General features: G+C 40.2%; 1 protein-coding gene across 4 annotated transcripts; it reads left to right on the top strand.

Moving 5' to 3' along the window:
* Window positions 1–44,125: 44,125 nt before the first annotated feature.
* Window positions 44,126–129,620, top strand: LOC107771936 (isoamylase 3, chloroplastic). 4 transcript variants are annotated; one of them, XR_012702070.1, is made up of 25 exons: window positions 44,126–44,757; window positions 44,848–44,905; window positions 45,033–45,104; window positions 46,489–46,646; window positions 66,021–66,093; window positions 73,538–73,774; window positions 74,054–74,158; window positions 74,806–74,910; window positions 75,713–75,847; window positions 75,972–76,058; window positions 84,873–84,930; window positions 86,630–86,693; window positions 87,694–87,793; window positions 89,146–89,246; window positions 90,500–90,551; window positions 99,774–99,836; window positions 101,704–101,793; window positions 103,285–103,357; window positions 113,516–113,595; window positions 114,233–114,337; window positions 114,441–114,539; window positions 114,656–114,741; window positions 126,196–126,257; window positions 126,672–126,780; window positions 128,943–129,620. XR_012702070.1 is itself a non-coding variant. In XM_016591399.2 (24 exons), the coding sequence occupies exons 1-24, from the start codon at window positions 44,654–44,656 to the stop codon at window positions 129,054–129,056; spliced, it is 2,304 nt and encodes a 767-aa protein (XP_016446885.2). In that variant the 5' UTR covers window positions 44,126–44,653; the 3' UTR covers window positions 129,057–129,620. The 4 variants fall into 4 exon arrangements, 3 of the variants coding, with proteins under 3 accessions (XP_016446885.2, XP_016446886.2, XP_075092995.1); XM_016591399.2 differs by lacking the exon at window positions 114,656–114,741; XM_016591400.2 differs by lacking the exon at window positions 114,656–114,741 and having other exon boundaries at window positions 128,938–129,620.
* The last annotated feature ends 14,559 nt before the right edge of the window (window positions 129,621–144,179 follow it).

The following is a 144,179-nucleotide window of genomic DNA, read 5'->3' as shown; positions in this document are numbered from 1 at the left end:
TCCTTTGAATGATTCTGTACGGTTTGACATACCTCTGACTCAATTTCCCTTTCTTCCAAACCACATTATACGCTTCATGAGGGAAACCTTCAAGAATACCCAATCATCCTCTTTGAACTCCAAATCCATATGATGCACATCTGAATATGACTTTTGGCGACTCTGAGCAGTCTTCAATCATTCCTTAATGATCTTCACCTTCTCCATAGCCTGATGCATGAGGTCTGGCCCTATCAACTCTTCTTTTCCAATTTCGAACCACCTAATATGAGATCTACATCGCCTACCATATAGAGTCTTGAACGATGCCATCTGAATGCGGGCATGGAAGGTATTGTTGTAAGAAATTCTATGAGTAGCAAATGATCATCCCAACTACCCTTGAAGTCAAGAACACAAGCGCACAGCATATTCTCGGGCATCTGAATAGTCCGCTCTACCTACCCGTCGGTCTATGGATGGAAGGATGTACTAAGATTCACCTGCGTACCCAAGTCTTGTTGAAATTTCCTCCAAAAATTAGTTGTGAATTGTGCCCCTCGATCTGAGATAATAGAAACCGGAGTTCCATGCAACCTGACTATTTCCTTGATATACAATATAGCATACTATTCTCCAGTGTCAGTAGCCTTAACGGGTAAGAAGTGTGTTGATTTTATGAGTTGATCCATAATTACCCAAATCGAGTCAAACTTATGAGGCGCGCGAGGCAGTCCCACCATAAAGTCCATATTGATCATCTCCCACTTCCACATTGGGATTTCTATGTTTTGTGCCAACCCACCGGGTCTTTGGTGTTCGTCCTTCACTTGTTGACAGTTTGGACATCTTGCCACAAAGTCCGCTACATTCTTCTTCATATTATTCCACCAATAGACTTACATAAGATCATGATACATCATTGTAAATACTGGGTGCACCGAATACCTGGAATTGTGAGCCTCGGTCATGATTCTTTCTTAGAGACCATCTACATTTGGAACGCATATTCTCCCTTAGTACCTTAGTGTACCATCATCCATGCCAAGAGAAAAAGATGTGCTCTTATGTTTATGGATCCCCTCCTTCAGTTGTGCCAACACCAGATCGTCGTACTGTTTCTCCTTGACTTCTACAACAAGTAATGATTTAGCCCTATTTTACACAACCACCCCTCCTTCATTAGAGTCCACAGATGAAAACATCAGCCTTCCCCGGATGATATAGGATATTAATATCGTAGTCTTTGAGTAATTCAAACCATATTTTTTGCCTCAGATTCAATTCCTTCTGCATCAAAATACACTGAAGACTCTTGTGGTTCGTGAATATATCCACATGGACCCCATACAAATAATGATACCAAATCTTCAGTGCAAAAACCACCGTCGCATGCTCTAAGTCATGTGTTGGAGTGTTCTTCTCATGATTCTTGAGTTGCCTTGAAGCATAAGCGATCACCTTGCTATGTTGTATCAATACATACCCAAGTTCGATACTTGAAGCATCACAATATACCACAAACCCCTCTGTACCTCCGGTAAGGTCAACATCGGAGCCGTAGTCAACCTTGTCTTTAACTCTTGGAATCACTATTCGCAAGCGTCTGAACACTGGAACTTAACCGCCTTCTGCGTCAATTTAGTCAATGGAGAGGCAAGAGTGGAGAACTCCTCTATGAACCTCCTGTAATACCCAGCTAAGCCTAAGAAACTGCGAATCTCAATTGGATTTGTAGGTCTAGACCAATTCTTCACAGCTACAATCTTCTAAGGATCAACCTTGATTCCTTCACTAGAGACGACATGACCCAAGAATGTGATAGATCCATGCCAAAATTCACACTTTGAAAACTTCGCATATAACTTGTGTTGATATAGGGTCTGCGGAACTGCCCTGAGATGGTCGTCATAGTCCTTTCGATTTCGTGAATATACAAGAATGTCATCAATTAACACTATCACAAAGGAATCAAGAAAAGGCTTGAAGACTCAATTCATAGGTCATGATTGTCGGGGCATTCGTCAGCCCAAAAGACATCACCAAAACTTCAAAGTGCCCATACCGGGTCCTGAAAGCTGTTTTGGGAATATTCTGCTCCCTGATGTTCAATTGGTGATACCTCGATCTTAGGCCAATCTTGGAGAAATACATAGCACCCTGAAATTGATCAAACAAGTCATCTATCATTGGCGGTGGGTACTTATTCTTGATCGTGACTTTGTTGAGCTGCTGATAATCAATACACATTCTTAGTGACCCATCCTTCTTCTTTACAAAGAGAATCGGTGCGCCCCAAGGCGACACACTCGGCTGGATGAAAACCTCTATAATAAATCCCTCAATTGCTCTTTTAGTTCCTTCAATTCTATCGGCATCATTTTGTAGGGTGGAATGGATATAGGATGGGTGTCTGGCATCATATCAATCCAAAAATCAATCTCCCTATCTGATGGGATCCTAGGGATCTCCTCAGGAAATACCTCTGGAAATTCATTCACAACTGGCACCAACCCAAGTGTAGGTGCCTCAGCATTGGTGTCCATAACTCAGACCAAATGGTAAATACATCACTTGTTGATCATCTTCGTGACCTTAAGATAAGAAATAAACCAACCCTTCGACACTCATCATCCCTCTTCCACTCAATAACTGGCTCATTTACAAATTCAAACCTAACGGTTCTGGTTCAGCAATCAAGCTTGGAAAAACATGAATAAAGCCAGTCCATCCCTACTATCACATCAAAATCAACCATCCCTAATTCAATAAGATCGGCCATGGTGTCTTGACCATGCACCATGACAACACAATCCCTATAAACCTGCACGTCCATAATAGACTCAACAACTGGAGTAGATATGAATAATGGGTCATGGAGTCGTTCCAATTCTATCTCGAATTCCATAGCAACATAGGGAGTGACACATGACAAAATGGAACCGGGATCAATAACAACATATACATCATGAGATTGGATAGTCAATATACCTATGACAACACTTAGAGAAGCCTCTGAACTCTAGAAACTCCTCATAGTATAGAACCGGTTGGGTCCTCTCGAACTTTGGGCACCACTTCTAGCTGTACCACGCTTTGCGAGTTTTGGAGTGCCTCGAGATGGAGGAAGTGTTGCAGATGTAGTAGCTACAGAACTAGCTGGTTATGCCGTACCCCTACCCATACTCTGACGGGATAAATGGCAATCCCTCTAAATGTGACCCCTGATACTGCACCTGTACCATATTGGTAGGTCCATGAAGCAAGCCCCTAAATACATCTTCCCACACCTAGGGCATGGAGGCCTCCATTGCTGCTAGAATCTCCCTCCAGGCCGACCCTGCTAGTAGGATCCCCTGTTGCCCTGACTAGGCCTAAAATGGCTCCACTGCTGCTGACCAGACCCTGATGGTGGTGCACTAACTGAAAACTGAGCAAACGACTGAGATGGCCCGAATAACCCTCCCCTAAATGTTGGACTTCCACCATTACCATCACTGGAATAACCACCAAAATTAGTCGCGGACCGGGGCTTATTGCTACCCTCTCGCTCTATTCTATTCTTCAATTTGAGGGCCTCTGTGGCTTGAGAAAATGCCACCATCTTCCCATAGTTCATATCAGAATTTAGGTCAACTGTAGCAGCCTCATTAATAACCAAGGGACCGATGCCCTGCACAAACCAGCGCACTCTCGCCTCCATATTGGGCAACATTTAAATGGAGTACTTGGACAGGCGCACAAACTTCATATGGTAATACCACACACTCATGCTACCTTGTTTCAGGCTCTCAGACTATCTCGACAAACAAGAAATGATCAATGAAGGCATTGGCAAACTCACTCCACTTTGCTGGAGGGCTCCCCACCTCATAGGACTCCTCCCACAGTTCAAACCAAGAATAAACCACCTTTTTCAGGTGATGGGAAGCCAACTCAACTTTTTCACTCTCTATGGCACGCATAACTCGAAGAGTCTTGTGCATCTAATCAATAAAGTCCTAGGGATCCTCCTCTGGATCAGTGCTTGTGAATACTAAAGTATCCAAATGTAGAAACATGTTCGCCCTGGAGATAGCAGAATCCCCTGGCTGGCTGGAAGAAGTATGTGCAACATTCGATCTCTTGGCCTGAGAAGCCACTATTTGAGCCAACATCTGTATGGCTCCCCTAAGTTCAATATCAGAAACACTGGACTAGAAGCTGAATTGGTGGTGGAACCAGAATATTTGTTGGAGGTGGAATCGCTGCACCCTCATTAAAAGTAGGGATCGGTGCAGCCTAAGCAGGAGTTCCCTTCAGGTGCTCACCCGCATCATTGGGTATAGGATCAACTATCACTCCTGGGGTGGCATTGGCTCTTTGTCCAGTTCTTACCTTCTTCTTAGGTGCCATATACTGAAAATTAAAACAACGCATGAGTTAAAGGAGGAACAGTCTTACAATTAGCTCTATTGCACAATCTAGAACATCTAAGAAAGGTGACATTCCTAAATGCCCAAGTAGCATCCTAATTATAAATGTGGTCGACAACACACCGATAAGAAGGACTCTACTAGACACGGTTCCGAGATATCCTAGGACACTTTAAAACCTTAGGCTCTAATACCAAGCTTGCCACGCCCCGACCTTGGGGAGCACGACCGGCACTCAACCGAGATATCCTAGTGAAGCAAGCCTACTTAATGCCTTATACCCGACCTTGCCCATGAATAAAGTAAAGATGTATACCATTAGTTAGACAATGAGAGGATTTCATGAATAACATCAATTTCATTATCCTTAGTCACTTCATTTACAATTCCCAAGAATATATTATACATTCATAATTTAGAAGTGGAAATATGTGATACATATACAACATTTCTAGTTTGACTTCCAAAAATCAAGATACAACCCAAACCATGTCTACGGAGCCTTTTATGGATACAAAATAATAATATGATGGTGCCAGCAACAAGGCTCCGGCTATACCTCAAAACACTATACATAAGGAACAAAAGATACAAGACCCCGATATGAAGTGGGGCTCACTAAGTCAACTTAGAAGAGGGTGTACCACTATCACTGATCAATGCCTCCTGCTATGGAACCACCTTCATCCATTAAAGATGTAGCCCTTGGTAAAAGGGACGCTAGTACATATGGAATAGTACTAGTATGTATGACTAAATACCCTCTCAATGAATCGAGTAACGGTACAAGGAGGAAGAAATATAGCATCAATGAGAGCCTCAAACAAAATTAAAGCATCAGTTTAAGAGAAAGATAATTTTTCAAGTGAATATCAACATATTTAAGTTGGGAGATCTTTAGCACCGATATACCATCGTGTTTTTTAGCACGGAGTCCGATCTCGGCCCAATCGGCTAAGGCGTCTCACCCAAAGACATCCAATCACAACACCACCATATGTGCAGCATGGCCTCTGATCTCAGCCCGATCGGCTAAGTTGTCTCACCACAATGTCGTATATGTCGACATCACATTCCGGTAGTAATCATCTCATCCTAATTAAGGAGAATAATCTCAACATATCAGTCTCATCCCAATTAAGGGGAATAGTCTCATCATATTAGTACGTGGATTTACCCATCAATCACTTCTACGCCGGCACGTGTAGTTTCGAGGTTAGGTTGTTTCAACATACCCTTCCTCGTTGAATAACGATACTCCTAAATCATTTATTATAGAAAGGAGTTAAAGCTCATTTTATAATATTTCACACATCCTTTCATTTCATTGGCACTAGCGGCCACAAGTGTAATTCCATTCTTGGCACGTCGACCCTATTTTATATTTCACACTTACTCTATTCACTTTCAAGCATCATCGTGGATTATCAACAACAAGAACATTTGTAATCAAGACTTTAAATATGTATATGAGCAATAGGAGTCTTAAGTATATTGACTTTTCCTTCCAAGAATAAGGCATAATAAATCTTGCATTTGAAACTTGAATTGAAGTCATAGCATTATGATATATAAACCATACCGGAATACATTCCCAAAGGAGAGCATAACATGATAGGAGCAATTAAAACACATTTTGAGCATATAATTTTTGACACAATACTTATTTGGAATAAATTAATATATTACAAATGACTCAAAACATGGGAATTAGGAACTTGGGCCAATCATATTTGAATCTTATGAGAACATCATGGAATTCGACTCTACAAGAGAAATTTAAACAACATACCTCGCTTGAGCTTTATTTAGGTTACTAGAACGTCCAATTACTCCTAGTAGGTTCAAGCTATAGAAATATGATAAGATTGAACCATAATTAGAGGGATTCTCATGATATAAGTCTCTTGAGAATTTCGTCAAACACCTATTATGCAAAATCTAATACAAGGCTCTATAATGGTAATCCCTTTCTATCTCAATAAATTTCAACAAGAATCTACCCGAAATAGTTCAACAACCCCACATATTATCTCCTATTGGCACATGCATGGCCTATCTCCAACTCTACAACTTACTTAACCCCTTAACAATTGCATGAAGATTTTAAAACAGGTCTTACCCGGATAGTTGATGGCCTAGTGAGTGATTCCCTTGAACCTTCAAGATTGGGGCAAGGATTGATGATCTAAGCACATGGGGATTCCCCCTCTATCTCTCTCTAAAGCACTCCTCTATCTCTAAAATAGTCGTTTAAACCAGCCAAAACAACTCCAAAGTCGTTTTATAGGAAATGGGGTCAGGTTATAAAATCACAAAATGGACCCTCCGAACTCAGTTATGCGGTCGTAAAGTGCACCGCAGATTAGGTTTGTGCCCCGCAAAATAGACTGCAAAAATGGTCCAAATACTAGGCTATTCTAGCTAGGTTTACGGTAGGTCTACGGTCCACAGACCAGTTATGTGGTCATATAATGCACCACATAATTCTCCCTTCAGAATTTTTCATGTTGAATTTGCGACGGATGTGCGGCCCGCAGAACGGTTATGTGGTCGCATAGTTGACCGCAAAACGACCTCCAAAATTAACTTTTCCTGTTGTACTCTGCGGCGAATTTGCTGTTCGCTATGTAGTTACGCGGCCGCATAATGGACCGTAAAAATGCCATGTTCTACAAAAATCATTCTTTCAACTCCCCAATGCATTGCATAACCTAAAAAGTTTGTATCACAATGAGCTTGCTCGTCGTGAAGATTATCTACAACCATTAAACACGTTGGCCTACCTCGGCACCATAAAACCCTGGGTTCTTGGTAAAATTTTATTGGGCCTTACATTTTGAACAACACTTGGCACGTTCGAGGACGAACGTATGTTTAAATGGGGGAGAATGTAACTACTCGATCGGTCGTTATGAGCTTTAACATTCTATTTGGTGGTTTGAGACTTTGAATTACTTCATATGATGTAGTATAACTTGCATGTATGGTCGATTTTGGTTTTCAAGTGGTTCGGGATTGATTTGGAAGAATGACTCTCGATTTGGAAACTTTAAGTTGGAAGAGTTGACCAAGGTATGACTTTTAGGTAAATAGACTCGGAATTTGGTAATGATGGTTTCGATTGGTTCGTGTGACTATATTGGACTTGTACGTATGTTCGGATTTGGTTTTGAAGGTTCCTGAAAGAATTCGATACTATTTGTTGAAAGTTAGCAATTTGAAGAACTTAAGAACTCATAAGTTTGACCAAGAGTTGAGTTTGATACTATTGGACTCCTATTAGTACTCCGAGACATTGGATAGGTCTATATAGTTGAGTTGAACTTGCGTGCAAAGTTTAGATGTAATCTGAAGTGTGTAAGTGTGATTCGGACACTCTTATGAAAGAATAAAGATTTAACAACTTAAGAGAAATTCTATCCAGTTTGAGCCTCAATTCTTTGTTGTGATATTCATGTGGGTATTTTGAGCTTTTGGATAAGTTAGGATAATGCATTTGTACTGGTTGGTATGATTGGTTGGGTCCCGAGGGGCTCAGGTATATTTTGGATCTTTGGTTGAGAGACTAGTTAAGTTTAGGATTTGGAATTTGACCGTGGTAAATATCGGGTCAAGCCAGTCTGTTTTGGGTGTTTTGAGTGCGCGATCAGGTTCGTATCATGTTATATGATTGAAATGCATATATGGTTTGTGTCCGGGAGATTCCAAATGAGTTTTGGGTGCTAAAATAAAGATTTTGTAATTGCTGATTTTCTGGTGCAATAATTACGAAAATATCAGTTATGTCTCTAAAAATTTTAGACTTCCTTTAAAAATTCAAACCATAATATCCCCCTCATTTTAAGGCCAAATTAGGTGATTCAAAAGGTTACTTGGGTATAATCTCGCAAGGATTATGTTGGGCCTAAAATGTGAGTTTTGGGATCATCTAGGATCTGATTCGAGCTAGGACAGTTGCTGCATTTTTTAGGCCAAATACATCGACAACCCCTTAAAGTTGTCTGCCCTTTTCACTTAGACACTTTATCTTAAGTCTGTTCACTTGAACACTCGAACAACAGCTTAAATGTGTCATTTGAACACAAAATTTAAAGGCAATCAAACACAATAGGTGCGTGAAATTCACATGCCATACTGACGAATAAGATGAGGACATATGGATTTAACATAAAGAAATTTTTTTTAAAATATGGAAAAAAAATTAAAAGTGAAAACGAGAACCCCGCTCCACCATCGTCATCTTCCCCAAATGACCCCTCCTTGTTGGAAAAATCAATTTCTGCATTTCTTTCCAACGATGTCTTCTTCTTTAATTTTTTCATGTTTTTCTCCTCTTTCTTCACGCAGTAGCTTTCACCTAAATTTGTTTGAAAGATCCCAATATGATTTCTTCTTCTTTAGATTCACGAAACTTCGCCGGAAAAAAAAATAAAGTTTCGCCGGAATGTTTTGAGATGTAAATCTGATTTTTCTTCAGATTTAAGTCACAAAGTTTAATTTTGTTGAAAAAATAAATTTTTGTCGGGAAAAATGAAGTTTCGCTGGAAAATGTTACTATTCAGATTATAGTAATTTTTCTATAAGCAGGCCCATAAAGTGGCTACGCCTCGTGAAATCTAGCATTAATGACTTCAAAATGGCATCGTTAGGTACCATGCTTAAAATCAGTTCTCATTCTTCCTCTTCAAATACCCTTTTGCAAAGAAGATTGAAATACGAAGAAGAAACTTCCATAAGAATTCAGAAATTAAAAGAAAATGGTGTTACTCAAACAAGTGTTCGAAGAAGCAAAATCAAACTCCAAACCTAAACAAACCTCTGAATCAACGACCACAAAGATTTTGCCGCCCGCCGAAAGTTCTTCGACGGCGACGGCAATGGAGAAAGCGTCGTCTGGTAACGCCTCCGTTGGATACGTGAGGAAGAAAAATGTTATTGCTAAATGTCTGGTGGAGCTCTTTGATTTTTGCCGGAATCCTATTGCTAAACGCGAGGAAGAAAAATGGAGAGTTGTAGGTGTTCTTCATATATGGAGAGGTAAGAGAAAAAAAGTTAGTACTTTATTTTTTCTATTTTTTCTATTAACACTTGTTCTTTGGGACCCATAACAATAGCATTATATGCATGTCACACTCTTTAAAGAGGTGGGCAGTACACACTATGCCACATCACCAAATTGTGTCTAACTGACACATTTAAGCTGTGGTTGGAATGTTCAAATGGAACGGACTTAAGATAAAGTGTCTAAGTGAAAAAGACGGACAACTTTAAGGAGATGTCGATGTATTTGGCCTTTTTTTCAATTATTCCAAAATTTGGTCACTTTTTCTCACAAGGTTTTGGAACTCAGGAAGAGGCAATTTTTGAGGGATTATTTTCTACTTTATTGTGGTAAGTAAGCCTAACTCGAATTTATAATTATAACATGAAATCTATCATTGACTTTGGCTCTAAATCAAGGAATTTTAAAGAAGAAAATAGGGTTTTAGCTTGGAAGATAAGAAAGTGCATATTGGTTGTTTTTGTAAAACTTTTCTAACGTGAATAATTGGGTTCTGAATATCAATTTGGAGTCAGATTTGGATGAAACTTGTATGATTAGACTCGTATTCGAATGGGTTATCGGAATTTGTGAGTTTTAATAGGTTTCGAGGTGTGGGTCCCGGTTGGCTTTTTCTTAACTTTGAGTATTTGATTAAAGATTCGACCTTAATCATTTGGGCTTGACTCCTATGAAATTATTTGATGTTATTGAGTTGTTTTTGGCTAGATTCGAGTCGTTTAGAGGTCGATTCGCATAGGAAGGTATTTTTAGAGTTTTGATTTAGCTTGTTTAAGGTAAGTATCTTACCTAAACATGTATTGAGGCACTAGTTTCCTGAGTTATTAGTGATATATACGTGCTATGAGTAGTGCACATGAGAGGGGTTGAGCCCATATGCATGAACGGGGATGCTATCCATGCTCGGGGAAGTGCTTAGGATACGATACACCTTGAAATGATTGCTTAGCCTCATGTTATTATGTTTCTTATGTTTGTACCCCTTTATGAGCTAATTGGATCATGGTAGAGGTTATATATAGGTTAATCCCTTGATTGAACATGATAACTGCTATTTCTTTGATAAAATTGCTTATTTTGAGATACGGTAGTACACTTCGCACAGGCATACACCTTAGCACATCATTTATATTAGTCTACGAGTATATAATTTGATGTTCGTTGTTCATGAACATGTATTCTTGTATATATGCTTTCTATGTGATATGGACTGGACTGGACTGGACTGATAGCGCATGAATAGTCCGTTTGGATCCGAGTTATGATAGCACGTGAGTTGTCCATGCGGTTGTTATTATTGGCACGTGAGTTGTCCATGTGGTTGTTCTTATTGGCATGTGAGTTGTCAATGTGATTGTAATTATTGACACGTGAGTTGTCTATGTAGCGTGTGGATAAGGATCCATCCCCCTAGGATCACCCTCTCATATTTCTCTCTTGATGATGTACATGCAGGTTATGAGAAACCGACGGGTTTCTAGTTGATATGGATTTTGGTAAAGTTGATCATTGGTTGGACTTTGCATCTCATTCTCTATTTGCAAACTCCTTGGATATATACATGATTTTTTGCATATCTTCTCTATATGCACTTGTTGAAGGATGAATGTCTAATTCATGAGTATCTTCTATATATGACACTATAGAAGGATTATTTGATACTTTACACATATCTTCTCTATATGCAAGGTTGATGATTTGATGATATTGGAAACATATCTTCTCAATATGCTGGATTGTTAACTGATTCAGGACTTAGCACAATATCTCTTTCTGCATCGATGTGGTTTTATCTGTGTTATATGATCAGATGGCACCACTATAGTGTACTTGTGAAATTTAGGAATTGAACAGGCTATTAGCGAGTATCATTAATATTCCTTGCTACTATTACCTCGCCAAGGTTAGTTATGATATTTGCTGAGTACATGGGGTCGGTTGTACAACCAAACTCGGATGGACCCGGGCGACCAGGAAAAAACATCCTTCATCACTAAGTATGGCACCTGCTGCTATAACATAATGCCATTCGAAATAAAAAAATACTGGTGCCACTTACCAACGCCTAGTAAATCGGATGTTCAAAGAGTAAATATGAACATCAATGGAGGTTTACATTGACGATATGTTAGTTAAGCCCATGCGAGTAGAGGACCATTTCAAATATTTGCAGAAAACCTTCAACATATTGAAGAAATACAATATGAAGCTAAACCCGGAGAAATGTGCATTCAAAGTCGGGTTTGGAAAATTTCTTGGATTCATGGTGTCTAACCGGGGAATCGAGATCAGTCCCGACAAAATCAAAGCTATAGAGGACATCACCGTGGTGGACAATGTCAAGGCCGTTCAAAGGTTAACCAGGTGCATAGACGCCTTGGGTCGATTAAGCTCGAGGTCCTCCAACAAGAGACATTGATTCTTCTCGCTATTGAAAAATAAGAATAACTTCTCATGGAACCCTGAGTGCCAACAAGCCTTGGAAGAACTCAAGTGGTACATCTCGATCCCACCTTTGCTCCATAATCCGAAGGTAGATGAACAGTTGTACCTATATATAGCGGTATCCGAGATAGCAGTAAGTGGGGTCCTGGTCTGGGAAGAGGAAGGTACACAATTTCCTAACTATTATGTTAGTAGAAGTCTTGGCAAAGTCGAAACTAGGTACCCTCACCTAGAAAAATTGGCACTCGCTTTGCTAAGCGCCTCTAGAAAGCTAAAACTGTATTTTCAATGCCATCCCATATGTGTCTTAACTACTTAAACATTGAGAAACATAATTCATAAACCCGAGCTCTCAGGACGGTTGGCCAAATGGGCCGTCGAAATCAGTTGGTACGACATCAAATATCGACCCTGAACCGCTATCAAATCAAAAAATTTGGTGGACTTCGTGGTCGACTTCACACTGGCCCTAATACCCAAGATCGAAAGGGAATTGTTGTTGAACTCAGGGACTTCTTTGGGGATTTGGACCCTCTTTACGGACGATGCCTCAAACACAAAGGGGTCCGAACTTTGCATCGTGCTGAAGCCACTGATGGGTAATGTGTCGCGCCCCCTTTTTCCTTCTTTGCATCGAAAAATCGGGTTTATGACATTTTTGGGTGTAGGACAACTCATTCCATTTGGGAACTGGGTTTTGCATTTGAAGATTCGCCACCTAATTAGTTAAGGTGCATTAGGACACCTATAAAGCTCATTTCTAAGTTTGTTTGATAACCAGAGATAGGGTAAGGGCTTGAAATTATCCTAAGGGGAAGGTGTTAGGCACCCCTTAGGATCCACTAATGTGGTTCCCGGCCAAACAGCTTTGTGAATTTATATAATTAGCAAATAGACAAGTATAGGCTCAAGTAGTAGGGTATTTGAGTTTATACACATAAGGGTTTAAAAGAACAATCATTAAAGGCGAATTTTGAAATGGAGTTACATTTTTTACAAATACTTGAAAATATAAAAGGAGAGAGGGGTCCTAGGTTTATTTATAATATGGATCACATCAATGCGATACCCGGTATGACACTCCTCAGAAGAGGGGATACACGTGGTATTAGCACACCCGTCATTATATCCATATCTACCCTTCCCACCCCGTTAAGGTATTAAAGCGCGGATTCGTCTCGACCTCTATTGCATGTTATTACCCGTCCCATTCCTATCAGTCCCGGAGGAATTGAGACTACTATTCCTATAAGAGGGAGGATTTTAGGCTAACTCTTAGGTTTTAAAGGTAAAAGACTAAGGCGACATTTAAAATACATAGGACTGCATATTAGGAGAAATTATGTAAGCAACCAAAAGGCTCATATACACCTCCTCAAGTAAAGCGCATAAGTAGCATGACTCAAATACATTTAGGGTCAGAATTTAAAATACTAAGACAGGAGAATTTTAGTTGTTGAAACAAACCAATTTATTACATAACTCAGATAAGAAGTCCGAATCAGGCATGCCTGCTGGTTGTAGCAGTTACTAATTGACAAAAACGGATTCAGTTTTGTTGTTATCACCTAAGGCTTGCCTAAATGTGTTGGTGATATCCTATAAGCATGAGATCTATTACTGATTCAGAATGTAGCAAAGTAGTAACAGTTTTAAATGAACGATTTAGGGATTCTATAGGCATGCATTCTAAACCGTATTAATAAAAGGAGTAGGTTGTCTAAAACTAATTCATAATAAACGGAGTAGGTTGTTTAAGACTAATTCAGAATAGTACGAGTCAAACTGATTTTAAACTAGACTGGTTTCAGATCCTATAGGCATGATCTCTATTATTGCTGATTTTTAATCCCTATAGACATGATATCTAGTTGAACGTTAAAAGAAGCAGGCAGTATTTACTTGAAATTCCTATAGGCATGATTTCTATGAGAAATACTGACTTTTAACCTTATGAACATGATATTTGATTATAGCCGTTTAGATCCTATAGGCATAGTGTCTAAGTGTGGTAATAAAACATGCAGAATTTAAATAGGTCATATAGGCATGTTATCTAGATGTAGAATTAAAACATGCAGAATTTAAAGAAACAGATCCTATAGACATGTTCTCTACCCTTCTAATAGCTAAACATGCATAATTACCCATCCCTTTTTCACAAAATAGCCCCCAATATTGTTACAAATTATTACAGACCAAATACTGAATTATATCAGAATAGTGTAAAACAAGAAGTTACAACCATAGGAAGCCTGATTCTTGATTTTCTCTCTAAGTTATGGAATAAACCACCTCAAGCACCACATGTTTCAAAGCTTTTCTCAGACCTGGGTGTGTCAAAGTTCCCTAAGGGTCTCAAATGACCACGGGCAGTACTTACACCCAGGTTTGCATAACAAAATAGAGATAAGTACAGTGTGGAAGGGCCAGCCCTTATGTGTCCAAGTTCAGAGGGATCTCATGGGTCCCAAGGCAAGGCTCACACAAGAGAGGCAGAACCTTAATTCTAAGAGTGTAGTGGAAGTGCAAAAACATAGATTTATTTTAAGATTGGATTGAGAGTAGTAAGGGATAAGGGTAATTTGTACAGTAGTAGTAAAACATAAATTACACATAACCAGTAATTACACAAAGGGTTCAGGGGTTTCAGGGATACATTGCATGAAGCATATGACCATAGGAAGGGTCAGGTATGGACATGCACAGTAATAGATGATGTTGCCATGCCCACAAACCAGCCAGAGAACACAAACACAAAGAGGGGATATGGCGTTTGAGATTCATACACATAGGGGAGCATTAATTAAAAGGAGAAGGGAAAATATTTCACATGCTAGTAATGTAACTTGATTGCAGAAACATAAGCAAAGTAGACAAGAATAAGAGAAGTTGGGACAATTAAAGAAACATGTTGTTATTGATGCTTGAAGATTCATTAGGACATACCAGTAAGGAGCAAAGTGCAGAAAGAAAAGGTGAGCAAATTTCCACAGCCTAGCCTTGGCTTTCAGCCTGCTAGGCAAAGCAGTAGCACAAGGAGTAATAGAGAAAAAAGAGAGAGTTTTGAGTGAAGTGTATGTTCTGAACTCAGATGGTTTATTCGTGCCTTTGAAAGAAAAGGAGGTGGGTATTTATAGTTTTGAAAATAGGTGAGGAATAAGGTAATAAGTAATGTTTTAACACAAAATATAGAAACAATCACCAGTTAGAATCAATTACACAAGTGACCCTTTAATTAAGGAATCATTGTTTAACGGGTAGTAACAGGTTAAAATAAGGAAAGAAATCAGTTTGATTATTGCCATATAAGGGATAGTAAAAGCATGCAGTGAGTAATCAAGTCTGAGTACAAAAATATGCTTATTTTGGAAAAGATTCAGCAAAGTAAAATATCACAGTAAGGGGAAAAGAATCGATTAATTTTAAACAGGAGAGTGAAATCAAGGCTCACATAAGAAAAGCTTTTGAAATCAGTCACAAAATCAAGGTCAATCAAGGAAGAAACATGCTTCTGTAGTTCAGTATATAAATAGAGTGAATAGAAACATCAGACGTGTGAGGCCAAGCACATTGGCAAAAGAAACAGCATACAATAGTAACAGAAATAAGCATAGGATTCAGTAGATAGTCAGGGCTCACACATATAGCGAAAGTGAAGAAGAGAGTCACAACAAGTAAAGGTCTCACAATAACAAGTGAGGAAACCTTTTGAGAAATCAGGTTTCAACAATGGTCGAGTTTAAAAGATAGTAAAACTCGGAATCAGATTAATCACATAAAGAAAAAGAGAGTCTGAAACAAGGAACCTTAAATCGAGTCAAGTATTCAAACAAACAATTTCAAACCCAAAGACCTAGGGTTTTCAACAATAATCGAGTTTAAAAGATGGTAAAACAATTAAGTCAAACAAGAACGAGGAACTTAATCGAACCAGTATACAAAACAAACAGTTTCAAAGCTCGAAGGAGACCAAAAAGAATTAGGGTTTTCAACATGCTCACTCAGATAGAAGAACAACATGAGCAAAACTTAGCAAAATCACAAACACGTTAAAAATCAAAGAAGAGATATTTTGAAAAGCTTAAAGGAAAACCTTAACGAAAAGTCATTTTGAAAGGAAAGTTAAAGAACTTTAGAGTAAAACACTTAAAACATTCATAGCAAGTACAGATCTAAATTAAATCTGAAATAAAAAATCAAAAGATTTTAAAGATTAGGGTTTCATAAAACCGAGAAAAGGTAAGAAAGACCTTGAAAGTTTTCGATCTAACCAGAAAAGTCAAGGATCTGCCTTGAAAGGCCATGAATGGCCGGAGAAAGGTCGTGGATGGCCGGAGAAAAACCATGAACAAAAGTCAAGCAAGGACTAGACCAGATTCCTTCGAGGACTGGCCATAAAACCACAGAGACCAATACCCAAGAGCCATGGGGGTTGATACATATCTCAAATGACCACGAGGGGCCATGGATTAGGAAGGTATTATGGTGGGGTGAGAGGGCGGTGGCTAGGGTTCATGAGAGTTTCAGAGAGAGTTGAGAGAGGGTGGGGATTCAAGGGTGGTGGTAGGTGAGAAATGCGATAGGATTAGGGGTCGTGTGGGGTTAAAAAAGGAAAGGAGAAATGGTGGCCGTTGATCTAAATGATCAACGACCAGGATTAAAGGGGTTAGGTGGGAGACCGGATTGGGTCGTGTAAATTGGGTTAGGTGGTCGGATTTGAGTGGGAATTGGGCCAGAAAAATTGGGTTCAAATTGCGGTCAAATTAGGCTAAAATTGAAATGAAATTGGGTTATCATTTAAGTAACCATTTTTCCCCTTTTAAAATTATAAAAATAGTAAAATTAATTTTTGGGAATAAATTGAAGGTACTAAAATGATTTATGACATATAATTATCAGTTTAAAAATACTGGACTTAATTTTGATGAATATAAACGCAATTAAATCCTAAAAGAGGCTAATATTGCAATTATGCGATTTAGCTTTAAAAAATACTAAATAAATTTATAAAAATATGCAAAAAAATTTAGCTATATCTTAGCATGAATATAAAAGTCCAATAAAGTAATTACCAAAATAATAATTTTGGAAACAATTATTGGTTTTTTAAGGATAAAAGAGGGAAATAAATTGATTTAAAAACATATATATATATATATATATATATATATATATATATATATATATATATATATATATATATATATATATATATATATATATATATATATATATATATATATATATATATATATATATATATATATATATATATATATATATATATATATATATATATATATATATATATTGCATATTGAAAATATATAGGGAAAAATTGGGTATCAACAGCTGCCCCTCTTGACCCGGGAAGGATGAAAGAGTTGTCAGGTAAAGATATGATGGCCAATTTTGACCGAACGAAACGGTTTGAAAAAAATAGGCCGCACCCTGGCTTTTGAGCTGCCTACATATCCCTGGTTTTACAGGAATTAGGCCATATGTAGTTCAGGATCCGTCGGCGGGGTATGCCGATGGAGACTTTCCAAGAATGGATGCAATATCCAGGATGGGGTGAGTGGGCGGCTTGTGAGAATGGTTAAGGTTTGATATGGCTGCGGGAACTGGAGCAGGATCGCTCTTTCCGGGATGGCCATTGCTTGCCGGTTTACCTGCACTTAGAAACAATACAAGCGTATATTGTGCATAAATTTAAACATGATGCAAATTCCCGTCGGACCATGAATGTTGTCTTTGGACGATTAGGATGACGTCCTTTAGACCATGACGTCCTGGGCCATGAAGCGTACAATAAAGGATTTGCATGCCATGAAATGATGCTCTCGGACTATGAGGATTATGCCTCTGAAACATGATGCCTTTGAATAATGATACGCAAAAGATTAAAAGGGGTCCTCAGGCCATGACATGGTGTTCTCAGGCTATGAAGATGGTGCCTCCGAACTATGACGCCTTTGGATAGTTTGGCGATCTTTCAGCCCATGAGATGTAGTATGTGGTGATCTTTCAGCCACACAGATGTAGTATAAGGCGATCTTTCAGCTGTGAGATGCAGTATGTAGCGATCCTTCAGCCATGCAGATATAGTATGAGGCGATCTTTTAGCCGTGAGATGCAGTATGAGGCGATCTTTCAGCCGTGAGATGCAGTATGAGGCGATCTTTCAGCCATGCAGATGCAGTATGAGCCGATCTATTAGCCTATGAGATGCAGTATGAGGCGATTTTTTAGCCTATGAGATGCAGTATTAGGAGATCTTTCAGCCATGCAAGTGCAGTATGAGGCAATCTTTCAGCCATGCAGATGCAGTATGAGGCAATCTTTCAGCCTATGAGATGTAGTATGAAGCGATCTTTCAGCCATGCAGATGCAGTATGAGGCGATCTTTCAACCTATGAGATATAGTATGAGGCAATCTGTCAGCCTATGAGATGTAGTATGAAGCTATCTTTCAGCCATGCAGATGCAGTATGAGGCAATCTTTCAGCCTATGAGATGTAGTATGAGGCGATCTTTTAGCCGTGAGATACAGTATGAGGCAATCTTTTAGCCGTGTAGATGCAGTATGAGGCGATCTTTCAGCCTATGAGATGCAATATGAGGCGATCTTTCAGCCTACGAGATGCAGTATGAGGCGATCTTTCAGCCATGCAGGTGCAGTATGAGGCGATCTTTCCGCCATGCAGGTGCAGTATGTGGGCAATCTTTCAGCCATGCAGATGCAGTATGAGGCGATCTTTCAACCTATGAGATGCAGTATGAGGCGATCTTTCAGCCATGCAGATGCAGTATGTGGCGATCTTTCAGCCTATGAGATGCAGTAGCAGACGATCTTTCAGCCTATGAGATGTAGTATGAGGCGATATTTCAGCCATACAGGTGCAGTATGGGGTGATCTTTCAGCCATGCAGATGCAGTATGAGGCGATCTTTCAGCTTATGAGATGCAGTATGAGGTGATCTTTTAGCCATGCAAATGTAGTATGAGGTGATCTTTCAGCCTATGAGATTCAATATGAGGTGATCTTTCAACCATACAGATGCAGTATGAGGTAGTGCTTAGCCATATGGAAGGATGAAGGCAAATGGAGGTAGAGCTTAACCTCTGAAGGTAGAATGGTAGCCTTATGCAATGCAAGAATGCAGATGGAGACAACGTTTAGTCTCGGAAGGCAGAATGGTAGTCTTATGCAAGAATGTAGATGGAGACAACGTTTAGTCTCGGAAGGCAGATTGGTAGCCTTATGCAATGCAAAATGCAGATGGAGGTAGAGCTTAACCTCGGAAGGCATAATAGTAGCCTTATGCAATGCAAAAAATGCAAATGGAGACAGTGTTTAGTCTCGGAAGGTAGAATGGTAGCCTTATGCCATGCAAAATGCAGATGGAGATAGCGTTTAGTCTCGTAAGGCAGAATAGAAGCCTTATGCAACAAAATAAAATGGCAAATGGTAGTAGAGATTTCTTAGCTGATAGCAGATCGCAACATTGTGATTGCTCGGGACATTGTGATATGCGGAATATCACTGGTGTGTGCGGATAGCAAATATTGGTAAGTGCAATGATTTTGAGAGTTGTATTCCTGAATAATGTTTGTTCCATGGGTGTATCGTATGTTTGATGATTTCGTAATCCAAGTGCCTGCATCCAAAGAAAAATCGTGAGTTTTGTAAAAGGGGGAGGTTAGTTCATATCCCAGCTGGCTTTGCTTGACCTGCTCGGCTTTGATCTGGTGATACTATATGTATCATTGGGGTAACGTTGCTAAACAAGACAGTTTCAATAATAAACATGCATGATTTTGTAAAAAATATGACATAAATGTATAATTAAAAAAAACTTTTAGATGAACCGACAACTGTGACGTGGTTCAAGACATTGCAACCTCTCTTGCCACGGAATTTTGAGGGTCCTCCTCAAAATTCTGCCCCAGTTTGATGGGTTGATGCTTCTGACTGTTGCTTGAGATGATCAACTGAAATTACTTCGAAAATTTGAGGGTTCCCCTCAAAATTCTGCCCCAGTTTCCAGTTGAGGGGAAATGAGAATTTTATTGAATTGTGACCAAACCCATAGGGCTGCCTACGTATCCCCTCTTAAACGGGAATCAGGTCAGGCGTAGTTTAATTTACATCATATAAAGGAAGAATAAAGATTACACATAGTAACGCTTAACTACATCTGAATTAATCGACTTTGGCCAAACTTCTCCGTCCATTTTTGCAAGTATGAGGGCTCCTTCTGTCAGAACCTGGTGAACCATGTATGGACCCTGCTAGTTGGGAGAGAAATTCCCTTTGGCTTCATCTTGATGTGGAAAAATTTTCTTTAACACCAGCTGCCTCGGTGTGAACTATCTCGGCTTGACTCTTTTGTTGAAGGCTCTGGACATTCTGTTCTGATAGAGTTGACCATGGCAGACTGCATTCATTCTCTTTCCGTCAATAAGGGCTAGTTGCTCACAACGGCTTTTCACCCATTCTGCGTCGTCGAGCTCAGCTTCTTGTATGACCCTTAGAGAAGGAATTTCTACCTCAACTGGAATAATAGCCTTTGTACCATAAACCAACATATAGAGGTTGCTCCGGTTGATGTGCGAACTGTGGTGCGATACCCCAATAGAGCAAATGATAACTTCTCGTGCCACTATTTATGCTTCTCTACCATTTTCCTCAATATCTTCTTGATATTCTTGTTGGTGGCCTCTATAGCTCCATTCATTTGCGGCCTATAGGCTGTGGAATTCTTGTGTTTGATATTGAAGGTTTCACACATAACTTTCATCAAGTCACTGTTGAGGTTGGAGCCATTATCAGTAATGATCGACTCTGGAACCCCGAATCGACAAACAATGCGGTCGCATACAAAGTATGCCACGACTTTATTAGTTACTACTCTATAAGATGCTGCTTCGACCCATTTGGTGAAATAATCGATTGCTACTAGGATAAACCTGTGCCCATTGGAAGGCTCGATTGGCTCAATAACATCCATTCCCCAGGCGGCGAACGGCCATGGTGAGCTTGTTGCATTAAGCTCATTCGGAGGCACCTTTATCATGTCTGCATGTATTTTACAGCGGTGACATTTCTGGACATACTGGATGCAGTCCGTTTCCATAGTCATCCAAAAGTAACCAGCTCAGAGTATCTTCTTTGCTAAGACAAAACCATTTATATGTAGACCGCAGGTCCCAATATGAATCTCCTCTAGTATCTTGGATGCTTCCTTTGCGTCAACACACCTTAGTAATCCCAAATAAGGAGTCCTCCTATACAGGATTCCTCTACTGTGAAAGAAGTTGTTGGACAATCTCCGGAGTGTGCGTTTCTGAGTAGGGTTTGCAAGCTTTGGGTACTCTCCTTTTGCCAAATATTCCTTGATATCAAGGCTTTCCATCTGCTTCTTCTTCGACATGGGCACAATATGCTGGCTGATCATGGATCTTTACTGGAATGCGATTAATGAAATTCTTGTCTGGATGCTGTATCATAGATGACAGGGTAGCCAATGCATCGGCGAACTCATTCTGGACTCTGGGAACATGTTGGAACTCCATCTTTGTGAACCTTTTCCTTAAGTCCTGTACATGATGCAAATACGGGAGTATCTTGGAGTTCTTGGTTGCCCATTCTTCTCGTACCTGATGTATAAGTAGGTCTGAATATCCAATTACTAGTAGCTCTTGAACATTCATGTCAATGGCCATTTTAAGCCCTAAGATGCAAGCTTCATACTCGGCCATGTTGTTGGTGCACGGGAACCTGAGTTTGGCGGACACCGGATAATGTTGACCGGTTTCTGATACTAGGACTGCTCCTATGCCAACTCCTTTGAAGTTTGCCACTCCATCGAAAAAAATTCTCCAACCATCATAGGATTCTGTAATGGCTTCTCCTATGAATGATACCTCTTCATCAGGAAAATACGTTTTTAGGGGTTCGTATTCTCCCTCTACGGGATTCTCAACAAGGTGGTCTGCCAACTCTTGTCCCTTGATCGCTTTTTGAGTTATATAGATAATGTTGAACTCATTCAACAGGATTTGCCACTTGGCTAGATTGCCATGGGCATGGACTTCTGAAAGATGTATTTCAAAGGATCCATCCTTGATATGAGATATGTAGTATAGGAATAGAAGAAGTGCCTCAGCTTCTGAGCTACCCAGGTCAAAGCATAATAGTTGCGCTCTAACAGAGGGTACCAGGCCTCGTACGGGGTGAACTTCTTACTGAGATAATAAATGGCCTACTCTTTCCCCGTTTCATCATGCTGACCCAGAACACAACTGAAAGCTCCATCCAATAATGCAAGGTAGAGTATTAAGGGTCTACCTGTCTCAGGCGGGACCAAGACTGGTGGTGTTGATAGGTACTCCTTGATTTTGTCGAAGGCCCTTTGGCGGTCATCAGTCCATTTGATAGCGGTGTCCTTCTTCAACATCTTAAAGATTGGCTCACAAATAACCGTAGACTATGCTATGAATCGGCTAATGTAATTGAGCCTTCCCAAGAAGCTCATCACATCTTTCTTGTTCTTTGGCAGTGGAAATTCTTGAATAGCTTTGACTTTTGATGCATCTAGTTCTATTCCTCGGTGACTCACAATAAACATAAGTAATTTCCCAGCAGGAACCCCAAATGCGCATTTTGTGGGGTTTAGTTTCAGGTTGTACCTCCGCAATCTATTGAAGAACTTCCTCAAATCTTCCATGTGATCGGTGGCCTTCTTGTACTTGATGATGACATCATCTACATATACCTCAATCTCCTTATGTATCATATCATGAAAAATGGTAGTCATGGCCCTCATGTAGGTGGCCCCTACATTCTTTAAGCCGAACGACATCATCTTGTAACAGTACATTCCTTACGGTGTAATGAAAGCGTTTTCTCAGCATCTTCTTCATCCATCCAGATCTGATGATAACCTGCAAAATAATCTACAAATGACTACAGCTAGTGCTTGGCGCAATTGTCAATCAGGATGTGTATGTTCGGTAAAGGGAAGTCGTCTTTTGGACTGGCCTGATTGAGATCCCAGTAGTTGACACAGACTCTGATCTTCCCATCCTTTTTTGGCATTGGCACGATGTTGGCTAGCCATGTCGGGTATTCTACTACCCTGAGAACCTTAGCTTTGATTTGCTTAGTGACTTCTTCCTTGATTTTCAAACTCAAATCAAGCTTGAACTTTCTGAACTTTTGCTTTATCGGAGGACATGTCGGATCGGTCGGCAGTTTGTGAGCCACAATAGACGTACTCGGACCAGTCTGTCATCATATGACCAGGCGAATATGTCTTCATATTCCTTTAGAAATTCTGCGTATTCCTTTTTTTCTGACGGCGATAGGTGGATGCTGATTCGTGTTTCTTTGATGTTTTCTACATCTCCCAAGTAAACAATTTCTGTCTCGTCCAGGTTGGACTTAGGTCTGTTCTCAAAGTTCTCAACCTCTTTGACAATCTCATCTAGTATGTCATCTTCCTCTGAATCAATATCCGTTTGTTGCATTGTCTCATTGCACGTCACAGTCATTGGCTCATCAAGATAAGTAATAATAATGTTGTATAAGTAAAGTAATGAGAGAAAATAACAATGAGTGTTGATTCATAAGAAAAGTCAAAATGCTTTGACAAATTGCATAACTGTTTTGAACATTGAAGATCTTATTGCGGGAATTAAAATACGAGAAGAAAATCATTTAGTAAATAAAAACAGTGCATGATGCTTGTTTTAGCCTTGCTACCCTGAGGCTCGTCGGGCTCTATTGTCTTGATAGTCTAGTTATTGAGGCGTGCCCCTCTGCTTATAGCCTGTATGGAAGGGCCTTCCTCCCCTTCTCCTCGAGAACAACACAACAGTCTATGTCATTGTCTTCCAGGAACAAGTTCTTCATCGCGGCCAGGGCTTCTTCTTCTGACCCATAAACAATGTCGGCTTACTAGAAAGTCTGCTCCAAACGCGGTATTGGCTGCTCCAATGGGTAGTAAGGACCGAGCCATAGTGTCGACCAATTTTTGAATTCTTCCCAGGTGTACTCATATCCCAGACCGAAAGTGGTGCCATGTTTCTTGAGCTTTATAGACTTAGCGATTCCTTAGATGTTCTTTCTGAGCCCCTTGCCAGGTTCATACCCACTCTAGTTCAGTATACTCTCGATTTTGTTATCCCACCATTTATCTTTGTTAAGAGCATTTACCCTTTCAATGTGGTGGTAAGTCTCTCCATCTAACTTCCTTCTTCCTTCGATTGTCGGAATAGTCTGGCGACTATATATAGGGTTGTTACCGTCGCCATGAATGATCACCTCTTGATTATTCCATTCGAATTTTACTACCTGATGCAGTGTTGATGCTACGACCCCAGCAGCATGAATCCACGGCCGTCCCAATAGCAGGTTGTAAGATGTCGGCACGTCTATCAACTAGAAGTCGACATCAAACCATGTTGGTCCCATTTGCAAGCATAGGACAATCTCACCAATGGTGGACCTCTAAGAACCATCGAAGGCTTTCACATTGATTGCTCCATCCTTTATCTCGTGCAGTCCTTTACCCAACTTCTTGAGTGTTACCAGTGGACAAATGTTGAGACTAGAACCTTCATCGATCAGGATTCTGGTGATAAAATAGTCCTCGCATTGCATAGTGATGTGCAGTGCCTTGTTGTGCCCCAAACCTTCAGGTGGTAGCTCGTCCTCATGAAAGGTAATCTTATGGCTCTCCAACACTTGTCCTACCATGTTGGCCATCTCCCCACCAGTGATGTTGCTTGGTACGTATGCTTCACTCAACACCTTTAGTAAAACATTCTTGTGTGCCTCAGAATTTTGTAGCAAAGCAAGAATGGAGATTTGCGCTGGTGTTTTGTTCAACTGGTCGATGACCGAGTATTCCTTGGCCGGTATCTTTCTCCAAAGATCATTTGGACCTGTCTCAATGATGGGTGGCTGGTTGGAGGCCTGCTTGCTTGACTTAGCTAGATGTTCAAGGGTATAGACTCTACCAGTTCTTGTCATACCTTGTGCTGCAACAGTCTCTTCGGACCTGACCTTGCCTTTCCTCCTTACCTCGGCTGTATAATCCCAGGGTACAACCTTTGTGTGGAATGGTGTCATGGTCGACATTGCCACTGGGATTGCCATAGCTACTTTTACTCCGAACGGAGCATGTGCCTTAGGTGGTAAAACTACAACTTCAAACGGTGTAGGTGCATTAGCCGGAAACACGAATTCGACCTCAATTGGTGCTGGTGTCTTTGCAGACGATGTCACTTCAAACTCGAGTGGTACAGACATATTTACTTCAGCGTCCCCAAATGGTTGAATATGGACTATGATTGGATTAAGAGTAATTATTGGCTTCTTTGGGTCATCACCTTCTGCGATCAACCTGATAGACCCCTCGGGATCCCAATCATCCTTTATTTAAATCATTTGGACACCTCCTCCTTTGTGGTCTGGCAGAGGGTTGTTGCGGACATTTTGAGCGGGTTCCTTTGCCACAATAATCTTGTTATCAATTAAAGGCTGGATCTTGTCTTTCAAGGAATGGTATTCGTCGATGGTGTGCCCTTTCATGCCGGAGTGGTATGCATAGGATTTGTTTGGGTTAACCTACTGAGAATGGTTCTCAGGAGTTGCAACAGGGATATGGGTGACATAACCAGCCGCTTTGAGTCTCTCGTACAACTGATCAATGGGTTCAGCAATGGCTGTATATTGTTTTAGAGGTCTGAGATCAAAATTAGGTCGGGGTCTAGGGAAGTTTTGGCGTGCAGGAGGTGATTGATAGTGGGATGGTTGAGCGTTATAGGTTTGGTAGACATGAGCAGGTTGGGAGTATCTGGGTGAAGTAGGTTGATATGTGGGAGGTAGAGGTGATTGATAAGTGGGTGGTGGAGTTTGGTATGAGGGTGAAGGTGTTTCGTAATTTAGGGTTGGCTGATATATGAGTGGAGGTGTTAGGTAAGTTTGGTATTTGAGGGGGGATTTAGTTCTCTATGCAACCATTATGGTCCCCTACGTCCCTTTTCTTGGACACATCACCAGACTGAAAGGCCTTATTTGTAGCTTGTAAGGCCTCGAAGTTTGTAACCATTCCGCCTTTGATACCCTCTTCAATCCTTTCACCTAGTTTGGTAATGTCGGAGAATTTGTGGCTCTCGATCATCATTAGTCGTTCATAATACTTTAGGTCCTGAGCCTGGACAAAGAATTTGTTCATCAGTTCTTCCTCTAGGGCAGGTCTGACCTTAGCAGCTTCGGACCTCCAGTGAGTAGCACACTCGCGAAATGTTTCGGTAGGCTTTTTCTTTAGATTCTGAATATAGAACACATCTAGAGCATTCTCTGTGTTAAACCTAAACCTGTCCATAAAGTTGGACGCCATGCTTACCCAGCTTGACCACTTCTTTGGATCTTGGCTGATGTACCAGGACAACACATCTCCTTTCAGACTCCTCATGAACAGCTTCATGCAAAATCTCCCGTCTTTCCCTACTCCAACTAGCTTGTTGTAGTACATCCTTAAATGGACCCTTGGATTACCTATACCGTCAAACATTTTGAACTTCGGAGGTTTATACACCTCGGGCAGTTCGACGTCGGGCTGTATGCAAGATCTTCATAGTTCAGCCCATCAATTCCCTTGCTTCCTTCAACGCCTTGAATCCGGCTAGTCAACTTCTTAAGTTCCTCAGCCAAGTTCCTAATGAGCAGGTCTTTTTCATCAGACCTGGGTGTGCTTGAGATAGGTTGGGTGGAGTGTGGCATGGTCTCCACGTAGATAGGGGTGTTATGGTGCGTGTGAAAATGGTCATTTGTGGAGTTTTAGAGTTCTGGGATGAGTAGTGGAGTGTTGTTTGGGGTACGGCAGGTGTTGCATTGGGTCTTTGGTGGAATAGTATGAAGAGAGGGATGATTCTGTTGCTTTGAGATGTTTTGAGGCGGTGTAGGGTTTTGAGTATTGGGAAAGGTGATATCTGGGGCGCTGAGGGAAAATGATAGGTTTCCAGATTCCGAACTTGATCGAGCTCTTCTTGGAATTTCAACAGCTTTTGTTCAAGTTGGGATACATTCTCCTTAGGAACCTGAGTACCGTGGATATTAGTGGCCTCTACCCGTTCAATCGGATTCTCCTTTCCGACGTTGTTCAAATCTTCCATTTTGCCTTTGTTCTTGTTTTTGACAGGACTAAGAGGAGGAGTGGGTGGAGGGCACCTGGATCTCATGGAATAGGATGATGTTACCAAAGTGCACGAACTATCCTTTGGGAGAAGGGAATAAAAAAACAAAACAAAGAATAAATAAATAGGTAACCAAGTTAGTGAGGATCATAAAAAGTATTGCAGTATTTAAACACATAATGTGGGAATTTAAATCGTGTCCTAATTTGGGGACCTCTTTGTGCCTGAGGTAGGCCTAGCGACATATTGTTTTAGAGAACTTAGAATGCTAAATGCCTCATTTTATTGATAGAAATAGACGAATCCCAAATCGACACTAAATAAACAAGAAGTAAAAGTCACTAATGGCCATGGCCTTATTACATTTATAAAGCGAAAAGATAAACTCCTATCTATTTGGTCCTATAAGGACCTTCCCCACATTCGGCATCCTTGGCTCCGTTGAATAGTTTTCCCAACTCGCGAAGTCCCAGCAACAGGTATGCTCTGGCTAGGTGTCCGCCTTATGTCCCTTCAGCATTTTGAAAATCTTCGACCCTTTTGAGAAACTTTCTCTCCGATTCCACTATGCCTCGCTCTAAGTATCTTGTCGCTTGTTGGCACTGACAGCTATGTCCTTCCATTCCTCAATTAGCTTCTGGTTGGACTCTTGTATTTCGCGGTGTTCACTTTCGCACTTACAGATCCTTTTGCGCATCTGGTTGTATTTGACTTGTGCCTCGGCCTTTTCGTCTATAATCATGTGGCCTCGAGCAAACCCTGGCTGGCCCAGACCATCATGATTGTCTTCCAGCCAACATGAGTAGAAATGAGCACAACCAGCATGATACCTATCTGGTTCGATGGTATCTCTTGCTATTATAATCTTGCAGTGCCACATATGTTGAGCTTGGCACTTGTAAGGGCTATTATCATTCTGGAAGTCAGCCCGGAAATGACTCATCTTGTCGACCCTAGGCATAACCTGCTTCCTACCAGCTTGCATCATAACTCGGAGAGGGACGTAAGGGTATGTTCCTTTCAGCCCGATTAGTATCAGGAAAGGTGCATCTCTGGATCGGGCGATGACCTCATCGGTCGGAAACCACTCGAACATCCATTGGACCCATTCCTCAGTCATATTATCAAACAGCTCAACCCATCCTTTGGCATCCTCAGGCTGAGCGAACATATTGGGGATGTAATTCATTCGCTTTGGATGATGGAAAGCGATGTGATCATCCCAGTCCCTTCGTTGAATCTCTTGTCGGTATTCGCCCCTTTGGAGGTGCTCCATGAGCCAGAGTTGAAGTAATAAATTGTAGCCTTTGAAGTATTTTGCTCCTCGTTGGCATTTATCCAAGGCTCGATATATGTCTGCAAGGATCATGGGCACGATGCTGAATGGCTTCCCACCAATCCCTTCCATTAGGGTCTTAGTTACCATAGCCAGCCTGGTGTCGATTCTTGCTTTCTTTATCAGAAACACGATCAGCCCCAGGAAACAAAATATGAAAATGAAGACCCTTCAATGGATGTGCCCCAAAGATGTGATGACAACTCGTCAGGGTAGGTACGGTAGGATTTGTTGTGACCATACCTTTCATACAAATAGTCAAAAGGAATGTAGGATTCCTTCAGACATGTCAATTCTGGATTCTTCTTTAAACCCATCATTTTGAGGAAACCCCTGCCTTTGCGGTTCTCAGGCATCAGCAGACCCAGATTTTCCCACACTAGACCGACCAATCCTCCTATCTCCTCTAGCAAGGGTGTCATTTCAATGTCCCCAAAGCGGAATACAGCCCTTTCACAATCCCAAAACAGTGTGGCAGCTTCTATGATCTTGTTATTAGGTTGGATCTCCAGAAGGGATGGTAGATTTCCCAGATATTTTCGGACGAGGGCTTGATCACTAAAGTGAAGATCTTTCCACCAACTTAGCAGTCTTGGGTGGAGGTTGGCGACCATGCCGAATCTAGGGACTTTGTGCCTCATATTTCTTCAAAACAAAAGGGTTAGGCCCTCACCCCCACCAGACTTGACTATTTAATATCAACAATTGGCATAAAGTATTTAGTTCTCCAAATAAATGCATAGAACGTAGTGGTGTCCGTTTGGGTTCAGGGAAACCCAGTGGACTTTGGACAAGGCTATCTTAAAGGATCATTATGTGGACAACATAACTGACCCGGCTAGGTTTGACCATGATTCATGCACAATTTGAACAGAATAAGGTTTCAATGGTGTTTTAGACTGGTACCCTTGAGCGGACAACTCAAGGGGGGAAGGCACGGAACCGTCGACTGCACCACTGATCGACTGGTTTTACCGCAAATATGCCTTTCCGAATTTAGGGGGTTAATAATATAGGAAGAGCGCAATCACTCATTATAAGCGTTGCTATGATATTTGTTTGGCACGAGTGGAGTATGATGTTAAGCATGATTTTGCAATAATTAAACACATGTTGGCACGTATTTGCACGTTAAGAAAGCGATAAATACAACAGTTTCATAATTTAAAGCGATAATAAAGGAAAGAAATAGTAAGACATGTCAGTTTTACAGTTGAAAAGGATATTAAATGCTTAAAGGAATTAAACAAGTAATTGCACATAAGGAGGTACAAATTCACAAGACAATCTAAAGTGGTAAAAGCCTAATATCCCCAGCAGAGTCGCCACGTTATCGCGCCCCCTTTTTCCCTCTTTGCATCAAAAATCGGGTTTATGACATTTTTGGGTGTAGGACAACTCATTCCATTTGGGGAACTAGGTTTTGCATTTGAAGATTCACCACCTAATGAGTTAAGGTGCATTAGGACACCTATAAAGTTCATTTCTAAGTTTGTTTGACGAGAGATAGGGTAAGGGCTTGAAATTATCCTAAGGGGAAGGTGTTAGGCACCCCTTAGGATCCACTAGTGTGGTTCCCGGCCAGACAGCTTTGTGAATTTGTACAATTAGCAAATAGACAAGTATAGGCTCAAGTAGTAGGGGATTTGAGTTTAAACACATAAAGGTTTGAAAGAACAACCATTAAAGGCGAATTTTGAAATGGAGTTACATTTTTTACAAATACTTGAAAATATAAAAGGAGAGAGGGGTCCTAGGTTTATTTATAATATGGATCACATCAATGCAATACCCGGTATGACACTCCTCAGAAGAGGGGATACACGTGGTATTAGCGCACCCGTCATCATATCCATATCTACCCTTCCCACCCCGTTAAGGTATTAAAGTGCGGATTGGTCTCGGCCTCTATTGCATGCTATTACCCGTCCCATTCCTATCAGTCCCGGAGGAATTGAGGACTACTATTCCTAAAAGAGGGAGGATTTTAGGCTGACTCTTAGGTTTTAAATTTAAAAGACTTAGGAGACATTCAAAACACATAGGACTGCATATTAAGGGAAAACCTGTAAGCAACCAAAATGCTCATATATACCTCCTCAAGTAAAGCACATACGTAGCATTACTCAAACACATTTAGGGTCAGAATTTAAAATACTAAGACAGGAGAATTTTAGTTGTTGAAGCAGACCAGTTTATTACATAACTTAGATTAGAAGTCTGAATCAGACCTGCTTGCTGGTTGTAGCAGTTACTAATTAACAAAAGCGGATTTAGTTTTGTTGTTATCACCTAAGGCTTGCCTAAGTGTGTTGGTGATATCCTATAAGCATGATATATATTACTCATTTAGAATGTAGCAAAGTAGTAACTATTTTAAATGAGCGACTTAGGGATTCTATAGGCATGCTTTCTAAACCGTATTAATAAAAGGAGTAGGTTGTCTAAAACTTATTCAGAACAGTACGAGTCAAACCGATTTTAAACTAGACTGGTTTTAGATCTTATAGGCATGATCTCTATTATTGCTGATTTTTAATCCCTATAAACATGATATCTAGTTGAACGTGAAACGAAGCAGGCAAGATTTACTTGAAATTCCTATAGGCATGATTTCTATGAGAAATACTGACTTTTAACCTTATGAACATGATGTTTGATTATAGCCATTTAGATCTTATAGGCATGATGTCTAAGTGTGGTAATAAAACATGCAGAATTTAAACAGGTCCTATAAGCATGTTATCTAGATGTAGAATTAAAACATGCAGAATTTAAAGAAACAGATCCTATATGCATGTTCTCTACCCTTCTAATAGCTAAACATGCATAATTACACATCCTTTTTTCACTAAACAGCCCCTAATATTTGTTACAAATTATTATAGACCAAATATTGAATTATATTAGAACAGTGAAAAAAGAAGAAGTTACAACCATAGGAAGTCTGATTCCTGACTTCCTCTCTGAGTTATGGAATAAACCACCTCAAGCACCATTTGATTCAAAGCCTTTCTCAGACCTGGGTGTGTCAAAGTTCCCTAAGGGTCTCAAAGGACCATGGGCAGTGCTTACACCGAGGTTTGCATAACCAGATAGAGATGAGTGGAGTGTGGAAGGGCCAGCCCTTATATGTCCAAGTTCAGAGGGAGCTCATGGGTCCCAAGGCAAGGCTCACACAAGAGGGGCAGAACCTAAATTCTAAGGGGTCGTTTGGTAGAGCGTATAAGAATAATGCTAAATAAGGTGCATTAGTAATGCAGGGGTTAGTAATGCAAGCATTAGTTATATAAAGATTATTTCTTATGCATTGTTTGGTGTGGTGTATTAAAAATTAAAATGCATTGCATATTTTTAAAAAATTTAATTGTTTACAAAAATGCCCTCCATATTCTTTAATTTAAGGGACTTTAAGAATAATTTTGTCTTTAAACATGCTAATGCATGCATTAATAGCCTTTGTATAGCTAATGCCATGGTTTTCTATGCATTAGCTGTACATAGGATAATACCAAATAGAGTGTATAACTAATATGTGTATTAATTATACATAGGTTGAAAAAGTGCACCAAACAAAGCATTACTAATACACAAAGCTAATGCATGCATTATTTTCTCTAACACACTCTACCAAACGACCTCTAAGAGTGTAGTGGAAGTGCAAAAACGGAGATTTATTTTAAGATTGGATTGAGAGTAGTAAGGGGTAAGGGTGATTTGAAACAGCAGTAGTAAAACTTAAATTACACAAAATCAGTAATTGCACAAAGGGGTCAGGGGTTTCAGAGATACATTGCATGAAGCATATGACCCCAGGAAGGGTCAGGTTTGGACATGCACAACAATAGATGATGTTGGCATGCCCACAAACCAGCCAGAGAACACAAACACAAAGAGGGGATGTGGGGTTTGGGATTCATACACGTAGGGGAGCATTAATTAAAAGGGGCAGGGAACATATTTCACATGCTAGTAATGTAACTTGATTGCAGAAACATAAGCAAAGTAGACAAGAATAAGAGAAGTTGGGACAATTAAAGAAACATGTTGTTGTTGATGCTTGAAGATTAACTAGGACATACCAGTAAGGAGCAAAGTGCAGAAAGAAAAAGTGAGCAAATTTCCACAGCATAGCCTTGGCTTTCAGCCTGCTAGGCAAAGCAGTAGAACAAGGAGTAATAGAGAAAAGAGAGAGAGTTTTGAGTGAAGTGTGTGTTCTGAACTCAGATGGTTCGTTCATGTCTTTGAAAGAAAAGAAGGTGGGTATTTATAGTTTTGAAAACATGTGAGGAATAAGGTAATAAGTAAAGTCTTAACACAAATATAGAAACAATTACCAGTCAGAATCAATTACACAAGTGATTCCCTTTAATTAAGGAGTCATTGTTTACGTGTAGTAACAGGTTCAAATAAGGAAAGAAATCAGTTTGATTATTGCCATATAAGGGATAGTAAAAGCATGCAGTGAGTAATCAAGTCTGAGTACAAAAATATGCTTATTTTGGAAAGGATTCAGCAAGGTAAAGTATCACAGTAAAGGGAAAGGAATCAATTAATTTTAAACAAGCGAGTGAAATCAGGGCTCACATAAGAAAAGCTTTTGAAATCAGTCACAAAATCAAGGTCAATAAAGGAAAAAACATGCTTATGTACTTCAGTATATAAATAGAGTGAACAGAAACATCAGACATGCGAGGCCAAGAACATTGGCAAAAGAAACAGCATACAATAGTAACAGAAATAAGCATAGGATTTAGTAGATAGTCAGGGCTCACACATATAGCCAAAGTGAAGAAGAGAGTCACAACAAGTAAAGGTCTCACAGTAACAAGTGAGGAAGCCTTTTGAGAAATCAGGGTTTCAACAATGGTCAAGTTTAAAAGATAGTAAAACTCAGAATAAGATGAATCATATAAAGAAAAAGAGAGTCTGAAACAAGGAACCTTAAATCAAGTCAAGTATTCAAACAAACAATTTCAGACCCAAAGACCTAGGGTTTTCAACAATAATCGAGTTTAAAATATGGTAAAACAAATAAGTCAAACAAGAACCGAGGAACTTAATCGAACCAATATACAAAACAAACAGTTTCAAAGCTTGAAGGAGACTAAAAAGAATTAGGGTTTTCAACATGCTGACTCAGATAGAAGAACAACATGAGCAAAACATAGGAAAATCACAAGCACGTTAAAAATCGGAAAAGAGATCTTTTGAAAAGCTTAAAGGAAAACCTTAACAAAAAGTCGTTTTGAAAGGAAAGTTGAAGAACTTTCGAGAAAAACACTTAAAACATTCATAGCAAGTACAAATCAAAAGTAGATCTAAAAGAAAAAATTCAAAGATCTTAAAGATTAGGGTTTTGGAAAACCGAGAAAAGGTGAGAAAGACCTTGAAAGTTTTCGATCTAACCAGGAAAGTCAAAGATCTGCCTTGAAAGGCCATGAAGCGCCGGAGAAAGGTCATGGATGGCCGGAGAAAAGCCATGAATAAAAGTCGAGCAAGGATTGGACTAGATTCCTTCGAGGACTGGCCATGAACCACAGAGACCAACACCCAAGAGCCATGGGAAGCTGATACATGTCTCAAATGACCACGAGGAGCCATGTATTAGGAAGGTATTAGGGTGGGGTGAGAGGGAGGCGGCTAGGGTTCATGAGAGTTTAATAGAGAGTTGAGAGAGAAGGGAGATTCAAAGGCGGCAGTAGGTGAGAAATGAGATAGATTTAGGGGTCGTTTGGGGTTAAAAAAAGGAAAGGAGGATGGTGGCCATTGATTTAAATGATCAACGGCCAGGATTAAAGGGGTTAGGAAGGAGACCAGGTTGGGTCGTGTAAATTGGGTTAGGGGTCGGGTTTGAGTGGGAATTTGGCCAGAAAAATTGGGTTCAAATTGGAGTCAAATAAGGCTATAATTGAAATGAAATTGGGCTATCATTTAAATAGTCATTTTCCCCTTTTAAGATTATAAAAATAGTAAAATTAATTTTTGGAAATAAATTGAAGGTATTAAAATGATTAATGACATATAATTATCAATTTAAAAATACTAGACTTAATTTTCATAAATATAAACGCAATTAAATCCTAAAAGAGGCTAATATTGCAATTATGTGATTTAGCTTTAAAAAATACTAAATAAATTTGTAAAAATTTGCGAAAAATTCCCTTAGCTATATCTTAGCATGAATATAAAATTCCAATAAAGGAATTACCAAAATAATAATTTTGGAAATAATTATTGGTTTTTTTAAGGATAAAAGAGGGAAATAAATTGATTTAAAAACCTTAAAAAATTATGAAAAAAATAATAAAACATTTGGATATGCTTACATATGCATATATATATATATATATATATATATATATATATATATATATATATATATATATATATATATATATATATATATATATATGCCATTTTGAAGGGTATTTTGCATATTGAAAATATATAGGGAAAATTTGGGTATCAACATAATGTAGTTAGGCAATCTATTAGAAATGTAAAGCTGACTAACAATGAGGCCGAGTATGAGGTCATGATTGCAGGTCTCGAACTGGCTAAAAAACCTGGGAGCCGAGGTGAAGCCAAGTGTGACTCCCTCCTTGTGGTGAACCAAGTGAACGGGACGTTCAAAATCGAAGAGGAACGGATGCGAAGATACCTGGATAAACTATAGATAACGCTGCATTAGTTTAGAGAGAGAACTTTGCAATATGTACCTCGGGATCAAAACAACAAAGCCGATTCTCTTGCTAACTTGGGATCGTCGGTTGATGACAATGAATTCAACTCAGGAATACAACTCACGAAATTGGTAGTGGAAGAATGCCACACTGAAATAAAATCGACAAGCTTAACCTGGGATTGGAGAAACAAGTATATAGACTACCTGAAGACCGAGAAATTGCCCTCATATCCTAAAGAATCGAGAGCTCTACGCACAAAGGCAGGTAGGTTTAACCTATCCGAAGACACCCTATTCAGGAGAACATTCGATGGCCCACTCGCCATATGTCTAGGACCGGGAGATACCGAATATGTTTTGAGGGAAGTCCACGAAGGCACCTGCGGGAACCATTCAGGTGCAGAATCATTAGTTCGTAAGGTAATCAAAGCCGACTACTACTGGATCGACATGGAAAAAGACATGAAGGAGATCTTACGGAAATGTGACAGATGTCAGAGGCAAACACCAATGATTTACCAGCCCGGGGAGCTGCTGCATTCGGTCTTGTCACCCTTGGCCATTCATGAAATAGAGAATGGACATCATCGGTCCCCTACCATGGGCACCCTATAAGGCTCAATTAATATTATTTATGACTGACTATTTTTCTAAGTGGATGGAAGCACATGCATTTGAGAAAGTCAGGGAGAAGGAAGTTATTAATTTCATTTGGGACCACATACTATTCCTATTCAGAATGCCGACCGAGGTTGTGTGCGACAATGGGAAGCAGTTCATCGACAATAAGCTGAGCAAATTTTTCGAAGACCATAAGATCAAAATGATCCTATCAACACGCTATCATCCTAGTGGGAATGGACAGGCAGAGTCTATGAACAAAACCATACTCCAAAATCTTAAGAAGAGGTTGATCGACATCAAGGGAAAATGGAAGGAAATTTTTCTCAAAGTCCTATGGGTGTACCGTACAACCTCAAAATCAAGTACTGGAGCCACCCCATTTTCATTGGTCTACGGCACCGAAGCACTAATACTGGTCGAAGTAGAAGAACCGAGTCTCAGGTTCTGATATGCGGCTGAAGAATCAAATAACAAGGCCATGAGTATAAGCCTCGAACTGTTGGACGAGAGGCACGAGGCCACTCTCGTCTAGTTGGCCGCCCAAAAATAACGGATCGAGAGGTATCACAATCGGAGAGACAATCTCCGACACTTCAACGTCGGAAACTTAGTATTAAGAAAGGTGACACTGAACACCCGAAACCCAAACAAAGGGAAGCTAGGGCCGAATTGGAAAGGTCCATATCAAATTATCAAGATCACTGGCAAAGGATCGTACAAACTTGAAGCAGTGAGCGATGAGCGGCTACCGAACAACTGGAACATAACCCACTTAGAACGATACTACTGCTAAGGTATGACTCCATTCATTACCTTCCTTTACATATATTACAAATTGGAATAACTCTTGTATGTAACGGCTAAGGAATGATGCAACTCTAAGGCCTGAAAGCACGCGTTGCACTCTTTTTCACTTGAACTGGTTTTGTCCCAAATGGGTTTTCCAGCAAGATTTTTAACGAGGCAATAGTGGATCGTACTAAACATATAACAGAAGACCGGTTATGCACCAGAGTCGAAGATCACATCAACAGTACCCGAGCCCTCTCTACGATCGGCCTCAAATACTGGGGGCCATCACCCTTAGATAATGATTTTAGCAAGGAAGGAAACTTTATGCTCGAACAGTCTAGGCTCGATGGATAGGATTTATTTTAAGGGACAAACAGTCAAATGAACTGTGCCCACATAGACCACTTAAGCCATAACACGAAGCTTGTACACATTTATAATCTTGTATGTTGTGCACAGAAATGAAAGAAAGTTTCTACCATGTAGATACATATTTTGTCTCCTAAAAACTACTATATTTTGTTCCTTAAGGACATCGAGCCCAAGGGCCATCTCTATCCGGATCCAAGAGATCACCCCCACTCAGGGACTATCGTCCAAGACAAATTTGGATGGCTTGGGATGTCAAAGCCCAGAGGCACAAAAACCTATTAGGCAGTGCCTGAACCTTAAAGGCTATGGCCACTCCCATTAGGGGACTGTCGTCCTAGGTAAGCACGGACGGCTCGGGTATCGAAACCCGGGGTAATATGCCTACTGGGCAGTAACAAAACTTAAAAGGCTATGACCATCCTAAACATGACTTGGAGATGTTCGAAACCCATAACCAATACATAAGGCCTTAAAAATTTGCAAACCGGTTCAAAAGCTACCCTTAGCAAAATTATAATCTAAAAAATATTCTAATAAGCACTTTGGGGAAAGCTTCTGGTCATACCAAGCCCCCACGAGTCTTAAGCAAAATTATATCGAGAACGATCCTTGTTCGAACCTCTGAACAAGACCTTATTATTACGTGCTAAGGCGTTCGAAATCTTTGCAATCGTAAAGAAAAAGCAAAAAGAAATAAACCTGAAAATTGTCGAAGGGAAAAAGGAAGATCCTTGTATATATATACACATATAAAGATCTTTACAAAGGACGAACGACCTCAACAAAAAATACAAAAGTACAAAAACGAAGAAAAATCTACAAGGTCCCTAAGCCTGATCTTCGCCGGAGCCCGCCTCATCACCGGGACCATTGGTATTTTCTCCGCCCTCGGATCCTCCAGAACTCGGAGCCTTCCTCATCCTCGGGATATGCCAACTTCTTGGCCTCGGCCTTGAGCCTCTTAAGATTTTCGATCTCGGCCGATAGGTCGAGACCTCGAGCATGAACTTCCTCTAAAACCTCCCTTCGAGACTACCACTTCACTTATTCGATAATGCCTTTCAGGTGGTCTTGGGTTTCCCCAGCATCAGCTTTGTACTGGGCCACCATCTCTTCAGCATCGACCCTGGTTATTTCTGCCACTGACTTGGCTCCTTTAAGCTCCTTGGCAAGGGTATCCCGTTTGGCAATAGTCGAGCCCAGTTGAGACTCGAGTTCTTTAATTTTATGGGACCAGTCCTTATCTTTCTCTCTTGTCGCTCAAAGATGGGCCTTTGCCGAGGCCAGATGCTCCCATGCATGTCACGCCCCGAACCTGGGGGGCGATACCGGCACCTGGTGCCTCACCTAACCTTGCATACCAACTTGCGACTAAGGGATTCTAAACATATAATGTCATAATTTGGCCATGGTGCCACATTGCAAGACAAATTGTGAAGCAAAATATAAAACTGAACGGAAACTAATGCTGACTAAATATCAATATAAAGCTAGGCCGATAAGGCCGTCATAACTACTACAACTAACAAACCAACAAAATATACATATAAGGCCTACACGCCCAACATACTGCACTAACTGACATGATATGTTTACAAGCCTCTACTGATAGATGTACTGTGATCGGAACAGGGCCCCGACCTACCCATAATATATATACATATATACATAAGATGTACACAAAACTCGGGCCACATCTACTGAGGAGGTCTACCCGTCTGTCTGTCTGAACCTGCATGCATGAAATGCAACGCCCCCAGAAAAGGGACGTCAGTACGAAATAATGTATCGAGTATGTAAGGTGATAAAATAATCGAAAGCTGAAACTGAATTGATAACATAATAACTGAAAGTAACTGGAAGTCAAAGATGATCTAGAGATATACTTACCTGCTGATACTGACTCAACTCTCTCAATATAGTAAGTAAAATAAATGCTCGGCCCTATAAGGCTCGCAACGTGTAACTGATCTGCCGTAGTAGGCTCACTCATAGGCACTCGGCCATACTAGGCTCTGTATCTCGGCCATTCTGGGCTTGCTCATAGGCGCACATCCATATTAGGCTCGGTATACAACTTACTATCTGATCAGAGGTTGCCCAATAGGGGCCTGCCCATCGATTATAACTCAATGGCAAAAAAATATTATGTATATATATATATATATATATATATATATATATATATATATATAGACCCTCTGCTCTCTTGACTGGAAGAAGACAATTCTCAATAAGGGAGAATACTGCAACTTATGAGACTAGGATAATGTATACAAATTCGGGAGTATGAACTTCTCTTTATGTCTCGTCATCAAACACATGTAGTTACGAGATCATGCCAAAATGAAGGAAGGGCTTAGCCTTAACATACCTTATCACAATCTTTCCAATCACCAAGTTTAAATCACCTCTTCGCACTTTAATCTACAACAACGATAATAATAATATCATTAAGTTGCGAAAGGTACAACTATCGCACAACAAACGACAAGCTTATTTTGTATAAAAACGGGCAGCATCTCCCCTAAAATCCTTACTTGCTCCAAATTAAAGATAACACCAACAACATAAGAACACAACAACAACAACAACATATATACATTAATTTCTAGCCTTATATACACCATAAAATACTACAAAACAACCCAACACACCGCAATCTCTTCATACATAAAACGACCATCGTAGTAGCGTCAAATAACCCGAAAATGTTACGACAAATGGACATACCACCAACCTACATCTATATGGTGTTTCTCCACACCCTTCCTCCTCTAAAACTCCACAAAATAGTAGTAAAACACGCAGCCTAACAGCAACACAAAATAGTCCGCTACAAGTGAATAACTCGAACTCACAGCTTCCAATCATCGTCTCGTGAGTTCTTACAAGTATAGAACGACTTACCATGAATTTACAGCAAAAAAATGGATGAAAGAGAGAAGTAAACTTACCTTCTTTGTTGGATAACTAAACCCTTATCTTGGTTCTTCAAACTTTAGGTTTTACCCCCAATTAGAACTTGAAAGGGATAGAAATTCAATTAGGGTTTGTGGATAATTGAGGAAGTTTGCAGGGGTTTAGGTCTGTTTATTTGTAATATATAATGAGGTTTATATTGCAGGATATAAGCCCTTAAATGGGCTCTTTAGCTAACCCGAAATTGCCTCTTTTTGGGCTCTCATTTAACCAAGTAGGTGACACACCTACTTGTCACCTAGCAGCCTGCGCAGTCTTGCAAAAATGCATATATCTCTCTATTTAGATGTCATATTGATAAATGGTTTAATGCGTTAGAACTATACTCATAGATATTCAATTTGATGGGTGGAACACCCCATGACTCTAAGTATATTGGGAGAAAATTGCAGTTACATTTGACCCAAAGTTTCAGTAAAACTTATGAATGTAACTTGTGATTACTTTCATCGACTTTTGTTCCACAACTTGCTTGTCTTCAAAACATAACACACGACTATCATACGACTAATATAATTCATAACATAACCTCCTTATCATGTTAAGCACCCTAGTCTGACCCCAAAAGTACATGTTATAACATTCCCATCTTGTTGACTTTCGATGAAACATTGTTTTCTTCCATTCCTTTAGCTTCTGAACCTTCCAACCCTCTCTGTACTTTTTGTTCATGATCTTCAATATTTGTAACCTCCGAGGTAACATGATTAACTTACTTTATATATTTCAAATATTATCTCATTTTTAGTCCTACATTAGTTTGCTTACATTACACTTTTATGTATGCAAATATAGGGTGTAACAGGACAGTCTCCATTTCCAAAGCTAAATGATCCATTTTGGCCTTCCACTCTTCGGCCTCGGCCTTGACCACCTCCATCTCGGCTCGAAGTTGGTCAATCCGATCAAGATTTTGGTAGACCTACAGGTTTTGACCGTTAGTCGTCATGATTAGCTCATCATCACTAACTTCAAAGATCTTTACATGTTCCACCAGGTTGGCATGTTCTTTCTGAGTCGCGTCTAACTCGGCTTGAAGGTTCTTGACTTCTCCTTCCCGTTGCTCGCTGAGAAGTTTATTTATGTCCCTCTTCTAAGCAAGCTCTTTGACTTCGTCCTCGAGTTGGTTAAGCTCATCTTGGTAGCGGAGAAAGGTTTCATGGTGAAGCACTGAGGCTTGCAAAAGGAGGAAAGGAAAACTGAATCCGAAGATAAAAGAAAGTGATAACACCTAACCTAGTTCAATGCCTATTATGCCTTGTTGAACAAGCATGGCGCATCCATCTCGTTTATTTTTGCCTGGTATACTTCGGTTACCAGGTACCGAAGGTAACTAGCTATCCCAATAGGGGCGGAAAGAACCCGGGCATCCTCTTGAATTGTGATAACAACCGATCACTTCTAACTAGGATCCATGCTCGGGGCGGGGAACCGGTTAATCAGCCTTGGGATCAAGTTCGACCCACTAACCTCCGAGGATAAACTTTTCCTCGGCACCTCTAAGTCACCAGACCCGGTGACGTCTTCCAGTGAGGTTGAGTCTACACTATCAAAGAAGCATTGAAGAGAATCGTCCGCTCCATGGATCCCTTCGTTGGATCGTTCCTTCATCGCTCGTGCTTCATCAAACATGGACTCTGTGATCGAGGGTGATCCCGAAATTTCTATAATGCCGGGCGGGGCGGAGCCAACATCTTGAGGAGTCTCGACCATTGCCCCTAAACCAGCATTGAGCACTCGAGGGGGACTAGCCTCCGTCTTTCCACCTCGGCTATCACCTGCTCCTCAGGGACAGATGACTCGCAGGCCAAAAAAGGTTTGTCCTCTTCGGGCTCGTCCCTGAGCCGGTAGAGTAAGTTCGAGTCAGGCACACAGGAGCTGGAGCTTTCCTTCGGCTTACGAGCCAACTTTCTCCTAGCTCCAGGAACTCGGGCCCCTCCTCCTTTTCTTCTCTCTGGTTGTGGCTCTAGACTGCCCCGAAGCAGGAAGATCAGTAGGTAGGTCCTCACCCCCTACCAAGGGCCTAAGCTCGATGGTCTTAGGAAAGCTTGCAAAAACGGGAAAAGAAGCAATGAAGACATAGTATTGAAAAAATAAAGTCTAATGTTACTTATTTAGAGAAAGAAATCTTACCATGAGATCGGGCCTCTCAGAGGCCCTTCGAGAGCTCGCGCCACGAGCACTCGGCATAAGGCATCTGCGAACAAATGCCCCCAATCCATTCCTTAAGCCGAGGAATGGTGTTTGGGACTCAAGTAAGGGATGCATCACAGCAAATACCGATAAGAAAAAGGAAGACAAAACACAAAATCGACGTTTAAAAGGAAGTTACGCTTACGTGATATGTTCCACTTCTCGGGGAACGAGCTCCACTCGACAGTATCAGGTCAGCGGTCCTTACCCGGACAAAGCGTCATTGCCAACCTCGATCCCGATCCTCGCCGATGCTTGAAAATTTGCTAGCCCGGCATGTAAGCTTTATCAGTCCCCTCGGAAGATTCGGGGACTGTATAAGAGGAGTAGATGATCGATGGTGAATGTGCACGAATTGATCTTGTTCACAAAGAATCGAATGAGGATAACGATCCTTCATATGGGTGGATTTGGCCAAGGCATACGTTGTACCTTCTGTAGAAGTCCAAGATGACCGGGTCTACCGGGCCCAATGTGAAGGGTAAGTGTAAACACTCAGATATCCCTCAACGTGTGTTGTGATATCATCATCGGGCCCGGGAATCACCAAATCCTTATCATCCCAGCCGCAGTCCTTTTGAACTACGGGAAGAACGGTCTCGGTAATAGATCATATGTACCGTGACACCGCCTCACATCGGCCTTGAACCGAAGAAGGTTTTTCAACCTTGAAGTCATCATTGACCGAACACCCCTCGGGGACGAACATTTTCAAGGGGGGCTCGGCTGCCGGTTCATCAGTTACCACGCCTAGGGCGGTCTCCTCGACCTTAGGGGTCGACTGCAAAGCAGAAGGAACATCTTTTTGGGGAACGGTCTTTGAAGTCTTTGCCATTTCCTTTATCTGGATAAAAAGGTATGAAACCATGGGGGAGAATGAGGAGATGAAGGGTGAGAACTAGTTAACAAGTACACTAGCTTAAGTGAGGGGGTAAAAAAAGGTTGTAACTTGAAAAACGAAGGTAAGAATATTGAGGGATGAAAGAAGACGATAATATCTCAAAAGATCGAAGGTAGAAGCTTGGTCAATAGTAAAAAATGAATAAAGGAAGGGGTATTTATAGGGGCTTGGCATCGTTTCACATTTAGACACGACCTACCGACCGCTGACACGCGTTAGGAGTCATTATGACGCGACTAAAGGGATGTTTTTGTTTCTTTGTCATTTTGTGTCGCAGCGTGTTGAAGAAGAGATCGAAGAATTCATGTCGTTCCTCGTCGTTTCCATAACACTTACTCTTTGAGAAATGAGGAGACTATCTATATACGAGTAAAATCAGACCCATAAGCCGGCCCGGTTCCCAATAAAATAAATCGAGTAAGGGACGTGATGACAAGGAGCCGGAATCGAGGTAAGGGACCCATCGAGACAGGTTCCGGGGGGCAGGACGCCGACCCTCGAGTATATCGGAGCCATGACCCTGGGGACCTGTCCAAGTTCCAAAAAACTTCAGAGAGCATTATTGGGCAATCGAACACGCGTAACGGAAGGCTGTAATATCCGTAACTAACCGGGTATCATGGTGCAGATCTCGGCACGTACTAACGGGAATCCAGTAATTAGTTAGACGAGAGATTTGTACCTTTTATGGAATTCTACGTAGAGTAGAATTACCCTACTATATAAAGGGGGTCTGATTATTCATTAAGAACAACACATACATCAAAGCATTATACTATTATTTTTCTGCCATTCAAAGTTCTTGCATTGTCGATAAGTGTTTCATTATTATAAGCCCAAGATCGAAGACAGATACGTCATTGAGGCTGCCCTCGAGTCCAAAATCATTCCCCCCTTTTATTTTTCAAGCGGTTTGATAAGTTATTATATTTTTTATCTGTTTATTCCAGCAATCTTTGTTGTTTGTATTGAATAAATCCACGTATCCTTAAAACACTTACAATTTAATTGTTATTCTATTTTGAGGGTAAACAAATCTTTACAAATTTGGTATCCAAGTTAACAATAAAGATCCTCGGAAATTCTATATAACTTGGGCGACTACTAGGTCATAAAATCCGAAGTGAAAAGTATTTCACGAATCCTACTCCTACTAGGATTAAGTGCTAACGTTCTACAAGAACCAACCAATAGGACCAAATCTTTCACCAGATCCTTCAACTAATTCAATATAATTGACATATTTGTTAGTAATCAAAACCAAAATTCACTACTTATGGAAAAAAGACGAAGATGGGTATGAGAAGAGAGGGAAGCTCCGGCTATAGTTTTTTTTTTTTTTTGTGTGGAAGAATTAGTTTTCAGCTTGTGATACCGTTAAATTATATTTTTGGGGAGAATCAAAGTTAGTGTAGCGTACCCGCGCTCTCGCGCCACAGTGGCCCACGTGAGATATTTATGAAGAGGGAGATACGGGCCGTTCACGTACGACCTTTTCACGTGGCAGACCAAAAATGACCCTCTCTCCGCTTCCTTCCAACCATGCCGCTCTCGAATATCCAACAAAAAATCCGACGAATCACGCAATCCAATCTTCACACTTTCACTCTCCTTAATTTCACAATTTAGTTCTTTCTAGAAAATAAAGATGACGGCATCGACCGTGGTGGCGATACTTCCTGCTCCTCAGCTTTCATCCAATAATTTCAACCGCATTTTTATTGCTCCATATCGTGCGTCCTCCATCATAGGGTAATTGTTTTTCCTGAGATTTTCCAGTTGTTGCAATTATTTCCGTGCAGTAGTAGATAAATTCACTCTTTTTTGCCCTTTTGGTGGCAGATTGAACTCGAGTAAAAGACCTCCCGCTGAATTGTTCGGGCAGAATAGTTTCAGTAAGGTAGGATACCCTTTCTTATTGTTATATTTAAGATTGTGGTGTCACAAGTTTAAATTTTTTGAACATTTTGGAAAAGACAAAGGTGATTGTTGAAAAGTCAGTGACATAGTCTCTTGGCTTTAGTTAGACAAGGGAGCATCACAAGATTAGACCTGCTAAGGTCTATGCTCGTCGTGCTGAAGAGCAGCGTGTGATCAAGGTACTTGCATTTCTCTCTTTATATGTGTATGTGTGTACATTGTTGCTTGGAGAATTTGAATTCCTTCTTTGCTAAAAGACTAATACTTTTATGTGCTTATTTACGCGTGTCTTTGCTGTTGGTAATTAAAGATGTCATTTGCTTAATGAATAATGTTGAAAGATCTAATGGTGGTTCTCCAATTTATCACCTATCAAGTTTTAGATGTTCTAAATTGATCTTGGTTCCTCCGTAGACGCGGAAATGAGATTTCTGTACATTGGGCTATCCAATATGGCCTCTTAACAGCGAATATACACTAGGAATGTTCATGAGATGAAATATGAATTGGTATTAAAGTTTGTTTAAGGCGTAAGAAACTTTTGCAAATTCTTTACTTGCTTAGCATAAAATATCCCGTGTAACCTTCTGAAGTTGGAATTCTAAGCATGAAATGCACATTTTTCACTATTTGATTGCAAGGAAAGTTATGAGAAAATATATTCCTAGAAAATTGAAGTAAAAGATATTAACACTTGCTAAGCATGAAATAGATTCCGTTTGTTTGCAAAGAAAGTTATGAGAAAATGTATTCCTAAAATTGAAGTAAAAGAAAATTAACACTTGCTGTTTAAAAGAAAAAGAAGGAGTTCATCAAAAAAGATCAATATATGTGGTATTGATGTAACATATGAGGTTTGATTCCTACAGCTTCCCTTCTAACCATCTGTGAAGTCAACAGATTTGATTTTCATGCACTTCTCTTTTCCGTTGAACAAACAGTGTGTAGGCAAATCCTTCTTATTACATGGTTTTCTGGGTGCTGTACAATGCCTTGAGTTTTTCTATTTGGGAATCTGATATGCTGAATTACAGTCTTCACCGTTTTGTTTCATCATGCGCAAACTAGGATGACATGTTTAATGATTTAGTTGGGTCACCGAGATCTATGCTAGCGCTTTGTTTCAGAAAGTGGTATGAGCACCTACTTTAACATGCCATATTCTAAATCAGACTAAATCAGAAGATATCCATTGTCAGAAATAGTACGCTTTACGGCATTTGACCAGTACTAGGTACTACCTGAAATCACAATTCTACCTAGACATATTGTGAAAGTTATCTTTTTTGTGATGTTCACTTTTTCTGGTGACATTAATAGAGTGATATAGGAATTGATGGAGCCAATTGCTCTGGAGTTTCTTATCTCACATATGATCTTCTTATACGATACAGATTAGATTATCCTAACTTATCCTAATTTTGTAAACCAAACTACTGCTAATTTTGCTTTCTTTTGTTGTTTCGTGTTTTGACTGACCTTTGTTCTTGAAAGCGAACAACTATTGCTACTGTTCTATGGAAAACTAATGATTTGATTTCTTTAATGTGCTCATGATTTTAGGAAGAAGCTCCTCAAATGCTGGAGACTTTCCCTTCATTTGAAATTACCCCTGGTCTTGCTCATCCACTTGGAGTATCAGAAATTGAAAGTGGAATAAATTTTGCAATTTTTTCTCAGCATGCTTCTGCAGTTACACTTTGTGTAATTCTTCCGAAGAGGTTAGGCTGAAATCATGCTTTTGGATTGTGTATTTTGTTGTCTTCGATAATTCAATTCTAGTCTTAGTTGCATATTCTAGCTGTTTTGTTCTTCGATCGGTATTCCTGCCTATTAAATTTTGTTTAGGTGTAATATGTTCTACTGTCTTCATTGTCTATCAAGCAACTGGTTTGCCTAGTTATTCATAGTCTTGTATTTTGTCCACATTGCAAATTATTAATTTAATGCATTTTTATCCGTGTAAGTTCCATATCAAAAGTGTTCAGTATGGTGCTTGAAATGATTTTGAGGTGTGTTTGGAGAATGCTGAGTTAGCTCGAGCCAACTGTATCATTTGCACTTTTGCAACTAGTAATTATGACTACATTTGGAATGAGAATGTGGGAAAAACAAACGAATAAAAGAAGATTGGAGAAATGCACGAAGACAACTATTTTAGGTGTGGGCTCATTTGTAAATACTTTGTATAGTATATACAGTTCATTCATCTGATTTGAGACACCAATACATATTTATATATTTGAGTATCCTCTAACTCTAGTCTAATATAATCAATTAACCTAACACTTCCCCTCAAATGGATGCTTAAACAGTAGTATGCTATGTAACTGCTTTGTAGATTGGAAAGGACCCGCTAAATATATCTTCAAGTTGATTCTTCGACTTCACATATCTAGTAACTGTATCTTCCCAGAACTTCATTTCTCTGATGAAGTGATTGGAATCTGTACGTGTTTGATTTTTTCTTGGTATACAAACTGTGGTGTAATATGAAAAGCAGTTTATTAAATAAAAGAGTTTTATTTGACTTACCTCTCCAAACTTTAATTATCTGAGTAGCTTTTCGATCCATTAGAGTTTGGATGTTTGTACCATCATGGATTGATGTTCAACGTATTTTAATCATGCAATTATCTTTTGCCTCTTGCTCTTCCAAGATATAAGGTTGCCTCCAAGAAAACATAATGATATTCAAAGGTGGAACATTTATTGGATGGTGATCCTGTCTGTTCTGCGTTTACGTAAATGACGATTTTCTCCTGTCCTCTATCTTTGTATCTCAAAGAAATTTTGTTTAATGAAAGGTACGGGTCATTACGTCCCAGTGTGACACAAAGAATGTAAAGAAAGGTTTGCAGTGCTTTCCCAAAAAGAAAATATCAGATTGAGTCATAGAGATTGTTTAATTTACCACCGTCTTTTTATTTTTTGGTGAGGTTACGAACTGTCTATGTCTGTTGGGATTGTTAAGAGGCTTGTAATAGATGCTTGTCATTCTGGTCCCTGGAGTATATAAATAGAACTATAGCTTTTCGTTCTTGTCTTCTCAAGGGTGTTGAGTGCATACTTCCATTGTGAAGTAACAATGCATGATATTCATTTGGCCACCTCAGTGCCAAGATGTATCCTAATCTATCTAGTTCCTTAGCCTGAAAATGTTGAAAGGGATATCTCGAGTTATCAACGTCTTTCTATCGCTGTCACTGATAATTTTGTTATTGATGGAAATCACCAAAGCAAATAAAAAGATTTTTAGAGAAACACTAAGAGAAAGATGAAATGGTTTACTTCATTGGAGTCATGCCAAACTCTTGGATGCTGGTACTAAACTTTGTATGCGGTGAAATAAGAGGGGTCTATTTCTCGCCGCTAAGGTGCATTCGGGGAGTCATATCAGCACCTCGAGGCTGCGGGATTACGATTGAGCTCCTTCCTTCGAGGGTCGTCCGCGGCCTAGCAAAGGTTTCGAGGATGGGGAATTTGTCCGCGACCCAACGAAGGTTCCAAGGATGGGGATCCCCAAGGCGAGCAGCTAGAATCAACAAACATTAGCACCGTGCCTAGCCGTCCCATCCCCGTATCTTTGCATTTAATGCACTCTGTACTATATTGTATCCCCTCTCCTATATAAGGGGAATCCATGTCACTTTGTAAAGGGCTGATGTAGCTCCAACTATTCTACTCAAGTGCAATATATCTCTATCTTCTCTCTAACTGGATCGTTCGCTCTAGCTCGAGGCCGCTTTAACATTTATCGCTTTCTTACTTGGTCTTCCTTTATTGCTTGGTATTAGCCATAAGAAGCCTTGGTTAATCATATCTTAACTGTTACTACCCTCTATAGCTTGAGATCGACCCCAGGTATCGACCCGAGGTCCTCCATCGACCGGTCCGAAGCTCGGACAGTAAGCCTTTCGGTTTAATTATTGCTTCGTTTTAGCTCGGATTTCATCGTTAAACTTCATATTCTTAGCATCATATGCATTAACAACTAGCATAAAAATAGATCACGTATTTTTAGAGTCCCATTTACAAATTTAATTGTTGTTACCGTTTTCATGGTAAACAGTTTGGCGCCCACCGTGGGGCTAAAAATAATAGTGATTATTTTCTTGCTGGTTTCATTGCACAAACGTAAGTTACCTTTCACACTTTTTCTTGTCCAAGATCTCTTGATTTCAGGTCAAAATGTCTGGCTCGGTAAACAGAATCGAGAACGACAACCTCGAAAACCACGGAGAAAACGGTGTGGCTGTCCCGGCCGCTGGAGCACCGCCACAGAATCTCGATAACGCGCCCGGACCGATTCTAGCGGACGCAGATTCATAGGACGCACAACAAGTCGACTAAACTTCCCACACTGACAGGAGCATACGACACAACGACCGACAGGAAGCCCAAAAAACCCCAGCCTGGGAAGAACAGGAAGTTAGTCTTCATGTTATTTTTGAAATGTTGCAGGCACAACAGTTGGCCTTTGCTCAGTTGCAAAGCCATCCGAAGACTCCCAGCACAGCAGCACCGGAAACAGCTCCCCCTGCCGAGCAAGTGCTCGAAAGATCACTTGAGGACCTCACCAGAAAGATCGAATCGGGTGAGAAAATGATAGCGGCCAACGATAAAAAAGTCGAGACCTACAACTCTGGGGTCGATCAGATCCCGGGAGCACCCCCGGTCCTGAAAGGTGTAGATTCGAGAAAGTTCGTGCAACGGCCGTAACCAGAGGAAGCGGCTCCAAAACCCATCCCACAGAAGTTCAGAATGCCAGAACTCCCAAAATACAACAGGACCTCGGATCCCAACGAACACGTCACCGCCTACACGTGCGCGGTGAAGGGCAACGACATAAAGAACGATGAGATCGAGTCGGTCCTGCTGAAGAAATTTGGAGAAACGCTCTCGAAGGGGGCCATGATGTGGTACCACAACTTGGCTCCCAACTCCATAGATTCGTTCGCCATGCTGGCGGACTCCTTCGTAAGGGCGTACGCTGGCGCCATCAAGGTAGCAAAAAGGCAGTCCGACGTATTCAAGATTAAGCAAAGGGAGAACGAAATGCTGCAAGAATTCATGTCTCATTTTCAAAATCAGATACGCCAGATGGCCCAGACTGGTACATTCGGATCCTTCCCACAGGAACTACAATTTGATTTGCGAGTTTCACAACTCGCACGGGCACCGAACCGAAGATTGCATGCAGCTCCGAGAGGAAGTGGCCCGATTGCTCGATAACGGGCACCTTCGGGAATTTCTCAGCAACCGGGCTAAAAATCAATTGCGAGAAGGAGAAATAGCCAAAAGGAACAAAGCAGACGAGCCCCAACATGTCATCCACACGATTTTTTGATGGTCGCCCCAGACGCATTCAAATAAAGGACTACTTAGCAACCGCCGAATAAAGCGCCAGAACTCGAGAAGGCCGTAGCCACCAAGGTATAATCGCCCATCCCTCTTTCCATCTTTTGCTTCACGATAACTCTTGTGCAGGTCCATGACCAAAGTAATTAGGACGACACTCCGGCTCGAAGATCTGGAGGCTTCAAAGCGTCGGTTGCACTCTTTTCCTTTGATCGGTTTTTTATCCCAGAACGGGTTTTTACCAGCAGGGGTTTTTAACGAGGCAACATCCACGCACTTCCCAAGGAGGATTCAGCGAGCCCACGTGACTTTCTTTACAACCAGCCCACTCCGGGAAATGACAAATGGAGCCCCAATAGGAAATGATATACCGGACCGAACGGTCCAAGGAGCCGCGCCCCCGCTGGCCGAGCTCGCAACAACAAAACAACATGTATTTACGCCAAGCAATAAAGAATATATTTCAGCATCTCGTATTCTAGAAAAGGGGATTTCAACATGCTCACGGCAAGGGCCCCTCCACCGAATGCATCCCGAAATACTCGGAGACTTAGCGTCAACGATTTGGCACCCGCACGGCCCCAGGATCGGAACTCCGGGCTCATAAAGCCCCAGCAAGATAACTCTGAGCTCACGAATAACGGCCTTCGAGCCTAAGCAAACTCGATGACTCGGAGACTGTTTCCAATCGCCTTACACTGGAAAACCCAAGGCCGTAAGACCCTCGGTATAACCAGATCTATTCTACAAAGAAACACAAACTGTAAGACCTCAACAGGCATGATAAAATTGTAAGACCTCAACAGGCATGATAAAACTGTAAGGCCTCAACATGCATGACAAACTGTAAGACCTCAACAGGCATGAAACTCAAAATCCCGAAGTTTAGGCTGTACGTCGCATTTGTCAGAATCCCGAAAGGTCATACCCTCGGTGTAGACGCCTAAACTATCACTCGGGATCAAAATGGCTCCGGCCAAACACATTTGACTACGGTCAAAACGGCTGATCCAGCCAAATTAACGCGACTCGGGGATGCTTGACCGTCGCTAAAAAAATCGCAGGCCACTCCTTCGAATATACTTCTGAAAGAACCGGTTAAAACTCGCTTCCCTCAACAGTCAAATGAGCTTCGACCATGTCAGCTCCAAATCACAAGGCTTCGAGCTACTCAACCTACGAGCTAAGAACCTTCCGAGGTGCTCGAACATTGCCGTTAACGACTTGAAATCGATGTTCTCCCAGAACTGGCGACAGGTCAGGCAAAATCATTTCAAAAAGACCTTAACGAGTGGAAACTAAGCCTACAAAACGCCCACGAGCAAAAGCATAAGAGCCATTGTCGCCAGCCAAACGAGCTTCCTGGCCGCACACTAAAAGGTCTCAACGGCCAAACAGCGTAAGAGCCATTGTCGCCAACTTGAAAATTGAAAACTTGAGGATTAAAATGAGCTCGAATCGTAACCTGATTCGGAGACCGGATCCAAAATAGTTAACTACACATGCCTAAGGGCCACATATATAGAAGGTCGCTCCGACCCAAGGCGTAAGAGCCGCTATCACCAGCCTATGCAAACGCAAAACTCGAGGGTAAATTAAGCTCGAGTCGAATCCCGACTCAGAGACTGAACCCGAAGACGGTTAAAGCACGCAAGCCTAAGGGCAAAAAATGAAAGCAACTATCGCCGGCCTGATAAATATCAGGGATACATTGTAGGTTCGGAGGTTTCTGCCAATCCAAGGTCGAATCGACTCAATTGAAACCCTAATGAGTGGAAATACAAAAGATACAAATTGCGGGATCCCCTTCTTATTTTTACATATTGACGGTGGAGTGCAATCTCAACCTACGACATATAATGAAAGCTATATACACAACGAAGGAGGCAGGGAATAGATGTTCCCCTTTTCGGCAACTATGGCCCATTGGTCTCCTCCTCATCGTCCTCAGCATCGGACAGAAGGAACTTGGCATCATACTCCTCTCCTTTGGCTTGCTCGATCTCCCCTGAGAGATCAAAACCCCTGGCATGAATATCCTCGAGCATTTCCCTCCGGGATCTGCACCTCACATACTCCTTGTTATTGCTTGCACGATCAAGGGTCTTCTTTAGCTCAGCTTTAGCAGCAACAACGCTTCTTGAATAAGCCGCCATTTTCTGTTCCGCCCTGGTATTGTTCATCACAACCTCGGCCCGAACATTCACCACTTTGGTTTTCGCCCTCGAAAGCTCGGATGAGAGTCTTGCGATCATCTTCCCCCGAGCCGAATCATTCGCACGGGCAGTCTGGATTTGCGCCTCAAGAGCGGAAGCCCCGATCCGAGCCCTCTCTTTGGCCACTAAATGGGCATTCACATGCGCCTGCAGCTCGGTGAATTTGCGTTTGGCTTTGCCAACCTCACCCCAGAGTTGTTCCAGCTCATCTACCTTATCCTTCAACTGAAATAGCAAAACATCAAGGCGACAAGACAAAAAGGGAATGCAGACTAGCGTGAAATGCAGGGTACCTGTTTCTCCAAGAGGGCCTCCCGGGCCCGGCTCCGTTCCACCTCACGCTGTAAAGAGACGAGCTCGCTTTCCTTTGCCGCACAAAGAAGCTTGAGCGATTTCTCCCTATTCCGAGCCTCTCGCAACGGAGCCTCGCAACAAAGCAGTTCGGTTTTAAGCCCGTCAAAGGCCTGAGAAAGGAAGCCAGATAAATAAAAATAAGGGGAGCGCAGGGTTAGAACATTCTTACAGCAGTCGAAACTCACCATAAGGCCAAAACGCTGAGCCTCGTCGAAGGCCGAAGCAATGTCCGACAGTGTGCCACTCCCGGAAGGTTGCCGATCGACCGAATCGCTCCCCCCTTAACCACTGCGAAGAAGTAGCCTCACTATAAGCCTTCTTGCACCCCAGAGAATCTTTCCTTTTAACGGCTCTCCTTGACCCCGGGGCCAGCAACCTCTCCTCCTCCACCGGAGGACTCGGCCTCGCCTCGAAAGGACTCCCGGCACCTGCAACAGATAAATCAGATGAGCCGACAAGAAGGAAGCATCTCTTAGGGGGCAAAACGCCAGGCACCTACCATGATGCTTCGCCTCCCATCTCCGTTTTGATAGATCTCGACACTGGCGCCTATCATAAATCGAGCAAGCTGCCAGCTTACGAGACCACTCAGCTAAATCAGGGACCTCGCCGGGCGACCAATGAGTTGCAATGAACAAAGAACAGAAAGATATCATTACGGGGCCAACCTCATGTTGAGATAGAGGCAGTTCAAACGAAGCACTTACGTGTGAAGTTCCATTTCTCAGGAAACAACAAAAATTCTCCAGGGATAACATCGGTCATTCGGATTCGAACGAACCGATTCATCTATCCATGGTCCTCATCCTCCTTGCTGTCGATTACAGGAGCTCGGGTGGATCTACGCTGAAGAGCAATCAGGCCCCGATAGCGCAATGGCCGGTACAACCTCACGAGGTGGCTGTGGGTAAATTCTATCCCGACCTTGTCAGCCAAATATCTTAGGAAACGACAAAAATTCTCCAGGAATAACATCGGTAATTCGGATTCGAACGAACCGATTCATCCATCCACGGTCCTCATTCTCCTCGCTGCTGATTACAGGAGCTCGGGTGGATCTACGCTGAAGAGCAATCAGGCCCGGATAGCGCAATGGCCGGTACAACCTCATGAGGTGGCTGTGGGTAAATTCTATCCCGGCCATGTTAGCTAAATATCTCAGGAAACGACAAAAATTCTCCAGGGATAACATCGGTCATTCGGATTCGAACGAACCAAATCATCCATCCACGGTCCTCATCCTCCTCGCTGCCGATTACAAGAGCTCGGGTGGATCTACGCTGAAGAGCAATCAGGCCCCGATAGCGCAATGGCCGGTACAACCTCACGAGGTGGCTGTGGGTAAATTCTATCCCGGCCTTGTCAGCAAAATATCTCATTGATTGCACTATTCTCCCAAGAAAGGGATGAACCTACACCAACGTTACTTGATATCTTCTACAGAAATCAAGCACGACCCGGTCCGGGGAACCCGGCGCAAGAACATGAATATACACACTCAAGAATCCCTCAACATATGTCATGACACTCTCCTCGGGGGAAGGTACTTGCAAAATCGCGCCTTCCCCCATCCACATTCTTTTCTGATCATCTCGAGGTTTTCCTCCCTCACCGATGAAATAATCCTCGACACATGCTCTTGATGGCTCGGAACATTGGGAGGTTTCCCCGGTGTGACAGCCTTCCTCGAGGCAGGGCACCTCGAGCGTCGCTCTCCCGCCATCGGAGGTGAGCCGCTGGTACTGTCCGAATGTGGAGCACAGGAGAAAACTCCCCTCCGACCGATGATCAGGCGTCGAAGCAGTGGCCACGACTACGACAGAATAGGGGGGAGAAGATGAGGATCCAGGCAAAAATTCTCTGAAACAGGGAAGCGGAAGGACAATGCACAAAGCGCCAGGCTCTGCAAAGGAGATAGGCTTATCAAGAACTGCAAAATCGCCACTTAAGAGACAGATGAGCAAATATATAGAGGCAAAGCGACAACTGCCCGCTTACCCAAGAAGGCCAATTAATTCTGGCCGCGTTAACGTCACCCTCTCCTAGGGAAGCATACTGGCGGAATCACTCCGGCTCCCACATGTCTCAGAAAATTGCGGGACCTCGGGAGACCCCCGACGTCATAAACATCGGTTCGAGAGGAGCTGTCGACTCAACCACGGGACATGGCCAGTTTCAGGGCCCCGGTTTGTCCAGATAGAAGGCCCTGAAGGACCGATGCCGGAATGCAAAAGCAAAAAGGCAAGGAGAAGGGCTGACAGAATGAAAGCTCCTTTTATACATTGACAAAAAGAAAAAACATCTTTACACTGTCCATTTCCCCGGGGGCAACATACAAAGCAAAAGGGAAGGCATACAAAAAAAAAGGGAGACTCGGAGACTGCTCCTCGTCACTATTGTCTTCGCCCTTATCGGGGGCAATCAAAAGCGCCAATCTTTCCTCCACTGCACGGGCCTCCTTAAGATCAGCTGACAGGTCGATGCCTCTGGCCCCGAGTTTCTCCAGGATCTCTCTCTGCGCCTCCGCTTTGGCATGCTCGATAGCTCGAATTAGTTTCTGCTCAGCTGCCATGGATATGTCACGAGCCATTATATGCGCTGTGGCCGCATCCTCTCGATAAGTAGCAGCATCTCGTTCGGCCTCGGACTTAGCTGCGGCCAAAACAACAATCTCCCTGCGAGTATCAGTGAGAAGATCCCGGGATGTCACCAATTCCCTGGCCACTATTTCGTTTCGCTGTCTCAGCCCGGAGATCTCCGCATTCAACTGATTAATCTGCGAGCCACTCTGCTCGACCTACGGGAGAAGGGCAAGTCAATGAATATACGAATACGGAATGTGTGTGAATACGCGGTAAAAAGTCGGGTACGAGCAAGCAAAATACCTGAAATGCAAGGGCCTTCTCCCGGAGCGCCGTCTCCAAAGCGGCCTGAAGCTCTCCCAACTCTTTATCTCCCCAGGCCGCGCGAGCCTCCGAATCCTGCAGCTTCGAAATAACTTTCTTACGCTCCTTTTCATGATAAGAAAGCTCCCCGCGAAGCCGGAGGATGGCATGGTTGTACATCTCCTTACACTGCGGCACAACGAAAAAGTTAGAAACACGACGAATGATGCCTGAGGACGAAAGAAATGCGCAAGGAATGACTAACACCTGCTGCATGGACTTCTCCGCCGCTTTAACGACGCCAGGAATATTGAGATCAGCTCTGTCGATAACGCCATCGAAAATGTTGGCAATAAAGTCTCCCCCTTGGGAGGAGTCAGCAGTGGTGTCGATCATCCCGTGGGCATCCCACAGTTCCCCTGATGAAACCGGAAAGTTCGAAATGAAGTCGTTCAGTTCGCCGATTTCTCCAAGTGGCAACCCACGTTCCTGGAAGGCCCCGAGCTCCGATCCCTCAGGATCGACACCAACGGTCCCCCTAGTAGAAGCCGCATCAAATCCGGCTGCGCGATTCGAAGCTACATCAACGTCCTCTTCAAGGACCCCCGGCCCACGAGCCCGACCAGAGCCAGCCGTTCCGGACTCAACAGCCTCCGACCGGGGCGCCTGCAAGTCTCTCGCACTTGACCTTGTTCTCCTCCTTAACGGACTTCCATTATCGTCCTCTCCTTCGGTATCAAGATTCGACCCTGAGGGTAGAGCAGCAGTCCCGACAGTGGCTCGACGCTCGAGTGACCTGGTTTTCTTTGCCGCAGGACGGACAACAACTGCCCTGCTTTTCCTCTTCTTGCTTGCGCCAGGCTCTAAGGCCCCTACTTCACCATTAGGGGGCGGCCTCATCTGCATATTCTCGCCAAGACCTGCGCCATCACAATAACCGCGATACGCTTTCGCTAAGGGCTTAGAAGGAAAAACAAAATGCAAAGCATAGGCGGTAAAGGAACCTCACCATGATTCTTGGCCACCCAACGCTTCTTAGCCAGGCCGGTCTAAGACCGAATGCGGTACGGGAATTTCTCGCTCAATCGCCCGATCCATCCCAACAAATCTGGGACCACCTCCGAATGCCAAGCAGCGGCTGAAGAAAGCACAAAGAGATTATTATGTCAAACGGAAGAGTAGTCGAAAAGCGGCTAAAGGGAAAATCGCTTACGTCGAGCGTTCCACCTCTCCGGAAAGGGCATCCTTTGGGCTGAGATGATATCCGAGGTCCTTACTTGGATAAACCTGCTCATCCATCCTCAGTCCTTTCCCTCATCGACGCTCGTGAAAAATGATTTTTTAGACCGATGGCGAAGCTTGATTAAGCCTCGATACAGTCGAGGGCTGTACATTCCGATCATATGATTAAGGGTAAAAACCTCACCTTCAACTCCTTCGGTGAAATGTCTAAGCATCAACACTATCCTCCAAAAAGAAGGGTAGATCTGACAAAGTGTCACCTGGTATCGGTCGCAGAAGTCAAGAATAACCGGGTCGATCTCCAGGGGAGGAGACTCGACGGATTTATCAGGGCCCAGGGTAAATGGGTAAGAGTATACATAAAGGAAGCCAGCCTTGAAGTCAGTAATATTATCGTTGGGACCGGGAATCTCCACCTCCACTGCCTTGCTCCATCGGTAGTCCTCCCTCACCTTGCTAATATCGGTCACTACGCTAACGTATCGGGACACGTGCTCACACCTGCCCGGCGTAGATGAGGTAGTATCGACATCGAAATCCCTTGACGTGTCGAGATCAGGCGGGGTACATTGTTCCAAAGTGGGAAGCAATCTGGTTTCTTCCTTAGGTGATCGGGACGGCGATGCAATGTCGGTCCGTCGGGGAACCGTCCTAGAAGTTCTAGCCATGTCAATGGTAAAAATCCTTCTATGAAAAGATGAAAGAGTGTCAAATACAAAATTCTGACTCGCGGGCTTGTAAGTGGGGTGAAAATGGGAAGTATCTAGCAACCGGTGCATTTATAGGAATCGCTGGGGAAGCAGAAAGGACGAGCCGATGGCAGTTCGTGGGTTTTCTCGATTACCGCATCTGACGGCGGCCTTGCACGGTTCTCTGGGGCATGACATTTAATGCTCTTAGACGGTTGACGTCACGACAATGATGACCTCGAGACGACGATTCAATATCGTTTTCTATTACTTTACTCCAGGAAATGCGGAGACTATCTGTATTCGGTGAAATCAGAGGGGTCTATTTCTCGCCGCTAAGGTGCATTCGGGGAGTCATATCAGCACCTCGAGGCTGCAGGATTACGATCGAGCTCCTTTCTTCGAGGTTCGTCCGCGGCCCAACAAAGATCCCGAGGATGGGGAATTTGTCCGCGACCCAACGAAGGTTCGAAGGACGGGATCCCCGAGGCGAGCAGCTAGAATCAGCAAACACTAGCACCGTGCCTAGCCGTCTTATCCCCGTATCTTTGTATTTAATGCACTCTGTACTATATTGTATCCCCTCTCCTATATAAGGGGAATCCATGTCACTTTGTAAAGGGCTGATGTAGGTCCAACTATTCTACTCAAGTGCAATAATATCTCTCTCTTCTCTCTAACTTGTTCGTTCGCTCAAGCTCGAGGCCGCTTTAACATTTATCGCTTTCTTACTTGTTCTTCCTTTATTGCTTGGTATTGGCCATAAGGAGCCTTGGTTAATCATATCTTAACTGTTATCCCATTCGCGACTACCCCCTATAGCTCGAGATCGACCCCAGGTATCGACCCCGAGGTCCTCCATCGACCGGCCTTAGCATCATTTGCTCTAACAATTAGCATAAAAATAGATCACGTATTTTTAGAATCCCATTTACAAATTTAAATGTTGTTACCGTTTTCACGGTAAACAAACTTACTTTTGTATCAGAATATATTGTGATCGACGTAATCGGCAGACAAGATCCCGGACATCCGATAACATAGACCTCATCCTATTCAAGTGATGAACATGCGAATAACGATGACAACCATAAATGACAACAGATGCCGGATGATAATTGCGCGTACAAGAGAAAGTACAATCATAGTCAAGGCCAAATATATGCTTATATATTTGGACTAGATGTTCCTTAAACCTACAATAGTTTGGACCAACATTAATCATGTACATCGAATGAAATTCAACAATAGAGTTGGAGAGCTAGTGGAGCAAGCTTAAGTACCACTGGGATGTGAAACAGACCTTTCTAGCATAATCTGATATGATGGATAGGAGAAGGTACTTGTTGATATAGGGATAGAGATAATGGACAAGGGCGATAATGACATGGTGTGCTGAAGATAAATGAAAATAAAAATTATAAACAGAACGAGATAGAAAGGTGATCAAATACATTTTCTTAAAGCCATCAAAAGAGATATGGAGGAGACATGTCCATAACAAGTGAAGAGCCTGACATAGGAAATGTCATCTTAACCTAGTCAGGTGGAACTGATGTCAGTGATAAGGCAAGAGCAGTGGTGCTGTTGGAAAATATTGTAGTGGGAGATACTAATAAGAATGCCAAGAGGTTGCTCAGGTAAGACTTCAGATCATTAAAAGGTTGAGATGCGATGATGTAGAGGGGGTTAAATGAGTGTGGTTATAAAAGGTCACATCAGTTTACAGAATGTAAATGGGCGAAACATATCTTCGTAGAGAAAAATAAGTTATGCACGTAGCATGTAGTTCTAAAGATACAAGAAGGGAATGTAAATTAAATGCATTGAGGTCGCGCAGTTGCAAGACAGTATTGTTTTTTGGAAGTATGCAGTAGATATTCTCAAAAGAATTGGTATTGATGGACTGCAATATGTTGGTCCCACAGGTCTTTGTAGATTGGTACTGGATTAGGCTAGCCATGTTCAGATCCTAAAAGGTACCAAATGCTAGTTGGAAAATTAAACTATCTAGTACTACTAGACCAAATATTTCTGTTACTGGATGTAGTAAGTCGATTCGTGGGCTCGATATATACGCCATTGGGATGTAATTCTACGAATTTTAAGATATATCAAAGAAAGCACCAAGTTTGTAGGGATTGTTGTATGAAGACAAATGAAACTATCAGATGATGCAGAGTGGGCCTAGGTCTGTTCACCAATTGATGGATGATCTAAATTTGGATATTGCTTTTGTTGGTGGGAATCCTGTATCATGTTAAAGTGAGAAGCAGAACATTGTTATTCGATCCAGTGTATTAGTTGAATATCCAGCCCTGACAGTAGCAATGTGTGATCTCATATGGGTAAAACAATTATTTAGAGAATTGAAGTTTGTGGACGTTAAAGAAATGGACTACGTTGTAATAAGCCATTTTCTCAAAAGAACTAGTCATTTAAAATGGATTTTCACTTTGTTTCAGAATAGTTCTTTCCGATAAAGTGTTACAGAATCAGTTAGCTCAAATGAACAATTAACAAGACATCTTTGCAAAGGCTCTCAAAAGACAGCAAAGACAATACATTTGTAACAACTTGACGCATATGATTTATATGCTCCAACTTGAGAAGGGGAGTGTTGGTTATTAACTATCCCGCATCTTGTCCTCCATGGGAGCCACACCCAACTTCACCCGGATATCTTCATTCCTAATCTTATTCAGCCTAGTGTGCCTGCACATCCATCTCAGCATCCTCATCTCTGCAACTTTAATCTTCTGGATGTGAGAATTCTTTACTGGCCAACACTCTGCACCATACAACATGGACGGCCTAACCACCACTCTATAGAACTTTCCTTTCAGTTTCAGAGGTGCCTTCCTGTCACACAAGATGCAGATGCTAGCCTCCATTTCATCCACCCCACCCCTGTACGGTACGTGACATTCTCGTCAATCTCCCCATCCCCCGGATAATCGACCCCAAGTACTTGAAGCTCCCTTTCTTAGGGATGACTTGAAAGGCAAGCCTCACGTCCATGTCTGCTTCTCCCGACATGCCAAACTTGTACTCCACGTATTTTGTCTTTGTCCTGCTCAGCTTGAAACCTTTAGACTCAAGGGTCCGTCTCCAAACCTTCAACCTCTCGTTAACTACGCCTCGCGTCTCATCAATCAGAACTATATCATCTAGCGAATAACATACACCATGGCACCTCCCCTTGAATATGGTGTGTCAGTGCGTGTATCGCCAGAGCAAATAAGAATGGGTTGAGCGCAGATCCTTGGTGTAACCCTATAACAACAGGAAAATGCTCCGAGTCGCCCCCCACTGTCCTAAACCGAGTCTTAGCTCTATCATACATGTCCTTAATCACCCTAATATAAGCCACCAGAACACCTTTCACCTTCAGGAATCTCTAAAGAACTTCCCTAGGGACCTTGTCATATGCTTTTTCTAGGTCAATAAACACTATGTGCAAATCCTTCTTCCTCTCTCTGTACAGTTCAACCAATCTCTGAATAAGATGGATAGCTTCCGTGGTAGAAAGACCAGGCATGAACCCAAACTGGTTATCAGATATCGACACCAACCTCCTTACCCTCGCTTCCACTACCCTCTCCCATACTTTCATGGTATGACTTAGTAACTTGATGCTCCTATAATTGTTACAGTTCTGGATATCGCCTTTGTTCTTGTATAGCGGTATCATCGTACTCCACCTCCGTTCTTCTGGCCTCTCCTTCGTCCTGAAAATAACATTAAACAACCCAATTAGCCACTCCAATCCTGCTCTATCCACATACCTTCAAAAGTTTACCGGAATTTTGTCTGGTCCGGTCGCTTTGCCCCGCTCATCTTACGCATAGCCCTACAACCTCCCCGACCTTAATGTGCCTAGAACAGCTAAAATCTCGGTGACTCTTAGAGTGTTCCAATTCTTCAAACACAATGTCTCTGTCCCCTTCGTCATTCAGCAGCTTATGAAAGTACCTCTGCCACCTCCGGTTTATCTGAGCGTCTTCCATCAACACACGACCTTCCTCGCCCTTGATGCACCTCACTTGGTCTAGATCACGAGCCGTCCTCTCTCTCCCCTTGGCCAGCCGGAACAACTTCTTGTCCCCGCCTTTGTCCCCCAGTTCTTCGTACAGGCGACCAAATACTGCATTCTTAGCTTCCGTGACCGCTAACTCCGCCACCTTCTTAGCTTCCTTATAACTTTCTCTGTTCGCGCGAATGACACATCATGTAATAATAAAGAACCATGAATAAAAAAATACAAAAATAGCCCTAATACTACGGTTAAGATTGTGCCCATATGAAACCTCATACTTGTAAGGATAGAGTGAGACTTTTAAAAATATGAACAATAGGAGGAATACTTACTTGCTTGACAGTCAACCCATAGGATTTCCACTATATTTTAAACAAATAGCAGACATAATAATGTTCAAATGCTAACTTTGCAACCGTTTCTTAGGCTGGTTGTACTCCATCTTCACAGCAATAAGAGTTAAAAAAGAAAGTTTAGGAATTGTTACATATCTTAACATGAGCCTAGGTGTCACAACTGAGGCACTTACCGTATTAAGGCACAACAAAGTCAAGAAAGATTCTCTCCAATTAGCACTAAAACACAAGATTCTTTATTCCTACAAAAAAAAAATAACTAAAGCCGGTTCAAGCAAATACCTTAGAAAAGAACCGCGACACAAAGAAAAATCAAGGAGGAATTGTTATACTGCCTATAAAAAAACATAAGACATTTTTGGATTTTTATATTTGTTTGATTTTTTTCTTCTTATTTTTACTTTAATCCTTTAAGAAAACCGTCTAGGAGATCCATCATTGGAAAAAGCGTAAATCTTTTTTTTTAAAGAATGACGAAAAACACACAAAGATAAGGGGGAAAAAATACACTACACATATTTACACCCCCATCCCACACTATAAATTGTGGAATGTCTACATGACACACAAATAAGAAGTAAAGGAAACTCCCCTGAATTTTTTTCGTTTTTGAGAACTTATGAACTTAACCCCTAATTCTTAATTTATTCCTCGTTTTCGCTTCTTGGGATTCTTTATCGAGCTCATTAGGCCCAATTCCTCTGAGGAAATCTCCAAGACCCACTTTTTTCTTTCTTTCTTGGTCTCATTTTGAGCGGTGATTTGTTCTTTCATGATGATCCTCAACTTATTCCTGCATTCTTTTACGGGAACTCTATGCGTCTGTCGGTAAATTCCCAAAAATAAAATCCACATTTTCAATCTTAGAATAAGAAAACAAAGAAAAAATTTCATGAGAATATTCCTCCGGGATGTCCAAGACCATTTGTTTCTCATTCTCTTCTAGTACAACCTGTAAATGAGATGGATGGGGGTTTGAACTCTTCTTTTATTGCTTTACAATCAACCAAAACCTTATCTTCAATCATCTTAATTCAATTAGAGTCTTCTTGCAGAGTGGAAAGTTATCTATGTAAATGATCACCCTCTTGGGTAGGCTCATTCTCACGGGGTATCTCCTCCATATATTCACCTTCACAATACAATGAGCTTTCTGAAAGTATACTTACTATTTGACTCAATTGTTGCTTTAGGTTCTTAATGGCTTCATCATTTTGTATAAGTCTCTTTTCCACACTATTCATAAACTTATACACAAGCTTTTCTAAACGGCCATTTTCCTCTAGAGGTGGTTGTCTCACTTCACTTTCATTCGAGTCATAACCAGGCTACCCATTCCATCCAGAGTTAAAGATTGTGCCCATATGAAACCTCATACTTGTAAGGACTAGAAACAGAGCGAGACTTTTCAAAAGATGAACAATATAAGGAATACTTACCTGTTTGACAATCAACCCATAAATGATTTTCACTATATTTAAAACAAATAGCAGACTTATGATAATGTTCAACTGCTAACGCTGCAACCGTTTCTTAGGTTGGTTGTACTCCATCTTCATAATAATAAGAGTTAATATTAGAAATATTTTCTTCAAGCTTTCTCCCTAGCATTTGTCAAGTAATACAAAAGAAATCTTGAAGACAAGTTGGCTAAAAAAAATAAAAAAATAAAAACTACCAAAAACTATTTAGAACACTATTGATTGCCAATCCTCGGCAGTGGTGCCAAAATTTGACGAGCACAAAACCGACGTGTAAAACTGAAGCTCGCTAGTCAAAAATAGTATAGTAAAATATCGTCTCTACACAGGGATTGGATTTAAACAACGTTCGAGTAATTTCTGGCTTATTTGCTTTTCAAGCTGAGTAACACTTTGATTTGGAGTGATTAACAACTATGATTAATGAACTAAACTAGATTACGACTAAGTAGACTTGATCACAGGGAATGAGAGAGTTGCTCTAAACGGGTTGCTATCAATGTGAGAAATAAGGGCTATGACAGGATATGTGCAAGATAGTCATTCGAGATTTAACTCTGTTTAAATTCACTTCTAATGTTCTAATGATTCTCACGAATTTACTCGATGATTAGTTTAAATGTAAGGTCAAGATTCCTCTCTCGATTAAATCTGAACTCTACGAGATAAACTAATATGAAGCACTATGAAGATATACAAGAACACATTAATGGACTAATCTTTAGGAAAACGTCTCTCGAATATTCTCCTAACTTGGTTTAATCAACAATTCAAAAAGCTCTCTCGATTACATACAAGAATCACTAAATCAAACCAAATAAAATAATGCAAAGATAATCATCAAAATATTCCTTTTTCCAATAAATAAGCCGGTAAATAAAGTTGCAAACAATTCAAAGCTCTATTAACGAATTCATGCAATTAAACAAGAGTTGAATCCTCAAATATCAATCAAAACTCCATATCCGTCAAAACTCTAGGGAAGAACTACTCCATAGATATGGAGAAATTCATCCTAAAGAAGTTTAAGAACATAGAAAATATCAAAGACAACTTTACAATACAAGCTCCGGTTTTGCATTTATTGTTTGCAAGTAAAGTGATGAAATCTTGTGTATTCGAGCCATAGTAGCTCTCAAAAACTCTCCTAGGTTGAATCCCTTTAAAAAATCGTGTTTAAAGTGTATTTATACCGAGTATGAGCGGCTCTGAACCAAAATAACCTCTCTGAGCCGAATTAGGATAACTGAGCGAAATAATGCACTTCTTCGCTGCCTAGCGCGATGCAGTGCGCGTCGCGTTATTGGGACTTATCCATAAGGTTCAATTAAAGTGAAAATTTGCTGCCTGACAACAAAGGAATTGGCAGCCACCTCATAGCTCACGTCATCCCTCACTTTGTGTCAATGGCCAACTTCAAAAACTTAAGTTTTTTTGCCTTCTGCTGCAAAATTGCATAGCCACTAGGTGCCACATTTTGGCTAGCACGATGTGACAGCCTTATTTCATTTTTTTGAATTTGTTTTTTCATTTTTTCTTATGTATGCCTATGCTCGGTCCTTGGCGCTCGAACTCGATCCCGGCTTAATCCTTGAACTCCTACTCAGACTTCAAAGTCCTATTTTACTTAGTTTTGCTCCAAAGACTTGTCTTAGCTCAGAATCACGGCCTACACAACATAAAACACGTAATGAGTATAAAATTATCCATATTTTAGCTCAACCACAATTAAAGTGTAGCAAATAATAGGTGCAAAGTAGCCAAAAACTCATATTTCTAGCCTACCATCCAATTTAAAATATCTAGTGCATACTTCATTTGTGAAATTACAGTATCATCTCTTGATTTTAGATACTTGAATACTTAATCTGAAAGTGACCATGTTTCTTTAACTGAATGAATAATGACTCTGTCATCTACATATATCACTAGAGAAAAATAAATGTTTCCTTTTACTATTTTCCCCTTGTAATTATACCAACAGGGGGGGTGGGGGTGGGGCATTACAGCAAGTGTGAAGCAACTTATAGACATTGTAAACAATATGTACAGCACTTCCATCTTAGAGATGGAGGACCGTGTGTATCAGAATAAATATGTTTTTGGACCTTCTCTTTAAAATCCAAAGTGGATATTCCTGCTCGAGTCTCAACTTAGAAGCATGTTAATGAAGTGCTGTTGTGTTTTCTGGTGAAGCCAGCGTGATATTTTCTTATGTTGTAGTTGACATCGTATCACCTTGAGATTCCATTATACATTTACTGTGTAATAAATGTCCAAATGACGTGTTACACTTAGGATAAAGTATCTACACTTACAAAGACAGTGAACTAGTTTGAAACTACCCATTCAAGCATCTTGCCAAGGCCAAAACAATATGCCCTGGTGGAGTCATACTCAGATTTTCTCTTCTCATATGTATATCTGCTTAAAGCATGCTGAGCCAATGTACTTCTTTGGAATGCCTGACAGTGATGGAATGATTGAATTAGCGCTGGACCCACAGAAGAATCGCACGGTGAACATATGGCACATATGCATTAAGGTAGTAACTTAACTGTTTTATGTACCTTCATTACATATTCACTCAGTCACCATCGAAGATTACATTCTGGCCTGTAATAGCGTAGTTTAGTCACATCATGTTGGTTGTCCACTTTCTACTCCCTTGTAACCTGGTAACCTGCGCTAGTTTAGTCACCTTAGTAACCTGCTCCCTATTTTGGGCAGTGTCAAATGATTGATCTTGTTGTTTGATTAGTATTCTAATGGGTCCATAGTTTCAATGTAAAGTAAACTGTTAGCGGAAACGTAAAAGAAAGAACACAAGATTTAACGTGGTTCGGATCAAAATAATCCTACGTCCACCAGAGAACAGTTGCCTTTTTAATATTAACAAAAGAAGGGGAGAGTTCCCAATTACACTTAAGAGAACTTCTCTCTTTAACTCTCTACTCACTACAATGTGTTGTATTATTTTTGGGATGGTTTCTACAATTGAAGGAGTGCATCTATTTATAGAGGTAAAGACCTCCTCTTGATGTCATTGGTGACATCAAACTACCTCCTCTTGATGTCATGGGTGACATCAAAGGAGGAAGCTTCCTCCTAGCATCCACACCAACTCTTTCCACCAACTCTTCCAATTGGCATGCCATTGTTGACTAAACATAAACCAACACCTTCAATCTCCACCTTGGTTTGCGTTTCGAGCGTGCGTGTGAACAACTCTGGCCAAAACTTCTAAGCTTACTGGGCAACCCCGTTGTAAGAAACAAGAAGAATCAAACCATTGTTGAACATACCACCTCCACCTAACAACTGTTCTCTTCGGAGTTGCATCAGTTGATGCACACCCCCGCCAAGTCCTTGCAGTGTGCAAACTTAGCGAGTGGGACTATCTTGGTCAACATATCTGCAGCATTATCGTCTGTGATAACCTTCACGACCTTGATAGTTCCCTCTTCAACAACATCTCGAATAAAATGAAATCTGACATCAATGTGTTTAGTGCGCTCATGAAATCTCTGATTTTTCATTAGATGAATAGCACTCTGACTATCACATCTAAGAGTTGATTCCAGCTGAACCAAACTCAATTCCGCTACTAAACCTTTCAACCAGATAGCTTCCTTCACCGCCTCTGCTGCTGCCATGTATTCTGCTTCTATCGTAGACAAAGCGGCAATCGACTCCAGAGTCGACTTCCAACTAACGACACTGCTAACGAGGGTAAAGATGTATCCAGTTGTGGACCTTCTTCTGTCAAGATCTCCTGCATAGTCAGAATCTACATAACCGAGAATTGAAATACCTCCACCACTTTTTCGAAAGGTCAGACCAACACTAGAAGCTCCTTTGAGATATCTCAATATCCACTTGACAGCTTCCCAATGCCTCTTTCCTGGGCTGGACATGTATCTACTTACCACACTTACAGATTGAGCAATATCTGGACGTGTGCATACCATAGCATACATAATGCTACCAACTGCACTGGCATAAGGAATCTTTGACATATGCTCCACCTCATCCTCGGACTGAGGCATTTGTAACTCTGAAAGTTTAAAATGAGGAGCTAATGGTGTACTTACAGGCTTGCACGTATGCATATTGAATCTCTTGAGAACCCTTTCAATATACCTCTTCTGAGAAAGATGTACAACACCGTCTTCTCTTGAAATCTCTATACCAAGGATTTTCTTTGCAGCTCCTAAATCCTTCATGTCAAATTCCTTACTCAACAGTTTCTTCAAAGCATTTATCTCTGTAATGTTGTTAGCAGCAATAAGCATATCATCAACATACAACAGTAAATAAATCATTGAGTGACCAGACATCTTCTTGTGATACACACAGCTATCAAATGCACTCCTTGAGAATTCATGTGTAGTCATGAATGCATCAAACCTCTTGTACCACTGTCTAGGGGATTGCTTCAAACCATACAAAGACTTCTTTAGTTGGCATACGTGATCTTCTTTTCCCTCAGCTAGGAAACCTTCAGGCTGATCCATATAGATTGTCTCTTCTAGATCACCGTGTAAGAAAGCAGTTTTGACATCAAGCTGTTGAAGCTCCAAGTCAAAATGGGCAACCAATGCTAGTAGCACGCGAATTGAGCTATGCTTCACGACTGGAGAGAAAATCTCATTGTAGTCAATTCCCTCCTTCTGACTGAATCCTTTTGCAACCAATCTCGCCTTGAACCTAGCATCTTCCACTTCAGGAATTCCCTCTTTCTTTCGGTAGACCCACTTGCATCCAACTGTCCTCTTCCCCTTTTGTCTTTTCACTAAGACCCATGTCTGATTCTTGTGAAGAGACTCCATCTCTTCAGTCATGGCTAACCGCCATTGTACAGCATCCTTGCAAGAAGTTGCTTCAATATACGAGGAGGGCTCCAGATCCTTAATCTTTTCTTGTGCAGCTACGAACGCATATGCAATCAAGTTTGCTTGATCTATAAGGCGTTCCGGTTCTCGTGTCTGTCTCTTCTCCCTCCCCTTTGCAATTGTGTATGGTTCATTGACAACAAGTTCTTCAAGGTCTATATCTTCTGACTCATCTTTAACCTGAGTCTCTTGATCCTTTTCCTTGGCAAGCTCCACCGGAAGCTCTACCTGCTCGTCGTTCTTGTTTCCTGAAAACTCCACGGAAACTTTACGGAGATCAAGTATAGAGGATTCATCAAAGGTGACATCTCTACTAACTATAAATTTGAGTAAAGACAAACACCAAAGTTTGTACCCTTTTACTCCATCCACATACCCTACGAATATGGCCTTCTTAGCCCTTGGTTCAAGCTTTCCTTCATTAACGTGATAATAAGCTGGACACCCAAATATTCGTAAGTATGAATAGTTAGAGGGTTCACCTGACCATACCTCATTTGGAGTCTTAAAGTCAATTGCCGATGCTGGAGATCGATTGACAATATGAGCAGCAGTGTGAACTGCTTCAACCCAAAATACTTTGGACATTTTGGCTTGTAAGAGCATACAACGAGCCTTTTCAAGAAGAGTTCTGTTCATTCTCTCGGCAACTCCATTCTGCTGTGGGGTATGCCTGACAGTCCTATGTCTTGAGATCCCATGAACCTTGCAGAATTCATTAAACTCTTCATTGCAAAACTCCAAGCCATTGTCTGTGCGAAGATACTTGATTTTCCGCTCCATTTGATTTTCAACCAAAATCTTCCACTCTTTAAATGCTTCAAAAGCATCACTTTTTGCCTTCAAAAAATGCACCCAAACCTTTCGTGAGAAATCATCAATAAAAGTGAGAAGATACCTCTTTTTGCCCTTCGATGGAAGTTTAGAGGGACCCCATAAATCTGAATGGATGTAGTCTAGCACTCCTCTTGTCTTGTGTTTGCCAGTGCTGAAGCTGACCTTCTTTTGCTTACCTAGAACGCAGTGCTCACAGAAGTCAAGTGTGCTGATCTTCTCACCTTCCAAAAGGTTACGATTGCTTAACATCTCCAGTCCACGTGCGCTCATATGACCCAGTCTCATGTGCCATAGTCTTGCCTTGTCATCATTAGATAACTGCACTGTAGATTCATTTGCAGAGCCAACAATGGTGCTTCCGGCCAATGTGTAAAGGCCGTTCTCCAGCTTGCCTTTCAGCATGACTAAAGATCCTTTAGTCACCTTTATAGTTCCTGCTTCGCTCATATACCTGTAGCCTTGTTCATCCAGAGTACTCAGGGAGATCAAATTCTTCTTCAGATCAGGAACATGACGGACTTGTGTAATAGTCCTCACGACTCCATCATGGCAGCGAACCCGAACTGAGCCAATGCCAACTATTGCACAAGTTGCATTATTGCCCATTACTACGGTTCCTCCACTTTTCTCATAGCTGCTAAACCAGTCTTTTCGGAACGTCATATGCAGAGTGCAAGCAGAGTCTAACACCCATTTGTTTCCATAACTACTATTATTATTACACGATGTTGTTAGTACATAATCATTATCAAAATCATGTACCTGTTCAACTGTGGATGCACTCGCCTTTTCCTTGGACTTTGACATTGGGCAGTCTCGTTCAAAGTGCCCCTTCTTGCCACAACCCCAACACTCTGTATTCTTCTTGTTCACACGAGACTTTGATCTGTGCTTTGATTTGCTCTTTCCCTGTTGGCTAGTCCGGCCTCTCACAAAGAGCCCACTTGCCTGGTCATCTCTATCTCCTTCAATGTGCCTCCGCACATCACTAGAGTTAAGTGCCTGCCGCACTTGCTCAAGCTTGATAGGCTCCTTGCTATACATCATTGAATTCTCAATATCACGATATCCTGAAGTCAATGAAAATAGCAAAGCACATGCAAGCGTCTCCTCCTCCTTTTTAATTCCTGCAATCTGTAAGTCCATGACAAGTTTATTGAATGCATCTAAATGATCTTGTAACGAAGTACCTGACCCCATCTTAAATGTGTGAAGACGCCGTTGTAACAACATCCTTGTTGTCACTGATCGGTCTTGGTATAGCCCTTCTAGCTTTTCCCATAACTGTTTGGCCGTCTCTTCGGTACCCGTACTTACTTCACAAAGCACGTTAGGTGCAAGGGATAGTTGGATTGCACTCAATGCATCCCCTTCAATCTTCTCCTTGTCGGGAGTTGATATATCCTTAGGATACTTTCCGTCAGTAGCATGGATTGAACCTTCCCTCCGCAGTAACGCCATCATCTGGATCTTCCAGATATTGAAGTTGTTGCGTCCACTGAATCTATCAATTTCAAACTTCATGGAACTCATCTTTGCTTGTTCTTCCTCCTTGGATCGTTAAAGAATCCTGTTGCTCTGATACCAATTGTTAGCGGAAACGTAAAAGAAAGAACACAAGATTTAACGTGGTTCGGATCAAAATAATCCTACGTCCACCAGTGAACAGTTGCCTTTTTAATATTAACAAAGGAAGGGGAGAGTTCCCAATTACACTTAAGAGAATTTCTCTCTTTAACTCTCTACTCACTACAATGTGTTGCATTATTTTTGGGATGCTTTCTACAAATGAAGGAGTGCATCTATTTATAGAGGTAAAGACCTCCTCTTGATGTCATTGGTGACATCAAACTACCTCCTCTTGATGTCATGGGTGACATCAAAAGAGGAAGCTTCCTCCTAGCATCCACACCAACTCTTTCCACCAACTCTTCCAATTGGCATGCCATTGTTGACTAAACATAAACCAACACCTTCATAAACATATTGAGTTTAGACTTCTGAACTTTCACCAAATATTTGGCCATGATAATTTGAGTATGATTTTATTTTCCTGTGTGAGAATGCATGAGAGAAAAATCTATTTTAATAATGATACAATGTTGCCTATATATAATACATATTATACGCCTGTTACATATGAGACTAGGACATATTCTATTCCTACTAGGACATTCTACTCCTACTACATATGGGACTAGGACATTCTACTCCTACTACATATGTGACTAGGAGTATTTACGCATAACTATCTAACACTCCCCCTTAAGCCAGTGCATGCAAATCATATGTACCGAGCTTGTTACTTATGTAACTAATACGAGGACTAGTAAGGGACTTGGTGAAAATATCTGCAAGCTGATCATACAAGGCCACTAGACCTCCCCTTTCCCCGAACAACAAAACCAGGTGGTTGCTGATAAGCAGAAGTTGACCGAAAAGTCATCGGAAAAATTTGAAATAGTGAGACTAAGCCAAATTCCACACTACAAAATAGGTTCTAAAATACTACTAGAAATCAGAAACTTTTTTGGAAATTACTGTTCACGATTGCTATTCATGCTGGAAAAAATAAAAGTTGTGAGAATTTGTTGTAATTTATATGGGTAGGCTTGGAATCACTGGACGAGTAAGTTGTCCTGAAAAAGTTTTGTCAAAATGTGGCAGGATTGGCTTACACGCGCCGGAAAAGTTAATGTAGCTCGCCGGAAAATTCCAAATTCTTGGAATTTGTAGGAAATTGTACTAGGGACTTAGAATCACCACATGAAACAACTGTCCTAAAGAAATTTTTGAAATTTTTGGCTGGAAAGTGCTCCACGCACCAGCGCGTGTGTTAGACGCGCTCACTAGAAACCTAGTCCTGGAGGCACGTGAGGGACTTTCTGCTGGAGCGATTGACTGGGGTTTTGTCGCCCGACTTTTTCGAACAAGATAGTAGTGTTGGTTTTCGCACAAGACTTACCGATGAAGAGATAATGCAAATCAATCTTGAGTTGTCAACCGAAAAGACGCACGGTGACTGACTTTTTTGTTCTGAAGGGACTGGGATTTGTGGGATTTGGTCGCACAAGGGTTTCGAATTTGATGGTAGTACTAGTATATGCACAGTACCACTGTAGTAGTGATGAACCCTGAGAACAAGACGAAGTTGTCGGAAAATTGCATGGCGATGAGATCTTTCTTCTCGGATGTCGCTGGAATGACGCACATCGATAATTTTCTCACTGAAGCTCTGATACCATGTGAGAATGCATGGGAGAAAAATCTATTTTTTAACAATGATACAATGAGCCCTATATATAATACATATTATACTCCTACTACATATGAGACTAGGACATATTCTTACTCCTACTACATATGGGACTAGGACATTCTACTCCTACTACATATGTGACTAGGAGTATTTACGCATAACTATCTAACATCCTGTAGTTCTTTTATTCTCTTAGATTAACTTTCAAATTAAGTCAATGTCAAATCTTATCTGAAGAGTTTTTATGTTGTCCTAGAAAGTCAAATAGCCTCACATATATTTGGAGGGTGAATGGTACTGTGCTTTGACCTTGACCTGGCATGTTTTCCACGTATTATATTCTTTGTCGACCATTCCAACTTTTACTGAGAAGATCCCAGCTTAGGAAATCACGGACACAACTCAAACTTTCATTCCATGCTGGAGGAAAGTTCACTTCAGATAGATGAAAAGGAGTTACAGATCTTGCTAATATGAAAGAATTAAATTGAAGGGAACAAATGAGGGTGAAAGAGAAGTAATGTAAACTATCAGGATAACTGCAAAGTTATCTACTCGTGTCACCATCTCATCCATTTCTCTTGCGCCTTTTTTATACACAACTTTGCTCCTTACCACATAAATCTCCTCAGTTATGATCTTTCTATTTTTCTTTTCCAATTACTTCACTAGTATTTTTGCTTATATTGGACTTCGAACTCGTTCAAATCCTTAAGTATCTTCAAGTTTAAAATTCACTAGTTTCTATCAATTTCATGTTCTCAAATGTCTTCCTATCAATTTCATATTCTCAATGAACTTGAATGAATCAATAGTCTCACAGGTTTTTGTACTATAGGAACCTTGTACTGAGGGGATATATCAGCCGGCCTTTTCGCGGTTTCTATTTTAGTCACAGTTTATGCTGCTATGTTGTTAATCGTTAGTATTGACTTATGCTATTATTGTCCTTTCTGTTACCTTTTCTCATTGTATCTTCTTTTCTCCATTATCTGCAGGAATTGCCTCGTGGCGACGTCCTCTATGGTTATCGCATTGATGGTCCTCAAAGTTGGCATGAAGGGCATCGATTTGACAATAGCATTGTTTTGATTGATCCTTACGCGAAACTAATTGAAGGCCGGCGAGCTTTTGGAGATGTTAGCAACAAAATATGTAGTTTTTTTGGAACTTACGATTTCAATACCTTGCCTTTTGACTGGGGAGAAAGTTACAAGCTTCCATGTATACCCGAGGTAGGTTGAGAAGAATTACTTGAATGACTTTCTTGACTTGTGCAAATCAAAAGATAATTTTCTTGTATCTTGCTAATTCACTTATGAGCTATGACTAAGATGACAGAACTGTCATTATTAAGTTCTCAGATTTTCTGTCACTTGTTCTTGTTATTTCTAGTAAGAGGAGTTTCAGCTTTTTCTCCTTTAGTAATGTTGTTGCTTCTTTGGTAGATTGAGCTGTATGCTTTAGATCTGCTATACATTTACTCTTAATGCATATCCTTTTTCTTTTGGCAGAAAGATCTTGTTATATATGAGATGAATGTCCGTGCTTTTACTGCTGATGAATCAAGTGGTTTGGATCCAGATCAACGGGGAAGCTACCTTGGTGTGATTGAAAAGGTACTTTCAATTTCTACGAGTTTGTTTACTTTTACCAAACATTTGATTGGTTGTTAAAGTTTGGTTTATCTGCCTTAATAGCAGTACCACAAGTTATACTACGAGTTAAAGTTTCAATGTTAAAATTGTTGTTATGTTCTTTGGTCCTTTTTCTTATGTTGGATGTCTTTGATTCTTTCACCATGTATTGTAGCCTGTTTGGCCAAGCTTCAAAAATCAACTTACTTGAGAAGTGTTTTTTTTCAAAAGTGTTTTTCTCAAAAGTACTTTTGATAAGAAGCAGTTTATGTTTGGCTAATTAATTTGAAAAGCACTTCTGAGCAACAATTAGTGTTTGACCAAGCTTTTAAAAAGTAGTTCTAAATGTATTTTTTTACAAAAGTGCTTTTCAAAAAAGCGATTTTGGGGAGAAGCTACTTGTTTTGGCTTCTCCAAAACTGCTTATGCTTCTCCTCACAGGCACTTTTTTTTTCTTCTAAAAGCTTGGCCAAACACTTCAACCTTGAAAAAAAAGTATTTTTTTTATTTAAAAAAAAGTACTTTTGGATTTTGAGAGGTTTGGCCTAACAGGCTACTAGTCACTTACAGAAAATTTAAACTTATTTTATTCCTTTGGGTATCTGACATTCATTCATCTATAAGTGTAGATACCACATCTTCTGGAGCTTGGTGTTAATGCAGTAGAATTAATGCCTGTCTTTGAGTTTGATGAACTGGAGTTTCAAAGGCGACCTAATCCGAGAGATCACCTGGTAAACTTACTTTATGCTTTATAACTGTCCTTGACTTATTCTTTTCTAGTGATTTCTCTATTCTGAAGCTACTTTATGATGATTATTCTTTCATACCTGTTGCCTGTGTGAGCTTGCTCACATTGCTGGTCCCAAGCCCGGATAAAGGAGGAGGATTGAGGTAGCTTGGCAGCCAGTATAAAATTTGAAAATTCATGATAAATCCTCGTATTGTTTTTGTATGTGAGCATGCACGTTGTGCTTCCTCTGATCTGATGTTCACAACTCTGTCATTGTTATGGCATAGCGCATCAGTAAAATACCAATGCTTTGAATGGTAAAGGAGAATTAGTATTCCTCTTTTATTGAGCAATGATTCACTAGAATGCAGATTCTTTCAAATGTGACCAAGAGACTCTTAAAGTGGCTGATTGAAATAAGATGAACAACTTTTACTATATATGTTAGAAGCAACTGCATCAATTTTATCATTTATTTGAGGTATTAGCAGCAAGTGAGCAACCGTTTACCCTTTCTGTCCCCATCAAACTCATAATGCCCAAGATTAGACCATAATAACTGTGCCAAGTCAAAGTGCAAAGTTCAATTGTTGACTTAAGAATACTTTATTTCGATAATCCTTTTTCTTCTTCCCATCTACTTTGTTGTATGCTACCTTCATTGCTGGAAACTTGATGAAAAGATGCTGTGAGTATCTATTCGATGTGCATGTTTTCAAATTCTTCATTGACTACTATGGCTAATTAAAGGGGCAGAATGCTCTTGGTTTGTCTGAATACTTTTGAACTCATGTTAACTTTAGATCAACACGTGGGGTTACTCAACAATAAACTTTTTTGCTCCAATGAGTCGATATGCAAGTTGTGCTGGGGGACCCGTCAGTGCTTCTCGGGAGTTCAAACAAATGGTCAAGGCCTTGCATGATGCTGGAATTGAGGTTCGCCTTGTATTAGCTTGGTCTTTAAAGAGCTTGCTACACATACCCATAATGTCTCCTCTACCTTTTCAAATGTCTATTTAAAGATATTGGTTTCTCTTTCTCACGGCTCTTCATGCTACAGGTCATTTTAGATGTTGTTTATAATCACACTAATGAAGCTGATGACAAAAACCCGTATACCACCTCATTCCGTGGAATAGACAACAAGGTAAAGGAACTATCCAATGTAATAGGTCTTGGTCAATAAAGTTATGAATGAGATTTTCATTGCATGTAATGTACCTCAGCAAATTACTGTGCTTAGGGCAACATCTACATTCGTTTTGCTAGTAGGTTCATGGGGTTATTGTGTCTGTTAATAGATAACGGTTTCAGTAATTGTCATCATCATGTTTGAGAAGTGTGTTGATAGATGCATTAACTGTTTTGCAAGAATAGTTTTTTTTTTGTAACTTTACAGAACTGGTCAACTCGAGTAGCCTTGGATTATGGAATTTGTGTAGATTTTAAGAATAAGAAAAGGCTTCTTGTATTTATGTATGTTTCTTACATCTCTAAGCAAAGATATTTATACACTAGGTCCTACGACTATCTTAGGAAGGGAAATAAATTACAATCAATTTACAATCAATCAGAATAAAATCAAATCTCAATCTGAATCAAATCTTTCCTAATAATTAAGCCAATCAACATTGTGAGAAGGCATGGGAGAAAATATGATATATATTGATATCTTGTATGTGATGCAATACAAGAGGTGCTATTTATAGCTACTCTATACAAAGGGGATACTACTCCTATTCCAATGTGGGACAATTACATAGCTATCTCTAACACTCCCTCTCAAGCCGGAGCATATAAATCACATGTACCGAGCTTGTTACATATATAGTCAATGCGAGGACTAGTGAGGGACTTGGTGAAAATATCTGCAAGTTGGTCATTCGATCTCACAAACTTCGTAGTAATATCTCCTGAGAGTATCTTTTCTCTGACGAAGTGACAATCAATCTCAATGTGTTTAGTTCTCTCATGAAACACCGGATTTGATGCAATATGAAGTGTAGCTTGATTATCGCACACAAGTTCCATCCGACTGATTTCACCAAATTTCAACTCCTTGAGCAATTGTTTGGTCCAGACTAGTTCACATGTTGCCATAGCCATTGCTCGGTATTCTGCTTCTGCACTAGACCGAGCAACTACATTCTGTTTCTTACTTTTTCAGGACACCAAATTTCCTCCTACTAAAATACAATATCCAGACGTAGAACGTCTATCAGAAGGTGATCCTGCCCAATCAGCATCCGAGTACCCAACGATCTGCTCATGACCTCGATCCTCAAAGAGTAATCCTTTACCTGGAGCCAATTTTATATACCGGATAATGCGGACAACTGCATCCCAATGACTATCACGGGGAGAATTCATAAACTGACTTACAACACTCACATGATAAGAAATGTCGGGCCTAGTCACTGTGAGATAATTTAATTTACCAACCAGCCGCCTATAGCTTGCAGGATCGCTAAGCGGCTTCCCCTGTCCAGGCAGAAGTTTAGAATTCGGATCCATCGGCGTGTCAACAGGTCTGCAACCTGTCATCCCTGTTTCCTCAAGAATGTCTAACACATATTTCCTTTGAGAAATAACAATACCTGAGCTAGATTGAGCAACCTCAATACCTAGAAAGTACTTCAATCTGCCTAGATCCTTAGTTTGAAAGTGCTGGAAGAGATGCTGCTTCAGATTAGTAATACCATCCTGATCATTGCCCGTAATAATAATATCATCAACATAGACTACCAGATAAATACATAGACTTGAAGCAGAGTGGCAATAAAACACAGAGTGATCAGCTTCACTAAGAGTCATGCCAAACTCCTGGATAACCGTGCTGAACTTACCAAACCAGGCTCGAGGAGACTGCTTTAGACCATAAAGTGACCGACGCAAGCGACATACAAGGCCACGAGACTCCCCCTGAGCAATAAAACCAGGTGGTTGCTCCATATAAACCTCATCCTCAAGATCACCATGAAGAAAGGCATTCTTAATGTCCAACTGATAGAGGGGCCAATGCCGAACTGCAGCCATGGATAGAAAAAGGCGAACTGATGCCACTTTAGCCACTGGAGAGAAGGTATCACTGTAATCTAGCCCAAATATTTGAGTGTATCCTTTGGCAACAAGACGTGCCTTAAGTCGATTAATCTGGCCATCGGGACCAACTTTGATTGCATAAACCCAACGACAACCAACGGTAGATTTACCTGAAGGAAGAGGAACAAGCTCCCATGTACCACTTGTATGTAAAGCAGACATCTCGTCACTCATAGCCTGTCGCCATCCTGGATGAGACAATGCTTCACCTGTAGACTTAGGGATGGAAACCGAGGACAATGAAGATATAAAAGCATAATGGGGAGATGACAGACGATGATAACTCAAACCAACATAATGAGGATTAGGGTTTAGTGTGGTCCGTATACCTTTTCGAAGTGCAATCGGTGTACTAGGAGCAGGATCCGCAGTAGGAGCCGTGTCAGGTGCAGGACGAGAACCAGATGGGCCTGATGTAGGGCGCGAACGACGATGATAAGTCAAGAGTGGTGTTCCTGTGGCTGGGGAACTAGGAGGGATAACACTGGACTCCTCAAAAGTTAGGTATGGGTGAAACCTCTATGGTTGAAGGTGGAGGAGGATTACTAAACTCCTCAAAAGTCGGTATAGGTAAGACCTCAGATATGTCATGGTGGTCAGCAGAAGTGACATCAGTTGTGAAGAAAGGTTTAGACTCGAAAAATGTGACGTCAGCTGACATAAGGTACCTATGAAGATCAGGTGAATAACAACGATATCCCTTCTGAACACGAGAATAACCAAGGAAGACACACTTGAGAGCACGAGGAGCTAACTTATCTTTCCCCGGGGCTAAGTTATGAACAAAACATGTGCTCCCAAAAACCCGAGGTGGAAGAGGGTATAAGGCTGACTGGGGAAACAATATTGAATGTGGAATCTGACCCTTGATGGGAGATGAAAACATCCTATTAATCAAATAACAAGCTGTGAGAACTGCATCGCCCCAAAAACGCAGCGGAACACGAGACTCAATTAGAAGTGTGCGAGCAGTCTCAATAAGGTGCCTATTCTTTCTTTCTGCAACCCCATTTTGCTGAGGGGTATAAGGACAAGATGTCTGATGAATAATTCCCTAAGAAGACATAAACTGCTGAAACTGAGAAGATATATATTCTAAGGCATTATCACTGCGAAAAATGCGGATAGAGACACCAAATTCGTTTTTGATTTCAGCACAAAAACTCTGGAATATAGAGAATAACTCAGAACGATCTTTCATTAAGAAAAGCCAAGTACATCTTGAGTAATCATCAATAAAGCTAACAAAATAACGAAATCCCAAGGTTGAACTGACTCTACTAGGACCCCATATATCAGAATGAACCAAGGAGAAAACAGACTCTGCATGACTCTCAACACTACGCGTAAAGGAAGCTCGGGTATGTTTCCCAAGCTGACACGACTCACAATCTAATCTAGACAAACTGGATAAACTAGGCACCATCTTTTGAAGTTTGGATAAACTCGGATGTCCTAAACGTCTGTGGATTAGATCTGGAGGATCTGTAACTAGACATGTTGTGGAAGGACTGAGCGAGTTAAGGTAGTAAAGACCTTCTGATTCACGACCTGTACCAATTGTCCGTCTCGTACTGCGGTCCTGCATAATAAAAGAATCATCAATAAAATATATACCACAATTGAGGGCACGAGTCAAACGACTAACAGATGCAAGACTAAAAGGACAACCAGGAACATAAAGAACGGAATCTAGGGTGATAGAAGACAATGGGTTGGCTTGTCCAACTCCTTGTGCCTTAGTTTGACATCCATTGGCTAAAGTAACAGTAGGAAGAGACTGTGAATATACAATATTCGACAAAAGTGATTTATTACCAGAGATATGATCAGAAGCGCCTGAGTCCATGACCCATGGTCCAAGAGTACTTGACTGGGAAACACAAACAAAAAAATTACCAGCAATAGGAGTGTCAGTCTGGGCAATTGAGGCTACTTGTGGAGATGTTTGCTTACTTACTCGATATTGAAGGAGCTCATTATATTCTTCTTTAGATACAGAAAAGCCCTGGTTACCTGTAGTCTCGCTCTGAGCAACGTAGGCATTTTTGGGTGGACGACCATTTAAGGAATAACACATTTCGCGAGTGTGTCCAAGTTTGTGACAATAAGAACACTTGGGTCTAGATCTCCCAAAACGACCGCCTCCTCGTCTATTCTCCATAGCTTGAGATGCCCGAACATCCACTGTCTGAGATGCAAGAACAAAGGAATCAAGTATCTGTGATGAAATCACTGGGTGACTTGGTGCTGCAGCAAGACGAAGTAATCGAGAGAATAATTCATCAACTGTAGGGACAGTCGGACTCGCCAAAATCTGGTCTCGTACTGAATCAAGATCATGAGGAAGTCCAGCGAGTGTAAGAACTAGAAACATTTTCTGTCGCTGCTCTTGTTGTTTTGACACACTAGCAGAAACTGGCATCAATGTGTCAAATTCCTCCATGACTGCCTGTACCTGACCCAAGTAAGTAGACGTATCTAATTCTTGCTTCTTTAAGTTTGTCATCCGTGATATCACATCATAGAAGCGAGATATATCATTAGTGTATAACGTACGAGCCTTTGCCCAAACCAAATAACATGTCTGGAATGGCTGAAACAAAGGCATCAACTTAGAATCAATAGAACGCCACAAGATGCTACATAATTGAGCATCAATTTTTGCCCAAAGCGCTATCGCCTTTTCATCTCCTTCGCTAGACTGTTTAATCAGATGATCTTGCACACCTTGACCTTTACACCACAACTCGACAGATGAAGCTCAAGCTAAGTAGTTTGAACCTCCCATTAAAGGTTCCGAGGTAATCATAACATTAGAGTTTCCAGAACACATGCTTTTAGACCCAAAAACATCAATTCCCAAAGACATCTTGTAAATTATTACCAAATAAGAGAAATAATCAACTGTAATCCACTGAAAATAGAGTAAGGAATACTGAACCAGAATAGGAAACTACTGTAGCAGTTGGAAAGTTACTGTTGCAGCCGGAAAATATTCAAAGTGGTCGGAATGAAATAAAAACAGTAGGGGTAGGATCGGAATTACCAGAAGACCAAACTGTTCTGAAGGAACTTTTTCAAAAAATGGCCGGAAGTCCACCCTTTTTTTTTTGAAATCACTATTCACGCCGGAAAAATAAAAAAGTGGTCGGAATTTGGTGTAACCTAGATGGGTAGGCTCGGAATTGCAAGGGAAACAATCTGTCCTGAAGAGTCGTCGCCAAAAAATGGCCGGAAGGTGGCCCACGCAACGTTGGAACTTCGCTGGAAAATTTTCTTTGGACAGCTACAGTACCGCCGGAGATTTTCACTGGGATTTGGTCGCTGGACAGTGACTACTCTTGTGGTAGTGTTGGATTTTGTGCACAATACTGACCGAGACAAAGCAGACGCAAAACAACTTTGAAAGTCGCCGGAAAAAAAGGGTTCCGGTGACTGATTTTACTTCCCGGAATCGCTGGAATTTATGCACAACGATAAATCTCTCACGATAGCTCTGATACCATGTGAGAAGGCACGGGAGAAAATATGATATATATTGATTTCTTGTATGTGATGCAATACAAGAGGTGTTATTTATAACTACTCTATACAAAGGGGATACTACTCCTATTCCAATGTGGGATAATTACATAGCTATCTCTAACAAACATAATCGAATCTTTCCTAATAATTAAGGCAATCAACACTCTCCCTCAAGTTGCTGTAAAGATGTCGCACATGCCCAACTTGCAAACCAGTGTACGAAAAGTTCGTTTGTTGAGACCCTTGATAAACATATCAGCTAGCTGCTTTTCTAGTGACACACGAAACGAGCTCAAGATACCACTCATAACTTTTTCTTTGATGAAGTGTTGATCAATTTCAACATGCTTTGTTTAGTCATGCTAGACTGGATTATGAGCTATGCTGATGGTAGCCTTGTTCTCACAATATAAGGAAAGTTTCCACTTTTAAGTGAGTCTCAATTCCTCTAGTAACTTTAGTAACCAAAGAAGTTCATACACACCTTGGGCCATAACTCTATATTCTGCTTCCGCAGTTGATCTAGCAACTACACGTTGCTTCTTGCTTCTCCAAGCAACCAAATTCCCTCATACGAGTGTACGATAACCGGATGTAGATCTTCTATCATCTAAAGATCCAGCCTAATCCACATCTGTATAGGTTTCTACCTGAAGGTGACCATGCTTGGATAAAAGTAGACTTTTGCCTGGAGCAGACTTCAGATACCGCAAAATGTGTAAGACAACTTGCATATGAGGATCTCGGGATCATGTATGAACTGACTCACCAAGCTGACTGAATAGGCTATGTCAGCTGTCAGGTCTAGTATGAGAGATAAATTAGTCTACCAACCAACCTCTGATACCTCTCCTAATCAACTGGCTTTCCAACTCCTGTGTAGCTTGTGATTACTTTCAATGGGCGATTCTGCTAGTTTGCAACCTGTCATACCAGTTTCTTTCAAGAGATCCAAAATATACTTTACTTTGAGAAATTAAGATTCCTCTTTTTGATCTAGCAACCTCAATTCCCAGGAAATACTGCAATTTTCCTAGATCCCTGATCTCAAATTCTTGTGCCAATAACTTCTTCAATGTTCAATCGAGTCATTTGTCTTTATCATCTTCTGTCATTACTATGTGATCAACACAAACTATGAGAAGAGTGAGTTTACCCTTTTGATGTATTATGAAGAGAGTATGATCAATATTGCTTTGTTGGTAGCCGAAGGAGATTATTGCTTTGCAAAATCTGTCAATCAAGCTCTATGGGATTGCTTCAGTTCGTACAGGGCTTTCTTCAGTCTGCACACCTTTCGTTGACTTTGTTTAGTATCAAATCCAGGAGGAATCTCTATATATACCTCTTCTTCTAAGTCTCTGTGAAGAATGTGTATTCTTCACATCAAACTGTTGTAAGTCCCAATCAAGATTAACTGCACAAGATGAAAGAATCCTGATAGTGTTCATTTTTGCAACAAGGGTAAATGTCTCTTGATAATCCACTCCATAAGTTCGAGTGAATCCCTTAGCCACCAATCTTGCTTTGAATCTTTCAATCGAGCCATCAGTTTTGTGCTTCACATGAAGACCTATTTGCAGCCAACCAACTTTTTGTCTAGTGGACAAGTTCTCAAGTCTCATTTTTTGACAAGGCCTTCATTTCTTTAATCATAGCTTGCTTCCATTTAGGATCTGCAAAAGTTTTCCTCCAATTCTAGGGAATAGACACAGAAGAAATAGACAAGGCAAAGGCTCTATAGGAGGGATACAAAGAATTATAGGAGACAAAAGTAGATAAAGGTTGTTTGCTGGTGCAAGATCCAACTCCTTCTCTGTGAGTAATAGGCACATCTAACTCATTCGGAAATATAGATAACTCACAAGTAGAAGAAGGTTCAGCTTCGGTAGATTGCATGATGGCTTCTTTTGCTTTATTTCTCCTTGAGTAAGTTTTCAAATCAGGACTATCCAAATGCCCAATTGTCTCCCCTTGAATTCTTTCTCCAATTTCACCTCATCTTGTGATGATATCATCAAGATGTCCAATAATGTAACTAGGTAGAATCACCTCTTCCTCCTTACTGCTCTCCCCTTAAAGAGGTGATGAGGTAATATTGAGGGCTCAAATTCTCGAAAGGTAACATCTATGCTAACAAAAGATCTTCTTTAGGGAGGATGATAACATTTGTAACCTTTCTGTGTTTGAGAATACCCAATAAAACACACTTTATAGCTCTAGGATCTAGTTTCCCAAAATTCCTAGTGTGGACAAAGCAAACACACTCAAACACCTTTGGAGGAACAACATATTCATTCTTATCCTTTAAAGCTTATAGATGACTTTGAAAATCGAGGGTTTTAAGTGGCATTCTATTGATAAGATAGGCAGCCACTAGAATAGCATCCCCTGTAAGGTTTTCGTAAATGCATGGTGAATATAAGAGGTTTTGCTACTTCTAACAAATGCCTATTTTTTCTTTCAGAAACCCCGTTTTGTGCACCAGTGGTAGGACAACTACTCTGATGGACTATCCCATTGGACTCCAAATAAGCACCAAATCTTTTATCCATGTATTCGCTACCATTGTCAGTTCTCAAGATTTTTATTTTGGCATCAAACTGAGTACCAATCATCTTATGAAATGACTGAAAACAAGAGAAAACGTCACTTTTGGTTTTTAACAAATATACCCAAGTCATCCTAGCGTAGCAATCAATGAAAGTAACAAGTCGACTACCAGACAAAGAAACAATTTAGGTAGGACCCCATACATCAAAATGAATAGTCATAAACGGAGTTGTGCTTCTATTATCACTCACAGGATAAAAGTTTCTAGTATGCTTGGCATATTCACATGCATCACAAAACAAAGATTCAAATTGAGTCCTTGAAAACAAATCGAGATATAACTTCTTCAAAACAAAGAATGATGGGTGTCATAACCCTCGGTGCCGTTGTATTATTTACAGTTTAGAGCTTTGGTGATACCACTAACAGACAAAAGATTGGCAAGGAACTCAGGGAGTTGGAGCACGGATGATTGTTTAATATTATCTTTCTTGGGGATGCATTTAACTCATTGTGTTTTTCTCCCTTCCTCTCCTATAAACCTTCTCAGTAAGAGTTGCATCAGACCCATTGTAGGTGGATTTAACTCATTGTGTTTTTCTCTATAATGCATTGTCTCCTGCAAAACCAGATGAGACCAGGTTTACTTTATTAAGTTCTAAATTAAACTATTTATGTCGGATAGCCTGAATATCAGTTTCTTTTTTTCCTTTTTTACAAAAGCTTCTTCTCTCTCCCCACCCTCTTAAACGATATTCCTTTCCCTGACAATTTGCAGGTTTATTACATGGTGGATTTGAACAATAATGGTCAGCTGCTGAACTTCTCTGGATGTGGTAATTCGAACATACACTTTACGACTTAAATAGAAGGAAAGTCTGCAGGGTTGTTTTGAGCATATCTCTATAATCCTGTCTTCCGCATTTTCATTGGTCATCTGTGATTGTTAACAATTTAACATGAAGCATAGTTTCCTAGGTATCAATTTTGGGAATGTCATAATGTAACATGATACAAACGTAGTCTAAATTATTTATTTGATAGGTAAAAGTAGTCAAGATTATTACCCTTTGTGGTTTTTGATTTACTCAACTAGGTGTAGACAAATATCAGTCAACAAAAAAAATGTATTTCAGAAATTCTATTAGTACTCTTTACTTTACTGCATAAAAAGTTCAGTGATGGGACCAGTGAAGAATTAACCGATGTGAGGCTTGATACACAAATCATCCCCAAGAAAGATAGTTTCAAGTACCTGGGGTCTAAATCCAAGGTAATGGAGAGATTGATGAGGATGTTACCATCGTATTGGTGCGAGGTAGGTAAAATGGAGGCTCGCATCCGGTGTCTTATGCGATAAGAATGTGCCTCCTAAGCTTAAAGGTAAGTTCTATATAGTAGTAGTGAGACCGACTATGTTGTATGAGGCAGAGTGTTGGCTAGTCAAGAATTCTCCTATCCAGAAAATAAAAGTATCAGAAATGAGGAGGTTGAGATGGATATGCGTGCATACTAGGATTGATAAGATTAAAAATGAGGACATTCAGGCCAAGGTAGGAGTGGCCGCATGGAGGGCAGAACGGTAAGCGAGACTTGGATGGTTTGGGCATGTGAAGAACAGAAGTGCAGATGCCCCGGTAAGGAGGTATGAGAGGTTGTCAGTAGGGGGTCTTAGAAGAGGTAGAGGTAGACCAAAAAATTGTTGGGGAGAGGTGATTAGGCAAGATATGGTTTTGCTTCAACTGACCGAGGACATGACTTTTAATAGGAAGGTGTGAAGGTTGAAGATTAAGGTTGTAGGTTAATAGGTAGTGGTGCGGGTTTCCGGACATTTCCAGTGTTATTAGTAGCAGTCTTGTATTCTAATATTGTAGATTTCTATCTTCGTGTTGTTTCGTTCGCCTTATTTTCTTTTATTTTATTCTCATTATTTCTTGTTGTTACTGCTCTTTTCTCATTTTTCCTTGTGCCGAGAGTCTATTGAAAACAACTTCCCTACAGTGGGTAAGGTCTGCATACTATCTTCGCTCCTTAGACCCCACTTGTGGGATTATACTGGGTTTGTTGTTGTTGTACTTTACTACATAAAAAACATTGTAAATATTTCTCATAAATAATTTACTCGAAAGTCCTCTAAACTTAAGAAGGCTTTTCTCGTGATGAAGACTTCTTAGATTATAGTACAAACTACCTTTAGACAATTGCATTTCGGGTTAAGCTACAGTGGTGTTTTGTTCCCATTCCACCAACCAAAAAACTTAGTTTTCTCATTGTTGAGCTCTTCTTAAGATTTCACATTGTTCTTCCCTTTTCAAAAGGGATAGTTATAGAGTTGAACCTAGGAAGGAAAAAGATGTAAAGGTCTAACTACTAATGTTCATTTTACTTCATGCTCATCTGTTGCTATTCTGAGATTCCTAGATTTATTAGAGTGATTGAAGTTCTGATGCATAGAGTTGCACATGATTCTCTTATTGCATTTTCTTTCTTTTGCCTTCATAAGAGCACTGAGATGCAATACTTTCGTCTTTCCAGGAAATACTTTTAACTGCAACCACCCTGTAGTCATGGAACTTATACTTGAAAGCTTAAGACACTGGTACATTCATTTCCTTTCACTTTCTGGCTGTCTGCTTTGGAGTTAGCTGTATTTTTACAGTTAATTACTCACTAATTGGTATCAATATATCATTATTTTAGTCACAACTAAACTAAGCTTTTCCCGAAGGTATGCGATTTTTGTCTTCAGTTTTTTGCCCAACACATGAAAGGTACTTGCAAATGTCAAAATTCTATGTACTTGTTCAATGTGCATAAAGTGTGTCACTGACATCTCTACTGTCCGATTTGCCGTATTCCCAAGGGTTTTTGTGATGGTTCCACAAGAATTGTACGTTCCCATGTGAAATACTTAGTGTCTAGCAAACTATGTTCATTGAGTCCTCTTTTTATTTTTTATTTTTTCTTTTGATGAAAATAATAACCAGTGGAACCTCTTTCCAGATGACACATACAAAGAGACCCACTAGCAGTCGAATAATTAGTGAATCTTAGAGATAGTCAGATAGAAACATATTTCAATGGTTGGTTTGTTTTTCTTCTATCCCATATATCTTTTTTCTTCAGTTATTTACTAGAGCATCTATAATCTGGAAGTCGATATGGGGCAAGTTTCTGGATCTGTTATGACATAGCCTTGAACACTTAACCAACTCTTTACTTGGTTATGTACACACAATGGTGTAAGCAGTTTTGCAGGTTGGTCAGTTGACATGGTTGAATATATGCTTTCTTAAATGCTTAGAAGTTTCTTGGAATGCTGATATGTTCACAAAATTCACTATGTTGGCTCCTATTGGATTGATTTGTTGAATGGAATACTTTGTCCAGGCTTATCCTTCTCTTTTCCTCCTCTGTTTTCAACGGTCTCTCCATATGCTTGTTCATATCTGGAATGTGAATACCTAATTGAAGTTATTACAGACAGAATGAACATTTTTTGCATTTTACCCAGGATGAATTGGTTGGATTCTCAATTAAATTAACTAACCTTTTTCCCATTGGATATTCACTTCTACCTTGTGCTGGAACAACTAAAGGGTCACCGAGTATCATGTCGATGGATTTCGCTTTGATCTTGCTAGTGTTCTTTGCCGAGGGACAGATGGTACTCCCATTAATGCTCCCCCCCTTGTGAAGGTGAAGCATTTATATACCTTTTTCATAATGGTGCATCAAAAAGGAATTCTGTGCGACGGAAAGCAACATAATAAGTTGATAGTGAAGTGACTAATATTCCACTGCCGTTCGCAATTTTCATGTTCACCTCAACCCTTCTCTATCATCACCTAGGATTGTTTTCCTTGTTGTTTTATCTTCTTTCTTGTCTCTTTGATTTTATTTGACTTAGAATTTCATCTTTAACACACTCAGCTCCAACTTTTCATGTGTTTAAAAAAGGATGACTGATAAATGCAGAGAAGGCTGAAATATGATGATATGGTGCATTCTTGCTTGTGAATGAACGAGATGCTACATACTTGAATGAAGTGATGCAATATTAATTATTAATAATAATACGTTAATGCAGGCAGATATTTGTTCTTGAAATAATGAATCTTTTTTACTCCCTCTGCTTCATTTATGTAACGTAGTTTGACTCAGCATGGAGTTTATGAAAAAAATGAGTTTTGGTACTTATGGTCTTAAAAGCTTAAAGGGTAAAAACTTTGCGGGGTCATAATATTTATGTGGCTATAAAAACTTCTCATTAAGGGTAAAATAAAAGTTCAAGGTTAAATTCTATTTTATTGAAATGGACTAATAAGAAAAGTGTATCACATAAATTGAAATGGAGGGAGTATTTGCTACTGAGATCGTAGACTTATTTTGTGGGTCTTTTTAAGATAAAGAACTTGAAATTCTTGAAATGAGTGTTAGATCAATCACACCAAAATGACTGTTTAAAAAGCCATTACATGACTGAGTTTTTCCTGATTGAGCAGGATTTCTTGCTACATTCACGATATTATGCTCATTCTTACCTCAGATTTTAATGAGTGATTTAGCATGTGTGTAGGCATGTTAAGCTAATGGCACCGTGTTCCTGTTAATCTATGAGAGTTAAAGGTTCATAAATATCCTTTCTGTCAACAAATGTTTGACTTGGAAGAGTTAAACTATAAGTGAACCGACAATAGCATTGAACAGTAATTCTGTCATCTTTTCTTAGATGCCCATAGTTTTATGTATACATTAGTGTTCAAAGATTAAAAGTTCATAAAACAATTTAGTGCAATGCCAACTATCAAGAAAAAAAAAATATTGTGATGCAAAGATAATTTTCATTTGTAACTTGGAATTTACCTGAGTACTACTTTTACAAAAAAGCTCTCCACACGAAAATGATTTAAGTTGATTGAGAGCCATATTAGTCCCCGTTTATAGGTTCTGGCTTGAGGAGGATGTTTTCGATTTCCTCTTTCTTGATTGTAGAGCAGTAATAATCATCACCTTTTGTACTTCCCAGATAATTTTCTTTAATGCTGCAGGCCATTGCCAAAGATAGTGTACTGTCGAGGTGCAAAATTATTGCTGAGCCATGGGATTGTGGAGGCCTTTATCTTGTTGGAAAGTTTCCAAACTGGGACCGGTAACATCTACAAGAACATTGTTTTATATTATTGATTTATCCTATTGTTGAGAAAGAAGAAAAATCATCTATTGCATCAGATTGTGTGAATGTGAAAACTAGGTTAGTGTGGTTGGATTTAGTCATTGAGTTGGTGGAAGGCCTAAAATAAATAAATAAATAAATATGTCGGCTCTCTGACAACTTACACCTTGAAGTGGTTATACAATCTACAGGGTGCGAGAGCAGGCAGAGGTTTTTAGATCATCATACCATCACCTATTATCAGAAAGGCTTTTCACGTGCTTGGCAAAAAGAAAAAAAAGGAGTAATAAAAGAATTGAGTCTGTACGTGAGGAAGCGTATTGCAGAGCTAATAAATAAGTAAATATGATGCCCCTCCTAATAGTTGAAATTTTAAAATGAAGTCATATCACAATTCATTGGACCTAAGTAGAATTGACTGATCCTATCCCAAATTCTTTGTAAGTGAAACATTATTACTTTTTTTTTTCTTTTTTAACCCCTCCCAAATTAGGAGGATCTATAGTGTTTCCACACTTCCCCTCCATGGTGACTCGAACCCAGGACCTAACGGTCGTAGGTGGAGGTGCTTTTACCAACTGAGCAAGCCTCACTTGTCAAAATTATTACTTTAGAGATGATGAAATGAGGCTGTTACATTGTAATAATAGCCCTCCATATTTTATAGGATGCCACCTTTTTATCATCTTTTGACACCTTTTATGATTGTTTTATTAAGATGAGCTTTTTATAGGGCCAGCAAGGTGCCCCAATTGTGAAATGTTTTAACAACAGGAGAAAAGAATCCCCTAATAGAGGTCATCGGTCGTTCGTAGCTCATATGTATTGTTGTGAGGTGCTGGATAAAAGTGATTGTTGTGCTATAGCTTGATACTCTAGGTAATCAATCTGCTCTGGTCAAAGTAATAGAGTCTGTTTGTTGGTGCTTTGTATCTCTACTAGTCACATGAAACATATAATGGTTGTTGTTGTTATTTGTTATTCTTGCATGGTGGTCAACCGTATAGTTTCCAACAAGTGTCTCGAATATGGCCTGACTTGTCACAATTATTTGCAGTAGGATCTGGTACCTTTACCTTTCCTTTTCTGATAGCCATTCTGTCCTTGCAAATTTCCATTCTTGGCAGCTAACAGAGGTTTCAGCTTAATTAGTTTTTGATAAACATGTATGTTCCATTCTATGGCGAAGTTTCATAGCATGATACTTATCTTGATAAACATGTATGCAGGTGGGCTGAGTGGAACGGGAAGTATCGTGATGACATTAGGAGATTTATAAAGGTGACTCTAGGAGACAATCTGAATTGAAAATTTCATTGAATTAAGTTTGTCATCGCAAACTTTTCCATTATATAACTGGTGAAGTACCAGGAAAAAACAGAAAAGTGACTAAATGTTTTCTCCTGATATAAAGAGGTTTAAATTGCATATATCCATGATTACACATAAATTGATAGGCTTCTAGTTTTTGAAGCTCAGTTTGTGTTGATTAGCATGATTCAAGGAGATTTGATTTAGGAGTGTTGATTAGCATGATTTCAGGAAATTTGATTATATTTAGGAGATCTGATTTGATAGATGGATTGATTGTATAGATTTATTTTATTTCCTTTATTAGCATTAAGAGCTTTGTATAAATTCCCTTGCTCATGGGATGTAAAATACAAAGAAATATACGAAGTCTTTTCTTCTTCTCAAAATCTACATGATATCAGAGCCATTGCTGTCTTTTTGAGGTGAGTTTTCTCCGTCACACCACTAGGGTTTCGTTTTTATCAAATAGATCGAGTTTTCTCTCTCTTGGTGGCTGTGTGCAACACAAAGTTCTTCTGGTCAGTTTTGTTTTTGGAATTTTCTTTTATATTAGGGTCGCTGGAGCATTCCGAGCCTATCCCTACCAGTTCTAATTTTTCCGTTCACCAGAGCTAAGGTTCGCCCGAGACCGAGATTTTTTTTTTTTTTTTTTTTTTTTTAGAAAAATACAACAATTAGGAAAAGTACAAATAATGGGGACAATAGCACCGGTATTGTTACCCATATGCCTTGGCTATATAATCACTCCTCTGCGCCTCACATTGCCTTATGATGGCAGCCTCATGTAGAGGATTCATGGTGTAGCTGCCGGCAAAGTCTCACGAGGGCATATAATCTCATAGCCGTGTCGATATTTTTCCAAAGGCATAGGACCAAGGCAACACAAACCGGGCTAAACCTTACCTTACTAATCCTATTGAGGCAAAGAAAAGGCCTCACCTACTAACAAGCATGTAAAAAATTAGAACTTGAACGGACCAAATATTCAATGATCATCACAGAGTTTATAACATACTCTGTGATGATATTACAAATGAGTATACTTATAAAATGATAAAATAGAATGTAGTAGGAATTAAATTCTTGTCCCTTCTTTTCCAAACTTGTAAAATCTTCAATTTGTAATTCTTTGTTGTTTTCCTCAACCGTGTTCAAAATGTATTCAAAAATCAGCATTTCTTTTTTGAACGGTTGGACCTCGTTGATGTAGTTGGGGCAGCCTGCTTTTGTTTGGCAACTCTCATTGGAGGTTGCCTAACATTTAAAAAATCACTAACCTTGTCGTCACAACTATTTTTCCTTGTATGAGTCTTCTTACCTTTGCCGCTAGTCATAGGTGATAAATCTCCTTTTCTTGTGGCCTCTGCTCTGCATTGTTGTATCATTGCATCTTCCTCTCCTTATTCAAAAATTTCTCTCCCCACATTCACAGATTGTGGAGCATTTTGGACGATGTCTAGTGTCACCAATGCAGATTGTCCCTTTGTATTTGTCACCATTGCCTTGCTTTGATGTTGTTCTGTTTTTTTTAGCTTATTCCTGCTCTTACTCACAGGACCAGTGCTATAGGCATTTGGATTTACAGGATTTAACGATGTAGAACTCACCATTGCATCCAAAAGCTTTCTCTCCTCCTCTGAAATAACTGGGATAGTTGTAACAATTTGATTCTGTCCAGATTGCACTGCTGTGACTTCTCGATCACCTTTAGGACTAGCTGCTGGACTAACCTTCGTTGTAGGTGTTGTTGCGTGTGTACTGGTTATCACACCTTGGAGCTGCCCATTTTTTGGTTGCACTGTTGTAGTTCGATCACCTGTAGGATTAGTATTTGAGGAGTTGTGATCAATTTTCTGCTGCTGCACAGTAACTGTAGGTGCTCCTGTAGCTGCATTTTGCATACCAGAATTTGAGTAACTTTTGGGAACAAATGCAGGAGCATTGAGGTTCAGATTACTCTTGGCACTTGCTGCTCGTACTTGACCATGTTTTTTCATAGCCATTGAATCACTATCTTCCCCAGCACTATTATGATCAACCTCCTTATCAGCTTCTTCTGATGAATAACCAGCGAAACCATCGCCCTAATCCTCTTCATTGTCATCCTCACGCTGCTCTTGCCAAAGCTTGGATTTGATAGCCATCAACCTCAGATTTGACTGTATCACCTCGTTATTATTCCCCGTTGACAACATGAGCTGCCCAGATTCACCTTCAACATCCCCAAACGACTCCACTGATTGAGATGGAATGTCATACGCCGATGTATTCAAGGTTACCAACGGTTGCTTGAATATAGGATTGACATACATCATCATTTCAATCTGTGATTCTTTTGTGATTCTTTGATAATTTTCTGCACTTGTGGACTGGAAACAAGAATCGTGGGAGTGGTGGACCTGGGTAGTAGCTCGCCCTTTGACACTTCTGCCACGTTGCTATTTATAGCATTTTGTCGATCTCCGGAAAACTTAGCCAAAATATTGCTGGTTCGGCCTCCCTTTTTACTGCTTGAAATTGGTATTATTTGCTGGTTAAAAGAACCATCAATTAAGGTTGTTGTGTTATCAATCTTCTCATGATAGTCATTCACGTTGGCTAGAGCATTGAAAGGATATGAAAATTTTGTGGAATTCTGCTCAACCTGCATCATTATTTTGCTGTTTGGAGTGCCTTTTTTGCTGGAAACCGCTGTCCAGTTATCCTTAATAATATGCTGCCCAGCTTCCTTTGTATCTTGTACAGCATCATTTGTATCTTGTACAGCATCAGTAGGTTTTGAAGCAACTTCAGCTACACCAGTTGCCTGAGCCTGAGTCCCCTGCTCAAATCCCTACTCCTTATGAAAAGCTGTAGCATCAGGGACATCAGCATCTCGATCAACTACTTGTGTATCAATCACAGCATGATCACTTTTTGAACCTGTAGCATCTTCCTCAGCCCGAGCAACAACACCCTTTAAACTTACACCAGTTGACAAAATAGCTGCAGCACTAGCAAGCTCGTCATAGGCTTGCACAATTGGATTAACAGCATTGGAAATCCTTGCCAAAGCTATCCTAGCAGGCACATCTCGAGAGGGAGGATGTGGACCCTTATCAAGCTTTGAGACTTCACCTGCATTGTTATCCACCGCTGCTCGATTCATTACCACTTCATTGTTTTTGTTCACAATTTGTTTTCTTCCTTCAATTTGTGAAATCTGCTGCTCAACCAAACTTGCTTTTGCTGCTTCATCTTCCAGCTGCCCAGCCCTTTTTGCATTACGAAAATCCCTGGCATCACCTTGCAATTTGTCCAGATTGCCCAGACCTTCATTTTCAGTCGCAACAACTACATCTTCCTTATTTTTCACAGTCTTCCAACGGCATGATCTTTCATCGTGCCCTTGATGCTTACAACAGGTACAATATTTTGGAAGATTATCATATACTATCTCCTGATAATGCTCAACAACTTTCCCAGAATTCTTATCCACAATATGAATCTTAATTCTCTTTGGATGCTTGTCCAGTAAATCGAGCACGACCTTAACCCTTGCCGTACTTGGTCACGTTCGATCTTGCGTTGCTTTGTCCACTGCTAAAGGCTTTCCAACTGCTGAAGCGATGGACATTAACGACCTTTTTGCAAAGAAATTTGCAGGCAAGTCAGGTAAAGAGATCCATACGACTGCCCTCGATGTTTCTTCACGCGGATTAAAGCCTATTGTCCATGGGAATGTTCTAAAAAAGAACTCGTCACCCTTCGCCTTAATATAACCTGTCGATCTTGACAGAGCTTGAACAAAATCTTCAAACAAATCAAACCTAATCAGTATATGTCGATATTCCAGTTGTCCAATATTACAGTAGCCTTTGACATCAAATTGTTTGGAAATAATCTGTCGTAGTTCCTGTAGATCAGGTTTCCCATACGAAAATTTGAGGATTACAGCTTGATGTAAACCTTCTTCCATTGTGAAAGCATTCACCTCTTCAATGGTGAATTCCACAGTAGGTTCACCATGTTCAAACGTTACTGGACAAAGCTCCAGTTTTGACGATTTTGCGGCAGATTGTTTTGACAGTAGATGCGAGGCATAAGACTGCTTGGTATTATGATTAAGATCTGATTCTTGATTGTTTTGGATTGCCTCTCCCACAGCCAAAGGCTGGGGAGAGGTCGCAACAGCCATGAAGTTCTTCAAAACTCCATTGACGTGAAAAAGCAGATGAATTTAATAAAAATTTCTGCGTTCTACAGTAAACGTGAAATGAAAACTGGAAAAATTGGCTATTGATTTGGGGATGAAGCTAACTGGGGATTGTTCGCAATGAGAAGGGGGTTCTTTTGCGATCAATTTGGTGAATTTCCACTGCCGGAATATGGAGTTATGGCCGGTGAACTGTTGCGTTACTACTGTTCATCGCAGCTGTGGGTGGGGATTCCACTATCTGTTATACCGAGACAGATTTAGTTTCCACCGAGGCAGATTATTTTTGAGCAATTTTTTTCAGATTTCCTTTTGATTGGGCAGAAATATGGAGACATTCAAGGAGACGGTTTCTTGAGAAATCTTGTCTTGGGATGAAATTCAGGTTCTCCGTCGCCTCCTAGCCAAACTTGGCTCCGCTAATGTTGCCACATCCAATCATGTGCAATCATATACCGCCTTTGCTGCTCACCTTAATTCTTGGATTGTTAATTCTGGCGCAAATAGACACATGACAGGCTCTTCTAAAGGCATTCAAAACTATTCTCCGTGTCCCAAAGGAGATAATGTTAAAATAGCCAATGGTTCTTTAACACCTATCTCTGGAACAGTATGCCGTTTGTACTCCTAATATTAAACTATCATTCGTGCTCCATGTCCCCGAGTTCCCTGCCAATCTTTTACCTGTTAGTGCCATCACTAAAGCTCTAAATTGTAAAATCGAGTTCTTTCCCGATCATTGTATTTTTCAGAATCTTCAAACAGGGAAAAAGACTGGCAGTGGTAGATTGCGTGATGACTTGTATATATTAGATGAAATCCAAAACTCTTATCAAGCCCTTTTTGGGGAAAGTAAGGATGTCAACCAAGAAATAATACAACGGCATAGACGGTTAGGACACCCATCATTCTTTGTTTTGAAGAAGTTATATCCCGATTTGATTTCAAGGACTCGATTTGAATCTTTGTTCTGTGATGCGTGTGAATATGCCAAGCATACTAGAAACTCGTATCATGTGAGTGATAATAGAAGCACAACTCCGTTTATGAATATTCATTATGATGTATGGGGTCCTAACCACCGCGTTTCTTTGCCTGGTAGTCGATGGTTTGTTACTCTCATTGATTGTTGCGCATGGATGACTTGGGTATATTTTTGTTACAAGCCAAAAATGAAGTTTTCTCTTGTTTTCAATCATTTCATAAGATGATTTGTACTCAGTCTGATACCAAAATAAAAATCTTGATAACTGATAATGGCAGCGAATATGTTAAATGGACCTTGGGCCTAACTCAACCCCAAAAGCTAGGTCAAGAGGTGAGGATTGCCTAACTCCATATAAGTAGACCACCTATCTCCTTCATTGTCGATGTTGGACTCAACACCCCCTTTTCACGCCCATGATTGGGCATCTGGAGTGTGGACAATCATGGGGCCCAACATCGGAAAATTGGGATGGGTCCTGCTCTAATACCATGTTAAATGGACCTTGGGCCTAACTCAACCCCAAAAGCTAGCTCAAGAGTTGAGGATTGCCCAACTCCATATAAGGAAACCACCCATCCCCTTCATTGTCGATGTGGGACTTAACAGAATACATGGATAAGAGATTTGGTGCTTATTTGGAGTCCAATGGGATAGTCCATCAGATTAGTTGTCCGTACACTAGTGCACAAAATGGGGTCGCTCAAATGGGTAAACTCACTCTTTTCATAGTTTATGTTGATGACATAGTAATGATAGGAGATGACAAATAGGAGATGGACCGATTGAAGAAATTGTTGGCACATAAATTTGAGATCAAGGATCTAGGAAAATTGCAGTACTTCTTGGGAATTGAGGTTGTTAGATCCAAAAGAGGAATCTTTATTTCTCAAAGGAAGTATATTTTGGATCTCTTGAAAGAAATCGGTATGACAGGTCGCAAACGTGCAGAATCGACCATTGAAAGCAATCACAAGTTACAAATCGGAGTTGGAGAGTTGGTTGATAAGGAGAGTTATCAGAGGTTGGTTGGAAGACTCATTTATCTCTCCCACACTAGGCCAGACATAGCCTATTCAGTTAGCCTGGTAAGTGAGTTCATGCATGATCCCGAGATCCTCATATGCAAGTTGTTTTTCACATTTTGTGGTATCTGAAGTGTGCTCCAGGGAAAGGTCTACTTGTCTCCAAACATGATCACCTCCAAATAGAAGCCTTTACAGACACGGATTGGGCTGGATCTCTAGATTCAGAAGATCAACATCCGGTTATTGTACGCTCGTAGGAGGAAACTTGGTTAGTTGGAGAAGCAATAAGCAAAGTGTAGTTGCTAGATCAAGTACGGAGGCAGAATATAGAGCTATGGCCCGGGGTGTTTGCGAGTTGCTTTGGCTACAAAAACTACTACAGGAATTGGGACTGTTTGAAAAAGGAAAACTTTCTTTATACTGTGACAATAAGGCTGTCATCAGTATAGCTCATAATCCAGTCTAGCATGACCGAACAAAGCATGTGGAAATTGATCGACACTTCATCAAAGAAAAAGTTACAGTTGGTGTCTTGAGTTTGTTTCATGAGCCATCGAAAGAACAGCTAGCTGATGTGTTTACCAAAGGTCCAACAAGCGAACTTTCCATACTTTGAGTTGCAAGTTGGGCATGTGCGACATCTTTGCATCAACTTGAGGGGTAGTGTCGATTAGCAGGATTCAAGGAGATTTGATTTAGGAGTGTTTTTTTTGGCAATAAGATGTGAATATATTACCCGACAACTAACCATCAGTTTACACATAAAGAGCACTCAATATTGTTATAGAACCAGTAATTGAGCCTCGATCACTCTCTCAAACAAAACAAAACTCAACTACTAGCTACATATCCTATCCATTAGAACTCTAGTTTTCCTTGCTTCCTTAGTTTCCCTCAACATATCAATTCTTTCCCTTATTAACTTTGTATTTGCTGCCAAACTAAACTATTATTTACATTATGTCCTCTGAATCGTCTCCAGTTTCGTGCTTTCCATAGTTGATAGATTCCCGCTTCATATATCGCTGCAATGATCTTCTTCTTAAAGATTCTCCAATGTTTCCTATTGATGTTATGCATGGTAGCTGCCACCTTCGGAAGTTGTATGTTGAGTCCAATCCATTGCATTACCATTGTCCATAGCTGCACATACCAGGTACAATCATGGTATAAGCGCACTGCAGTTTCAATACTGCCATCATCACACATCCCACATGTTGTATTGTCGCAGTGAATTCCCATATCTCGCAATCTATCTTTTGTCATAAGCCTCCCCTGCATAGCAAGCCACACTATGAACCTGTGTTTTGGGAGCATTACCCTGCTCCATACTAAACCAGTTGCTTGTAACTTAGGAGCATCTCCTATTAGTTTCAAATACCCTTTTGTAATAGAGTAGTGCCCAGTAGCCGTTAGGCAATACTTCCCATTGTGGTACCAACTTGTCATCCCCAGCTATAGCTTGTTGAGCCTTCTCCAGTACCAGCTACTGTCTACTGGTGCGTGATGCTCTCAAAAATTTATACCATTGTTCATATATATACCATGCACCCACTTCACCCATAGATTATCCGCTTTCTCCTCCACACCAATTTTCATGTGGCTGCTATATTCCAGTTCCTACATCCTTTAACATTCAAACCTCCTTGTGCTTTTCGTTTACAAATTTTCTCCTAGGCAACTAGAGAAATCTTCTTCTGTTCTGCTGTACTTCACCATAGAAACTCCCTGCATTTTCTGTCTGACTTCATTTTACACACTCTGTGGGAGGATGAATACTGCCCCCAAGAAATTGTTTAGTGAAAATAATAGAGAGTTTATAACTTGTAATTTTCTTGCATAAGATAGATTCTTAGCAGAATAGGCTCTAGTTCTCTCAGTAATCTTCATAGTCAATTGATGACATTCCACTTCTTAGTTAGGAGTGTTGATTAGCATGATTTCAGGAGATTTGATTATATTTAGGAGATCTGATTTTATTCGATTTGATTTGATAGCTGGATTGATTGTATAGATTTATTTTATTTCCGTTATTATCATTAGGAGTTTTGTATAAATTCCCTTACTTATGGGATGTAAACATACACAGAAATATAAGAAGCTTTTCTTCTTCTCAAAATTTACAATTTGCTTGTTAAATTTTGTAATGATGTTGTAAACAGATGGTGGCAAGAAGTAGTAATGAGAGCAAATTCACTCTACTGGAGATATCATCTTTTATTTAATCCCTGTTCAATTTTTCATAGTTAACTGGAACTTTAGTTAATTGGTGTATCTATTTCTTTTCGAGTTTTCAATTGTTAAAAGCACCATATAGGATTTTACAATGATACCAATTCGCACTGTTTGTGCCATCCTATTGTGCCCCCTATCCAAAGAAAGCAGCTGGAAAAACAACATTTGGTACATTTACACTGTAATGCTCAGGTCCTCAACAAGTACGTGCCTATGCATAGTCTGGGGCACTTATGGAATTTCCAGAGATGTATATTTGAATATGAGGCACTTCCCGTCACATTAGTAATTGATATCTTCTAGTCCAAATGGTGTCGTTGTATAAAAGGATAAGGGTAATTGGATTTGCCATGTTTTCCCTTAAAATAAAGGCTTTTTTCTCCATGTGGTTGGACGTCTGACTCCTAACATATCTTAAGTGTTTAAAAAAAGTTAAAGAGTTTTATTCACCAAGTTCTAGCTTTGGCATATATTCACTTCGATTTTTGAATTACACTAGCATTTTCAATATCTAATGACTCAATTCTGAGATGATGTTTATTTATTATGTGAAGCTGTCCCCAAGAAGTTGTGAGAATGTAGATATTATCGGATTAACCGAAAATTAAGAGAGGAAGTGTGTTATTTCCATACCTCATTTAGCTGTTTCAGCCTTTTGGTTCTGTACAAGTATTTTCTTTGATTATAATGTTTATGTTTAATTGAAAATTTCCTTGAATATACGTTATCCTGATAAAATTAAACAGGGCGATGCTGGCATGAAAGGAAATTTCGCAACCCGTGTCGCTGGTTCAGCGGATCTATACAGAGTAAGAGCTACAGCTTCCAGAATCATGCTTTGACAGCTAGAGAATATTTATCACACTATTCCGTTTCCTCTGCCTCCTTAGTTATGTTTCTTCTTTTACTTGATTCATTATATTTGAGCAACTTTCAATTCTATGCAGTAGCAAGTAGCTTTCACCAGTAGATTCCTATTTGAATGGATTGGTTTAGTAAAGTATCTGATCGGTCAAGTGCAGATGGCTAGATTCTATTTGATCCTTTTGGTCTATTGAGCCATTCTAAAAGTATAATTTATGTTTCTGTTCTTTTTCATCTCCTCGATATTAACATGATCATTTCATAATACATGAAATTGCCGTTAGTAACAGAATGTATCAGTAGTATCACAGTTTGTCTTAATTTATTACCAATCTCATTTAAGCTGATTTCATTGGGAAAAAAGTACCAAGTTTATATGTATCTTTTTCTTCCATAGTTTAGAAGAAATCTTGCTAATTCTAACCATGTTTGTTTAAGAAAAGATTGTCTTTTACCGGAAGTAAGTGGAAAAAGAAGATAACTTCCCGTTCATGAAATAAAAGACTGAATCATGTTCAGAAGTTTTAGATTTGGATTTGTGATATCTATTTAACTCTATAATCTAAATCAAGTTTTAGTTTTTTTTAAAAATTAAATTTTGTTGTCAAGGCACTGTACTATGTTTTTTTTCCTCATTCTGCAATGGACTTTGCAGGAATTGTGTAGTGATCTTTATGTAATGGTCCCCCTTTTTTGATGGATCCCTAGTTGTTTTGCGATGGAGGCAACATTTGTGTCTGTATCATTTGGTCATAACTGTAATAAAAATAGGTTGCAGGCATCCTAGAAATAGCTATTTGCTTTTTAGTTTGACACTGGAGTATCAGGATTTGTTCTTCTATGACTTTTATTGAAGCTTTTGTTTCTCTACAGTGCCAAGGCGGGTGGTTATTCCTATGGAATTGTAACGCGGGATCTTGGACCATTTATCTTTCTTTCACGTCTAAGTTACTATTTAATTCACTGTTAACAGCCTCTTATATTACTTTGTTAGCTTGCTTTTTTGAGCTCTAAGTCATCACCCTTGCCTACTTTTCTAACACCATTCTAGCCCGAATTATGTTCACAAAACTTGGGCAAATAGTCGTGAAACCAAGCCCTAGGGGCTGGTAAGAGATGAATTAATTATTAGTTAGTTAGTTAGCACGTTTGGTAGTTGCCAGCTGTATAGGTCGTTAGTGGCAGTTACCTGCCAGCTCACTCTACCTCATTCTTATTATTTTTCTTTGGCTTGTGTATATATTGCTCTATCTGAGAACGTTAATAGATGAAGTCATTTTCCCATCTCCTTCATCTCTCTTGTTCAACTGCTGCGAACGCATCTAGAAGCTTCTAGGGAATCTCCATTGGAGCTCAGCTTGAGCTCATTTCTAGCTAATTCTCTGATGTTTGATATAGTATCAGAGCCTATAGGGTAGAGAAATTTTCCCCGGCACAGGCCGGTTTCCGTCCCAACCCAGCCCGACCCCCTTACCACCAGGCCGGTCCGGTCCGGTCTAAAACCGGTCAGGGCCGGTCCGGAACCGGGCCAGCCCAGCCCGTTTGACACCTAGAACTAGGAGTGACTTCTCTCTCAAAATAAAATGAAAAATAAAAAGAAAATTGTAACAAAGGAATGCCTTATATTTGGCTTATGCATCTGTCTTGCAAACAATTCTATTGTAAGGTTTGCTAGGTATATCTTTCATGTAGATCATTTGAATTTTTCATCAAAAAACTTGAGCAAATTTCTATGCCAACCTAACTTTTGGAATTCTTTTTATGCTGCCTCAACTTCACTGAGTTGATATATTATGTTTTTGCTTTACATAGGTGAACAAGCGAAAGCCGTATCACAGTGTCAACTTCGTGATTGCACATGATGGCTTTACCTTGTATGATCTTGTTTCATACAATAGTAAGGTATATGTTTAGTTTGATATTTTTATTCTTCTTTAATGGCTTTTATTGTTGAAACGGAAAGGTCATATATATATCGCTCTACTTTCAAATATTGTTTGTATTTGTCTTTCGTCATACTATTCGACTATATATACCCCTACTATTATACTGTTGAACAAAAATACCCTTCATCTGTTAAAGGATCCAGTCCCAGCCCTAAAATACACAGGTGGAGAGCTGTTACACATTTTAAAATACCCGATTAATTTGCCCAAACCCATTACCCGACCCATCCTAGAATCCTATTCTAAACCATCTCCTCTTTCAAGCCCCAATGTCCTCCATTTTCCCCTGTAGAACTCGCTGCAAAAATTCCAAAACTACCTCCAAGAATACAAAAAGGAGGCAGTTTTACCACATTACGACCCCTTGGAATTGCACTAACCAAAGCTCATCTAATCTCAAACACTCGTTGGACCGTGATCATCAAACTTGTCCTCCTACCAAAGCTCACCTAATCTGGAATTTTCCTTCATGAAACACCATGTCTCCAATGCTAATAGCACTACCATCTGTAGTCCCAACAGGCACCATGAGACCAATGCCATTGCCATCACAGTAACCAGTATAGTTACCACCATTATCTTCATCTTCTCGATTTCATAGGTTTAATTTGCAAATATCGACATTGGCTCTTTTCTAAATTAAGCTCTTCCCTTTGATGTAAGTTCAGTAAATTAGTGCATAGAATCCCCTTTCAATCTCAAAAACTCTATTAGCAAGATGATTTGCCAAAGCATTTCCTTCGTGGAAAGTATGCAAAAATTGGACTTCGCATTGTCGCATCTTTTATCAAATTGAGCAAAAATTATCCTTTTAATTAAGTTTGTGAATTGTTTTACTCCATCAGAATTTCTAAAAATTAATGGAAGCTAAGCTCAAACAAAACCCAGAAAATTTTTCTGCCAACATAAACCTCGCCGACTCAAAGGTTTCTATCAAAAAAAAAACCTCTTCATTGACAACCTTCCGTGGCAACTTTGAACGAAGGGATTCATTTGGCAATTTCTAAAGGGTGAACAGTTCTTTATCCACCATGATTAAGGTAGAGAATGATATAAGTAATTGAAGTTTCTTATTAATGGTCAAACGAGAAATAAATGTACTTCAGAAGTCAATAAGGATATGATGCGAGGCTTCTCAAATTTTCATTAGGAGTTCTCTAGAAAGGTGAGAGTTTAGAACAGGATTCTAGGATGGGTCGGGTGGGTTTTGGGCAAATTAATTGCGTGTTTTAACTCTCCACATGTCTATTTTAGGGCTGGGTCCGGATCGTTTGACGGATTAAGGGTATTTTTGTTCAAAAGTATAATGGTAGGGGTATATATAGTCGAATAGTTTAACAGAGAAAAAATATAAACAAATTTGAAAATAGAGGGGTATATATGACCCTAGTCTGTTGAAAATATGAAAACTAGTACATCATATGGATTCGGATGGTTAAAATTACAGCATAATGATGCTAATGGCGAAGGTGGCAATGACGGATGCAATGATAATTTCAGTTGGAATTGTGGAGTTGAAGGTAAAGATGAGGTTGAACCCACTTATTTATTCTTTCCTTTCTTCCTGTTTTGTTTGTGTAAACTAAGAACCTGTATGGAAAGCCACAAGGGAATTGGATTTGAGTGTAATTGGGTATAATTACACAGTTTGACCTGTTTGTTTGGCCTAGTAAATACTTGGTTAGTAGGAAATTTGGTGTAACTGAGAGGGAGTGATTACACTCTCCAATTCTCAAGGAGGGGTAAAAAATTGAGTGTAATTACATGATGTAATTACAAGGTTCCAAACTCTTCCCCTTCTTTTCAAATATTTTTGTCTTAAAACTCATACCTCTTTCATTTTTAACTGTCCTCCACCTTTCACTGCATTTTTCTCATTCAGAAACTTTGTTCTAATTAGCAAAATTGACCAGTCCTGTCTCTAGCCCCATGCTCGTGGCACTTTCACTATAGTGACTCAGGTTATTGAAAGTGGTTAAATAGCTACTCTGACAAGTATTATTGATATACATTATTATGTTAAATAATAACTGCTTAATATGTATTATATTGTCACGGCCCGAATTTCCCACCCTCGGAAGTCGTGATGACACCTACTAATGGGAGCTAGGCAAGCCAAACCTTAACTACTTGCTACACTTTCATTTTTGCTTCTTTTTAACAAACACAAGTCGATAATATGATAAAAGCGAAATTTTTAATAAATAAGCGGAAGTCAACAATTATATATCTTAAGACTACGTCTATTACAACTCTTAAAAACCTCAAACACCCCAAACCCTGGTGTCACAGTGTCACGGACTGTCTAAGAGTTACTACATACAAGGTCTGAAGAAATACAGTACACTGTTTCTGAACAAAAGGAAATGAAACAGGAAATAGAGATAAAGGGAGACGCCAGGGCCTGCGGACGCCTGCAGGTCTACCTTGGGTCTCCGAGTGGACTGAAGGAAGCCCTCCAACTACTGTCCGAAAGCTGCTCCTGGATCTGCACACAGTGCAGAGTGTAGTATCAACACAACCGACCCCATGTGCTGGTAAGTGTCTAGCCTAACCTCGGCGAAGTAGTGGCGAGGCTAGGACCAGACTACCAAATAAACCTGTGCAGTTCAAATATATGTACAGCGGAAAAGAAGTACAGCAAAATAACCAGTCAATGTGGGAGGGGGAAACATGCTGTGGGGAAGATAATAGTTCAGAATAGAAAGGCATCAAGTAAGGAAAGAAACAACATAGCTAGAATATCAACAAGGAAGCAGAAATCAACAATTGCACGGCATCACCCTTCGTGCTTTTACTCTCAGCCTCACCAAAGCAGTTATATAATAAAATGTGCACGGCATCACCCTTCGTGCTTTTATTCTCGTCCTCCCAAAACAATCATATAATCAAAATGTGCACGGCATCACCCTTCGTGCTTTTACTCTCTTTCCTTACCATATAATCAATAGAATCGGCACGGAATGGTACGTCGTGCGGCATGTCATCACCCTTCGTGCTTTACACTCTTTCCTTACAATAACAAACAATGCACGGCATCACCCTTCGTGCTTTAACACTCTTCCTCGCCCAAACAACAATCACAAGCAAAGGGGCAAGGGAATAAACAAAATAGTAATGGAGATTCCGGCAAGGGAACAACAGTTAAACAATTAAATCTCGGCAAGGGAACAACACTTAAACAATTAAATCCTGGCAAGGGAACAACAAATAAATCAACAATAGCCCGGCAAGGGTGGCAACATAATGATCTCTTCTCTTTCTCAATTTTACTTCACAATTCACTTCACAACTCGAGCCAATGCTCTAGAGGTTCGATTATCACTTACACTTTCACAACTCATTTCACAATTTTGCTATACAACATGAGCCAACGCTCCTCAATGTGCATAGGTCACAATTCTTTCCACAAACTTTATACAACAATTAGAAATCTTCACCAAGGCATGAATAATACAACGAAATCATGAAAATCACAATATAAGACTCACGGTCATGCTTGACACCAACGTATAGATACTCGTCACCATGCCTATACGTCGTACTCGACAAGAAGCAAATAGCAAATAGGACACAACTCCTAATCCCTCAAGCTAAGGTTAGACCAAACACTTACCTCAATGCCACGAACACAACTCAAGGTTCAATTATAGCTTTACCCTTTGATTCCACCGCCAATTCGCTCGTATGTAGCCACAATTTACTTAATTACATCAATAAACGCTAAATGAATCAATTTTTGAATGCATGAAAATGAGTTTTCCAAAGTTTTACCCAAAAAGTTAAAATCGCCCCCGGGCCCACGTGGTCAAAACCCGAGGTTCGAATCAAAACCCGATTACCCATTCCCCCACGAACTCAAATATATAATTTGTTTTGAAATCGGATCTCAAATCGAGGTCCAAATCCCTAATTAAAAACTTAGGTTCTACCTAAAACACCTAATTTCCCCCATGAAAATCATTGATTTGAAGTTGAAATCATGTTAAAAGATGTTAATGATTGAAGAAAACTAGTTAAAAATGACTTACAATTGATTTGGAGTAGAAAAGTTGTTTGAAAAATAGCCTCTTATGTTTTTGGGGTTTTGAAAAATAAAAAATGACTGAAAATCCCGTCTATTTATACCCCTCTCAGACCCCCTGTGCGGACCGCACAAAATGGACTGCGGCCGCACAAGCCTTCCTAAGGTACTGCGGTCCAGTGCCCTGTGCGAACCGCACGAAATGGACTGCAGCCGCACAGGCCTCCACCGCGCACCGCATGAAACCGACGGCGGACCACACAGGCCTCCATCGCGGACCGCACAGGCCTCCACCGCGCACCGCACGAAATCGACCGCGGACCGCACTGGCCCCCTTCCGCGGTCGCACATGTTTTTGTGCGGACCGCACTGGCGGGTTCAGAGACTTGCAACTTCTGGTTTTAAGTCTAAAACATCCCGAACCTACCCGAAACTCACCCGAGTATACACACAACCTCAAAAACATCCTACGGACACATTCGTGTAATTAAATTACGGAAATAACATCACGAGCATTGAATTAAACCTCGAGATCAATAAAATTTCTCAAAACTCTTTTAAACATCAAATTTCTCAATTAAAGTCCGGATCATGTCAAACGACGTCCGTTTTTAACCAAATTTCACAGGAATGACTCAAGTCATATATAATACCTGTACCGGGCGTCGGAACCAAAATACGGGCCCGATACCATTGCTTTCTAATCAGTTTTCATTTCAAATTTCCTTAAACAATTTAGAAAAAAACAATTTCACTTCAAAAATTCATTTCTCAGGCTTGGGACCTCGGAATTCGATTCCGGGCATAGCCCAAGACCCATATTTTCCTACGGACCCTCCGGGACCGTCGATTTTAGGATCTGGGTCCGTTTACCCAAAAGGTTGACCGAAGTCAAATTAACTCATTTTAAAGTCAAGACTTAACATTTTTCACAGAATTTCATATTTAAGCTTTCCGGCTATGCGCCCGGACTGCGCACGCAAATCGAGGCTACTCTGAATGAGGTTTCTAGGGCCTCGGAGGCACAAAATTCAATTAAAAACAGGTGATGGCCCTTTGGGTCATCACATATATTATCTTAGAGTATCATTAGTTATATTAATTGATTTGATTTTGCAAAATATGATTTTTTTTACAGTAGACATCCTTATCCAAAATTAGGACCTTTTATTTACTGAACAAAACCAGTTCTTGCATTATTACTCCTTTCACAAAAATTTATCATCTACTTATTCTCATTGCATGTGGTGGTTAAAAGACCTACTACTTTGTACTTTGTTAGATATGTACATAATGTAGTTTTGTCCCATATTGGAATGAGAGTAGTATGTTCTTGTATAGTATAGCTATAAATAAGGACCTCCTGTATTGTATTGAACACACAATATCAATATATCATATTTTCTTCTGTGCCTTCTCACATGGTATCAGAGCTATCATGAGAGATTTATCACTGTGCATAAATTCCAGCGATTCCGGGAAGTGAAATCAGTCACTGGAACCTTTTTTTCCGGCGACTTTTCAAAGTTGTTTTGCGTCTGCTTTGTCTCGGTTAGTGTTGTGCAAAATCCAACACTACCACAAGAGTAGTCACTGTCTGGCGACCAAAACCCAGTGAAAATCTCCGGCGGTAGTGTAGCGGTCGGAAGAAAATTTTCCGGCGAAATTCTGACGTCGCGTGGGCCACCTTGCGGCCATTTTTTGGCGACGATTCTTCGGGACAGATTGTTCCCCTTGCAATTCCGAGCCTACCCATCCAGGTTACACCAAATTCCGACCACTTTTATATTTTTCCGGCGTGAACAGTGATTTCAGAAGTGGACTTCCGGCCATTTTTTGAAAAAGTTTCTTCAAAATAGTTGTGTCGTCTGGTAATTTCGATCCTACCCCTACTGTTTTTATTTCATTCCGACCACTTTGAATTTTTCCGGCTGCTACAGTAATATTCCGAGAGCTACAGTATTTCTGGCATGAACAGTGTTTCCGGCGCAGAACAGTGTTCTGTTTTCCTGCTGTAAATAGTGTTTTCTCAACGATTTCTTCAGTTTTCCTAAAGGAGTTACTAATTTTCACTATTTCAAGTTAACCCTACTACTATTAATTGTAGCGACATGGGAACCGATACTTCGAATAGTCGGATGGTTTATTTAGTGGATTATTTTGAGTTTCTTCAGTACAAAGCAGGTAAGCAAACATCTTCTGAGATAGCTTCCGTTGTTCAAACAAGTAATAGCGTGACTTGTGTCTCTCAATCTTCATCCTCTGAGTCTTGGGTCATTGATTCAGGTGCATCGAATCATATTTCTTGTAACAAATCTCTTTTCACTCCTATTTCGTATTCTCAATCTCTTCCAAGAGTCACAATGGCCAATGAGTCTCCAGACCTTTCACGCTGAAATTCAAAATCACTTTGGGGTTTCTATTCGCACATTTCGTAGTGATAATGCCCGAGAGTATTTGTCTTTCCCATTTCAGCAGTTTATGAAATCTCATGGGATTATTTATCAAACATCTTGTCCGTACACATCTCAACAAAATGGGGTAGCTGAAAGAAAGAATTGACATCTTATTGAAACAGCTCGCACCCTACTCATACAATCTCATGCTCCGTTGCGTTTTTGGGGATGCAGTTCTTACATCTTGCTATCTTATTAATCGTATGCCATCTTCAGCTATCCAGAACCAAGTTCCATTCTCTGTTATGTTTCCCCACTTATCTTTGTTCTCTCTTCCACCCCGTGTCTTTGGAAGCACTTGTTTTATCCATAACCTTGCTCCAGGAACAGATAAGTTAGCTCCCCGTGCTCTTAAGTGCGCATTCTTGGTTTCTCGAGAACGCAAAAGGGGTATTGATGCTATTCTCCTGACCTCCAGCGGTACCTTATGTCCGCTAATGTTACCTTCTTTGAAACCCAATCATACTTCACAGGTCCAGGTAATCACTTAGATATTTCTGAGGTACTACCATTCTCTTCTTTTGGAGATTCAGTCACTATCTCCCATCCATCTTCCTCTACATCTCCAGCTCCACCACCTATAGCTCTCGTTCCACCATCTATAGCTCTAGTTCCACCACCTATAGGTCCAATTCCTCCACATAATCCAGTTCAACCTTCTACAGCTCCGCCACTCTTGACTTATCATCGTCGTCCACATCCAGCATCAGGCCCAGGTGATTCACGTCCTGCATCAGGTTCTGCACCTACTGCGGACTTGTCTCCTCTTAGTCAACCAATTGCACTCCGCAAAGGTGTACGGTCCACACTTAATCCTAATCCCCACTATGTTGGTCTAAGTTATCATCGTCTGTCGTCACCTCATTATGCTTTTATATCTTCTTTGTCCACTGTTTCTATTCCTAAGTCTACAGGTGAGGCACTATCTCATCCTGGATGGCGACAGACTATGATTGACGAGATGTCTGCTTTACATGCGAGTGGCACTTGGGAGCTTGCTCCTCTTCTTGCAGGTAAGTCTACTGTTGGTTGTCGTTGAGTTTATGCAGTCAAGGTCGGCCCGGATGGCCAGGTTGATCGGCTTATGGCTCGTCTTGTTGCAAAAGGATATACTCAGATTTTTGGGCTTGATTATAGTGATACTTTCTCTCTCGTGGCTAAAGTAGCATCTGTTCGTCTTTTTTTGTCCATGGCTGCTGTACGTCATTGGCCTCTTTATCAGTTAGACATTAAGAATGCTTTTCTCCACGGTGATCTTGACGAGGAAGTTTATATGGAGCAACCACCTGGTTTTGTTGCTCAAGGGGAGTTTAGTGGTTGTGTATGCAGATTGCGCAGGTCACTATATGGTTTGAAATAGTCCCCTCGAGCCTGGTTTGGTAAGTTCAGCACAATTATTCAGGAATTCGGCATGACTCGTAGTGAGGCTGATCACTCTGTGTTTTATCAGCATTCTGCTCCGAATCTATGTATTTATCTGGTGGTTTATGTTGATGATATTGTTATTACTGGCAACGATCTGGATGATATTACTAATCTGAAGCAACATCTCTTTCAACACTTCCAAACTAAGGATCTGGACAGACTGAAGTATTTTCTAGGTATTGAGGTCGCTCAGTCTAGCTTAGGTATTGTTATTTCACAGCGGAAGTATGCCTTAGACATTCTTGAGGAGACTGGAATGATGGGTTGCAGACCTATTGACTCTCCTATGGATCCGAATGCTAAGCTTCTGCCTGGATAGGGGAGCCTCTTAAAGACCCTACGAGATATAGGAGGTTGGTTGGAAAATTGAATTACCTCAAAGTGACTAGACCTGACATTTCTTTTCCGGTGAGTGTTGTAAGTCAGTTTATGGATTCTCCATGTGATAGTCACTGGGATGCAGTTGTTCGTATTCTTCGGTATATAAAGTCAGCTCCAGGCAAAAGATTACTATTTGAGGATCGAGGCCACGAGCAGATTGTTGGGTACACAGATGCTGATTGGGTAGGATCACCTTCTGATAGACGATCTATATCTGGATATTGTGTTCTAGTAGGAGGTAATTTGGTCTCGTGGAAGAGCAAGAAACAAAATGTAGTTGCTCGATCTAGTGCCGAAGCGGAATATCGGGCCATGGCTATGGCAACGTGTGAGTTAGTTTGGGTCAAGAAGTTGCTCAAGAAGTTAAAGTTCGGAGAAATCAGTAGGATGGAACTAGTGTGTGATAACCAAGCTGCTCTTCATATTACATCAAATCCGGCGTTCCATGAGAGGACTAAACACATTGAGATCGACTGTCACTTTGTCAGAGAAAAAATACTTTCAGGAGATATTATTACAAAGTTTGTAAAGTCGAATGATCAACTAGCAGATATTTTCACTAAGTCTCTTACCGGTTCTCGTAGTAGTTACATGTGTAACAAGCTCGGTACATATGATGTGTATGCACCGGCTTGAGGGGGAGTGTTAGATATGTACATAATATAGTTTTGTCCCACATTGGAATGAGAGTAGTATGTCCTTGTATAGTATAGCTATAAATAAGGACCTCTTGTATTGTATTGAACACACAACATCAATATATCATATTTTCTTCCGTGCCTTCTCACATACTTTAATATAAATTATCTCTCTTCCTTAAAAAAAAAAAGAAAGTAAAAGACTATTATCTCTCATATTCCCTATTTTTAATACCACATATAATAAATTAATATTAGATATTCCTTATTAATATATATGTTTTTCACACAATAAAACTTATCCACATGTTAATTTGAAAAAAGAATTAATTAACTTTGTAATTACACTTGTCCAACAAAACATGACAGTGAGAATTATACTGTAATTACGTTCTAACAAGCAAACAAGTCATTACATAGCCTGGTAATTAGATATGGCTATTCAAATTGACCATAAAACTTTTTTGTCTTTTCACATTTATATTATCATATCAGGCTACTCCCTTTGTCCCCAAAAAAATGATACTTTTCGATTTCGAGAGTCAAACTTCTTAACTTTGACCATGAATTCGGACGTAGAATCTCTGATTTTTTTTAAAATAAGATTTATATATTTGAAAACTACATAAAAAGTACTATAAGTCACAATAATTATCAATTCAAAATATTTAAAAGGTATATGAAAAAATTGTGGTCAAAGAACAACTCATTTGAATCTCTAATTCCAAAAAGTATCATCCTTTTTTGGACGGATGGAGAGTTATTTTCTTTTATCTTGTTTGGTACAATCACAAAAATATGACCATGCGTTAAACTTTTAGTCTTTCCTTAAGGAATCATATACTCTGGAGTCCAAGATTTTAGCAATATTTTTCTTCCAATGATAGATGCTGAAAATGTAAAGTTTATTCCATCCTCAAGCTATTACACCCTACATGTTTTGTTTTTCTAAATTTATTTTCACATTGTCATTATTAATTATGTAATTAAATTTTATATGTAATCTTAGACTTGTGGGCTATTGCATATTAAATATTACTCCCTCCGTCCCAATTTATGTGGCGGAGTTTTATGACCCTTGATAAGAGGGTGTTAAGGTCGAGTATTAGGGTAAGAGGTTAGTAGGTACCCCGAGCGTCTTCCTTCCTATACCGGTAGTACTAGTATGTATTCCCGTATTTTGTACTCTTAGATTTTTATTACTCCCCCTGTTTCAATTTAAATGTCACACTTTCCTTATTAGTTGGTTCCAAAAAGAATGACACATATCTTCAATTGGAAATAATTTAACTTTAAACTCTTCATTTTACCCATTTTACCCTTAATGAGAAGCTTTTTTAAGCATATAAATGTCATGATCCCACAAAGCTTTTACCCCTTAAGCTTTTAAGACCACAAGTTTCAAAAGTATTTTTTTTCCTTAAACTCCGTGCTAAATCAAACTACCTCATTTAAATTGAAACAGAGGGAGTACTACGTGATGTTTCTTTCGCTTCGGTCATCCTATTACTTTGTTGGTGCTACTGCTTCTTCTATAACTTCTATGTTATCGTATTTCTTTTCATTATTTTGATACTGGTGCTTTCCTTGAGCCGAGGGTCAATTGGAAACAGCCTCTCTATCCCACAAAGGTAGGGGTAAGCTCTGCGTATATACTACTCTCCCCGACCCCACTTTGTGGGATTACACTGGGTATGTTATTGTTGTTGTTGTTGTTTGACTGGGCACAAAGTTTAAGAAACAAATAAAGACTTTTAAAACTTTTGGTCTAAAATAACATAGATATTTGTGACCTTATCAAAAAAAAAAAATAATTCATAGATATTTGTGTGGCTAAAAATTATCTCATTAAGAGTGAAATTAACATTTTAAAGTTAAATTGTTACTAAATACAAAAAGTTGCCATTCTTTTTGGGACTGACTAAAAAGAAAAATGTGTCACATAAATTGGGATAGAGGGAGTAATAAAGGTCTGCGGAGTTTTTTGTTGTTTGGAAACTAATCCAAATTACATTGCAATGAGATATCATTTGTTGTATCTTGGCTTCCACTTTTTCTTTCTTCTATTGGTTCAAGTTAGAAAAAAGACAACGGATTATTATGTAGTAGCCAGCAGTGATGTGGCAAAAAATAAGTGAGAGCATGAATATGACGTTTTTGCTCACACTAGTAAAATGATGAGTTTTAAATCTACCAAATTGTTATCCCTGTCCTCCAAGAATGAAGTGAATACTGTATCTAAGGTAGATGCTTGTGGGAACAACCTAGCTGGATACAGCAGCAAAAAAGAGTGTCGACTCAAAAAATAGAATGGTATAATATGATGAAGTGAAGAATTCAATCCTTAAAAATAGATAATAATGCCTTGACAGCGAAGCATACTAATTTTTGGCTTTAGTAAAACTAGCTTTGTCCACTTGTATACCGAGCCATTACTTGCCTTTGATATTTATTTGTGTAGTGTATTCCTTTTAGGATTTACTTGACTGTTATTGTCTTCAGACTTCTTTGACAGACTCATATCAGGAGCCCTTGATTTATTCCCCCCCCCACCTTCCCCCCTTTTTACGACTGGGTATTATTGGTGGACAGTATGTACTAGATTTCTGAAACTGAGGCAAGTACAAGATTTAATCTGATTGCAACTTACACCTACTAATTGGAACAGTTCCCAAACGGAGATTTCTTTCGTAATTGATGTTATTGTTTCAAATCCTATCACAAAGGCTATCATCTTGTTGTATCGTCTTCCAGGTGAAACTTCAGATGATAATATTTTCGCATTGCGTTCGCGGCAAATGAAAAATTTTCATTTGGCACTGATGATTTCACAGGTGTGTGATGCTCATCTGCTCAGTTAACAGCATGTGCATTTCTTTTCTTGCAGATATTGTGAATGAGTCAGTAGCTTTCCATTGGTTCCACAATTTCTTTTTACATGAGTTGATGTTAAATGGAGAAATAAGGATTCGTAAAGCCGACCCCAACTTGTTTGGGATTAAGGCGTAGTGTTTATTATTTTTTTTGTTACTATTGAGTTTATTTGTTACAGAATTTGTCCTACATTGTTCAACAAGAAATAAAACACTGCCATATAATTTTAGGGCCACACTTTTGACATAGTGCGATAGCAAATGTCATGTTTCGATGTTTGTTTCGGCTAGTTTTGGTTGAAGTATTGGTTTCTCAAATCCTCATAAAAAGGGTTATTTTGACAGACTATGATTCCAAATCTAATATTTCAATTTACTTTATTGCTGTTCTAATTTTGGTTGCATTTTTTGTTTTTGAGGCTTCGGAGATTGTATGGGGCGTTTAAATTCCTTAATCTATTACCTACTCTTACCTTTCCTTAATTATTCCCTAGATTCAGTAGTTTTCTTGTTAATAGTGTTATATATGTATTAGATGTCCTAACCTTATTATGTTTTTGCAAGTTTACCTTTCTAAATTCTTGTACTTGCTATAAAGGGAACACCAATGATGCTAATGGGGGATGAATATGGGCATACCCGCCGTGGAAATAATAACAGTTATGGACATGATACAGCTATCAACAGTTTCCAGTGGGGGCAAGTATGATATTATGTTATCTCCATCGCTGTTACTTCTTTCCTGTTATTGCAAGTAATAACTTCTTTCCTTTATTGAATGTAACCAATGAACTTTGTCAATCCAGTTGGAAGCAAAGAAGAATGATCACTTCAGGTTCTTCTCCAAGATGATAAAGTTTCGACAGTCACACAGTGTTTTTGAAAAAGAAAATTTCCTTGACAAGGTAATAATGTTGTCTACCTGGTGTCCGATTTAACTTTAATGGCAATTGTACTACTGAGAGAATTAAAATTAATTTTATGTGTAATTTCATTTGTGGCAATATTCTTTGTTTTTAAGTATGAATGCAACAGAAAAAGCTAATGAAAGTGTCACGGCCCGGATTTCCCACCCTCGAGAGTCGTAATGGCGCCTACTAATGTGAGGTAGGCAAGCCAATTATGTGAACAATTAACTTTTTTTTTACCCATTTTATATTCATTAACAATTGCGAAGTAATAACATTTAAATAGCGGAATTTAACATAAGCGGATGAAAAAGCAATAAGCTAGCTGAACATGAATCCAATACAACTGTTTGAGTCTCGACTACCCAGAACTGGTGTCACAGTTTCACAGACAGTCTAAGAATACTACAATTAAAGGTCTGAAAGAAATAAATACAACACTGTCTCTGGAAATGCATGAAAGAAATAGGAATAGTAGATAGAAGGATACGCCAAGGCCTGCGGACGCCTGCAGGACTACCTCGAGTCGCCTGATGAGCAAGAATCAGCAATCCCACTGCGGTCCGAAGTCTACAACACTGGGGTCTGCCCAAAAGAGTGCAGAGTGTAGTATCAGCACAACCGACCACATGTGCTGGTAAGTGCCTAGACTAAACTCGGCGAAGTAGGAGGCTAGGACCAGACTACCAAATAAACATGTGCAATTTAACTATATACAACAGAAACGAAGTACAGAAAGAAACAATCATATACTGTCAAGTATGGGAGGGGGAAAACATCGAATAGTAACAGAAGAGCAACCAATAAGTATGAGATCCACCACAGTTCAATTGAAAATAGGAAGGGGAAATCATGTTGTGGGGTACAACAAGTATCAACAGGAAACTAGCAATTTAGTGTAGAGAAACCGTAACACAATTATCAATAAAAATTAGGAATTCAAAGACAAGTGCACGGCATCACCCTTCGTGCTTTTACTCTCTCTCACCAAAACAATACACGGCATCACCCTTCGTGCTTTAACACTCTCTCGCTAAAACAATACACGGCATCACCCTTCGTGCTTTACGCTCTTCCTCACCCAAACAACAATCACAAGGCAAATAGGGTAAGAGAATCTATAACCTTGAAATAAAATCAAGTAACAACAGAAAATCAGTAAATAAACGTAAAGGACAACATAACTCAATTATCAGCAAGAATCAGCGAAAATCAAGGACAAGTACACGGCATCACCCTTCGTGCTTTTACTCTCGTCCTCACCATAAGAATCAATACAATAGGCACGGATGGTACATCGTACGACACAGCATCACCCTTCGTGCTTTACACTCTTTCCTCACCATGAAATCAATATAATAGGCACGGAATGGTACATCGTGCGGTACGACATCACTCTTCGTGCTTTACACTCTTTCCTCACAAAACAATGCACGGCATCACCCTTCGTGTTTTAACTCTCTTCCTCACCCAAACAACAATCACAAACAATAGGGCAAGGGAATAAATGAAATTTGCAGTAAGAATCCCGGCAAAGGAACAACATCAGTAACATCAACATCCCGGCAAGGGAGATAACAAATAAATCAACAATAGCCCGGAAAGGGTGACAACATAATGATCTCTTCTCTTTCTCACTTATACTTCACAATTCACTTCACAACTCGAGCCAATGCTCTAGAGGTTCAATTATCACTTATACTTTCCCAATTCGTTATACAACTTGAGCCAACGCTCCTCAATGTTCATAGGTCACAAATCCTTCCACAAACTTTATACAACAATTAGAAACCACCACTAAGGCATGAAAGATACAACGAAGTCATGATAATCACAATGTAAAGACTCACGGGCATGCTAGACACCAACGTATATATATTCGTCACCATGCCTATACGTCGTACTCAACAATTACCACATAGCAAATAAGACTCAACTCCTAATCCCTCAAGCTAAGGTTAGACCAAACACTTACCTCGAACTTCCACGGCCAACTCAAGCCTCAAACACCTCCTTTCCTTTCGAATTCGGCTCCAAATAAATTGTATCTATACATAATCGACTTCATAACATCAATAAACGCGAAACAATTCAATTCTAATGCTTAATTATAGCTTTCTAATCATTCTTCCCAAAAAGTCAAAAATTGACCCCGGGCCCGCTTGGTCAAAACACGAGGTTCGGACCAAAATTCGATCACCCATTCAGCCACGAGCCCGAATATATAGTTTGTTTTCAAATCCGACCCCAAAACGAGGTCAAATACCCAAATAATCAAAAAGCCCTAACTCTACCTAAATCCCTAATTTTCTACCCTTAATCACATGTTTTAGGCCTAGAAATCTAGTGGGTGTTGATAAAAATGGAAGAAAACAAGTTAAAAATTACATACCCATGAGGTTATGGTGAAGAAGTTCTTCAAAAATCGCCCAAGAGGTGTGGAGAAGATGAAGTTTGTGAAAAATAATGAAAATCCCGTAATGTGTTCTGTTTTTGGAACTTAAAATAACTGGGTGAAATTACTCATCGCGTTCGCGACAGGTCCATCGCGTTCGCGATGGGTTAGGCCTGCTAGGCCTTCGCGTTCGCGGAAGATGGCTCGCGTTCGCAGAGAAATGACCCCTCGAGCCTTCGCGTTCGCGTCCATGTGGTCGCGTTTGCGTAGGTTTAATGCCCCACCTCCTGCCAAGGCTCAATTAGCCTTTGCGTTCGCGTTACCAGGCCCGCCTTCGCGAAGGGAAGACCCCCCAACGCCTCGCGTTCGCGACCTGGGTTACGCGTTCGCGTAGAAGGAATTTCCTTAAGCATAATTAACACATCGCGTTCGCGAGGGTCCTCCCGCGAACGCGAAGAAGGAAATATCAGAATACCAACAGCTGAAAACCTACAACTCTTTAAGAGTTTAAAACCTTCCGAAACTCACCCGAGCCCTCGGGGCTCCAAACCAAACATACGTACTAACTCGAAAACACCATATGAACTTATCCGTGCGATCAAATCGCCAAATTAACATCATTTACATCGAATTAAACCTCAAAATCAATGAATTATTTCAAACTTCTTAAAACATCAAATTTTGCAATTTAGGTCCGATTCACGTCAAATGACATCCATTTCTTACCAAACTTCACAGAGTTATCTTAAATCACATATAAGACCTGTACGGGGCGCCGAAACCAAAATATGGGCCCGATACCAACATGTTCTAGTCAAAATTCATTTCAAATTCCTTTAAACAATTTCAGAAAATAATTTTCTTTAAAAATTTATTTCTCGGGCTTGGGACCTCGGAATTCGATTCCGGGCATACAACCAAGTCCCACATTTTCCTACGGACCCTCCGGGACCGTCACATCACGAGTCTGGGTTCGTTTACCCAAAACGTTGACCGAAATTAAATTAACTCATTTTATAGTCAAAACTTATTATTTTTCATAAATTTTCATATTTAGGCTTTCCAGCTACACGCCCGGACTGCGCACTCAAATCGAGGTGACGCTAAATGAGGTTTTCAAGGCCTCGGAACACAGAATTCAATTTAAAAGCAAGTGATGACCTTTTTGGTCATCACATTCTCCACCTCTAAAACAACCGTTCGTCCTCGAACGGACATAAGAAGGAAGTACTTGAGTCAGGGAAAAGATGGGGATAACAGCTCCGCATATCGGACTCGGACTCCCAGGTCGATGCCTCAGGGGGGCTGACTTCTTCACTGAACACAAACAGAAGGAAAACTCTTCGATCTCAACTGACGAACCTGTCGGTCTAGAATGGCTACCGGCTCCTCCTCATAAGACAAGTCCTTGTCCAACTGGACAATGCTGAAATCTAACACGTGGGATGGATCGCCGTGATAGTTCCGAAGCATGGACACATGAAACACTGGACGCACGGCTGATAAGCTCGGCGGCAATGCAAGTCTATAAGCTACCTCTCCCACTCGATCAAGAATCTCAAACAGGCCAATGAACCTAGGGCTAAGCTTGCCCTTCTTCCCCAATCTCATCACGCCCTTCATAGGCGACACTCGAAGCAATACCCGCTCATCGACCATGAAAGCCAAATCTCGAACCCTGTGGTCGGCATAACTCTTTTGCCTGGACTGAGCTGTACGAAGCCTATCCCGAATAATCCTAACCTTGTCCAATACATCCTAAACTACATCCGTACCTAATAAATGAGCCTCTCCCCGCTCAAACCATCCAACCGGAGACCGACACCGCCTACCATACAAAGCCTCATAAAGAGCCATCTGAATACTCGACTGGTAGCTGTTGTTGTAGGCAAACTCTGCTAAAGGCAAAAACTGATCTCACGAGCCTCCAAAGTCAATGACACAAGCTCGGAGCATATCCTCCAAAATCTGAATAGTCCGCTTGGACTGCCCGTCCGTCTGAGGATGAAACGCTGTGCTCAACTCAACCCGCGTGCCCAACTCTTGCTGAACTACTTTCTAGAAATATGAGGTAAACTGCGTACCTCGATCCGAAATGATAGATACGGGCACACCATGAAGGCGAACAATCTCCCGGATATAGATCTCAGCTAGCCTCTCGGAAGAATAGGAGACTGTCACATGAATGAAATGCACTGACTTGGTCAGCCTATCAACAAAAACTCACACTGCATCGAACTTCCTTTGAGTCCGTGGGAGTCCAACAACGAAGTCCATAGTGATACGCTCCCACTACCACTCAGGAATCTCAATCTGCTGAAATAAACCACCGGGCCTCTGATGCTCGTACTTAACCTGCTGACAATTCAAACACCAAGCCACATATGCAACAATATCCTTCTTCATTCTCCGCCACCAATAATGCTAACGCAAATCCTGATACATCTTCGCGGCGCCCGGATGAATAGAGTACCGGGAGCTAAGGGCCTCCTCTAAAATCAACTCCCGAAGCCCATCCACATTTGGCACACAAACTCGACCCTGCAATCTCAAAACTCTATCATCATCTAAGGTAACCTGCTTGGCACCTCCGCGCTGCACCGTGTCTCTAAGGACACACAAATGGGGATCATCATACTGCCGATCACGGATACGCTCCAATAAAGAAGAACGAGCGACCGTGCAAGCTAACACACGACTAGGCTCAGAAACATCCAACCTCACGAACTGATTGGTCAAGGCCTGAACATCCAAAGCAAGCGGTCTTTCACCGACCGGAATATAAGCAAGACTGCCCATACTGGCTGACTTCCTACTCAAAGCATCGGCCACCACATTGGCCTTTCCCAGATGATATAAGATGGTGATATCATAGTCTTTGAACAACTCCAACCACCTTCTCTGCCTCAAATTCAACTCTTTTTGCTTGAACAAATACTGCAGACTCTTGTGATCCGTGAACACCTCACATTCCACGTCGTACAGATAATGCCTCCGAATCTTCAACGCGTGAACAATGGCTGCCAACTCCAAATCATGAACCGGATAGTTCTTCTCATGAATCTTCAATTGCCGCGAAGCATAGGCAATGACCTTGCCATCCTATATCAACACTGCACCAAGTCCAATATGAGATGCATCACAATAGACTGTATAAGGCCCTGAACTTGTGGGCAATACCAACACCGGTGCCATAGTCAGAGCTGTCTTGAGCTTCTGAAAGCTCGCCTCACACTCATCCGACCATCTTAACTGGGTACCCTTCTGGGTCAACCTGGTCATCGGGGCTGCGATAGATGAAAACCCCTCCACGAACCGACGATAGTAGCCTGCCAATCCCAAGAAACTCCGAATCTTTGTAGCTGATGCTGGTCTAGGCCTGTTCTTGACTGTCTCGATCTTCTTCAGATCAACCTGAATACCTTTACTAATACAACATGACCCAGGAATGCAACTGAACTCAACAAGAACTCACACTTCGAAAACTTGGCATACAACTGACTGTCCCTTAGAGTCTCAAGAACCACTCTAAGATGTTGCTCGTGCTCCTCCCAGTTGCGGGAGTAGATCAAAATATCATCAATGAAGACTATCATGAACGAATTCAAGTAAGGCATGAACACTCGGTTCATCAAATCCATAAAAGTTGCTGGGGCATTTGTCAACCCGGATGACATCACCAAGAACTCATAATGCTCGTACCGAGTGCGGAAAGCTGTCTTAGGGACATCGGATGCCCTAATCCTCAACTGATGGTAGCCAGATCTCAAGTCAATCTTCGAAAATACCTTGGCACCCTGAAGCTGATCAAACAAATCATCAATCCTCGGCAATGGATTGTAACCTTGTTCAACTGCCGGTAATCAATACACATTCTCATCGATTCGTCCTTCTTAACAAACTACACCGGCGCACCCCAAGGCGAGACACTCGGCCTAACAAAACCCTTCTCAAGCAAGTCCTGCAACTGCTCCTTCCACTCTTTCAACTCAGGCGGGGCCATACGATACAGCAGAATAGAAATGGGCTGAGTGCCCGGAGCCAAATCAATGCAGAAATCAATATCCCTGTCGGGTGGCATACCTGGCAAGTCTGAAGGGAATACCTCAGGAAACTCACGAACAACGGGCATAGAATCAATAAAAGGAACCTCAGCACTAGAATCACGAACATATGCCAAATAGGCCAAACACCCCTTCTTGACCATACGTCGAGCCTTCACATAAGAGATAACACTACGGGTAGAATGACCAGGAGCCCCTCTCCACTCTAAACGAGGCAAACCCGGTAAAGCTAAGGTCACAGTCTTGGCATGACAGTCCAAGATCGCGTGGTAAGGTGATAACCAGTCCATCCCCAATATAACATCGAAATCGACCATATCCAGAAGCAACAAATCTACACGAGTCTCAAGACCCCCAATCACAACTATACAAGAGCGATGGACTCGATCTACCACAATAGAATCACCCACCGGTGTAGACACATAAATAGGAGCACTCAATGAATCATTAGGCATGACCAGATACGGTGCAAAATAAAACCGAAGCTTCTCTACCACAAACCAGAGCAGTACCTTTACCTCCACCTCTAATACCTTTACCTCCACCTCTAGCATCTCTACCTCCACCTCTAATACCTCTACCTCCACCTCCAGCTAACTGAGCGGGCTGGACGAGTCCCTCAATGAACCTTCTCACTATCTCTCACAATGGGAAGTATGATAAGAGCATGACGAGCCAAGTCGATGAATCTGATCTCGTACTGAGTAACAGTCATAGAACCTTGCTGGAGACGCTCAAACTGCCTCCGATAGACCTCTCTCTGAGTGATGTGGAGAAACTCCTCCAGAAATAGCTGCGTGAACTGTTCTCAAGTCAAAGCTGATGACCTAACTGGTATAGCCAATCAATAATCCCTCCAACAGGTCTTGGCGGATCCAGACAAGCAAAAAGTAGCAAAATTCAACCCCATTGGTCTCCACAACCCCCATGTTCCTGAGAGCCTCATGATAGCGGCCTAGATAATCTTGGGGATCCTCAGAAGATGCATCGCTGAAAGTAGTAGTGAAGAGCTTGGTGAAACTTATCCAATCTCCACAAAGCCTCCGAAGACGTAGCTGATCTACCACCGGTCTGTGCTGCTGTTCGGCTGATGAGGCGGTACATGACCTCGCCATTCGCGAAAGGACAATAGTAGAGGTTTCAATTTAGCATTGAGAGAACAAAATCACACGACAGGAAATAATAGATGTGAAGTTTTTCCTAACTCTGTAGCCTCTGGGGGATAAATACAGACGTCTCCGTACCGATCCCTCAGACTTTACTAAGTTTGTCTGTGAATTGTGAGACCTATGTAACCTAGAGCTCTGATGCCAACTTGTCACCACCCGGATTTCCCATCCTCGAGAGTCGTGATGACGCCTACTAATGTGAGCTAAGTAAGCCAATTATGTGAACAATTAACCTTTTTTTACCCATTTTATATTCATTAACAATTACGAAGTAATAACATTCAAACATCAGAATTTAACATAACCGGAAGAAAAAGCAATAAGCTAGCTGAACATGAATCCAATACAACTGTTTGAGTATCGGTTACCCAGAACTGGTGTCACAGTTTCACAAGCGGTCTAAGAATACTACAATTAAAAGTCTGAAAGAAATAAATACAACACTGTCTCTGGAAATACATGAAAGAAACAGGAATAGTAGATAGAAGGAGACGCGAAGGCCTGCAGGACTACCTCGAGTCGCCTGATCAGCAAGAATCAGCAATCTCACTGCGGTCCGAAGTCTACAACATTGGGGTCTGCACAAAAGAGTGCAGAGTGTAGTATCGGCACAACCGACCCCATGTGCTGGTACGTGCCTAGCCTAACCTCGGCGAAGTAGTGACGAGGCTAGGACCAGACTACCAAGTGCAATTTAACTATATACAGCAGAAAAGAAGTACAGAAAGAAACGGTCATATACAGTCAAGTATGGGAGGGGGAAAACATGCTGCGGGGAAACATCGAATAGTAACAGAAGAGCAACCAATAAGTATGAGGTCCACCATAGTTCAATTGAAAATAAGAAGGGGAAATCATGCTGCGGGGTACAACAAGTATCAACAGGAAACCAACAATTTAGTGTAGAGAAACCGTAACACAGTTATCAATAAAAATTAGGAAATCAAAAACAAGTGCACGACATCACCATTCGTGCTTTTACTCTCTCTCACCAAAACAATACACTGCATCACCTTCGTGTTTTACGCTCTTCCTCACCCAAACAACAATCACAAGGCAAATAGGGTAAGGGAATCTATAACCTCGAAATAAAATCAAGTAACAACAGAAAATTAGTAAGTAAACATAAAGGACAACATAACTCAATTATCAGCAAGAATCAGGGAAAATCAAGGACCAGTGCACGACATCACCCTTCGTGTTTTTACTCTCGTCCTCACCATAAGAATCAATACAATAGGCACGGAATGGTACATCGTGCGGCACGGCATCACCCTTCGTGCTTTACACTCTTTTCTCACCATGAAATCAATATAATAGGCACGGAATGGTACATCGTGCGGTACGACATCATTCTTCGTGCTTTACACTCTTTCCTCACAAAAACAATGCACGGCATCATCCTTCGTGCTTTAACTCTCTTCCTCACCCAAACAACAATCACAAACAATAGGGCAAGGGAATAAATGAACTTTGCAGTAAGAATCCCAGCAAAGGAACAACATCAATAACATCAACATCCCGGCAAGGGAGATAACAAATAAATCAACAATAGCCCGGAAAGGGTGACAACATAATGATCTCTTCTCTCTCTAACTTTTACTTCACAATTCACTTCACAACTCGAGCCAATGCTCTAGAGATTCAATTATCACTTATACTTTCACAATTCGTTATACAACTTGAGCCAACGCTCCTCAATGTTCATAGGTCACAAATCCTTCCACAAACTTTATACAACAATTAGAAACCACCACTAAGGCATGAAAGATACAACAAAGTCATGATAATCACAATGTAAAGACTCACGGGCATGCTAGACACCAACGTATATATATTCGTCACCATGCCTATACGTCGTACTCAACAATTACCACATAGCAAATAAGACTCAACTCCTAATCCTTCAAGCTAAGGTTAGACCAAACACTTACCTCGAACTTCCACGGCCAACTCAAGCCTCAAACACCTCCTTTCCTTTCGAATTCGGCTCCAAATAAATTGTATCTATACATAATCGACTTCATAACATCAATAAACGCGAAACAATTCAATTTTAATGCTTAATTATAGCTTTCTAATCATTCTTCCCAAAAAGTCAAAAATTGACCCCGGGCCCGCTTGGTTAAAACACGAGGTTCGGACCAAAACTCGATTACCCATTTAGTCACGAGCCCGAATATATAATTTGTTTTCAAATCCGACCCCGAAACGAGGTCAAATTCCCAAATAATCAAAAAGCCCTAACTCTACCCAAATCCCTAATTTTCTACCCTTAATTACATGTTTTAGTCCTAGAAATCTAGTGGGTGTTGATAAAAATGGAAGAAAACAAGTTAAAGATTACTTACCCAAGAGGTTATGGTGAAGAAGTTCTTCAAAAATCGCCCAAGAGGTGTGGAGAAGATGAAGTTTGTGAAAAATAATGAAAATCCCGTAATGTGTTTTGTTTTTGGAACTTAAAATAACTGGGCGAAATTACTTATCGCGTTCGCGATGGGTTAGGCCTGCTAGGCTTTCGCGTTCGCAGAATACGGCTCGCGTTCGCGGAGAAATGACCCCTCGAGCCTTCGCGTTCGCGTCCATGTGGTCGCGTTCGCGTAGGTTTAATCCCCTACCCCTGCCCAGGCTCAATTAGCCTTCGCGTTCGCGTTACCAGGCCCGCATTCGCGAAGGGAAAACCCCCTAACGCCTCGCGTTCGCGACCTGGGTTATGCGTTCGCGTAGAAAGAATTTCCTTTAGCATAATTAACATATCGCGTTCGCGAGTGTCCTCCCGCGAACGCGAAGAAGGAAATATCAGAATACCAACAGCTGAAAACCTACAACTTTTTAAGAGTTTAAAACCTTCCGAAACTCACCCGAGCCCTCGGGGCTCCAAACCAAACATATGTACTAACTCGAAAACACCATATGAACTTATCCGTGCAATTAAATCGCCAAATTAACATCATTAACATCGAATTAAACCTCAAAATCAACGAATTATTTCAAACTTCTTAAAACATCAAATTTTGCAATTTAGGTCCGAATCACGTCAAATGACATCCATTTCTTACCAAACTTCACAGAGTTATCTTAAATCACATATAAGACTTGTGTCGGGCGTCGGAACCAAAATACGGGCCCGATACCAACATGTTCTAATCAAAATTCATTTCAAATTCCTTTAAACAATTTTAGAAAATAATTTTTTTAAAAAATTCATTTCTCGAGCTTGGGACCTCGGAATTCTATTCCAGGCATACGCCCAAGTCCCATATTTTCCTACGGACCCTCCGGGACTGTCACATCACGGGTCCGGGTCCGTTTACCCAAAACGTTGACCGAAGTCAATTTAACTCATTTTATAGTCAAAACTTATCATTTTTCATAGATTTTCATATTTAGGCTTTCCGGCTACGCGCCTGGACTGCGCACGCAAATCGAGGTGACGCTAAATGAGGTTTTCAAGGCCTCGGAACACAGAATTCAATTTAAAAGCAAGTGATGACTTTTTGGGTTATCACAGAAAGAGTGCCTGTGAAGTAATGATCACGTGTATGTGATCAAAATGATACAAATGTCTATTTAGACCTTCTGATTCGTGGTTGGAGTTGGTGGGACATAACCTGAGGGTACTGAAACTAATCTAAAGGTCAGTCTTTTTGGGTCCTCTCTGAGGAACATACTTACATGGTGTTTCCTCACATGACATATAGTTAGTTTAGGTTATCGCATCTATGATCCACAAGTCCTTTTATAGGCTGTTCCCTTTTCACATGTTCGGAAGAATTAATCAATGTTGGACCCCTCAAGTACTGATGGTTCTCTTCAAGGTGTTTGAGATATTTCTAGCTATTTGAATCTTTTGGTGCCTGTTATCATTCTTTTTTTTCCCGGGTGAAATAATGAAATTAGCTTGAAATCACTAAATAAAGATAGGTGCAGTTCCATTGTAGTACATAGTGTTTTCTGAAATTAACTCTTCATTGTTGCCGTCTCAATTCGACTATTCTGATGGCTCAGCAAAAATTCCTTTGCAGAACGAGATTACCTGGCTTGAGGACAACTGGTACAATGAAGAGAGTAGATTCCTTGCATTTACGTAAGAAACTAATCCCTATTGACAAACTGACAATAATCTCCATATTTAGATGATGGATGGGCTCAAATATAGTTCTTTATTTAAAATGTAGATTGTTCCGTTGGTTTTTCTCATGCTTTGAGCTCTTCTTCTCAGTAAGACAGTTGGATTGTAGCCAATCACCTCTCTGTTTCTGCATTTTGAATTCACTCACATGCTGATGATGTATGACAATGATGACCAGTCCTTTTTAAACTGCTTTCATGAACTCTATTTCTTTAGCACTGATTTTTCTCTAGTTTTTCTTCTCTCAGTTTTCACTTGCAGCTGATTTCAGTTTTTCAACCAGGATTTAGTTTGTCAATATAAAAAATTTATGATCTATTGTTTTCGCACAACTGAATTGGCATCGTGGGTTCTCTTTGTACAATGTAGGCTCCACGATGGGAATGGAGGAGATATTTACTTAGCATTTAATGCGCACCACTTTTTTGTCAAAGCAGAAATACCTTCACCTCCACAAAATAGACGCTGGCACCGAGTGGTAAGCTATTCCTGTTAGTTAAGGAACGCTTTTTGCATATACATCCAAAACAAAATACGAGACAGCCTCTGAATTCTGCTACTGCTCTATATTTGTTTATTCTTTTGGAATATAGAATTGTACCTACCAATTTGCAATTTATGGGTCCAAGCTGGCAAGCGTTGTATTACTTCCCCATTTTCCTATCTCATTTCCCATTGAACGCTTCGTTTTGTCCGAATTGAAGTTTAACATCTTGCTCTTTCCAGAATGTGAACAATCCATCATGATTGTGCTACCGAATTGGATATAGTTGTGTCCTTAGTTTGTGATTAGAGTAGTGGAGTATGGATACACGGATTTCCTTTTCTATGTAACTTTAAGTGGAATTTCATTTAAAAAGGGGGGAAATTGAAAGTAGAACAGACTAACTATTCTCTAATTTATAAAAAGTGTTGGGTGTGCGAACAAAGTCCGACATTGGTAGCTGAAAAGATTGGAAGCCTACATATAATGTGTAGAATCTTTTAATTGTGTGATGTGAGGTCTTTTGGAGGAAACCGTGTGAGCTTTGACCCAACAATTGGTATCAGAGTCCCGGTTCGGCGGGACGAGTATGCCTGTGGCAGAGTAATCGTGTGGGGCTTGATTTACTTCCAATAACGAGCTTAGAGAAACACACAGACAAGAAGAAACTAGTAGCGGGCTTTGATTGCCATAAACACTCTAATAATGTGGGTGACACATAGTGAATCTTGGAAATTGATGGATCATGGTATTGACCACGTGGAACTTAGTTTGAGGGGGAGATTGTTGGGTGTGCAAGCAAAAGTCCCACATTAGTAGTTGAAAAGATTGGTAATCTATATATAAGGTGTAGGGGAGTCTTTTGGGGAAAATTGTGCGGGCTTGACCCAAAGTGGATAGTATCACACCATATTAAAGTATCTTTGGGCTGGTTTAGCCCAACAAAATGATTTTAATCCATATTTTTCAGTATTACAATCTCATTGAAGCCTGTCAATGGAATATAACAAGCTACTTCTTTGTATAGAAGAAAACACAAACACTGTACGGCATACAGTCATATACAATCTCATATATGAAATACACTGTATAGCATGTGAAATAATAGCAGTCATATACGTAGCATGGCTGCGGTACCAGTATGATGTTGAATACAGATGTAATACTATGTTGAATAGGGATACAATACCAGTGGTTATGCTAATATGAGATAATGTCTTGCAGTTTGTTAAAACGATATGAAGATATGAAAATTAGGGGAAAAGCTACCATTTGGTAACTACATTATAGTATTGCTTGTGTTAGTTGTGTCATCAGAAGAATACAAGTAGCAATCGTTGTTATAATAAAAGGCTTATCCCATTCATGAACGAAGTGTTCCTAAACTAGTGCTGGGGTAGAGGGCACCGGCGAATATACCATGTCGCCTTCCCCTTGCATTATTATACTAAATAAATAAAAATACTAGCCATCCTATTTTGTTATCTGAAGAATACAGCAAGAAACAATCACAACTATAACAAATAAAGGGCTTACTGGCTCACGGAGTGTTTCCAAACTTGTGCTACAGTACAGGGCGTGGGCATGGGCGTAACGCGATGCCTGATTCACTATAATAGTTAAATAAGTAAACTTACCATCTTATTCTTTTTCCTCCCTAAAATTTTCAGGCTCCTGTCAATCATACAAAGATTGTGTTCCTTTTTCTGAAAACTTATTATGACACTACCATATCCTTTTCAGAATATGCACGCTAAAATACAGGATATTTCACTTCAGAAGATATAAAAGCATGAAAAGGAAAATACGCAGTAGATACTGCATCCCAGGCATATTTTACCTTGGATGAATCGGAAACTAATAAACGATCTATGACATGATATCCTTTCTTCGTAAAGTTTCATTCTGCCGAATCTGCGAAACAACAGCCATTTGGAACTATCTCCAGACAATCTTCCATTTATTTTACATTATTTTGTTCGCTCTGTTGTAAGTTCCAATTTTTTATGAGAAGGAAGGTTCATTTGCATGTCTGTTCAATGTAGCTAGTATTTGTTTTGGTGGTGTTGTCTTGATCTTTACTTTCTCAAGTAGCACGGAAACTAAAGGTGTTACCTCTTCAAATTTCGTACAAACTGATAAGGTTTTTAGTGCAGGTGGACACTAATCTGAAATCCCCTGATGATTTCGTTACTGAAGGCATTGCTGGTATCAGTGGAACTTATAATGTTGCACCATATTCTGCTATTCTTCTGGAAGCAAAGCAATAATTATTAGATTATGCTGCTTAAGATATTCTGCCCTGGGTTATCACTTTCTTGATTGGGTGGTTAAATCGGAATTCAGGCGCTAATATAAGCATACAGTTAGCCTATAGATGTAATCTGTTAGAAGCAGAAATTCATGAAGAAAGTTGCGATAAGCGACCAGTTTGTTCAGGCTGTTATTAACATGTATAAACAACCCGCAGTAACCAGATAAATGGGGACCATTTGTCCAGGTTGTTAGAGACGGATCTTGGTTATGAGGAATGCGCAGGACGTAACATATTAAGGCAGGCTGTTGTTTTGGCTTGCAGAATCAACATATTCATCTGCTGACACATGCTTTGGCCATCCCTGTCTCTGAGAGGCGGTAACATACTGGTGGGTCGCAAGGAATTTTTAAATAGGCAAAGGTTCTGTAAAGTGCCTTCATCATGTTTTCTCTTTAAAGGAGACAAATTTATATGTAAATGTTTCCTTAGAAAGTTCATTTCTATTAACCCAGCAAGCTTATGACAGAGAGGATAAAAAGAGAATTTGGAGGATAAAAAGAGAACTTGGGTATGTGCATCCTTTTCTCCCTTTCCATTTCATTATTTTTATGTATCAGGAATACTTAGTCTAAGGCCTATCTAAAACTCTGGAAATAAGGTAAAACATGACATTACAGTTGGTTTCACGTTACCAGATTGTAGCTTCTAGGGGTGTTCAAAGAAAATTGAAAAATATAAAGCTTCAATCTTTAATCAAATCTCCATAAGTCACAAAAATTAATTTTGGTTCACATGGTCAAAACACGAGTCAGAGTAGATTTTGACTACCCATATCCTTACGACTCTAAATATGTAATTAGATTTCAAAATCAAGTTCAAATCGACCATTAAATCTCCAAAATTCAACCTCTTAAATTGTAGACAAACTCCAATTTTCACATTGAAATTTCAAGTTTTAGGAGTTGAATTTAATAAGGAATCACAATATCAAGCCAAATCCAAGTGAATTCTTTACCTCCAATGTGATAGTGCATTTGCTCTTCAAAATCTCCACCGCTCGAAGTCTAGGGATCAAAACATGAGAGAATAGGTCAATTTCGGAAATAAATCTCTTCAGTGGTCTGCCCAAGCATCTTCGCATTTGTGGCTAAAAATCTTGTACTAGCGAGATTGTATTTGCGAAAAATCCTTGTTTTTGCGAGCTACCCCTATCAGCCTTCCCTCGCACCTATGATACATCATTGCATCTGCAGAGATGCAGGTGTGTCCTACCTTCACACCTTTCGCAGATATGTACACTCTTAGGCAGCCCACTCTTTGTAAGTGCACGATAAATTTACGCAGCTACGCAAACCACCTCGCAGATGCAACCAACTACAGGACCAAGCCTTCCTTCACTTCTCTGCATAGAATCTTCGCATGTGAGACATCGCACCTGTGCACCAGGAATCGCAGGTGCGGCACACCAGCACTAGCAATGCCAACAACATCCAAAGTGATGCTAAATCATCTTGAAACACACATGAGCCCTCGAGCCCCCATCTAACCATACAAAATGAATCCTAATACCTTATCTTAACTTATCCAAGTGATCAAAACAACACAATTAACATCAAAACCAAGAATTAACGATTGAAATTCATCTCTTAACTTTCAAACTTTCTAAATTCGCCAAACATATTTGAATCATGCTTAAGCATTCCGGATGCCAACCAAACTTCGCACGCAAGTTCCAATCCACTAAACGAACTAGGGCTATGCATAATTTGGTAAATACCGAATTACCGTACTGAAACCGAAAATTTTTGTATTTCGTATATTGTATTTTGGTATTTGGTATGGTATTTGGTTTATGGTTTTTTAAAAATTGGTATTAGGTATGGTATTTGGTATTTTAAAATAAATTACCGAAATACCGATACCGTACCGAAATATATATTATATTACAAAAACACATATTATCAATTATAACATAAATATAAAAAATCTAAAATTTTACTTTCCTTTATTCTCTAAGTGCATCAATTAACTCTAAACATGTAACAAGACATTTCTAATGAACAAATATTCTTTTATGTACAATTTTCTCTATTTGGGTCGATATTTGCTAGTTTTGGACAAATTTTTTGTCAACAAACATTTGCAGTTTTATATTTTTGAGTACTTTAATTAAGAATACACTAGTTAGTATTCAAACCGAATAAACTGAAGTTACCGAACCGAATAAACCGAAATCGAAAGGAGTAAAACCAAACCATAACGAATTTAGTTAGGTACGGTATTGGTATAGGATTTTAAGAAATCGAATACCAAAAATACCGAATCGAAATATCTAAATACAGTACCATACCGACCGATGAACACCCCTAAAACGAACCTAACCAAGTCTCGGAACACCAATAGGAAGCCGATAACATCAAAGTCAACTCCTGGTCAAATTTATGAACTCTACAAATCTTCAAATTGCTAATTTTCGGCAAAAAGAGCCAAAACCTTCTAGGAACCTCCAAATCCAAATTCGAACATACCCCTAATTTCGAAATCGCCATAAGAACATGTTGGACCCATAAAATCACCAGCTCGAGGGCGTTCGGAGTCAAACTCAGGTTAACGCTAGCAACTTAACCTTCTAAATTGGAATCAAGTGTTCCAAATTACTCTCAAACCTTCCCAAAATCAAACCAACCATTTTTTTAAGTCACAAAACAACAAACACATATACGCAAAGTATCAAATAGGGAAACGAGGGTCAAAGGCCGATCGTTACAAGTACATGGGGTCAGTTGTACTCATACTATACCTTTGCACCTTGTGTGCAGATTTTAGAGTTGAGTTGTTGTGGATGACGGAGGCTAGCATTGGAGATGTTCCAGCGTTCCAGTGACAAGCTACCCTTTTGTTCATGGTAGATTAGGATTGTACTTTTGTTTATGTATATTCAAATTGATGTTGTATTTTCTTCCTACTAGCGGTGTAAATCTAAAATCTTAGTGGCACACAACTTGTTTTGCCAGTTCTTGGAATAGGTGTATTGATTTTCGTGTTCTTATATTAATATATTTGATGATTCTCGATTTCAATTGTGTATATGTTAGAATGGTTTACCTAGTAGGTTGGGTTAGGTGCCGTCACAACTTGGTGGCATATTGGGTCGTGACAAGTAGGTATCAAAACTATAGGTTCATAAGTTATACAAGTCATGATGAAATGTCTAGTAGAGTCGTGCGGATTAGTATGATAACGTCTATACTTCTCTTCTAGAGGCTACATGACATCTAGGAAACTTCAATTTTTTTTTCTTTTTTTATCGTGTGACCTTGACTCAGCTTGAAGTCTAATCATTGATTTCTCTCTATTCGATTGTATTCATTGTTGAGTACTTGATATCAGTTGTGCATCGATGGCTTGTGATGTCATGGATGAGGTGCGAGATAGTTTTTTGTGTTGTGAAGGTAGGGCAATCTAAAGGACTTTACGCCAGGTTTAGGCTGCAGCTTTGGCTTCACAGATTCATTGTGTGAGTATGTTATTTTGGGACTCTTACATTCGGTAGCATCCCTAGTGGTGGGATTGATGGCTCGGTGAGTGGCAGGATAGCTATGTGATGAGTATTATGTGACTTTAGATAGTTTGGATGTGATGGGAAATATTTGCTTGAGATGCAAAGTGAATATGAATATTTGATTATAATCTTGATCTGCAATACAGTCTTGAGATTTGGTGTGTGTTGATGGACCTTTCAGTTGTTCATTAGTGGAATGAAATGAATTTTTATATCTTGTTGACTAGTGTAGAATCGGGAAGATGAATTGGTCACTTAGAGGTTGTAACCATGGTAAGGTTATAGAAGATATTGAATGGAGGCTACAAGTGGGTTTTCTCATGTGAGAAAACTTGAGGTTGTATCATTTCTTATGAGGTTCCTATTAAGAGTTTTACTTCCACCCGATGGAATGTATGTACTACAACGAGAGTTCAAATCGCTCGAGGGAGTTGGCACAACTTCCACATAGACGAGTATGCATTTGGACAAATAACTGGGGAAGTGTTATGATTAATGCTACATGAGTTTATGAGGAATTCAACTGAGTAACAGTATGAGATCGTGATAGTTATGGAGGAAAAGTATAATGGATTATTGGATGATGTGATTATGGCTTCGATCCAAGTGGGCGAGACTACCATCGATGATCGGGTCATATAGGCTTGCGTTGTTGTGATTCCTTGACTATACGCTTGTGCATTACCTATGATTTGAGAAGGGTGACATCGAGGATGATTTTAGGCAAGGAATTTGCTGGATACATGATGTACTATACACTATTGATATATGGAGATTATAGAATGACTCAGGTTTGATATTCTTTGTGGATATATTATGCAAAGGTAAAGATTTACTCGGTTGCCTAAGGATAAGGTTGCTTCTTCGATATATTTATGTGCTAATACAGCACAAGTCGTTCGGCATGTATTGGCTATGCATAAGGTTCTAGCGTAGAATGTATGACTCCCGAGAACGGTTCTAGTGGGTTATGTTTCGGGATGTGATACTTAAGTATTTGCCAGATTCCGTTGTATGGCTAAAGATTTGAAATTTGCCTTGGATTGTGCTTGGAGTATTTTTACATCATTATTGGTTCTACGTTGTAGCATTATAGAGATGACATGAACAACTTCAGATTCATTGAAGGGCTCTTTAAATCAGACATTTGGATTTGATGTACTTATGGGTACATGAAAGGGAATATAGTGGCTTACGGATCTTAGGATGTTGTAGTTTCATTTTGGGATCAATTGGTATAAGTTTTTCTTAAATACCACAGTACATTCGAAAGAAGAGAGACCCTATGAAGGCAGATCAAAGGTAATCTAAAGAAGTTAGATCAACATTGGATCAACATGGTAATAGAAATAATCAATTTCTTTGGTATGATGGGCCATTGTAGTCACTTTTGTGGTAGGAAATCTGTGTTTGGCAGTCTGCGTGACTTGTTTAGCTTGGAGAGATTCATTTTCGATTGTGAATTATTGTGTAAGCAGATTCTAAAAGTTTGAGGACTATCACGAAGGATGTAGTGAGTCGTGTAAGGTTTGGATTGCCTTGCAAAGTAACGATTTGTCTTCAAGTAGACGGATTGGATCAGATATAGCGTATTTGCTTTGAGTTGCTTATGGGACATGGTAGTACAGATTTTTGCATCAAAAAGAAAGGGAATGTGTTGTAAAGGGTACCTACATATGAGGTCTGTGAATACTTTGACTAAGCGCTATGGCAATTGGGTGATGGTCAGCAATCGAGGTTTAGATTTTAGTTGCTCTGGAGGACCTGTGGATAATGCACGTTTTGGAGATGCTTGCAGGTATGACTTTAGAGTTGTTTTTGAGTAGGCATTTTCATTGGGATGAGGAGTCTTGTACTTTTGGAGTTTACAGATTGCCTTTCTAGAGGTGATACTATCTTCTTTGTTATGGTCAGATTGCATGTGTCCTCGATGGGTGAAATGAGAAGATGTGTGCTTGTTCGAGCATGAGGATTATGGTATTTGGGGTGTTGTGATCTGCTTAGGTGTAGTGATGTATCTTTCTGGGAATTGTTGGTTTGAGGAGTATGGTTCGATAGGTTGTTCGAACTATTTTATGTGCTGGAATGATGAACAAGTTGAGTAACAACTCAAAGGCTCAAGTATTTGTGTATTCTATGTATTAGGTTCCGCAAGGTTATAGTTGATCATGAGTGGTGTAGTTGATAATCAGGTTGATAACAGGTTTCATGTATATATTCGCAGTTGAGGCCAGTGGTTTAGTGATCTCTTGTGTATTCATGAGTGAGAGTTAGAATGGGTCACTTTGGACCTTTGGAAGACTATTTACGTATTTCGGAATAGTTTGAATTGGTTTGGGGGACTATTCGTACACCTAATAAGAATGTGTATTTTACACTGAACTGGATTTTCTTACACAATGCAACATTTGCTATGGGTTTGTCATTGGGTAGAGTTGGTCTTATTCATGCCCTGATTTGTTTTGTGTGTTGCTCTCTTATAATATGATGAGTTGTGATACTCATGCATGTTGTGGCCCTGTTTAGGTCTTATGGTGATATATGAGAAGATGACTCTTGAATTTGTTTATTGCACCTTAGTCTTGCTTACCTTTTCTGCGGTATTTTATGTTATCCGTCTCCCCATGGTTATGTTTATGCACTTTACATGCTTATTGTTGATACCCATGTGTTTGATGAGTAAGATAATTCTTGCTCAATGGGTGTTCCCATGTGGATTGATACGTTTAGATGGGGTTGTATGCCACAACAATATTACGTTGGATCGGGTTGCACGTCTGTAATGACCCAATCAGTCATTTTGTGTATTTGAGTCCCGTTCTCCTATTTTATTCTCCCCGAAGTTTCTTGTGATGTTTTGTAATTTGTCTTGTAAAGGCTTGAGAGTGAGCTGAAACTCTTAGTTTCATCTTTGGAAGCTTAAGTTGTAAAAATTGATCGATGTTTGAATTTTGAGAAAAAGACCTTGGATTGGTAATTTGATGGTTTCAACATATTCTTATGGTGATTTTGGACTTGGATTTATGTTCATATTTGGTTTTGGATGTTCCTAGAAGGTTCTGGATCTATTTTCGAAAATTTACAATTTGAAGAATTGGAGAGTTTGTAGGTTTGACTAATAGTTGACTTTGGTGTTATTAGGCTCCCATTGGTGTTCCGAGACCTTGGATAGGTTCGTTTGGTTGAATGGAACTTGTGTTTAAAGTTTGGTTATAATATGAAATGTCTAAGTGTGATTCAGACGTGTTTGGCAAAGTTGGAGAGTTTGGAAGTTAAGAGATGGATTTTGATCGTCGATTCTTGGTTTTGATATTATTTATGGAATTTTCGCATTTGGATAAGGTTATAGGAATTTTTGGTATGGCTATATGGGGGCGCGGATGTGTTCTAGGATGGTTTCAGACAATTTTAGGATGATTTGGCATTGCTAATACCTGATAGATCACACATGCAGAGAAATGATCACACTTGGGAAACCGCATTTGCGAGAGAAAGGTCAAAGATGCGCTTGTTGGCTAGGCTGGAGGAAGGTTGTAGATGTGAGGTTATTGATGCACCTGCGTGTTTGCTTCTGCAGAGGTTCCATCGAAGATGTGAGGTTTACCTTTGGGCTGGAGTTGCGCAGAAGCGCCTGTTTTGTCGCGGAAGCGACATCGCATCTACGGCTTAGTAAGCGCATGTACCAAGATTCATGATGGGAGTTATATTTCTAGGGTTTTGCTCATTTTTCAATATGTTGAGTTTTAGAGCTTGAGAAAAGGCGGTTTTGGAAGAGACCCTCACTACTACTTTGAGGGCAAGTGATTTTCACTTGATTTTGATTATATATCTTGATTCCCCATAGATTCATACACTTGAATCATGGAAGTTTGAAGAGAAATTTGGGGTTTTTGTCTAAAATTTAAGAGAGAGTAATTTGGAGATTTGAGGGTTGATTTAGTCCCTATTTTTGAATCTAATAATATATTCGGACTTGTGGGGTTAGGGTAATCGGGGTCTACCCCTTGACTCAAGGTTTCACCATGTGGGCCCTGGTTGACTTTTGTTGACTTTAGGGATTTGATTAAAGATTGAAGCTTTATTGGTTGTAATTGATTCCTATGTCTTTGTTCGATGTTATTTAGTTGTATTTGACTAGGTTCAAGTCGTTTGGAAGTCGATTGAGAGGAAAAGCTATTTGGAAGGTTGAGGTTGTTACGAACTGGAGGTAAGTCTCTTGTCTATCCTTGTAAGAAGGAATTGTCACCATATGTGATCTACTTTCTATTTGTTGCATGATTTAGGTGTCATGTATATGCAAGGTGACGAGCGTATATCCATAGCTGGGTTATGACACTACGGACAAAGTTAGGCTTATGATATGCCTTATTTGGACTTTATAAATTGTTTATTCATGTTTCTTTGATTCTATTACTAAGTGATGAATTTTAGTCATGACTAGAAGCCATGCTAGAGTTGATCATAGGCTAAAAGTTCCATTTAGCTCCTCAAGATTTCTTTCACGGTGTTGGGCTTTCTATTTAGCCATAGTCATATAATTGTCCTACTTGATGTATTATTTATTGGGTTTTGCTTCTTTTCTCGTATTGATGTCATGATCAAACTTAAAATGTTAAATAAGCAAATTGAACTATTATGAAAGTTGGAATATGTGTCTAGCCATAACCATCTCTTATTCGTATTAACATTTATCCACTTGTTTTATTATTGTATCCTAGTGCGCCCTTATTATATCACAAGCATCGTCCTTAGTTATAGAGTTGAATATCGTGAAAAGTTGGGAATTTGGGCATAAAGGTCCTTGTGAACATATATTAATTATTGATGATATAGTATGAATTGGGCTGCACGCCGCAATGGTATTATGTGTGAATCGGGTTGCATGCCGCAATAATAATATAATTGGATCTGGTCGCACACAACAACATTATTATTGTTAGTTAGTTTTTTGTTATGTATATTGGTGGTAAAATGCTTAAAAGAAAATAGTTATCCACCCATATTATCCTTTAAAAAATGGATTGGATAATGAATTTTTTAAAAACAGGTCAAATATGGATAAGAACTATATTATCTATTTAGAAATAGATAACCAGTGGACAACTAATGAGTTTAACTTTTATATTTGTAAAACCTCAAATTAGGGGTTCCTCAAGTTTGAGAGACTAGGAATTTTCTCAAAATTGATCATATTCAAGAAGTCATGGATAATATGGACATCTGTATTATCCGCCGGTTAACCCATTTTCTATTCGTATTAAATATGGGTTGGGACAGATATTTTATCCATTTTTTGCATTACCTATTTTTAACCCCCCAATATCTGACCCGACGTGCCTATTTGCCACCCTTATTTATGTAAATGACCATAGTCCTACATGAAATAGGAGTAGTGTAGGAGTAGTGTGGGTAATAAATAAGATACTTGTATTATAGTTAACATACGTGAATAATATTTTTATCCCGTGCTTTGTCACATGGTATCAGAGCAACTAGTGAGAAATCCCCCTTGTGCGGTAACCAACGAGTCTGTGACAGTCACCATGCCTTTTTTTTGGTGAATTTCAGGTTGTTTTTTTGCGTCATCCCTTCTCCGGTGGATTTTTTACAAAAAATAACACCACCAACAGGTGCAAAATTTTCAAGCGACCAAACCCCAGAAAACTACATCGACGGGACCCTAACCACGTGCTCTCACGCGCCTCCAGAACTTCTGATGTCGTGGGCACGTGACCATTATTCCGACCATTTTTTGAAAAGTTTCTTTAGGACAGTCTTATTATCTAGTAATTCCGACCATGCCCATACTATTTTCTTTTTATTCTGAGCACTTGGAGATTTCTTCGACGACTACACTGAATTTTCGGTTGCTGCAGTAATTTTTTCTAGCAAGTCCAGTGTCTCCTCCGTCTAGTTCAGTGAGTTTCAATTGATTCTTTCTGTTGTTTGGTGATAATTTTATAGACCTCTCTTCAATCCAATGATGTCTATGGGAGTTGATGTTTTTGGGTCTAAAAATATGGGTTTTGGCAGTTTCGGTGTTATGATTACCTCAGAACCTTTAATGGGGAATTCAAACTACTTAGCTTGGCTTTTGTTTGTCGAGTTGTGGTGTAAAGGTCAAGGTGTTCAATATCATTTAATTAAAACTAGTGAAGGAGATGAAAAGGCCAAAGTATTTTGGGAGAAGTTCGATGCTTGGTTATGTAGTATTCCATGGCGATATGTTGATTTCAAGTTGATGCCCTTGTTTCGTCCTTTCCAGACATGTTATTTTGTTTGGGAAAAGGCTCGCACTTTATAGACTAATGACATAGCTCGTTTCTATGATGTGATATTGCGAATGACAAGCTTGAAGAAACAGGAATCAAATATGTCTACTTACTTGGGACAAGTACATGCAGTCATGAAGGAATTTGAGAAGTTGATGCCAATTTCTGCTAGTGTTGAAAATCAACAAAAGCTGCAACAGAAGATGTTTCTAGTTCATACTATCGCTGGAATTCCTAATGATCTTGATTTAGTACGCGACCAGATTTTGGCTAGTCCGACTGTCTCCACAATTGATGAATTATTCTCTCGATTACTTCCCCTTGCTACAGCACCAAGTAATCAAGTGATCTTATCACAGACACTTGACTCCTCTACTCTCGCATCCTAGACAGAGGACAATCAATCATCTCATTCTATAGGGAATAGACGAGGAGGAGGTCGTTTTGGTAGATCTAGACCCAAGTGTTCTTATTTTCATAAACTTGGACATACTCGTGAAGTATGCCATTCTTAACATGGTTATCCACCCAAAAATGCTTATGTTGTCCAGACCGAGACTACATGTAACTAGGGATTTTCTTTATCTGAAGGGAAATATAATGAGTTTGTTCAGTATTGAGCAAGTAAGCAAACATCTCCACGAGTAGCCTCGGTTGCTCAGACTGATACTTCTGTTGCTGATAATTCTTTTGCTTGTGTTTCCCAGTCTAGTACTCTTGACCATGGGTCATGGACTCAGGCGTTTCTGATCATATCTCTGATAATAAATCACTTTTATCGAATATTGTATATTCACACTCTTCCTACTGTTACTTTAGCTTATGGGTATCAAAATAGAGCAAAAAGGAGTTGGACAAGATAATCCCCTATATTATGCCACTCTAGATTCCATTCTTTATGTCCCTGGCTGTCCTTTTTATCTTGTATATGTTAGTCATTTGAATCGTACCCTCCATTGTAGTATATATTTTATTAATAATTCTTTTATTATGTAGGATCGTTGTACAGGACAGACAATTGGCACATAGAGTGAATCAAAAGGTATTTACTATCTTAACTCACTCAATACCTCAACAACATGTCTAGTTACAAATCTTACATACCTAATTTATAGACGTTTAGGACATCCGAGTTTATCTAAGTTTCAGAAGATGGTGCCTAGTTTGCCTAATTTGTCTACATTAGATTGTGCGTCGTGTCAGCTTAGAAAACATACCCGAGCCTCCTTTCCGCATAGTGTTGAGAGTCATGCAGAGTCTATTTTCTCTTTAGTTTATTCTGATATATAGGATCTAGTAGAGTCATTTCAACCTTGGGATTTATTATTTTTTTAGTTTTATTGATGATTATTCAAAATGTACTTGGATTGTTTTAATGAAAGACTGCTCTGAGTTGTTTTCTATGTTCCAGAATTTTTGTGCTAAAATCAAAAATCAATTTGGTGTTTCTATTCCCACTTTTCCCAGTGATAATGCCTTAGAATATTTATCCTCTCAGTTTCAGCAATTTATGACTTCTCAAGGAATTATTCGTTAAACATCTTGTCCTTATACCCCTTAGTAAAATGGTGTTGCAGAGAGAAAGAATATGCACCTTACTAAGACTGCTCACACACTTCTCATTGAATCTTATGTTTCATTAAGTTTTTGGGGTGATGCAATTCTCACAGCATGTTATTTGATTAATCAGAAGCCTTCATCTCCTATCTAGAATCAGATTCCGTATTCATTATTGTTTTCCCAGTCACCTTTCGTGTTTTTGGGAGCACATGTTTCATTCATAACTTAGCCCTTATTAAAGATAAGTTAGCTCCTCGTGCTCTCAAGCATTTCTTCCTTGGTTATTCTTGTGTTTAGAAGGGATATCATTGTTACTTATCTAATCTTCGTAGGTACCTTATGTCAGCTGACGTCAAATTTTTGAGTCTAAAACTTTCTTTACCTCTTCTGACGACCATGATATATCTGAGGTCTTACCTATACCAATCTTTGAGGAGTTTACTATAGCTCCTCCTCCATCTTCAGTCACAAAAGTCTTACCCATACCAACCATTGAGAAGTCTAGTGTTGCTCCTCCTAGGTCCCCAGCTAAAGGAACATCACTCTTGACTTATCATCGTCGTCAGCACCAAGCATCAGGCCTAGTTGACTCTTGTCCTGCACCTGACCATGCTCTTACTGCGAACTTGTCTCTTCCTAGTACACTGATAGCACTTCGGAAAGGTATACGGACCACACTTAATCCTAATCTCCATTATGTTGGTTTAAGTTATCATCGTATGTCATCCCCCTTATGCTTTTATATCTACTTTGTCCTCTATTTCCATCCCTAAGTCTATAGATGAAGCGTTGTCTCACCCAGGATGGCGATAGGCTATGATTGACGAGATGCATGATTTACATATGAGTGGTACTTGGGAGCATATTTCTCTTATTTCTAGTAAATCTATTATTGGTTGTCATTGGTTTTATGAACTCAAAGTTAGTCTAGATGACCAGGCTGATCGACTTAAGGCCCGTCTTGTTGCCAAAAGATATACTGAGATATTTGGGCTCGATTAGAGTGATACTTTCTCTCCTGTGGCTAAAATAGTATCAGTCCACCTTTTTCTATCCATGGTTGTTGTTCGCCATTGGCCTCTCTATCAGCTCGATATTAAAAATGCTTTTCTTCATGGTGACCTTGAGCATGAAGTTTATATAGAGCAACCACCTAGTTTGTTTGCTCGGGGGGAGTCTTATGGCCTTATATGTCGCTTGCGCCGTTCACTTTATGGTCTAAAGCAGTCTCATCCAGCCTGGTTTGGTAAGTTCAGCATAGTTATCCAAGAGTTTGGCATGACTCGTAATGAAGCTGATCACTCTGTGCTTTATTAGTATCCTGCTTCAGGTCTCTGTATTTATCTAGTGGTCCATGTTCACGATATTTTTATTAATGGTAATGATCAGGATGGTATTATCAATCTGAAGCACCATCTCTTCCAGCACTTCCAAACTAAGGATCTAGGCAGATTGAAGTACTTTCTAGGTATTGAGGTTGCTTAGTCTAGCTTAGGTATTGTTATTTCATAAAGAAAATTAACTTTAGACATTCTTGAGGAGACAAGAATGATGGGTAGCAGACTTGTTGACACTCCAATGGATCCGAATTCTAAACTTCTGCCAGGACAAGGGGAGCCGCATAGAGATCCTGCAAGATATAGGTAGCTAGATGGTAAATTAAATTATCTCACAGTGAATAGGCCCGACATTTCTTTTCCTATGAGTGTCGTAAGTTAGTTTATAGATTCTCCTTGTGATAGTCATTGGGATACAGTTGTCCACATACTTCGGTCTAAACAATCGGCTCTATGCAAAGGGTTATTGTTTGGGGATCGAGGTCATGAACAAATCATTGGATACTTAGATGCTGATTGGACAGGATCACCTTCTATTAGACATTATATGTTTGGATATTGTATTTTATATGATGCAATTTGGTGTCTTGGAAGAGCAAGAAATAGAATGTAGTTACTCGGTCTAGCGCATTAGTAGCACATCGAGCAATGACTATGGAAATGTGTGAGCTAGTTTGGATCAAACAATTGCTCAAGGAGTTAAAATCAACCAGATGGAACTTGTGTGAGATAATTAAGCCGCCCTTCATTTGCATCAAATCTGGTGTTCCATGAGAGATTAAACATATTGATATTGACTAAGACTTTGTCAAAGAAAAGATACCCTCAGGAGAGGTTGCTACTAAGTTTGTGTAGCATGATGCTGAATGTAAGTCCATTAATGAATCTCCTCACTCTCTCCCTCCCAGTAGGGATTAAGATAATTTTATGGCAAGCTAGCTCCACAAATCGGGTCTCATACTAGGTAACACTGATGATACCCTCATGAAGGCACTCGAACTGCCTACGGTACTCCTCTCTCAGAGTGAAAGGAATAAACTTCTCTAGAAAAAGCTGCGTAAACTGATCCAAAGTGAGTGGTGGCGAACCTGCTGATCTAGCCGCCCATAATCCTACCACCACCGCTTGGCATAATCGGTCATCTAAAACACTACAAAAGTCTACTCTATTGGACACAACAATATCCATGTTGCACAACACCTCGTAGCAACGATCCAAATAATTCTATGGGTCCTTAGAAGGTGCACCACTGAAGTGAATAGGGAAGAGCTTTATAAACTTATCCAACCTCATCAATCCCTCATAAGACATCATGGGCCTCTCCACAGTATGTGTAGCATAAATTGGCAAAACTATCCCAACTGGTAGAACTGCCGGAGTCTAATATATGGGAGCCATCAGCTCCAGAGTGTTAGTAGAAAGAGTATGTGCTCCTTCTCCATCCTGAGAAACGATTGGTGTTACCAAAAATGCACCGGTCTGGGCCACACTCTCCATAAGGTTCACCAAGCAAACTAGAGCATCCTGAAGCATAGAAGTGGCTATAAATCCCTCCAAGACATGAGCGGGTTCGACTAGTGCAATTTGAGCTGGGATATCCTCCTCATGATCAATCTGAGGCTCCATAGTGGGTGTTGTTGCACGAGCTCTAGTTTGAGCTCTACCCCTACCTTGGCCTCTGGCTCAACCTTGGACCCGACCTCTACCCCTAGTAGCTGGAGCAAGGGGCAGGAGCTGCTGTAGATGCTGTGTGTGTTCTCACCATCTGCGAGATAATAAGAATGGAATAATTCAAACATCAATGATAGAATAAAATTGCATTATAGGGAAAGAAAGAAGTGAAATTTTCCTAAACCCCCATAGCCTCTAGAAGATATATAAGTACAAACTTCTCTCTACCAATCCTCTAGACTCAACTAAACTTGCTCATGACTCGTGAGACCTAAGCAACCTAGTGCTCCGATACCAACTTCTCATGACCCGTAATCCCACCCTCGGGATTGTGATGGCGCCTAACATTTCACTTGCTAAACAAGCCAACATTAGCTAGATTATTTAACCAATTTTTACTAGTTCCAAATAAAACATTAATGAAGATAAGCCGAAATAGTCTAAAGTGGAATAAATAAATACATATGACGATATCCAAACATCTCTGAAAATTTGGAGTCACATTGACATGAGCAACTAGAGTACTACACATATGGTTTGAAACAAAGTACACTTCTGAGACTAGGTAAATTGTAAGATGGAGAAAAAGGGGGATTTAGGGATGCAAACGTTGTGCAACTATACCTCAAGTGTCCAAATGTTGCTGGATCCGAGCACAACACCACTAGACGCTGCTGGGACCAATACTAGTATCTGTAGAAGAATTGCTGAAATGTAGCATGAGTACAACTGAT

Source organism: Nicotiana tabacum, chromosome 18 (genome assembly GCF_000715075.1).
Source record: "Nicotiana tabacum cultivar K326 chromosome 18, ASM71507v2, whole genome shotgun sequence".
NCBI lineage: Eukaryota > Viridiplantae > Streptophyta > Magnoliopsida > Solanales > Solanaceae > Nicotiana > Nicotiana tabacum.
Note: the sequence above shows the minus strand (reverse complement) of the source record. Positions and strands in the feature narration are given on the sequence as shown.

What these genes read in the sequence shown, in the direction of transcription:
- LOC107771936 (XM_016591399.2), top strand. Translation starts at nt 44,654, where the DNA reads ATGACGGCATCGACCGTGGTGGCGATACTTCCTGCTCCTCAGCTTTCA. An exon ending in GTTCAGCGGATCTATACAGA is followed by an intron (nt 99,837 to 101,703) that starts GTAAGAGCTACA and finishes TGCTTTACATAG; the next exon opens with GTGAACAAGCGAAAGCCGTA. An exon ending in ACAGTTTCCAGTGGGGGCAA is followed by an intron (nt 114,338 to 114,440) that starts GTATGATATTAT and finishes TTGTCAATCCAG; the next exon opens with TTGGAAGCAAAGAAGAATGA.